A 144,179-nucleotide genomic window follows, 5' to 3' on the forward strand; every position below is an offset into this window, starting at 1 on the left:
TTTCTTTTCCACTTTTACATGAGTAATAGGAAGAATGTATGTTCTTGAACTTATTTTTTCCCACTTAATGTCTTGATTGTGTTTCCTTGTCTTTCTGTATATATATTATGCATGTATATCTCCTTTGAATCATTGCAAAATATTCCACAGTAGAGGGATACATATCCAAGACTATATATATATTTCTTGGTGATATATATTTAGATTTTTCCATTTTTCTTTTACAAATTGCTGCAGTGCAATTTGTAAAAGAACAAATTATTTCTCTAGGGTAGACACTGAGAAATGGAATCACCAGTTTGTAGTATTTTATTTTTATATTAATAGATTGTCCTCCTGTAAAGCTGTACCAGTAGTCCCTCCAGCAGAGATTAAATTACCTGTTTCTTTTCAACTTTCTGAGCATTGATTATCACTTTATTTATTTATTTATTTATTTATTTATTTATTTATTTATTTATTTATTTGCTAATTTGATAGGATGCTGGTATCTGGTTGGGTTAATTTGCAGTGTCTCTGGTGACTGCAACTGAGCATATTTTTATGCTTGCACCATTTCCATTTCTTTACAGTCTTGTGCTCATCTTCTTGCTCTCTTCTGTCTTGTAATTCCTTTATTTTAGAAATCGTACTTGTTTTAAATTAATATTTTCATTTTTATGGGCTATTCCTAATCATTTATCTCAAAATATATTGCATAATCTGCCATTCCTCACTATTTCAATTGCCAATTGTGTTGCATGCAAAACTCCATTTTATATAGATCCTTTCCTAGACACTGTTCTGTTTTGTTAATTTCTACCTCTGTTCTGTGCCATTATCACACTGTAGTATGTAAGCTCTATGTAAGTGTTTGTAAAATAAAAGTAATGTGTGAAGTTTGTGTGAGTACCGTCTCTCCAATTTTGGCATCTGTGTAGTATTAGCTTTATAAAAATCATTTAAGTAAACTTGCAGAAAAGGAAAATATGTTTAGAAAAATAATGTATTTCTTGAAAATTGGGAGAACCAACTAAAGACATATGGACATTAGAGATAGAGCTCAATTTATTTTTTTCTAAGAACTCCTGATTTGAAAATGTTAACCAGCTCTTACATAGATGGTACCAGTAGGTCTCACTGCTTTCTCTTCTCACCGTTGCTTTATATAGTATCTTGTCTCAGATTTTTTAAAAGAAAACATTAAAAAATGAAAAATATACAATTACATTAAATTTCTGGAATTTAGTCTATGAGATTTGTCCTTTTTCTCATGTTAGACAGATACTATATAAGAAAGTTTTCTCCCCCAACCAAAAAAAAAAAAAATATATATATATATATATATGCCTCTAGAGGGCAGCATTCCTCATACATCAGATATGACAAATAAAAAAAGAATTCCACTGTCCAAGAAGTTTAAGAAACAAAACATAAACAAGCTTTTACAAGTTTCTTTCTTGTAAAATGTCTCAGAATCTTTAACATACTATTGTGCATTATGACTCATCAATAGGCCATTATTATGGTACTCAGTGTTTCTTCAAACTTAATCACAGAAAACTTTCTTCAAGGACCATATCTAGTGACTACTCCTACAGAATGCATTTGGAAACAATCTGTTAGAGAAATTCTCTAGTTGACAAGTTTCAATTCCTTTTTTTATTCATAGACTTGCTCCTATGATTTTTAAAACAGGTCTTTAGACATCCCTCTCTATTCACAGATCATGACTGAGAATGGAATAACTATTTACATTTATTTTGGGGAAATCAGAAACATGGAGAACTTACTGCTTGACTTGCTCAAAGGACAACAACGAAAGAAAGAAAAGAAGATAAAAGAAAAAACAGGAAAGAAAGAGAGAGAGAGAGAAAGGCTGGTGCTATAAATAGTTGAGAGACCCCTAGCTTTAAAAACCACAAAGCAGTTGAGGTATGCATAATAAAACATGTTCATACATACCCAAACTCAGAATATTAAATACTTGAATTCCATTAACCTCTTTCCACAGTCCATGTCAACTGAAATTAAATTTCCTAATTTAAAGATATGTTGTAAGCCTGATGAGACCTCTATAGACTTCTATAGATGAAATGTTCTTAAATTTTAACTTGTGTGAGAGCTCTTAAACAAAATTACTCCCCTCTTTTGTTGTCATTTGGTCTTTCACTGAAATGATGAAAGCAGGTTTAAAATATAGACATGCCCCCACTCCCCAAGTACTCCTGCAGAATACTTGGAGAATAATGGGGGATGAGCCATGACTTCAAATATAATACATGTGTCCAAATGTTTGATTACGAAATAGTATTTATCCACAAACAATGTTTGAAATGTTTTTTCTCTTTTTAATTTTGCATGACTATGAGGTACGCCACAAAGAAAATGCAAGTACAGGCATACCTTGGAAACACTGCAGGCTCAATTCCAGACTATTGCTATGAAGCCAATGTCACAAAAAAGCAAGTCACAGGAGTTTTGGGGTTTCCTAGTACATATAAATTTATAGTTGCAATATACTATAGCCTGATAAGTACACAATAGCATTATGTCTAAAAAATATACATACCTTAATCAAAAAATACTTTATTGTTAAAAAAATGCTAATCATCCACTGAGCTGACAGTGAGCTGTAATCTTTCTGCTGGTGGAGGGTCTTGCCTCCATGTTGGTGGCTGCTGACTGACCAGGGCGGTGGTTGCTGGAAGCTGGGGTGGCTGTGGTAATTTCTAAAAATTAACCAGTGATGTTTGCTGCATCAATTGGCTCTTGCTTTTACAAGTGATTTCCCTCTAATGTGTAATGCTGTTTGATAGCACTCTATCCACAGTAAAACTTCTTTCAATTCTGGACTCAATTCTCTCAAACCCTACTGTCACTTTATCAAGTTTGTGTAACATTCTAAATCCTTTTTGGTCATTTCAACAATCTTCATAACATCTTCACCAGGAGTACATTTCATCTCAAGAATCACCTTCTTTGTTCATCCATAAGGAGCAAATCTTCACCCATTCACATTTTATCCTGAGATTGCAGCTAATTCAGTCACATCTCCTTGCTCCACTTCTGATTCTCATTCTCTTGCTATTTCCACCACATCTGTAATTCATTCCTCCACTGAAGGTTTAAACTCTTCAAAAAGTCATCCAGGAGGATTGGAATTAATGTCTTTCAAACTCTTGTTAATGTTGATACTTTGACCTCTTCCCACAAGTCAAAAATTTTCTTAATGGCATCTAGAATGGGGAACCCTATTCAGAAGGTTTTCACTGTACTTGACACAGATTCATCAGAGGAATCTCTACCTATGGCAGCTGTAGCCTTGCAAAATATATCTTAAATAATAAGACTTGAGAGTTGTAGTCACTCTGTCCATGGGCTGCAGAACATGTTTTGTTAGCAGGCACATAACATTAATCTCCATCAGAGCTCTTGGGTGATCAGTTACCTTGCCAATGAGCAAAAATATTTTGAAAGGAATCTTTTTTTTTTTCTGAGGTCTCAAATGTGAGCTTAAAATATTCAATAAACCATGTTGTCAATAGATGTGCTCTCATCTAGGCTTTGTTGTTCCATTCATAGAGCACAAGAGAGCAGACTGAACATAATTCTTCAGGGCCTGATGGTTTTCAGAATGCTGGATAAGTACTCGCTTCAACTTAAAGTCACCAGCAATGTTAGACCCGAGTGAAAGTCCTAGATGGCATCTTCCAATATAAGGCTGTTCCATCAACACTGAAAACATGTTGTTTAGTGTAGACACCAAAATGAATTCTCTTATTGAGATATTGAGGCTGACTTGCTGTACTTTCTCCATCAGCTTTTATTGTTTCCCCTTGTACTTTTGTGTTATGGAGATTTTGTCTTTCCTTAAACCTCATCAGCCAACCTCTGCTAGTTTCAGCCTTCTCTTCTGCAGCTTCCTCACCTCTCTCAGCCTTCAGAGAATTAAAGAGAATTAGGGCCTTTCTCTAGATTAGGTTTTGGATTAAGGGAATGCTGTGGCTGATTAGATTTTTATCTAGAACAATAAAGCTTTCTCCGTATCAGCAATTAGCCTGTTTCACTTTCTTATTATTTGTGTATTCACTGGAGAAGCACTGTTAATTTCCTTCAAGAGCTTTCCTTTTCTCACAAACTGGCTCATTTGCACAAGAGGCCTAGTTTTCAGCCTATCTCAGCTTTAGTATGTCTTCCTCACTGCACTTGTTTCTAGTTTTTCATTTAAAGTGAGAGACATGCAACTCTTACTTTCACTTGAACACTGGGACCACTGTAGGGATATTAATCACCCTGATTACAATATTTTTGTGTATTAACTAATAGGCAGGCCTGAAGAGAGGGAGAGAGATGAGGGAATGACCAGTTGGTGGAGCAGCCAGAACACACAGCGTTTACCGATTGTGTTCGCCATCTTAAATGGGTGTGGTTTTTGGCACCCCGAAACAATTGCCATAGTAACATCAAGGATTACTGATCACAGATTACCACACCAAGTATAATAATAATGAAAAATTATGAAATATTGCAAGAATTACTAAAATGTAACACAAAGACATGAAGTGAGCAGATGCTGTGATAGCACTGCCACCGGTACAGTGAAGTGAGACTGGAAGAAAACAATGCACGAATTTTAACATGAATAGTAATCACAAGTATCTCTGGTAAAGCAAAATTTAAAAGCTATTACTTATATAAAAATATTTTAAACAAAAAAAGTAGACAATATTAAGAGACATTTTCAGGAAACACATAGTAAATTTTCATAAGAAGTTTCCTAAGTCAAAAGAGAAGCAAAAAACTTATTCACCTGAGATCAGAAGTAAATGTCCAAAAAACATTTTTAAAAGATTTTTAAAGAATATGGGCTTATTACTCTAGTAAGCTATAAAATGACATGGATTCTTGCGAAAAGAAAGGGAGGGAGGGAGAGAGAGAGATGTAAGAAAGAAAGGAAGGATGGAAGGAAGGAAGGATGGAAGGAAGGAAAGAGGGAAGAAACCACATTTAAGTAGAGAGATGGTAAATAAATTATTTCAATTATAGATATGTTATTAGAAAATTATGAGGAATACTAAAACAGATATTATAGAAAAAGTAGAAGGCCTTCAATTAAGCCACCAAACAACTGTCCATCATATGGAAGACCTGTATCAAAAATCAGTAGATTCAAAATATGAGAAATTAGTTTTCTTTTAGCTTTAGATAAGCCATGTGATACAAGAGACACTACCAAAGTACAACTTTAGACACATTTTGTTTGAAAGAACTTCCAAACTTAAGAAGAAATGTCAATATGTACCTTAAAAAAATCAAAATTTTAGCATGGATTATTTTTCATCTTTTACACAGCCAAAGAATTTCAGCTATATATTAAAATATTAGTCTCTGTCTCAATAGACAGCTCCAGCCATGTTAGGTTAAAAAGCTACACTTATTGGATTTTTAAAAGAAGAAACTGATACTCCTTTTATTGCTCTGCTCCATTATATGACATACATAGAGTAGATTTGTGAGGGGCGAGTATAGCTCAGCGATAGAGTGTGTGCCTAGCATGCACAAGGTCCTGGGTTCAATCCCCAGTGCCATCATCAAAAATAAACATACAACTAAACCTAATTACCTCCCTCTCAAAAAATAGAATGAGAAAATGTTTGTGCTCAGCATTCTAAAGCTATGAAACGTAGCATGTATTAAATTGTTAAAACTGATAAGTATGTGCTTGAAAATAATAAGAATCCTAGACAGCTTGCAAAACTTTTGAAAAAATAGAAAACAATACATTTAAGAATCTTGTGTTCCTTGCTCAATGGTTGAGTAGAGGAAGAATTTCACAAAGATTTACTGTATTATTGACGCTGATTAAGAAAGTATTTTTTTCAATATTCAATAATCAAAGACAAAAATGGCAGTGCTCATGTTTTCTCAATGGTATCTCAGTACAGGTAAACAACCATGGCCTGAAGTACCAAAGAAAGAGAAATTGTACCTATGACCTAGTTACACAGGTACAGACATTTATGTTGAAATTGAAAGTTCTTATAATTGTGGGAGCCCATGATTGGGTTAACAAATTGTAACAGATCCCAGCCGCTTATCTCCTTAAAGAAGACTTGCTTAGTAACTGCCTTGAAGTTTTAGCAATGACCCAGGTCCATGGCTATAAAAGCTGGGCGTGCCTGCTGTTAGTCTTCTATCCCCAAAACAGCCTTGGGCTGGAATGGTAAAAATCTGCAGAATCTGAGGTGAGAAGGCTGGGTAGCCAATGACAAGTAAGATCCCCTGAGGGGGGCAACCTAAGACAGGCACAGCCGACTGAGTCCAAGTTGTTAAGCAGCTGATTCTCATACGTTCCGCCCTGATGAGCTGAAAGTCTCAACACCCACAAACATGATTCACCAAAATGGGTCTTCTGACCTTGAGCCAAACACCAACAATAAACAAAGCCTTTGTACTCATTGTGATCCCACCCTATCCTTCCCTAAATCCCTGCATTCCTCCTTTGACTGTACTCAATAAATGTGGGAGATTGGAGAGGCTCGAGGCTCCCAACTCCCTCTCGCTCTCTTGAATATTCCAGAGTCTTGAATAGTTATTCCATCTCGGTGGGACTTCTGCTGGCCAGAACCCACAACTGGTGATGAATCTACAATAATATGATTTGATAATAAAGATTTTACACTTTTCCCTAACATGAATCAATGTACAGAATATTTTATTTACAATACAGAATGTTGTAAAAATTGGCTGCAAAAATAATCAGAAATAGTTGAACACTTTGTTGTTTTGATCGAGTTTAAACTTGTTGTTCAACTTATGCAATATCCTTAGGAAATGATGTTAATAACACTAAGTTGACACAAGAATTAGTGAATTTGCTTAATTAGCACAGATTTGAAACTGTTAAACTTTTGCTTCAAATTCAAAAAAAGCATGAACAAGTTTTATCATTATAAATAAAATTAGTAAAAGAAAAATTTTTGGCACTTAATTCAGATATTGAAAAGTATAAGTTTCTTTGGAACAACTTAGTCATGTGAATCTACATTTTCAACCATAAATTGTTTGAAGTCTCAACTAAGATCAAATATTTTTGATGAAAATTTGGTGATCCAATCAATATGTAAAAGACCTACTAGGTTTCAAGGGATTGGTTTAAAAAAGTAAAATAGATAAAGAAGTTTATACTGTATAGCACAGGGAAATACACTCAATTACTTATAGTAGCTCATGGTAAAAAAGAATAAGAAAATGAATATATATATATATATATATTCATGTATGACTGAAGAATTGTGCCGTACACCAGAGATCGACATAACATTGTAAACTGACTATACCTCAATTTAAAAAGAAATTACAAAATTTATTTAATAAATATAAAGTGAACACATAGTTCCAAAAACTTGAAAAAGTTTTTAAAAAAAGTAAAATATCTCAATCTTGTCATATTATTTAAATGTTAGAATGATAATATCCTGGATATGTCAGATTAATTAAAATACATTAAAATTATATCTAGCCCTTTTTAACTCTTTTAAATGAGGGTACTAGAAATATTTAAATAACATATGTGGCTCAAATTATATTTCTATCACACAGTGCTATTCTAGGCAAGAGTAACTAAAGATAAACATAATTAAGTTCTTGCAAGAGGAACGCATGCTTGAGAACATTGCTATCAACTACTAGAAATTTACCCTGGAAGTTCACATTACAATAGCCCATCTCACTATCTGCACAAAACACAGTGAACAAGTCTCAGAACCAGAATATAAATTTGCCCAAGACAGATTCCGTGTTTGCAGATGGATGGGTAAAAACATACAGAAGGAGGCAAACTTCAGTAGTATATTGGCTTAAAGTGTCTTTCATAAAAAACTAAAACATGAAAGACCCATACTCTAGGAAACTAGTTGCAGAATATAACAGAAATGAATTATAAAAACATAACAAGAGTAATAAAATTAGGTGCTTAACGTAAAGATACAAACTATACAACAGCAAAAAAAAAACTATATCTAAATTTTGCATCTTTGCTGCAACAGGGATAAGCATCTCTTATACTATACTAACGACATCATAAGGGTGGACTCACATGAAAACATAGAATGGCAAAGCAAAAGTATAGTACTTTTAAAGTAAATGAATGGAGTTGCAAGTTGTTAGAGAACAGAAACAAGTCTTGTGCATTTTCATGCTTCCCTCAGAAGCCCAGGAGTGTACATATCAAATAATACTAAAGTTACTTCTTTATAATTTACTAAGTGCAATATTTTAAATGTTTAAAGTTATTCATAATTTTACTCTTATCAAGAACAGAAAGTTAAAATAACACTTAAAGTGCCTAAAGAAGTTTTTTAAAAGTATATAAAACAGCATGAGAAATGTATCTTCAAAACAACATAGTACATAAGAATAGACATATACACCAATGAAACAGTACTGAAAGTCCAGACTTTAAGCCATAAATCTATTTTCAAGTGATTTTGATTAGGGTGCCAAGTTCATTCAATGGAGAAAGAAAGGTCTCCTCAACCAATTGTGCTGGAGCAACTGGATTTCCACACATAAAAGAATGAAGATGACCCCTGTGTCACACCATATACAAAAGTTAACTCAACATGGATCAACAATCTACATATAAAAGCTAAAATCACAAAACTGTTATGCAAAAACACAGGGGTAAATCTTCATGATCGTGGATTGCCATTATCACGGCAGTAGCTCTTAGATATGACACCAAAGTACAAGCAACAAAAGAAAAAATAGATAAATTGGACTTCATCAAATGTAAAACTTTAAAATAAATAAATAAATAAAACTTTTGTACATCAAGATATTATCAATAAATAAAAAGATAACCTACCTAATGGGTGAAAATATTTGTAAGCCATATATCTGATAAGGGTTTAATATCTAAAATATATAAAGAATTTCTATAACACAACAACAAAAAGACAAACAAATTAATTTTAAAATGGGCAAAGGTCTGGAATAGACATTTCTTCAAAGGAGATATATAAATGACCAGAAAGCACATGAAAAAATGCTTAACATCATCAGCCATTAGAGAAATGCAAATGAAAATCACACTGAAACACCATTTTGCACCTACTGGGATAGCCATAATTATTTTAAAAATTTAATACTTTTTTTAAAACAAAATATAAGCACTGGCAAGGATATGAAGAAACTGTAGATTGTTGGTGGTAATAAAAACAATACATACACTGTGGAAAATAGTTTGGTATTTTCTAAAAAAGTTAAAAACAGAATTACCATATGACCCTCAAATTCCATTCCTAGATATATACACAAGATTTGAAAAAAATCTCTAAAAAATATTTATACACCAACATTCATTGCAAGCCTTATTCACAATAGCCAAAAAGTGAAAATAACCTGTGTTCATTAACAAATGAATCGATAAACAAAATATGATATATACATGCAATGGACTGTTATTCAACTATGAAAAGGAATGAAATTCTGACACACATTCTACAACATGGATGGACCTGGAAAACTTTATGTTAAGTGAAATAAACAAGGCAAAAGGGACAAATATTGTATGAGTCTCCACTTGTATGAAATACCTAAAATGAACAAATTCATAGAGACAGAAAGTAAATTTGAGGCTACCAGATTCAAGGGGAGGAGAGAACAGAGAGTTAATCTTCAAAATAACTCACTACCCCTACAAGCTAGGTAAAACAGATAATATAAAACAGCAAACGGATAAACTGGCACTCTGTACCTCCACCAGTAATTGGAAACAATTTACAGGAAATGGACACAGCAATGTTTCTCCTGCATCAGGATCACCTGAGGGCTTGATAACCCACACTACCTCCTCTGGGTGTTACCCGAGAAGGCTACACTTCTAACTAGTTCCCACAGGAGGCTGGCACTACTAGTGGTAGGGGACCACACTTTGAGAACCACTAGTAAAGTTAATTTACAGATGTATACAAGATAAATTAATGAAGAGTATGAATGAAATCTGTGGTGCCAAAACAACTCATTCTAAGAACATGGGGTACTAATGCCTCCCTTAGTTTTAAGTTCAAGTGTCTAGGAACGAATGGCTTGTAAATAATAAATCTTCAATCATGTTTCCATGAAATAACATATTTGACACAGTGGAACCTGTGCAGAAATCCTCCCACTTTAATAAGTGCAAGATGAATCTGCTGGGAACTATACAGAATCTATTACAAAGGGAATTACTGGATACAAACTAACTTCTCTACAGCAGAGTTACATACCCATAACCTCCAAAGTAGTTTTATATTGGAAAGATTTTTAAAAGATGCTGAGATACAATTATCAGGGAAAGAGTATGGAAGAATTCCAATCTTCAATAAAGACAGCTAATCTTCCTTGGTGAAATTGTTAATTCCAGGGCTAGAGCAGAGAATGCACAAGATGAGCCTGGGACATCCTGTGGTACTAGAAAGACAGTCAATCCTCAAAAAATGATGAGCCAGAAGCCTTCTTGAAGGGGTTCCCTAGAGCCAAAACTAGAGTAATTACAGCACAAAAAGTAATGATGCTAATAGATTGAATCCATAGACTAAGAATCTGTTAGTATATTTGATATAAGTAAAATAAAAATCCTCAAGGCTATTCTGATATAGATTTAATAATTGAACACATAACTAAGAAAGGAAAGCTTTTCTTTTTTTCCCTTTTTTTTCTTTTTTTGATTGAAAGTAGATTTATCCAGAGAGATACATTGAAAGGCAAGAGAAAGGCCACGAGGTGTGGGGGTTGGGTGCTCAGATTAAAAGTAGGTACATACTCCATGGACAGAATTCGGGCTGTCTCCAAAAGGGGGGGGTGGCCTCAAAGGCCCCGTGTTGCTGGTTTTTATGGGCTTGGTGGTGAAAGCTTTTCTTTGTAGGAGATCCAACCAATAAATGCAGAAGGAATGATGGAAACAGAAAATCACCATTTGGCAAACACCACAGTAATAATATCATTTCAGGTAAGAATCACCAATGAAAATAAAAATTAGAGAGTATGATGAAAAATAAGATAATTACCTGGTCACAAAGTGTTTGCCTACAGAACACTTATTAATTACAAAGGAAAAGCACAACTACAGCAGACAACCCCAATTGTATCACCTAAACCAAGTGAACAAATTAGCATCACTGGTAATTGTACAAGTCAGTAGCACGTGCCTCCTAGTAAGCTTAATAACGTCACTTGTAGAGTTCTCTTAACCAAAAATGTTTAACATTCATTGAATCATGGGGAAACCACACAAATCCAAATTGTTGGGCATTCTACAAAATTACTGACCAGTACTCTTCAAAGTATAAGAGTCTTGAAAGACAAAGAAAGATTTTGGAATTGTTTCAGATTACAGAAAACTAAGAGGGGACATGACAATTAAAATGCAATTGCATCAGATCCTGGACAGAGGGAGGACATTACTGAGACAACCGGTGAAAACTGAATACAGGCTGGAGACTAGGTAACAGTACTATATCAGTGTAAGTTTCCTGATTTTGATAACTACACTGTCACTGTGTAAGTTGTTAACATTTGGGGAACCTCAATGAAGACTACATGGGAAATCTTTGCAATATTTTGGTAGTTTTTCCTGAGTTTGACAAAAAAAAAAGTAAAACCACCAAAGAAAAAACAAAGCTAATAAATCAGAATAAAGTCTTGCTTTTATATCATATCAAGTTATTTCTGTACCTGTGAAGAAACTGTTACTGTTGACCCAGACGTTCATGGGGATAATAAAAAAATGACATGTGCTAGGGCAGATATTCAAGTTAAGTAACTTAAACTACCATTGCTTCTTGCTAAAGGAATGAGAAGATAAAGAGAAGCCAAGAAAATCAGAAAAAAATCTTATATAATTTCTGCCAACATTTTAATAATAGTTTTCAACTGGCTGCAGTATTACCCCCTTAATGACAGTTGAAGAGGCTTTGTGAGTCAGTAACTAAACACGACTGTAGCACAATGGCATCACAGTGGGGTAGGGGACCAGAAAAGCACGGGGCTCTCTCATCAATGGGTTGTCTTGTCCAAAACAATTACTAATGGCACCCTGACTGACACACACCCCTAGAGGAAGGTGGAGAAGTTGATCGCGGGCAACAGTGAAGAGTGATTTGTTACCACTGTCCCAGGTCAGTCTGAGAGGCCCAGATCTGCAGAAACTCCTGCTCAGGAAGGGCCAAGGGCTTGTCATCAGTCACACACCCCTGCAGGCAATCAGCTGTGACTTTAAACTGAGCTCTCCTGTGCTCCTTGAAGTACGAGGAGGGAAAATGTAAAGCAGAAGACTTTCCTAGCTACAGCAGGTAAGACACTTTTTCAGCACTCATGGGTGTGTAGCATGTACACCAAGATACTCACTGCAGCATTTTTTATACTAAAAAGCACTGGGAACAAGTTAAACATCCAGTAAGTAGGCTATAACATACCTCACCACTGTGCCAGGAGAGCTGGGGTAGGTTTAGCAGCTCTCTTGTTAGTAAACACTAAGTCACAGGCTGCAGATGTGCTGAATTTCTATCAGAACAAAGAATTTTCATCTCTAAAGGACTCACCTTTCAGATAAGGTTGTATGAGCATATCTGTAGCGCTCAGCTCCTGGAGGTACAGCTCCTGAGTCACAGGGCATCGGCACCTTATTTCAACAGATAATCCAAAAAAGGCTGCATAAATGTACAACTCCCAGCAATGGGGAGAGGGGAGTGAAGGAGCACAGAGAAAGACAGGTCCCTCCTGTCACTGGTCACGCCCAATAAGGGACGAGAGCACAACTACAGCTTTTGTAACTAAAACACATCAGGAAAGCTGTGAGCCTGCCCCAAGTTGGTGTTAAGGAGCAATTACAGAAAATACAAAACTGTGGGAGCACAAACTTGGGTTAACAAACTTTGATATTGTAATGATTGTTTAACGAAATCATATTCTCACCTTTATGTAAACACATAAGAAATGTATAATCAAAACCCATGCTTTCTGTGTTTGTCATTATACTGCTCCTTCAAAGCAAAATGTCCAAAAGCACAAAAGACTGAACTCTCAGTGCCAGTCACCGCCTTAACTGAGGGATTTCGCTCAGCTGCCTTGAAGCTGCTGTGCTAGCAGGGACCCGCTAACTGTCTCCTCGCCGTGAAAAGCAGAGACATGCTTTGCTCACTTTGCTTAGTTCAAGGTCACAGACTCAGGGCTGCTTCTGCTTATGGAAAACCATAGCTCATCCCTCGCCCTAACCGGCAGGACGTGCTTGGCTTACCAGGCGCAGGTGGATAGTGTAGGTCACTCCTGCTCACAGAAAACTGACCTAGCCCTCAGCTGGGGGCAGCTGGGCTGCTTCGCGTGCTTAGATGATTTCTGTTCATAGTATGGAGACTCTGTGGTGGCCTGGGGTTTCATTATCAATTATTCAGAAAACTGCAGCCTTGCTCATGATTGTTTGAGGCTTAAAATAACCATTTGTATTATCAATATTGTAACCTTCTAAGTATAAATTAAGATTATAATGTTTTTGTTTTTCATGAACTGAAACTGCTGACCGGCATCCCTGCACATACACCATACCCCTTACACATTCCTATGATGTATTTCACTGTGATTTATTTTTTGACTATTCTCAATAAATATGAGTTTTGGAACAGCTTGGGAGTTGGTCTCTGGCTCCCTCTCACTCTCTTTACCTGATAAAGTCTTGAGAAAATTCACTCTTCTACAGTGGGACTTTTGCTGGAGAAAACCCATGACAAACAGAACTCACACAAAAATATAGTGATCAAGAAAAAAATGAAATTTTCATGGCTGTACTCACTCAGTTCAGTCTAGTAAGAAATCTAACCTCACAAAGTCCTTTTATATTATCTTTTGTTTAATTTGTAAATTATTTTTATGTAAAGACTGAAGCAATGAACAGGTGTTGTTGTTGTTGTTTTGACAAATTAGAAATTTGTTGCAACGTAAGTCACCAAATCACTGGGGAGGGTACAGCTCAAGTAGTAGAGTGCAACCCCCAGTGCCGCCTCTAAAAATGAGGAAACCTAGTTACCTCTTCCCACCAAAATAAAAAATACTTCTGTAAACCAATAATAAATAAATAAATTTTTAAAAAATCATCATATCATCCATCTTCTCCCTCACCAATCTGAAATGCTGCCTGCGATAAATACCTATGTATATTGGGGTCTCTTTTTCAGCACTTTACTCAATTCATCCTAAAGTTGTTGTTGTTGTTGTTGTTGTTGTTGTTGTTGTTGTTGTTTTGACAGGAAAGTAGGATTTATTGGTCGTTGTGTGGAAGGAGGGGACAGCACCAAGTCTCTCATGAGTGCAGGGCCTGCCATTTGTCCAGGGGGCCACGATTTGGGATGTAGTTGACCCCGCAGCCATCCGGGATGAGCCACTTTTCTGCCACCATGTTTTCAAATTCATTTGTGTTAAACTTGGTAAATCCCTACTTCTTTGAGATGTGGATCTTCTGGTGACCAGGGAACTTGAACTTGGCCCTGTGCACGGCCTCAATCACATGCTCCTTGTTCTGCAGCTTGGTGCCAATGGACATGATGACTTGGCCAATGTGGACCCTGGCCACCATGCCCTGGGGCTTTCCAAAGTCACCCCGCATACCTGTCTGGAGCATTCAGAGGAAAGCTGTTCATATTCATCTGACACCATTTGGCCACAGAGTGGAGCTCATCCACTTTTGCCTTCTTCCGCCCCAGGTCAAAGATGCGGATCTTAGCATCAGGGACACCTCGGCAGAAGCATGGCTTTGGGTGTGGCTTGTTCTTACAGCACTGGTAACACCAGGCGGGGTGGCGGCCCATGGTGACACCAGGATCTTCAGTGGCGCACAGAAGGGAAAGAGCTAAAGTGTTTTATTTACTATCATTTCATGATACTTTTTTATATCAGAAATAGTCCTTTTGAAGATTGAAAAGCACACCTAGAGGCTTCAGAATGCAAAGCTTCTTAAAGGGCTAATCCAGAAAATAAAGTCTGGAATTCTATTATTTCTGTTGAAAAAGAAGTTGGCATGATTTCTCTCTCCTTTTTTACATCAAATGCAACATGGATACAGCAGGGAGGCCAGGAGCTTGGAAACACCTAGATTAGCATCAGGACCCTGCTCTGGTTGCATGATCCTGGGCAATTACTTAAATTTTCTTATCTTCCATTGTTTTCACCTATAAACAAAGTCCAAACATCTGCACATTGTTTCCTTTTTCCCATTTATATCCCCTTCTCTCTTTTTCTAAGTATAGGTAATCACATTTCAAGTGGATACACATCTTAGAGAAATTATCCTGCAGGAAAAAAAAATGAGAATGTTCTCAATGTACTATTATGAAAAGATTTCTAAGATATACTGTAATTTTTTAAGTCTATATACTGTGTTCTATTTTTTCATATAATGGGAGAAAAATGCCACTGTACATTTATATCTGTGTGTGTGTATGCAAAAAATAGTCGGGAAATAATTTTTAAGTTTATATAAAAATATTTCCTTTTTAACAATTTCAGACATGTCAAAAGGGGAAAAAGATTGACTCTATCTGGATTTAAAAAAAAAACAAACAGAAAAACTGTGGCCCCAGAAAAAAATAACCGTGCTAACCAGAAAATGAATGGTTTGAATGAGTTCCACATATCAAAGGCTGACTCAAATGAGGTGCTTTTTCACATTATATGAAAATGAATGTCTCTGTTTGACATTATGGTCAAATCCAGAAAAGTTTTTTCTTTGTTTTTCTATAATGTTTCACTTTATTCTTTTCTAATTCTACAGACTAAATATCTACCTTCAATCTACTCTTTGGTTTGTAAATAAAGTCTTTATTCTTAAAAATTTAGATCATTTAAAAATGAATTAAATTGATGAAATTATATATATCATTTACATAATCTATATTCATATGTAGCACATATTTTAGAAATAACAAACTACAACACAATGGAAAAGAAGGGTGGAAAGGAAAGTAGCAAAGACTTTTAATGCGAACTAGGCATCTTCTATTTTGTTGTACAAGCAATAGGGAGCCCCTGAAAGTTTTGACAAGAATGGGACATAATATGAAGAAAGAAATGTTTTTGAAGAATGAATGTAATCACAAAAACTAGATTATTCATAATAGCCAAAAATTGGAGAAAATAAAAATGACCATCAACTGAAGAATGAATAAACAAAATGTGGTATCAGCATACAATGGAATATTACTCAGACCTAAAAGAATGAAGTACTGATACACAATACAACATAGAAGAATCTTGAACATTATGCTAAGTGAAAAAGGCCAAATATAAAAGGCCATATATTGTATGATTCCACTTATATGAAACGTCCAAAATAGGCAAATTCATAGAAATAGGAAGTAGATTTGTGGTTGCCATGGAACTGGGAAGAGGGGCGATGGGAAGGGACTGTTAATGGGCTTGGGGTTTCTTCCTGAGGTGATGAGAATGATAAAGCATTCAATAGTAGTGATGGGTGCAAAACTTCATGGATAAACTAAACCCCACTAAAATGTATACTCTGAAAGGGTAAATTTTCTGGCATGTGAATTATATCTCAACAACACAAAAAAGGTGTGTGCGTGTGTGTGTGTGTGTAAAATACTACAGGTAAGAAAAATAGAAAGCAACCATATTGGTTTAGCAATGAATACGTAAAGGCCATCAGGGCTTCTATTGTTAAGCCCATCTAGGGAGCACCATTCAGATAACCAGACTCCACAGAGGACCTCTCACAGGGTCCCCATGGTGGAATATAGCCTGGGACTCTGAATAAGTGTAAGCAAAGGGGCAAGAGGACTGTCAATAACAATAAATATATGAATATGAGGAGCAAGGAAATAAGACAAAATAAATCTCTTTTCTCTTTAATTGAAAATGAAACATTCACAAAGAGGAAATTCAACAGAATTCAATACTTGCCATCTTTGGATTAAGAAATAAAGGCAATCTGTAATCTCTTACCCAGACTTTTTCAAATTTTCAACACTAAGCTTACCTGTATAAGGAGGAAAATGTATAAAAATGAATTTGTCTTTATTAACAAAGTATTTTATATCTCAACCATAGAAACCATTCTGAAATACGCAAGACCTAACCTATTAGAGAGTCAAGCATTGTTAAAGCCAATTTCTTGTGGAATCCATACACTACTGTCTTAATGGGAAAGGTAAAGTTCATAACCTACATCTTCACTGTCCAATATACCAGCCAAAAGCTAGTAAGCACTTGACATGTGGCTAAGTCTACACTGAGACGTGGTGTAAGTATAAAATATACTCCAGATCTCGCAGTTAGTACTAGAAAAAGAATCTAAAATATCTCCTTAATAAGTTTTCATAGTTTCATATTGATTACATGTTGAAATAATAATATTGTGATATATTAAATAAAATATATTAAAAATTAATGTCACCTGTTTCTCTTTAGTTTTTTTCATATGGCTACTAGATATCCGGCTTGTATTATACTTCTATTGGACAATGTTGTGTTAAGTGGCAGCTAAAAGAGCTTTCTGAGAGCTTCATGAGTCCTCCCTTGGTTCCCTTTTTCTTGTGCTCCAGGAAGTAAGACTTTTCCCAGAGTGTTTCCTGCACTGGAAACCGCTGCACACAGCAAGCAACATGAAACAAGCAATAACCCTAAGATGTGACTAGGAGGGAAATCTCTTACAGTTCCTAAGATTCACACTGTACTATGAATCTGAACAAGAAAAATGGAGATTCTCTTGGGGGGTAAGACTGTCTTAAGTAACAGTAGAACAGCCTCAGACAGCAATGATGTGAAATGTTTTAGGAGCTTGAAACTCCCAGCTGAAAGCCGCCACCGTTGCTGGGCCTCACACAGACAGCAAACAGAGCAGTGGGCCAGGGAGCCACGCACGCACATGTGTGGGGCAGGACAGCCAACTCCGAGAGGTGGTGAACAATGCCCAGGCAAAGTAGAAGCCAGCGGTAACCCACGGTAGTGGCCAGAAAGCTTCACGGAGAATCATTTTACCCCCACGCTGAAGGAATAAGCCTAAGACCTAAAAAGGAAATTATTTCTCTAAGAATGAGGAGGTCTGGAGAAAACCCCAAAATTAAGAATACTGTCCCCATAACCATTTATTCTCACTTAAATACCAGAAAATGCTAACTAATCTACAATGACAACAACAACAACAACAACAACATCTATAATTGCCCGGGGTGAAGGAACTGACTCTTTTGAGGCTGATGGAAATGTCTTCATTGTGGTAGCGTTTCCATGAATACAGTTGTCAAAACTTATCAAATGAAACCCTACATGGGTGCAGTTTACTGTATATATTATATCTCAATAAAGCTGATTGCAAATAAGTAGGAAACAAACAAAAGCAATCACCATTTGCCCTGTGGTGGTCACAATGTAGCTGTCATTCCCTGGGCATGTGCAAATTTGGTCACTGACAGTTTATATCATTGTAAGCTTTGCTGAATTATGTGTACTTTGTGTACACACATGTCACATTTATGACCCAATTTTTAATATCCTCTAAAAGATTACACTATGATTCAGCATTAAAAAAAAATTGATGCTTGCAAAAAAGCACAGAAAGGCAGCGGTGGGGACTAAGTTTGATATTCATGAAGCAAATATTTGTGATTAGATGAATGACCACAATTCTATTTTTGTTTTTTTTTTTATTTTTGGGGGGTTTTTTTGGACAAAGCAATATCCAGTACTTATAATGCACTCTATCATACTTTAAGCCAGCATTTTTCTTCCTTACTGACAAATAAAATAACAATTTGTCTTATAATTGATCATGTGGTGGGCAGAATTCTAAGATGGCTCCCAAGATTTTAACACCCTGTTTTACACACCTTCTCAAAGTTATTCAACCAAATAGTAATCTAAATTCTGCTGTGAAAGGATTCTATCAATGTAATTAAAATCTCTAATAAGCTGACTTTAAATTACTGAGATTACTGTAGGTTGGCCTGACCTGAAAAAATCAGTTCTTATGAGAACACTGTCCTTAAATAGCAAACAGCCATGCTGTGAACTGTGCATACAGAAGGCCATGTGGGAACCTAAGCGTGGCCTCCAGGAGCCTCTAGGGGAGTGTCTGTTACTCCCAGCCAGCAAGCAAACAGGAATGCCATTCCTACAAAGGCAAAGAATTGAATTCTGTGAACTACCAAGTGAGCCTGGGAGAGGACTGTGAGCCTCAGATTAGCTCGCAGCACTGGCTGACACTTTGATTTCTGTCTGCTAAGACTCAGAGGACAGGACCCTGCTAACCACGCCCAGACTCCTGATGGACAGTGACTGTGAGGTGAGCTGCTAAAGCAGCAATGCAAAACTAACACAGAAGGCTTCTTAGATTTGAGGAAATATGGTTTATATTATTTCTCTTAAAGGCTGCTGATATGCTCCATCATCAGTACAATTTCTCACACTTCACATTATTATGAGTGATGTGATTCAATTTCACAAGGCAGCAGGATGAGGTAATACTACTCTCAAAATTTTACAGGTAAAAAACTTTAGAACACATAATAATTTGTTTCCTCCAGCAACTGGGCATTCGATTTAGCATATTTGCCTCTGTCTTTCTAAACCAGTATCATTCCAAAAATAAATAAATAAGTAAAAATCTTAGTCCTTATCCATTTCAAAAGGAATGAAAATAAAGTTGAATGTGTGGTAAGAAAAGCTAATTTTGAGATCTAGCAAGGCCATATAATTTGAGGCAATCATCTAGTTTCTAAGAACTTCAGGGAACTCAGCTATTAAAAGAAGGACTAGTGGAAATTTAAATCAAGACTGGAGCCTAATTCATAGCAGAAAAATATACAGACATATATACAGACACAAATGGATAATGACATGCTCTGCCAACCTTATAGAGTGTATAATTAAATGCCATTGCAAATGGCCTGCACTTCAATAGCCCTTGTGTGCCAGACACTCATCTATAAATGATATATGAAGTGTACAGACAAGGACTACCATATAGAATAGTGGTGAGGGTTTCCAGCCACAGCCCCAGAATTCCTGGCTGCAGCCCCGGGCCCACCGCTGACTGAAGGCGAGGTCTTTGGCATGTCTAGCACCCCCTGTGCCAAACCTTCAGCTGTAAGACAGGGACATGGACAATATTTATCTCCGAGGGCTATGGTGAGGATTGAATGAGTTAATACATACAAAGCACACAGAAGAGCACATATTAAGCACTCAAATGCTGACATCAATATTGTTTACATAATAGTGCCATATTAATATTCACTTCTAAGAAAGGCAAACTGTGCATCTATGGAGGATACTAACGGACTGTCCCCCTGGGATGGCTTTTAATTTTATTGTATGAATTTGCCAGGGCACTGTTAAAATTTGTTACTGTGTTTTTTACCTTAGTGAAATGTTTATAGGTTCAAGTAATGTATCTATTTCTGTGTTAAAAATCTAATTGAAACATATGTGGAAACATTAGACACTGACATTCTAGGGCTTTGCTATGCAAAATAGAATTTTGAGGACCACCAATTCAGCATCCCCCAGCTGCTTGTTAAAAATGAACAATCCCAGAATACACAGTACATTTGGCCAATATACTTTATGTTTCTTTTCCATGGGAGGGATAGTTTCTCAGGCTTTTCTCTTCTTCTTTTAATACTCAGTACTTCCTTTTCTGTGCCTGTAAGGCTCCTGGATGCTATTCAGTCTATTTATAGAAGGTGCAACACTAGTTTTCAAAATTTTTCAAAAATCAAATAACATTATCTAGGCCATAGAAGCCTTTTACAAATGTACTTTTATGCAAATCAGATACTAGGAGACAATACTCAAATCCAAATAAATGTTGCTTTAAAGCTCATGTTGTTGCTTTATAGCACAAAACAGTGCAAGCCAAGAGGGAGGAGTAGGTAACCAATGCAACATGAAAAACTGATATCTAAGATTGGGTATTGCTAATTAAGGTTACAAGTTCAAAGCCTTAATCTTTATACACAAGTACTTGAATTTCTGAAATAAGTGGTTTGCGTCACCTCATTACTACAGTACATTGGTTCTCAAATTCTCGTCCCCTAATCATCAGTATCACTTGTGAACATGTAAGACTTATACTCCTGGGTTTCTCTCCAGACCTGCTGAATCAAATACCAGGTTTGGGGACCAGCATCTATGGTCCTACAAGCCCCCAGATGATCCTGATGATTGCTAAATTGTGGGAACTACTGGAATAGTGGTTTAGGCACAGTACATTTATGCCGAGTTTTTCATCACTAGTTTGAATTTAATTCTGCCTGGTCAAGTGTGAAAATGTATGAATGTTGGAATAGGACACAAAAATAAGGAAACCCAACATGTATGCCTGCAAATAAGTGCATCTATGACAAATTATAAAGAATTATGTGAATTAAAGCTGATGTAATTCAAAGTCACTGCACATTTACTTGATTGTCTACTATGTATGTTTGCAGAATTATTTATAAATTTTCTATAACCTTAAACTTTTTACAAAAATATAAGTATGCAAGCTTACAAGGTAGAAATAAAACCTGATTCATTGACGGGGGTGGGGGGGAGAAAATAAAGATAGATAATGTGAAAAAACAGTAAGTTCCCAAAGACAGGATCCTTAGGTCTTGACAGGATTATCTGTCTCCCTCTACACCAACCATAAATTCCTATTTACCACAATTTATTTCATTCAGGCATTTTCTTCTTTTTTTTTTTTTAATTGAGTTATAGTTAGTTTACAATGTTGTGTCAATTTCCAATGTAGAGCACAATTTTTCAGTTATACATGAACATACATATATTCATTGTTGCATTCTTTTTCATTGTGAGTTATTCAAGTACTTTTAATCTTTAATAGACCATCATTCAGCACACTGCTTTTAGTGTCTGCATGTAACTTTTGATAAAATTTTACAAAGGCTTTGAATTATAATTCTGGAAGGAGCAAAGTTCAAGTGTATATAACTACAGTTAGAAATACAGTATTTAAAACACAACCAAGAAGAAAGAGAAAATCTTCTATAAGACATTTTTAAAGACCAATATCCAGGTTTAGCTCTTTTTAAGGTAACAAAATAAAATTCAAAACTATTTAAATCTCCTAATGAACAAATAAAAATAACAGGGCACAGACGTCAAAACTATGTTCTCACTATATTTATTAAATGTGAAACAACTATAAATAAACTAATTAAGGAATAGTCCCATACAAAGTATGGGGAAGAAGGAAAAATGAATTTTATTCTAATGACAAACACTATCTCAGCAAACAAAAATAGTTTAAAAAACCACATAATAAAAACACTCTGCTTGTACCCACTGACTTACTGTATATCTTAGAGACTAACAAGTGCTCCTTCCCAAATTTTCTGCTACCCCTTCCCAGCATGACAAACCGTACATTTCCAAATCTAAATAATATATTTCTGAGGCTTGTCCCGTAAATAAGAATCTCTTTCAAAAGATTTACCTCTAATGACAAAACACATTTTACACATAGAAAATAATTATTTATAAACATCACTTTGCTCCCTAAGCCTTTAGATTTGACCTAGACAGGCTTCTTCTACTGCTAAAGATGTATCTGGGATGCCTGTCCTGTTGATGATACCAAGGGCAAGACTGAATTTAATTTAACAAATGCAAATTACTGCAAGTTGGTTAAATTACAGGTTTAATTTCATAATTATTTCGTATAAGAAAATAAACGTGGAAAATGCTTTTCAAGAGTCTGTTTATCTTCTAATATCTGTATAGGATTAAATCTGATTATTTTCCCCTCCTATTTCCGTACTGCAATTTTCAATATAAAACTTTTCACTGAACGGGGAGGGCATAGCTCAGTGATAGAGTGTGTGCCTAGCATGCACATGTTCCTGGGTTCAATCCCCAGTACCTCCTTAAATAAATGAATAAATGAATAAATAAATAAATTTAATTATCTCCCCCAAAATAAATAAATACAAACACAAATTAAAAAAAAAACCCTCCTCCACTGAAACAAGAGGCAGCAGCACGGTGACTAAAAGCATAAACCACAGTCAGATGATCTGGATTTGAATCCTAGTTCTGTGAATTCAAATTCCTAGCTATACATTCTTAGAAAATTCTCTGAATCAGCTCTTCTCCCATAAAAAAGGCTTGTTAGTATCTATTTCATAGGGACTGCTGTGAGAAATAAATAACGTATGTATATATCCTTAGCAGAGGGTCTGATATATTGCAAACATTCAATAAGTGGTAACAATGATAATCAAAACAAATAAGGATCAAATTATTAATTTATCAAATGATCAAATCTACACTTTTATCCTGTAGATTCTCAGCCCTCTCCTAGTTAATTCTTTATAAATAACTAGGGGCAGCTCTGAGGTATAAAATCAATCATCAAAAGAAAGAGACGTAGCAGGCACCTTCCTCACCCTTGTTCTCTCCCATGTTTCAACAGCCTTAGTCATTATCCAAACTTGAGAATAAAGACCTGCTCACACTGGGCAGAGGAGATCAGAGGCCATATTTAACACCTGTACTTAATGATAGCTCACCCACGGTGTAAGGCTGATACCATATACTCATTTTTCCAACACATTCAACATGAGAATGGGGACTTAGGTGGAAAAGAAATCAACCAAAAGCATCTTTCAGGAAGTACCTGTTGGATCAAAAGTCTCATTGCTGAGTCAAGAAGAAGGTCACCTTAATGCATCACATGTACCAAAAGAATAGGCTGTTTTATACTTTCTAGAAATGAAGGGAAACGTTCACATGAAATCTCTATCAACTTTTGTGACTGTCTTCTAATTCATTTAATAAATATTTTTTGAACACCTTTGGACTGACACTACACTAAGCACTTGGATACAAAAGTGACAAGGTAATAATATTCTCCTCTTGCAGAGCCTATTAGAAAATCGTTCCCTTTTTTTTTCTCTCTCATTCATTGATTGACTTACTATATGCCACTATGTGGCAGCAAATGTTAGGCATTTAGGGGAGGAGAGATTCACTAAAAAGATAAATAAGATAGAACCACTGTCGTCAAAGAACTGACAGGCTAGTAGAAGAGAAAAATACAAATACCTATGTTAAGTGCTATGAAGCCACATAGATACTGTGCATAATCAGGAGGAAAAACAACTAACTCTACTCACATTAACCAGGAAAGTCTTTCTAAAGAAGATGGTATTTAAATAGAGTCTTAAGGGATAAATGTTTCACAGAAGAAAGGAAAACAGTACTCCAGACAGAGGAAATAGCCAGGTGCAGATACATACATGAAACTATATACATGCACACACACATACACACACACAAACTGCATTAAATATATACATGTTACATACAAATGGAGATACAGTCAGTTTTTAGATGGAAGCAGTCATTTGAATTACAACACAGAAAATGATGCAATTGCCTACTTTTCCAATTCTCCCAAAGATGGTACACAGCTAATAATATATATATAAGGGAAAAGTTAGTTCCTTCCAATTCCAGCCTTAGAGCATTAGCACTTAATTCTCTCCCTGAAATAAAGGGAGGTTTGAATGCTAGGTTAAATCTGGACTAGAAAAGGCTCTCCCTTAAGCAAAGCATCAATTCAGGTTGGAAAATAAAGGAAAATAGCAAGGGTATCAAATTAGAAGCTCCTTAAATGGACAGGGTTCAATTTTAAACAGTAGGAAAAAAATTAATTCCTCAGAGAGTAATAAAATTTGAAGGAAGAAAGGGAAATCAGACATGATGCAAGGTTTCTCCCAATGATCATTCTATTAACATTGATACTTGCTTTTTCCATTAGTGTGTACTTGACTTTACACATATTTACATATCATGGTACTCACATTCTGTAAGCCCCCTAACTCTTGCTATACATTCACGTGAATAGTTTGCCATTTAAAAAAATTAAATTCAGGCAGATGGGGTGAATAAATTTTTTTTAATTGTATAAAAATTAGTAAAATCTTCCTGGAAACCCTTCCTAGCTTCTGAATATTAAGTATAAATACTTTTACTTTTTGAGTAATTGCCTTATCATCTTAAAAAAAAATCATGAAATCTGTTAATTTTCCTTTATGTCTATGTTTTAAAATGTGGGTTAGAGGCTTATCCATGTCTATGCTTTATCTTTATCAATAATCAGTATTTACACACAATATAACTGGTAAAGTACCTTATACTACAAAGGAAGTAATCAAATGAGAAACGGAGAATTTAATGATGGAGCAAGGTTTCCCAAACTTGGTATATTTGACCTTTTGGACCAGATCATCCTTCATCATGGGGTGCTGTCCTGTACAAGTTTTACACCTGGCCCCTACCAACTAGACACCAGCAGCACCCTCACACACAACTCTCCCCTACTTGCGACCATCAGAAACATCTGCAGATGTTGCCAAATTCCCCCCTGCGGCCACTGCTGCATGCGGGCAGCGTGCTGCGCTTCTCAGTGGTTATCTCACTTCACCTAACATAGTGTCCATGAAATAGTTGTTATTTCCCCAGCTTAACAAATAAAGAAACTAAAGCCAAGAAAATTAAACAACTTGCCAAGAGTCACGTAACCAACAAGTGTGGCAGCCCGTACCGAACCCACACAACGGGGCTTCAGTCCCTGCTCTAGTCACCGTTCTGTTGTCTCTTAATACCTCAGCATTTTTCATGTGACACTTGAAAAATAATATTTTGAATCTTATCTGAAAATAAAAAAGTAAAATTATCCACACAAGAGGAATTTAAATTAAAAGACTCCCAACCTAAATTCAGGATAAACTAACAAGTATTTTTTAAGCACTGACTGTATGTATGCCCAGTACCAACTTTAGGAACTAGAGTGATTCAAAGAAAAAAAAACTACATTTATTAAGGATTTGGCTCAAGACCTTTTCCACACATTACCTCTCTGAAGTCTCACAACATCTCTGTGAGGTTGGTATTAATATCGTCGGTGGATGTAGACAGTGTACCAGGTTCTTGTCCCATCCCAGAAAGAATTCTGAGATAAGATGTAGTGTTTAAAAAAGGTAAAGTGAGAACTTATTAAGGGATGGATTGTACACTCTCAAGGGGAGAGCTAGCAGGCTCAGATGAGCAGCTGCCTTGTGTTTCTCTGGCAAGTTAGTTACATAGGTTGTAAAAGTGAATGGGTGGGTTATTCATTAGGGAAGGAAGGGTTTGGGGTCAGATTCCCTGATTGTCATCCCAAATCCACATTCCAAAAGAGAAAAGAGATTTTTGTCCTTATTTAGTCTGGATCAGAAGTGTCATGGCATCAGTGCATGATGGATACTTCTAATCTGCAAGGCTAATATTAATGAAATGAAGGCATAATGAGAAAAAGTTTCATTCAGACACTGGAAGTTCCTGCCTTTTCTCGCCTTTCTTTATTGGTCTCCAGGCCACTGATCACCCCTAAATGTGTGACCACTTATGAGCTTAAAGATTCCTGCTTTTCTTTCTCTGCCCATGGACCCCTGGTTCTTACATGATATGTGGTTTCCTGCATTTGGCCTGTGCCCCTCATTTCTGCCCAATTGCTGCCATTTGGTCTGTGTTCCCCTTTCTCTGCTTATATCTAGCTATCTGCCTGCTCTAACATTACTTTTTTCAAATGAGGAAGCTAAGGCTCAGAATAGAAAGGTAGTCCCTGACCTAAGAAGGCTTACAATTCAATTGAAGAGACACAAACACACAAAAAAATGTTTTTTTAAAGACAGAGAATAAGTTAAGTATCTCAGTTAACAACACAGAGGGTGAGAAATAAAAATGAGCTGAAGGAAAGTATGAAGGAGGATTAATAAAATGGCTCACTTAGGCTAACAGATTACTTATTCTTATGCTCACCCTTAAAATGGTCAACTGACCTGACTGACCGGTTGCTACTCATGGTTACAGGCCCATTGTTGAAACTGAAGCTGTTGATCTTACTGTTTCTAACTTATTCCAGTCATTGAAAGTCATCATCATGCTGGGTCTCTGAGTCCTTCTCCAAGAAGAAGGTCCAGTCACAGGACTGTCACCTTATAAAATACCCTGAATTACCAAGAAGACCACACCTTGAGATAAAGCAATCTAACCACTACCCTCCATAGAACTGATCACCTGAAGGCATCATAACACCATTCTGAGTTTTCTGATGAGAAAATGATTGTGTTGATGGTTGTCAATGCTTTATTGTTTGAGCTATGGCTCTAGAACCACCCTACCCACTCCATCCCCAAGGTGGGTACACAGTTTGGAAGGCACTAGCCTGCTGTGAATCCCCTTTGCCTGACAAAGCTATAAAGCTGCCTCTTTTATTCTAAGCTCCAAGACCCAGTCTCTGAATTCTTTGGCTTGTCAGGGAGCGGGGGCCAATATTTTGGCAACAAGCATACAGTTAGATTAGTCAGGGAATACTTCTTAAAAAGGGTTTCTAGTATCCTCTCTTAAGAAAGGAAATGCATGAGCAAAGTGTAAGAAACTGAGGAGGAGAAACACATCTGAAAACAACAAGAAACAGAAGCGTGGGGACTGAAATGTAAGCTTTGTGATAGCCAATGCAAGCAGCAACTCAGGGAAATGATGAGGAGTGATACGTGCCTTAAAATTCAGATGGAGCAGTAGCTGGAGATGAGACTAGCTCTGTGCTTTTAGGGCGCTCCTGCCACAAACACTCTAAGGCATAACTACAGGAATGAACAAAAAAGGGCTGAAGGTGAAGACTAATGGTTGGTAGTGGAAGCTTAGACATATGGAGTCAAACACCAAAATTCATAAGATGGGTGATGGGTCATCTACTTTGCTTTATGCATTTTGTCTCCCCAAGCAGAATGTAAGTTTCCAGAGGGCAGGGGGCTTTATGTCCTGTTCACTTAGATCAATGTCTGTCATAGTAGGCGCTCAGTAAATGTCTGCTGCTGAATAAAGGCAGTTTTCAAAACAGTTCACCTATTCAGAAACTAAGGCCACAAATGTATTCAGCGTTCAAAAAACAAAAAACAAACAAACAACAACAACAAAAAACCCAGCAAGCACACACACAGAAATAAGAAGACTATTGTCCTATTCAACTTTATTGCAACAACTAACATTTACTGGGCACTAACTCTGAGAAGACACTGTGATCCATTATCTCAATCCTCTTAGCTGCCCTGTGACAGAAGTAGGTAGTATTATTATGATCCCAGGTTTACAGGTTCACACAGAGAATAAATAACCTGGCCAAGGTCACAAAGCAGTGCAGCTGGAGGAAGCTGGGTCTGTCAACTCCAAGGCTTGCCTCTCAACTACTACATCACATACACAGAACTACAAGTATTCTTCTTAGGCAAAGCTATGGAAAAGTGGCCAATGAGGAATGAAAACAGCAAAACAAAACAAAACAAAATAGAAACTCCAATGTAGTCAAAAACCGTTGGTCCGCCCCTCTCCTATAGCGGCTACTGTGGAATCTCCCCACCTGGGTACCCTGACTACGCCATGCCCAGCACAACTTCAGTGGTTTAAACAATCCAGATACTGAAAAGCAGGAACTAGAGTCAAGCATCTAATCAACATTTCAAAGAGCGGTAGATAACAAGTGGTAATGCCCCAGGGCCACAGACCAAAGAAATGACGGCTGTGACCTCAGACTAAGGCTGACCTCAGACCTTCCCAAGCCCTTCTCCCCATGTCTGCCTCTTCCCTCCCTCCTATGCCCTGCGTGTCTCTCCCCACCTCTGCACCTCCTCTCTCCCACTATATGGCCTTCACAAACACTCTGAAAATTTTTGTTTCCTGCTCTAAATTTCTCATCTAGTAAGTTAAATTTGTAATATTTCTCTAATGAAAAGAAGTCTACCTGTAGACAGGTAGAAAAATGTTCTCTGCATGTTGCAGCATCAGTCCAAAGGGCACATTATCAAATTCACACAGTAGTCACTAAAGAGACCACCAATCAAACAAATTAAAACTGACATCCCACATATTTATTTATGTAGCCTTCTGGTGTTACCCAAATAGTAACTACACAGGAGGACATTAAACCCACTAGACAGACTCTGCTCTTCTCCCATCAGTCCAGTAACACATCCATGACTGCAAAGTTCTGAAAATCTCTAAAATGGAAAGAAGTGTAACTCCAGAAGCATGATTGCAATCGTTACCAACAAACAAAAATATTTAAAATATTGAATTTCCTTAAAAAACTAGAATATTCATTAAATTAACTACTTAGAGATGCACTAAAACATAAGCTAATTTAACTTCTGCACTTACACCAAAATCTAAAGCAAATGTGCCTTAAAAGCAGACAGACAGTAAGCCAGAAAGAGAAAGAAAAATACCATATGTGCTCTCTCATATGTGGAATCTTAAAAAACAAACAAAGTATAAATACAGAACAGAAATAGACTCATAGACATAGAATACAAACTTGTGGTTGTCAAAGGCGTGGGGGGTGGGAAGGGATAGATGGGATTTCAAAATTGTAGAATAGATAAACAAGACTATACTGTGTAACACAGGGAAATATATACAAGATCTTATGGTAGCTCACAGAGAAAAAATGTGACAATGAACGTATGTATGTTCAGGTCTAACTGAAAAAGTGTGCCCTACACTGGAATTTGACACAACATTGTAAAATTATTATAAATCAATAAAAAATGAAAAATGTTAAAAAAAAAAAGCAGTCAGAGAATGAGGACAAGAGTTGGCAAGATAAACAATACTAAGAAACATATCTCAGTCTTTTCTTTCTGCCTTTGGATATTTTTCATACACTTATCTTAAATATAGAACCCTATTAAATAAACAGACTATGAAAGCAAAGTCATATTGCTCTCAAAATAGAAATACTTCCCAAATACAAAAAAAAAAAAAAAAATCAAGAAGCATTTATTTCTTGAATTGGTCAGCTGAAAACTGATTATGCCAAACCTAAGGAAGGAAAGGAAAGTTATTTCTGAAAACGGATCCTGTATTTAATAAATATTAAGCATGAAAAGGGAATGTCCATGTCACCTTCACATCATTTTAGGAAAAGGAGAAAAATCAAAATTCAGTTACAACAAAATCACCTGAATAAAATTTCATCAATCATAGTTTGAGATGTAATGATACAAAATAAACTTATTAAACTTCATTTTTTGAAAGCTTTTCATTTCCAAGCATTAAACCAAAGGATGTTAAAAAACTTGATAACCCAATTACAGCCTGATATTTCCAAACGGACAATTTAAATCAAAGTCACTTTCAGAGCTAATCAATGAATTCATCAAAAAGCCTCCTTTCTGATCTAAGCATACTGAGGTCTTTGGAGATGAATTCAAACTCTAGTTATGTTCAAATCAGTCTTTCTTTTCTGTAAATAATAAGCACAGTAGTTCTGTCATTTCTCCACTTTTTAAGATTTTTAAATAATATGTTAATGAATCACACACTAGCACAGATGCTTTTGAAAACACTGCAGAATTACTTCAGTTTAATTTATCAAGCTCCAGGGCTGAGTTTAAGTGTTGGGCAACATAAAGCCTGACTTTAGCCTTCTGTCTGCGTCGCACTGTAAAAGACTTTTAACTCACATTAATAGTGCGGGGCCACGCTGTCCTATGCGCGGCGCTGGGAGAGCTCTGCATGTGCTTTATATTATCTCATTTAGTCCTAACAACCCTGGGAAGGACATGGTTTTTACATCCACATGTGATGAGGCCCATAGTGAAAAAGGGTAAGTAACTCATTTCAGGCCACATGGCTAAAAATGACACTGCCTTACTAATGAATCTTCTGCCTCCACAGTGTGAATATATTTTATGAGGGAAATGAGAAGTGAACTAGCAACACGGTGCTGGCTCCAGGTACGCATAGTGCTTCCAACCACGAGATTGTTGCAAATTACCCACTACTACTAGTGAGGCAAGTCCTTCTCAGGCATACAGGATGTCATGCAAAGGTCTATTATTAGACCCTTAACTGACCTAAAAAGCATGACATTTTAAAAGTCTCATAAGATAGATATATTCTTCCAAAAATAAACCAGCAATGTGTCTTGATACTTCACATTTGGCCCAAAATATTGATGCATTCAATGTATTATCATAGGGTGATCTGCTCAGAGGAAAGGCTAAGTGACAGGAAAATATTCTGCATCATTAATATTCCCTAATTTCATAGCCGTCATGCAGAAAGGAGCATTCAGCATGACTCAGGCTCCAACAGACACAAGCTCAGAACGTGCTGCCTCCTGCCAGAAGCCACCCAGGTCTCCAGTAGCCAAACTTCAGCTGGAAAAAAAGGCGGCAGAGGCCACACAGCAAAGCAACAGACACTTCATGCTATCTGACTGATCTGGCAGCTGTCCCTTAGGTGATAGGGGAAAAGCAAAATATAAGATACTCAAGCAGTAAGGACTCTTGTGCATTTGTATTATTTTTCAAAAGCCTGCATTGCAGGATAGCACAACACAAACATAGGATCTTGTATTTACTTGTATCAACTTACAATTTTAGAGAAATCAATTGTTACTCAAAACTTTTTAAGGGAATATTTTAGAAAAACTGTCATACATTGGTTTGTCTCTCAGGATCCAGATCAAGGACAGATGTTCCCTCATGATAATTCATAAATTCTGAAGGTAATGTAGGAGGAAATTTTAAATATATTTGTGGGTAAAAGTATAATTATTAGAAAATATATATCCCATAGTGTTCAGGAAATGTCATGTTGATTTAGGAAATACACTCTGAACACATGTGAAAGGGAGCATGAGAAAGTGCCCAGGAGGGGTCAGGACAAAGCAGGGAAAACCTACAACTACATGAAGGCATAAGACGGGCTGGGTTTCTACTTAGTGGGAAAAAGTCTCAATGGTGAAAGGTTTAGCAGCAAGAGTTCATTATTTGAAAACAACTTTACTCATCTGTTTGTAATGAAAATTCAACTACACTAAAAAGAAAAAATAAACCAATGTTCCACTCTTCCCTGGTCCACTGAAAGTGTCAACAATATGGAACATTTCTATTTGGGATATTTGCAGATATGAGAGAAACACCTTGTGTCTTTTAAATTGCCACCCATCCTTAAGCCTGAGAATGACAAATTACCTAAAAAGGCAAAAAAAAAAAAAAAGAAAGAAAGCTTTTCAAAAAGAGCAAGGAAAGAATCATCTCCTAATGAATAGGAAAGTAACTTTACAGTGACCTTCTTTCTAAAAGGTATACTAAAAGTGTCAGTTTATATAAAACTGTCAGGCACCTTTCTTAAAGGAAGAAGAATTGAAGTATCTATTACATGTGTAGAAATACTATGTAAAGTAAAAGCAGGCTTGACAATAACTAACAAGTGTCACTATTGGAAGAGTAATCCTTTCCCCTGACGGAAACTTGGGAACCCAAAGATAAATAAGATTTATGAAACCAGGCAAAAATATACCATCATCCAACGTAGCTATTCGTTGACATATGAAAAAAGTGTTGTGGTGCTAGCTATGATGTAAAATTGACCAAAGTGAATTATCCTTTCTAAACAACACTTGTGAGATACAGTCACTTAGGAAATAAAGGCCCCGCGCTGCCGTCACCACAGGCTGTGGCAGGGCTCTAACGCGCACGCGCACACGCCGTGCGGGGTCGCCTAGGAAACAGCAGCCGCCGGTAGCAGGACGGCGGAGCGGGACTCCGCACGCCGCGCCGGGCGCTGCAGGAGGTCAAGGCTCTAAGACGCATAAGTATCAAACCTCAGTGTTCTTACAGTTTGATGAATAATCCCATCTGGTTCAAACAGACCATAAGCACTTCTAATTTCACATCTAAAGTAAGTGCTTTTTTACAACTTATTTTCAGAATCTTTCAAAATTATACCCAGAAGTTTCTTCAGATACTCCAAAGACACTTCTGGCCATGATGCACAGCCATTATATCACTATGTGGTACCTTTTATATTATGGTATCTTTGAACAAGCAATGCAAGTGTCCCTACTTTTTGGCTGCATCCCTTCATAGATGGCATTGCCCATGTTCCTCAGTCCATGGTTTTCATTACAACGGAGGCAAAAGTAACTTGAACAGTAGACTCTGTGCAGAATCATTTTAAGACAGCCCCCAAGGAACATATCTCACTTAGAAAACAGGCCACCTGAAATAGCCAATCTCAGCTTTGCAGTAGAGGGATGCTCAGACTGCATGCAGGTGGACTTGGCACTTGTCTACATCAGGGGTCCATAAACTATGAGCCAAACCCATACTACCTCCAGTTTTTATGCATAAGGTTTTATTAGAACACAGTCACCTTCATTCACCTACAGATTGTCTGTGGCTGCATTTGCACTACAAGAGCAGAAATGAATCATTGTGACAGGACCATGTGGTCCACAAAATCTAAAATATTTACTAACTGGTCCTTCACCAAAACAAAAAACAAAACAAAAAAAAAAACAGTTTGCCAACCCCTCCTCTACACAACGAGATGTCAGCGGCAGCACAAAACTTCTCCAAGTACCATCTCCAATCTACAAGCATTGGACTGATGCTAGCCTAGGCATGGGCTGCTAGCTCATCTGGTGTCAAACACACAAACAAAAATGCACACTTTTAAGTCTTTTTAATCATCTCATATCAATCCCAAAGTTGCCTGGGCAAAGCACATGACGTTACCATTTCGAACTACCAGAGTCCCACCATTCCCACTGCCTTTACTAGTAAACTATGTTAACCCAAAAAGACTGCCCTTTAAAGTTCATCAAACCATGATTTCACTTGCATAAAAATGTTGTGGAAGATAGCGGATGAGGAAGGAAGTTGCCCATATGGCATCTGTTCCAGAAACCACCTTAGATCTAACTCCCCATCTAAATTGATCTACCCTGGATGTTTTCCCATTGGAACAGTCACTCCTAAGAAGAGGCCAAAGAAGCTACAAAGGAATTGGTGAATTCAAACTAAGGAACACAAGACAGTGTGGCTATATAGAGTCCCTAAATCACAATCCTCAATCCTTGTTGGCATCAACAGTAAATTCCACACTTCACAACGAAAATTTTTAAATTGTTTTAAATTTTTAAAAAATCAGTCTTCCAGCATCTTATGCTTCAAAAATGTCAGGGTTTTTTGTGTCAAGTTGGTTATATTTGTTAGTTTTTTAATAAAAAGATTTTGTAAAGGCATTTTCAGCAATGCTGTGCCAGCAAAGTGCTGTCCCGTCCACTGTGTGGGACACAAAAACACACATCACCTACCAGCAGGAGAAGCAGCCTTCTTTGCCAAATATTTTAGCCCCACTTCATCATGTTGGGGACTAAACTCAGTATGATAATGAAAGGCACATTTTAAAAACATGAATTTGGTAAAACAGATCTGTCCTTTATGTATAAGTTCCTTAACAGTGAAATCCTACATATTCTTCTGAACTTAACCTCAAGAGACATACCCTACAAAAAGCTTGCCAGTAGTTTCAAAAATAATCATGTGTCCTGAGACTGGCTGTTCCTCCCTTTTCCACTTCAAGTTGTACTCACTTTAAGAACATCTATTTTAGGGAGAGTCTCATCCATCTCTGTTCTTACTATACCTTTGCTAACTTCAACAGATTCTCCTCTCCCAAGTAAAAATACCCATTTGTCAGCTCTTTGCTCTCCATCAGCACTCTTGAGAAACTTTAATACTTTGATAATGACTCCCAATTCTACATTTTCAGCATATTGCTCATAATTTTACTGTCTTGAGATTTCATCAGTATCCAACTTCAATTCGAAAATGTAATGTCCAAAACAAAGTCCACTGCCCCATTTCTGAATTACTTTGTATCAGAAACCACTAGCACCATGCTAATATATTGGGAGCACTTTTTCACTCCTCCATCTCTATCGCTTTTCAGTGACCATGGTATAAAAATGTTGGTTCCCTAGAAAAACAAAATCCGAATCCAGGTATAATGCCTTGGTTTAAAATACAATTTCTCCTCTATGGTTTAAAACTACCATCTCAGGAATATTGTTCTCAACTGATTCTTTGAGCTGTAAACACATACCCACACAAGCACAAACAGACCCTAAGCTACTCAACAACTTCCCTGTGATTTCCCATCAACCAACTTCCTAATTACTTTTGTTTCCCACATCCTCCAGTTCCAAAAGTCTTAACACTTCATCTCCACCTGCTCTTTTCTTCCACTGGCTCAGACACTCCAGTATGTTCTGTGTAGTCCAATATCAACATTTCCCCAATGAAAAATGTACACACTTACATCTATAATGTACCAATCACTTTCTGTCATATAGAGGTCACAGATTAAAAACTGGTCCATTTCCCTTTCCCTACAGTTTTGTGCAGTCTGTGTATCATTGTCTCTGCCATTCATAAGTAAAAGCATCTCAAAGGCAGGGACCCCCAATTACTTTGTTGTTTCTTTGCTCCTAAATAAATACGCAATAAAACACTGACATGAATTTTAGCCAATCTATAGTAAAAGCAATAAAAGTCTTAAATTTAGTAAGCAACTCTGATGGAGTAGAATTTACACTCAAACTATTTTGTTGGTTTGTCCTCCCTTCCTCCCTCCCAAAAGCAGCCTATGCAGGACTAGATTTCTCTTCCTATCTTTGTGAAACATGGGATACATGACTTCCTCATGGTCACAAAATAACAGATAAAGCAACAGGTGTCTTCGATCTCACATCTAATATTACAACCATTACACAATAATTTAATGTCAGTGTCTATTTAAAATAGACAGAATTTAAGGTTCATAACAAAGGCATAACAAGAACAAGGCATATAAATAAGGATAAAACAGCTGCAGAAGTTCCAGAGGAGGGCAAAGTGATTGTAAAACAGACAAAAAGAGTCAGGAAATATGATGGTAAAGAGGAACAGTGAAAATCTATAAAACCAGGAAAAGATGAACTCCAGCTCGTTCTAGCATTTCTCAAAACACACGCTCAGGATCTGTCCTGGAACTTTAAATAGACAGGTTTGGGATAAATAAATGAATTCCTAATAAAAATGAGGGCTAATAAACTTGTAGAATTTGTCACTTCAGAAGAAAAAAGTACAGGCTAAAAAGTGTTTGAGAAAGTTTTAAATAAGTTTGATCAAGGTCCTGAATGGAAAATTTAACACAGATGACCCAGGCTTACATTCACTCCACAGAGCCTCTCTCAGCAGTGGCTTCAGGACTAAGCCCACACAGCTGTCCAGGGGCCTGTGATCCTCAGTATGGTACTGTCTGCATTGTTATGTAAAATTCCACCTATGCCTAACCCTTAAAGTCTGCGTAAATATACAAAATATTCATTATCTTCCTGCACCTTAATTTGCCACTCTGAGAGGATACTTAAAATACAAATCAAAGATTCTATAGACTTCTCCTTTAAAGTAACAAAGGGGGATAAAAAATCATCCTCATTTGATAGAGAAGACAACTGAAATAAGTCACAAGTCATTCCACCAATTAAAAAATGCTGTCAATTAGGACATATGTTACCCAGGGGAAAAAAAAATTGGCTAAGGAAAAATGAAATACCTTTTTAATAAACTGGTTAAAGTACTAAATGCTCTCCCCCAAATCAGTCATGATTCCTAAGAACCCCAAGTTTCCTGAGTAACTGATCTCTGTTACCACGTCCTGCTGATACGCAGGAACTGCACCCAGGAAATGAGAAGGTAAAAAGTTCCTGTGCCGAAATGAAAACTCTCAAGGAAGAATGCAGAAAAGAAAATAAATTTTAATTTCAGGGCCTCACAGAGTCAGAGGCTTCCATTTGGGAACCCAAATAAGAGTTGCCCAGAAACAAAACCTAGAGCGCTGTTTCCCACCCGATGTACCAGGAAAAGCTACATACACAGAGATGTCCTCTGTGCGCACATATGCTCTGGCTTCCTCAGTTTCCTTTTACAAATTAATGGCCAGAAACATGCAAGTGTCCACTCTGCAGAAAGACAGAACTCCACAAAAAGAAACCTGCAGGCTTGCGTATCACACACACAGAGAACTAAAATGTTACAAAACACGGGACTGCCTGATACCTTCTGCCCACAGTGAGGACTCAGGTACCCCGCTCATCTATATGCTCCCAACACTCCAGGAAAACATCTGCAAAACACCGCAGGATGCACAGGCACCCTCGCCCTCCCCATCCCTCAACTCCCCTTCCTAGAGCCACTCACACTTTACAGAAGAGCCAGAGCTCTGTAGGTGGGCTGGTTCCCTTCCTCCTCGGGATGGAGGCGGCAGCTGCGGCAGGGCCCGCGCCTTACTGAGGAAGAAGCGGGGCAGCCACCCAGGTCTTTTCAACACCAACAGAGCAGAGGAGGCAGCGGCCCCACTTCCCTCCTCTTCTCTTTCTGGGCCTCTTCAGGCTGGGTCTTCTGCCGGGCCTGGTCCACTTGTACCTGGACAGTCAGGTTTGGGATGCTCTGTATTTTGATTTTAATAAAGTTCCCTCTGGGCGAAGGCTGCAGTCGGCCCTCCAGGTCCCCCCAAACCCGCCGCCCTCGGGGCTGGGGGGGGGTGGGGCCCTAAGACGTCCTCCCGGAGTCCTGCCGAGGAGCCAGGGTCCAGTGACTGGTTGAGGGAGAAGACCCCCAAGGGGGCAGAAGGGAGGGCGAGAGAAGGAAAGGATGGCGGCGCCGGTCCTGCTGATCCCGCTGCCCGGGCCACTACTTCATATTGAGGTCCCCGCCCACACCCCTGGCTGGGGGGTGGTGGCCGAACTTGGGGTCCCGGCTCATATACTCAGGGTGGAGATGCTATAGACGCAGAAGGGTGGCGGAGATGGCACTGAGGTGGGGGATCCAGCCAGCTCCGCTCGGCGCCACCCTGGCTTCCGGCTCCCACAGGTGTCGCTGAGGCTGGGACCCCCTCCCTCCACCATGGGGGTCCCTTGCCCCAGGCCCCAGGATGAGACAGAAGCTCCAGCCGCATCTCAGCGCCCTCTCACCGCGGAGCCGCTGACGAGCCCCGCCCGAGGTAGCCGCCTCCCGGCCCCCCCCGGCCGCCGGCTCGGGCTCCGGCGTGTGCAGCTGCCGCTGCCGGCGGGGAGGGGAGTGGGGAGACGGGAGGCCGTGGCTCCCGCTGGCCCCAGGTTGGGCGCAGGTCTCGGCTGGGCCAGCGCACAGGGGCTGGGTCCCTCGGGTGCTCCCTCGCTCTCATGCTGGCGGTGGTGGCAGCAGCTCCAGAATCTCAGCTCGCAGTATTGCTCGCTCAGTGCCTGGGTCTGGCCTCACTCCAGAGAGAGGGGAGGAGGGAAAGCGGTGCAGACTGATGACAATTATAAGGACACTAATCCCATTCGGGAGGGCTCCACCTTCACGACCTCGTCTAATCCTAATCACCTTCCGAAGGCCTCACCTCTTAGTACATCTGAGCATCTCATAGGGATGAAAAGGAAGGGGGGTGGAGGGGCAGAATAGAATTTCAACGTGTGAACATTCAGTCCATAACGCCCTTAAAGATGTTTTTCTTAAGAAGCCGGTCTACCCCAGAGATGAATTGCCAGTGTTATAAACCATAGACATTTCTACCATAGTTTTTGTTTTAAATAGCAATTTAAAACAAATTTGGTATGCAAATATTGGTAACATGTAGAGTTTTCTTTTTGGCTTCTTAAAGTTTAAAACTTCTAGCTATGTAATTCCAGGATCATTTTTAATAAATTAATTTGTGATCTCTAGATGACTGGATTTTAATTTCTTACATTATCATTGCAAAACACATCATATTAGTGACATTTTAAGCTCTTTTTTTAGACCCATGTGTAAGAATGATGATTAATTTCCCTTTTACAACCACAAATTATTTTTATTTAGTTTAAAACAATCTGAAACTTACAGAAAACTGCAACTAGAATATAAAGAACTATTTTTTAATCTTGAACGCCCATTTGGGATTGAGTTACCAACCTGACTATAGTTCCCTGAGGCAGCTCCAACACTAGCTCCCTTTCTCAGAGGTGGGAGGTGTGGAGACGTGGACTATACCTCGCCTGATCTGCACAATAACTCCTCACCCACCCCACAACCCCCATCATTTGCATTTCTGTTGTTCTGGGTGGGGGCAGTTAAGGTCTTGGCCCCAAATTCTGGGCCAAAGGCAGAACTCATGCAAACTGTCCCCTGCCCCAGAAAGTGCAGTTTCTCAATTCGGAGGGAGGAAAAAGGCACACCCACAGCAGAGCAGGGGCAGCAGACGGGAGTGACCCCAAATTTAAAGCCCTGAGGAGCGGGTCTGAGAACAGTCTTGGCCCTGCTGTCCCGAGCAAGAAGCGAGCATCCAGGCCTCACCTACATTTGCCTCTGAATTTCGTGCTTTCCCAGAAGGTCTAAGGGGTGGACTTCAGCCCCCAGGCTGTCACATGACCCACTATGGTCACATGATTCACGGACACCGGGGACAGTGGTTAGTGTCTTTTCACCTCTCTGAGCACAGGTTGGAGTGGCCGTGGTTTCCCAGGGCAACCTGGCGGGTAGGAGCAGTCGCCGCTGCCCTGGTGGAGGCTCTGTGGCCTTCTCCTCTGTGCTCCTGGGAGTAGTGCAGTGACAACAAGGTCACCAGAGCCAAAGCAGGAGTGACAGGTGTGGTGGGCCCACCCATGGCTTCCTGGGAAGTGCAGGTTAGCTCCCCTAAACCTTGTATTTCCTCACTTCTCATCTCTCCCTAACCTTCTCCTCTAATGTCCTTTCAGCTTTCTGCCTTACAAGGGGAAGCCTGGGGAAAAAAAGTAACTTATTGGATGATTTCCAATTTGCACTTTCCACGTGTAAAGCCCAGTGTGGGCTTTGTGAGAGAAACGCAAACCTGTGAGAAAGAACTCTGTTGTTAGGATAAGGGACTGTGATCCACCATCTAGTGGACAAGAAATTGAAAATACACAAGCAGGTTTTCCTTTTCCCTTGTCTAGAAAAACAAGTGTCCCAGAAGCGCACAGCCTAGGCCTAGGCTCCAGCCTTCGGCAGTGAGTAACCAAAAGCTATGACTGGAGCCCAGACTAGGTCTTTACCTCCTGGATGTGCTTCCTGGTCCTTCTGCTGCAGCTCGCTAAGGGTTCATAATACTCCCAGTCGTGGGTTTCCGTGAAGAATTCTTGGGAGAGGATCTTCCATCCGCAGGTGTCCAGGTCGTGGCCCAAGTAGACCTGAAGTCGACGATGTTAGGTAGTTAGATAGAAATGAGCACTGGGCAGGGGGAGAGGAAGGGGGAAGGAACAATCCAGTAAATAACAGTATGTATGCATTCAGGATAAGGGACTCCGAAATTTTCGCTTTCTCTAAATGAGGGCCAGCAAAAGAAGCCACTTAAAATCAAAATGCTGCAGCTGCATATAAGAGAAGGACCCGGTGTAACTTGAATCAATGCTCATTGTAACGTAATTAACATTACAGTCTGAGCCCCCTCCCATTGGTTTGTCTATGTGCTTCATGGGTAAAAACCTGCCCAAAAGGGGATGGGCATGCCAGAGCACAAGGAACCTGAGCTGTCAATCAACCAGAGCAAAAGGAACTTGAGTCGTCAATCAGCTTGTTAACTCAAAGAACCTGAGCCATTAATCAATCACACACACACACACACACACACACACACACACACACACACACACACACACACACACACACACACACACACACACACACACACACACACACACACACACACACACACACACACACACACACACACACACACACACACACACACACACACACACACACACACACACACACACACACACACACACACGCCCCTAAGACAGGATATAAGACAGAAAAACAAAGGAGCAGCGCCATTTTTCCTCTCTTGGATTGGCCAGCTCCCAATTCTTGGGAAAGTACTATTTTTTACTACCTTTTCATTTTACTAATAAAAATCTGACATATCACACTTTCTTTCTCTCGTTAAAAATTCTTTCTTTGAGGGATGACTAAGAAACGAGGTAATTCTTATTTCCCTTTTCCCAGTAACAGTAACAGTGGCGATCTCCTGCTCAGTCACCTCCGGGACGCCCCCAAACAGCACTGTCCACATGCCCAAGATCTCCTCGGGGAATATCAGCAAGCACGGCTCCAGCTGCGAGTTCACAGGGCTTGGCTGCTGGTGCACTGAGCGCAGATCCTGGAAGAAGCGCCCGGACCAGCTTCACGCCCTGGCGGAGACTCCAGCTCCACAGCGGGCGTCCGCTGCTCCGTGACTGTGAGTCCCGGGTATGCCGGATCCGCCTCATCCTCCCTCAACATTTCTAGCACCTCAATCTAGGTGACCACTCTGCAGGCGCTCACTATCCACACTGAGGACACCTGGGCCTCCATAGGCGCCAAGGGGGCTGCCACAGAGGCACATCTCTACCTGCAGATGTGCTCAGGATCGGGCTGGACTTGGCCCACACTGGGATCCAGAGAGGGCTTCCCACCTCTTTTCCAGACAAACTTCAGGGCAGCAGGTCCCCTCGAAGGCTGCACATGCTCCATGGAAAGCCACCCTCGGTCCAGGACGGGAGCTTCTGGGGCCCAGGGCTTCTGCCCTGGGTCACTGAGGCAGTGGCCCCAGGCCAACCCCTGCCTGCTGGGCTGCACAGCCTGCAGGTCCTGTTGGACATGGGTGTGCCAGGCTTGGCGCCCCATCCCGCACCCACCTGACCGCTGGTGCCGCTCCTCTGCCTCTGGGCCATCCGGTTTTAGCAGGTTATGGCAAACTTGCCCTCAATCTCATTCCAGGAGATGATGAAGATGAACTTGTGCTTCTTCCGCTTGTAGAACACATGCAGCCTCCAGGCCACCCAGTCCAACTGGAGTCTCTCCTTGAGCGCCAAAAACATGGTGGCTCCAGGGCCAGGCCCCGGGGAAAGGGTCACCAGCCCTGCCCGCCAACGGACTCAGCCGCTGGCTGTGCCGTGCCCAACAGCACCCCCGCCCTCCACCGCTTACCCTCGCCAGGCGCCTTCGGCCATCCTAAAACGCTGAGGGGCTCTCCCTGCTTGCTCGCCCGCCTCTCTGCCTTCCGACCGCCCCGCTTCTTTGTGGCGCAGCTCGCGGGAAAGAGAACACGCCCCCAGGAGCATGTAGTTCACACGGTCACGTGCAAGGGGTATCTGTTTACAAGCCCCGAGCTGCCGCAGCGCCTGGCGCGAGCCCTAGCCACCCCCTGGGGCGAGGCCGCGGTGCTGCACCTGCGGGGCTCCGGAGGTGAGGCGCGGTTCCGTGGGGCCAGGCATGTGGTCGGGAACCGTGTGTGTGTCTCCACCGCTAGTACCAAGGCCGATCTCCCCGCCCCCCCCTCCTCCTCTTCCCGGCAGCCAGGAGCTGGCTTGACGGAGGGTCGCGTCTCCTAAACTTTGTGCCTCAGTATTGTCACAATGTCGCCAGTCGGCTGCTGACATAGGCTCCACTAGGACGTAAACACTGACACGTGCCGCACTCCGGTGCCGCGGTAGCGGCGGCAGCGCGCACAGCCGCCCGCGCCCGTTGGCCCCGCCCCCAGCACCCCCGCCCCGCCCCGCCCACTGGCAGCTGAGAGCCCCTCCCTTCTTCCTTCCGCGGAGCCGCCTGCGGGCTGGAGCCGCCGGTTGGCCGGCGGTGAGAGTGGCAGGTGCGCCCTGCGGTAGAGGTGGCCTCCGAACCCAGGAAAAGAGGAACAAAGACGGAGGGACTGAGAAGTTTTGAACTCCATTTATTCAAAGGGACCCTCAAGTGTAAGTTTTCCTCCATTCACCCGGGGGGATAATTTCTAAATTCAGAAAGTACTCCGTATCATATGAACTATGTGCTTTATTTTATTGAGACCCCCTAGGCTGTTGAATTCTCTCCTAACATCCTTATGATACAATTTTTAAGATATGAAAGGAAGGTGTCTGAAGACAACTCAGTAGAACTCCGAAACAAAATAAAATTAAGTGAAAGTTAAAAAAAAAAAGAAACAAACAAACAAATAGTGGAAGGAAGGGAGGAAGGAAGAAAGGAAGAAAGAAAATACAGACACCCCAAGCCCTACTACCTCACAGCACCTCTATGGTTTCCCACTACCTCTCCTTTTCCTCCATTCTACAGTGGCATCTTACAATTATTTTCTTGGATTTTTATTTTATTTTTGCCATTGCTTCCTCTAAAAAAATAAGAACTTAATACACACTGGAGTTTCAGAGGACAGCATTTAGGATACTGAAAGGAAAATTGACAGCAGTTGAAATCAGTGTTGGCAGACGTAGTTAAGGACCTTATCATGTCTGTCCTGAACTTTTCATTCAGCAAGTGTTTACTGAGATACAAATATGTACATGCCAGGAACTGTGCCGTATGATAAAGATGTGAAAAATAATGGAGCTTTTTTAAACCTACTATTTACTGAACACTTAAATTGCGAGGAGCTGTACACACATTACTTCACTTAACCCTTACAATCTACAAGAGAGTTCAATGAAATTTATAAACTTTTTCCAATATGTGCTAAATGGGCTAGGACAGTCATAATCCCTGCCCCAGTAAAGTGTTTGGTCTTAGTGGAGCAGATAGATAAGTGATCTGACAATTGCAATTCTGTATGACAACAGCTACTGTAGGAGAGGTACATGTGGCTGAAAGACATTGGAGGCCACCTCAACCCCTGGGAGGACGGAGAAAGCTTCCTAGAGGAAACAAAGGCTAAATTTGACCTAAAGCACCTAAAGGATGAGGCAGCAAAGGTTGATGAAGAGAAACCGGCCACTTTCAGTGAGAAAAACCCAAAGTTGCACAATGTCTCTGTTATCCCCCCATATTACAGACAGATAAAGTGAAGCACAGAAATTAAGTAACTTGCTCAAAGACATGGTGGCTGAACCAGAATTCAAAGTTTGTTTTCACTTCCTTGCTTATCCAACTTCCATTCTCTCATCCTCCCAGTGGTCTTTTGTCAATACTCTGAACTCTTGAACAACAGGGGTTGAACTGTGAAGGTCTATATATACACAGATTTTTCCCCAGTAAATACATGGTGAGCAGATTCCTAACATCAACTGTCACAATGCAAAACCCAGGGTCTGCACCCAATTTCTGGATGTATTTAATTTGAACAGACCCAGATAACATTGGCTAAAATGGAGGGTGAGTGCCCGTGAGAAAGGACTCTTTAATGACATAAGAATAATTATAAACATTCTACCTACCCTTCTACAAAGGGCCTTATGAGAAAAGTGTACCAAACACTTATTGGACTTAAATGATGCCCAGATAAATAAAAAGGTCTTCAGGAGGCCAAGGCTGTTGTGCAAGTTTCCTGGAATCTCAGGCCATGTGAACCAGCAGATCTGATGGTAGCTAGAAATAGCTGTGCTGATTAAAGAGAAAAAAAAAAATATTGGCCTGGTTCACATGTGGGTTAAGTGGCAAACTGATGGCAGCCATAAGTGAACAGTTGTCACACTACAGCTGCACTCAGAGCTCGCCCTAAAGGAACGCATCCCTAAAGGGACATCCTCCCAGTGGGAAGAGCTCCAAACAGAACAATTCATACATTACATTATATGGAGGCAGAAGTGGCCTGAGCTATGGATATGCATAGACTACTGGGAAGTAGCAAATGACTTTTTGTCAGGGGCTTTGGTAAAGCAAGAAAAAAAAAAAAAAGAAAACAGAGACAAGGAAATCTGGGGAAAGAGGCAAGTGGATGGATCTCTGGGGGCAGATATATAGCATGCAGACCATTGTCTCGTGTTAGTGCCCACCAAAGAGCACTCTCTGAATAGAAGACTCTCAGCAATCAACTGGACAGCTTAGTTTGCTCTGTGAGTGTGAACTATACTCCATCCTTAACCTTTAGCGGTCCCCTGTTTGGACGATTGGTGCATGAACAGATATGACACCATGGCTGGGAAGAGCCGTGGGTACAGCAGACTGGGATCCCTCTCCCTAATGCAGATCTAGACCCTGCTCCTTTCTGAGTGCCCAGCTTGTCAACAGTAGAGCCTGGTCCTGAGTCTGTGATATATTATCCTTCAAGGAGACCAGCCAGCCATTTGCTGTCAGATTAACTTTATTGGATCCCTTCCACTCTAGAGATGGCAACAGTTCATCCCTGCTAGAATTTAAACCTACAATGGTAATGCATTTTAATTCTCTGCCAGCAAAGCCTCCACCAGCACCATGAATTTGGGGCTTACAAAATGCCTTATTTATTGGCACAACATCCTCTACAACACTGTGTTTGAGGGATTAATTTATGACAAAAGTTGTGAAACCAGGGGTGCATGAGCACAGATTCCACTGGGATTACCATCTGTCTCATCACCTAGAAGGAGTTGATCTGATATAGTGGTTGGATGAGCTGTTGATGGCTCAGCTCAAGTTTCAGGTTGGGGAAAGTGTGTGCTATGTGTGCTGTATCGATGGCTGACATATGGTGCTGTCCTGTCAGGAACCAAGAGGTGAGAGTACAAATGGCCCCATTTACCATTACTCCTAGTGACTCAATTTCAAAGTTTATGCTTCCTGTGTCTGAAGCTTTAGGCTCTACTGGATTGGAGATCTTGGTTTCCAAGAAGGAAAACACTTCCACCAGAGGACAACATAAGCATTCCACAGGAACTGACTATCATCTAGCCACTTTGGGCTCCTGATTCCAGTGATTGGCCTTCTCATTCCTGGATCATCAGACAAAAGAGAATTAATATGTTAATATATTTTCAAGATTAACTTGCCCTTAGTAACGTGAAGAACCTGGGTCACTGCTGTATAGTGGAGGCAGGAAGGAATAGTCACAAACTTCACTGATGCATCACCTGGTGTTTTGTGACAAGTGATAATGGTATCTTGGCATTTACAGCAACAATGTCCTCATGGAGGTAAAGCAAATCAAACCTAGATGAAGAAGGTCTGGCTCACTCTACCAGGCAGGCAACCTTAGATCAGCTGAGACACTGGTCAAAGATGAGAGAAATTTAGAATTAGTGGTGGGGAGGAGAGATGCTGACTCTCAGCAAGGCTTTGGGAGCAGCTGTAGCCACCAGGATATTCCACAAACCCTCTTATAGAGATTGCAGCTGGCCAGCACCTGGAAGGAGACTCAGGGGCAGATTAGAGTTAAGGGAGAGAAAAGGTGGGTCTGAGGAGTCCTAAGGCTCTAGTGCACCAGCACCCACTCTGAGCATCACTTAGCACCCTCCTGGCCCCGTGTCCTACTGCAGGCACCTGTCCTACTACCAGTTCTTGGAGACTTTGACCAGCTTCCTGCAGGTGCAACTGGGGAGTCCCTTACTCTGGCTAAGGCGTGAGCCTCTCCTTTCCTTTCCTGGAAGCTTTCTGACAAGAAATGCAGGATGCGGAATGTGCAGCCTACAAGTGCTTATGTGATAGTCAAAGTCCAAGGGCCACTAAATCCATGGCAGGTGGAAGCCTGTGGGAAAAGCCTTCTCTTCATTTCCTGGCTTTCATGAGGCCTCCCAGAAAGCCTGTGGACTCCAGCACAGGTCGACCATGGTCATTGTGATAACATATCCATACTTCAGCATTTCCTTCTTCCCTGTTTTCACCGCCTTGTTCATTATTCCTACTCTATGGGTCACATTCCCAGATAAATTCCCTTTGAGGAGGCCTTTTTGGGAGGAATTCATGTCAAGACAGTAGTCTTATTAACTAAGTTGAAGTAATGAATTCAAATAATTCAGATCTTAATATACAATTTTGCTGCCTTATTCATATGTACAGGATTTAGGAAAAATGATGGTTTTGTAAATTAAAATAATTGTTTCAACTTAGCCAAACTTTATTCAATTTCCATTTGAAAGTTAGTAGTTGCAGGAGTAAGTTGTTATATCAATAAAATGTTCATTTTACTGTATGTAATGTGCACACATACACTTTGAGATTTATACACTGTGAATAAGAGGGAATTCTTATGCTTCGAAGTAGTATGAAATTGTCCAACACTCTTTCTATATTGTTGAATAATTAATACCGTTACATTCTCAAGGTAAATAAATATGAAAAGAAGGGAAATGATCTTCAGTAACAAGGTAAATGGAATTTGTGGCATTATTTCTGTTGATATTTGTAATGTCAATTTACATTTCCACCATCAGAGGTCATGAAAGAAAAATGGTGAAAAGAAAATTTGAGCTTTGTTGAAAAAGCTGAAGTTTGAAATCTGAACTGTAACATTCTTAGTTTTTTTTTGGTTTTTTTGTTTGTTTGTTTGTTTGTTTTTTACAAAGGAAGAGCCACAGTCTACTTAATTTTATATGTAAAGGAAGAAAAATAATTTTTAATAATAAACTTAACTGATAGATTACAAAAACATGAGGTTCTTATTTGACTTTGGTTCTTTCAAATTTTAGTTTAAGAATAAAATTGTAAATGCAAAATGGTGACTGATTGTCTTGGGAATATATAATATTTATTTCAGCTGGGTTTGTGGGTCTGTAATTGATGGAAATTATCCCACTTATTAAAAAAGAAAGGAAATAAATACAATTAATACTTAGAAATATTTAGGAATACACTTCTTTGTGAAAATAATATCCACTTCATAAAGCATAATAAAGTGTGTCTCAAAGTTTTCATTTGAGAAACTGACAATGCAAAGTGTATCAAATATCTTATTGATAATAAATTTTAATATAAGTGTCTAGTATTGATATATATTTTGTTATTGGTACCATGTGTTGATTTAAAACCTTTCTTGCTCTAAGTAAATGATTAGAAATTAAAAAATAACAGTGAGTTAAAATCATTATTTGAGTTTAAAAAAAGCACAGAAGTCATCACTTGTCATGACACTTTTTGGGAGATAGTAATAATTTTAAAAACCTTCTTATAAAATGAAAATAATATGTTTGCATTATCATAGTTTCATATGTTTTCAAAAACTCTGTGACACATTAAATAAGGAAGTCACAAGAAGACAACTGCTGTGTGAATTTACTTGTATGAGGTATCTGGAGTAGACAGAGTCATAGAGACAGAAAGGAAAATGGTGGGTCTGTGCATTATTTACTGGGTATTGGATTTCAGTTTTGCAAGGTTTGAAAAGAGTTCTGAAGATTCTACAACAATGTACTTGTTCTTAACATTGCTAATCTGTACACCTAAAATGGTTAAGATAGTGAATTTTATGTTATGAGTATTTTACCACTATTTTTTTAAATGGGAGATAAAAAATACTGTGCATATAAATTGACATCAGACAATCAAAATCCTGGTAGGGGGAAATTGTATTTGACTTACACAAGAAATTTAGATTAAAATGTGACACCATCTACCCAAGATTCCTCATTGATCCAACAAGTGTAACAAAAGAATCCACACCATATTGTCATGAGGAATAAATGAATTAAAACATTTAAAACTGCTCATCGGTGACTGTACATCACAATGCTCAATGCCCGTTAGCTCTCGTGTTGTTGTTGTGAAACACTTCCTCGTATGCTGCGCCTAGTACCCAGATTTAATACCTATTATTATCATCATTATTAGTTGTTCTATTTTCCAATCTAGTGTATAAAAAGACACTTTTCGTATGTATCTTGGAAGCCCAGGGACGTCACAACCATCAAAAAGCCTTAAAAGTAATAAAAACAGAAGACTTTATCTCAAAGAAGAATTCATTTTTGTGGGCTATTTGTTTAAACAGCCAAAACTTAGTCTTCACTAATGTCCGTACAGGTGTCCCTCCCCTTGCTTGTCCTCTTTTATTGAATCAGTTCTATCTTATTGGGTTTAAATAAAGTTCTGGCAGCACCCATACTGCTTACATGTGCAGCCTGCTTCTGTCTGAAGTTGTTCTCCGTGTTACAGGCAATGACCGTGGGGGTGCAGTGGATGAGGAGGCCGATTAGCATCTGGGACTTCAGAAATTTTCACCACAGATTTCACTTTAATTCATGCTCCTTTCTTGATAAGAGTCACTATTCTAAAGTCATTCTTTGTTGTTGTTGTTGTTGTTGTTTTAATTTTACTTTTAGATTTTTTTGTTTCTCTCACTTGTTTATTTCTTTAGTAAATTTAAGGTCCATCAATTTTAACATAAAAACAGATTCTGCTACTTCTGTGAATACTGATGTGTTCTGTTAGTTGAGAAATATTTTATCTTGGTTTGTTTTAGGTTATAAAATCAATTTCAAGAGGAAAAATATAAATTAATATTTGATATGAATTGGGAGAAAACTTTATTTTCTTGAAGTCCTTCTTTGAAGACTCCATTATCCAGAAAGTCAAAGCACACATGGCATTTTCTACTCTCCACATAAATCTCACTGATGGGAAACAAGATTTCTTTGAAAGAAGAAGACAGTATAAAGAGACTGTTTCTACAATTCCACCAAAACTTTCACCAATGCTTCCCAAAAACTTCCAAAAGTAATTTCAGCTCCCTCCCCTCCCTTGTTTGCCCTCTGCAGGATGTTTTAATGAGCAGTGAGCTGGTTCTCATGGTGAAAGACAAAGGAAGAAAAATCCTGAATAGCCTGCCATCTGCATTGTTCCACATTCGATAATTAGGGACATTAAGAGTAGCGTTAGTACTGTAACACCACTGCCTTATGGAAGGAATCCATTTACATTTGGGAAAACTACAGAAGGGACAAAAGAACATCCAATTCAACTTTATTTCATGCTCATATCCCCAAGCCTTCAGTGCCTTCTTATGCTGTAAGTTGGAAATGCCAGCTCTTCTTTGTTTCTTTTTCTAGTAGAGAATTCATTTTTTCAGTATTTATGTATTTACTTACATGCTTACTTACTTGTTGAATACCTGCTCTTTCTCTTTCTCCTACTAGATCATAAATTCTTTCAGGGTGGGTGTTGTGTTATCAGTTTTCTGTGTAAGACCCATGTTTTGCACTAGTCAGTGTTACATAGCTAGTTGTTGAAACCATTGGCTTTAATGTTTCAGTTACACTTTATTATCTCATGGTTTAAGTTATAAGTTAAAACATTTCTTAAATGATTGTTCTATGCATGGGGTAATGGTGTCCCACTCCCCCACTAACCTACCACTATGTATTGGGGAGAGAGTCCTTTGGCCTGAGCCTGGGAAGCCACATTATTTCTAGGTGGGAAGAATCACAATCACAATCTAAATGCGGTGATGATCCATTATGACTTTCTCTAACTTCAGAGAGAGCCATGAAAACCAAATGTCTAGGGGGAGCACAGTGAGACATGTGGGAACTGTAGCATCATTTCCATCAGCTCAGCAGCTACTCAGAGTCAACCCACATTTCTCCGCCATCCCAGGGTCTAGTAAATGGATGGATGAGTATCTTCTCATTATGGATAAATATCGCACCAAAGGGAAATTGTTCTCATTTTATGTCTTAATTCTCAAAGGTTCAGAATAAATTAATAATATTGACTAATTGCTTACTATTTCACAATAGGGTTCCTTCTCTAGAATCAGAAAGACCATTGGTGATGACCTATGTGATAAGGTACCTGTCCCAATATCTTTGAGAAGTCTGAAGAAGATTTGCAATTTTCACCACATTTTTTTTTATAAATTAAATTAACAAGGTAAAGAAACTGTCTTCAGGAGTTTAATTTCCTACTTCTTATAAAAAATAAACACATTTAGGCTGTTCACCCACTCTGAAAAGCTATTTTTTAAACATAAGTAAACATTCAGGATTAATGCTCCCCTCCCCGTGTCCCCACTGGGAAGAAAGGAGATAATGATTTATTTTGCTTAAAAAAAGAGAATAAAACCCATGAGATTATGACCGCCATATTTCAAGGTTGTTTCCGATCTCTTGATACTATTATAAAAGAGATATATTTGAGTTAATTTTAATTGAAATTGAGTCTTTTATCTAAAAATATGTAACATGGAGACTGCAAGAAATAAAGAAGTAAAGTCATATATTAACAAAAATGTACATTTAGTGTAAATCTAAGAAGAAACCTTAGGCTTATAAGGGGGACTTTCATGGCAGACCCAGCTATGACTTTAAGCGTGGCGGTAGACCCTATATAGAGCTTGGAAACGCCACCATCACAAATATACTTTGAACCCAAACATCAAGGAATATGGCAATTGAATGGCCAGAGATGTCTGTCATCCTGGAGGAGAAATTTGGATGGTCTGAGAACTCCCAGTCCTGTGCAGCAGAGCCACAGGTAAGTGAATCACAAGACTGGGGAGGCAGAGCTGGCAGGGTCAGCAGGCAATTGAATGGAAAGCAACTTGGGGGAAGGCTACTGAAAAGGTAGCATCTGACATTAAAAGAGAATTATATATTTTTGGCTCAGATCAGCAGTCTTTTTTTTTTTTTTTTTTTTTGGTAGAATCTTTTTTTATTCAGGAAAAATACACAAAAAAAACAAAAAAGTTATCCAACCACACAAAGGAAGGGTATGAGAAGAGGGAGGTGTCCATCCAGCCCTGGCCTCTGACCATGTGGTTTGGGCAGCAAAAAGGGGTGTGGGGTAATGGTCCCAAAAATAAAAATGGTGTATGTGGGGGGGAAGGAGAGGGGTGCAAAATCAGTGGGGAGCAGTAGGGGAAGGGACAGATGAAGTCAGTACTGGGAACACCACAGGAGGGAGCCATTTTATAACATTTCTCGTTGATCATACCACCGTGGGCACCTTCTTTGCCCATCAGCAGGACTAGCGTCTTGGCAGTCACGGTGACCATGATGTTGAAGGTGAGTGCGCCACCTGTGATCTTGGTACAAAGATCCATGGGAAATTCCCCATCCTGCAGCAGTGAGTCCCGGATCACAGAACATTTCTGGCCCCCAAGCCTTAGCCCACTCATGAAAAATCTTGACCAGTCTTTGCCAATCAGGACACCAACCTCAGCTGGTGTGATGCTAGCAAAGGTTTTCCTGGGGTGGCGGCCCAGTTGTGGGGCGAGTCCTTAGAGCCCACCATGGCCGCATCCTGACAGGTCCCGTCCACGAGCAGGTTGTGGATGTAGGTGTTCCCCGGCGCTGCTGCTGGGGCCGCAGGCGGGGCTCGGGAGGCCTCGGGCTGGCGGGCGGGGGGAGGCGGATAGCTCGGGGCACGGGCTGCCCACTGGACGGCGGCTCTGCGAACTGTCCCAACGGTCTTCTAAGGTCTGGATCATATAACCAGAATATACTGCAAAACTGGAGTTTACATTTTGAGTTCTGGCAACTCTTCAAGAACAAAAGGCTATTTTATTTTTGGTTTCTTTTCTATTTTGAAAAGCTCTCTAGTCTTTAAAGATTGAAACCTCTGGGTTATATATATATATACATATAATCCCCAAAAAACAGTCTGCAGTCTCAGGTGCACACTTTGGTCAGCGGTGGACACAGGAGGGGGTTGGGGGTTTCTCAAGGCCTGGAGGGCATCTGCATGGACTTTACTGGGGTCAGGTGGACCAGAAACACTAGGGAGTAGCTGGATAAGAGCTGGGCAGGTTCCAGGAGGTCATTTCTGGGAGAAAGAATGGGCGCCCTTCGTGGTCTTTTGATGGCCCAGCCCTGCCACCGGTCCTCTCTGGTCCATGGAAGGACAAGAAAGGAGGGGGAGAGGCTGATGTTTGGTAAGTGAGAAAGTTCCTGAAGACCGAGGCAGGTTTTGTCAGCTCAGGCCTCGGCTGCCCCATCCGGTGGTGACTGTGTCACTGGAGGGGCAGCCCAGAGCCACAAAACTGTCTTCCCCGCAGAGCCCTGAGGAGGGCTGATGTTCCCCTGCCTTCGGTGAGGGCCTAGTGGCTGGGCTTGATTACAAAGTTGCTGCAGATTGGATAATCTCTGGTTCCTTTGTGTGAATGTGCCCGACCCTCCTAATCGGGAAAAGCACGGTGCACTTCAAAAGATACTGACGGTGTTCACACCAGTATAAGAAATCTGTTGCTATTAAATGGAACCAAAAGGAACAGGCAAACTGTAGCAGAAGAAGCCTTTCCAAATACAGTTATTAGAAAGGAAGAAGGAAAGGAGGAGGGGAAGGAGGGCGGGACGAGGGCTTCTTCCTGACCTGAGCAGAAGCCCCGCTGCTGGCTCACCCACATCTCCCGGGTCCGGGTCTCCGCCTCAGGCTCTACTTCTGTGAGGCCGTGCAGTCATTGTCCTGCTGAGTTTCTTCTTAAAAGTTTTCCCACTTGACACCTTAAAATAAATGACAAATTTAATGATGAGATGGAATTTACTGTGAGTCAGTGAAGCCTTGTGGCTGCCACTGGTCAGCCCGCTGGGCTCCCCGCATGGCCCCAGGGAAGAGGGAGACACGGGCTTGTGCCCTATGTGTGTGTGATGTGTGTCTGCATGTTCATGTTTGTGTGTGGGGTGTATGTGGTGTGTGTGTGTATGTGGTGTGTGTGTTTATGTAGGGTGTGTATGTGGTGTGTGCCATGTGTGTGTTTGTGTAGCACCCAGGGGCCTGAGTCTGCAGGGTGACCCTTGCAGAAGTGAAGGGCCAAGTCCCTGCTTCCTCTGGAGGAGCACAGGCCAAACACATGCCCCCACATGTGGAGACCCCAGGGACAGCGCCTTGGACCCCCATGGGTCAGGTGGCCTTTGGCCTGTGTTACTTGAGGATTGGGCACAGACAGACCCGGGGTGGCACCTGATGTTTGGATCCCAGCTTTGGTACCCAGGACACCTCCCTATGAGGGAGCTCCCATCATTTCCAGGCTCCTGGGAAGAAGGGGCCACCCCCAAGTGAAGGCCTGTGGGACAGTCATGAGGATCCTCAGAGAGGCTGAGCCAAAGATTCCAGCCCAGTTCATGTGGATTGGGGTAAAGGGGGTCTGCCTGGGTTGTCCTGGAGGGAAAGGAGGCCATAGGGCCGCCCCCTGCAGCTTCATCTGCTCTGCCCCATCAGTCCTGCCCCTCAGTGCATCACCCCCCTTTCCTGGGCATCCTGGCCAGCCTCTAGTCCCAACCCCGTGGGCTCCAGCTCACGGAGCGCCCGCCCAGCACCAGGCCGTGCCCCAGGAGGGAGGCGGCTCCTCACTCCCGCCCTGCAGTAGGGAGACCACTGGGAGAGGTGACCCTATTTACCCAGAGTCACAGAGCTGGCAGCTGGTGGAGGCTGCATTCCCAACATCAGGGTTTTAACTCTTCTATTTCCTCTGTGATCACAGAGTCTAGTATTTACATGTACATGTGTTTGTGAGTTTCAGTTTCCACATTTTTACATCTAAAATAATTATTAAATACTGTGTAAACCCAACATGATTATAATTTTAAAAGGGGATATACAAATTATTGTATATAAAATAGATAAGCAACCAGGATTTACTGTGCATCATGGGGAATTAAACCCGATATCTTGTAATAAAGTATAATGGAGTATAATCTGCAAAAACACCAATTCATTATGCTGTACACCTGAAACTAACACAATATTGTAAATAGCTATACTTCAATAAAAATAGAATACAAAGAATACATATTACCTTGTTAATTAAGATATTAGGAAAGTTTCAAATGGGACAGCAGAAGCTAAAGTGCTTTAAAACAAAGGTGCTGTGGCAGTGGAGAGGTGGGGGCTGTATTCATTGCTCCTCTTAGTATTTTATTGTATTTACATGATTCTTTCATTGGAGGAAATGGGATTAATGAAAAGCCACAGGTCTTTGGTCTGGTGACACAGAGGGTGGCTGGTGACTGGAGACTGAGGTAACCTCCAGCCCTAGGAAAGTGAGCACCTTGGGTGGAGATGTCTGAGGGGGGCCCTCCTGGAAGGGGAGGCTGGGTGGCAAATGGGATGGTTTCCATTTTTCTGTGTCCATCATTTCAGAACGTGGGGGCAATGAAGACAGTGCCCTGATCCATGGACAGCCACAGTGCCCCTAGGGAAAGTTATTTGACAGGTGCTAAAAATGGAACACTGTATTCAGGAGGAACTCTCCAAGGGGTGACATGGCTGGGGGAACCAGGCCCAAGTCCAACTTCGGCCTAGGCCAGTGGGGGTTACAGCCCAGGAACAGGGTAGGGTCATGGATGAAGACTCACTGAGAGGAAACATCCATGGTCTGGGCTCTGGCTGGCCCTTAAGGGGTTCCTGCTGCAGGCAGGCCAGATGGTCAGATTTCTTTGGGTGGTCATATCCCAGCCCTGGCTAAGCTGACTCAGCAGGGGACTTTCCTGGGTGACATGGGCCCAGCAGGATGATTCTGAAGGTCAGATGATGGAGGTCGAGTCTGGAGGAGCCACGGTTTGGTCAGGGAAGGGTCGTGTGCCTCGTGGAGGATTTGTTTGTCCAGGGGGAAGTGCTCTCAGACTCAGACCCTGGAAGCAGGTGCTTCACACACTGCATGTATCCAGAGATGTCCAGAGGCTGTGAGTTAGAGTCTGCACTGGTGGGGGCTTTGTAAGTGGATAAGAAATCAAACTAAGTTTAGAGGCCTGGAAATTCAAGGCTCAGAGAGGGCAAGTAACTCTTCCAAGGCTTCACAGTGAATGTGTATTGCTTCTTTATACTGAAGACAAGTCTCCCATCCTCATCTCCCCTGTGAGGCGTTCCCACTACTGCTGCCCCGAAAGTCCTAGCCCAACACACTCAAAGGACTCCCCACGGTCAGCAGGTCAAAGAGCAGAACTCTTTATGTTTGCCAAGGACCTTGTTAATTTGAACAATACAGAAAACTACAAAAACGGAAAACAAGTTTCCCATAAATAGGCATGTCACTATTAGTAATATTTGTGTTGTTCCTTATGTTTAACTGCCGGAACGTGAGCTTGTATATATTCGCCATCATTATGCGTACATTATGATATGCTCACTGAGGTCATTGTAGGGTTTTAACATGAAAAATAAGATAAATAATTTAGAAGAAATCAATCATTTAATTTAAATGTAAATTACATCACATTGTGAAATTGTTGCAAATTCCCTCTCTGTTGCAATGTGTAAATTGTTTATATTTTATAGAGTAGCAAATTTCTTAAAAGTTCAAAACAGCAAATACTTTTTGAACACCTGCATACACACTAGGTATATGCTATGTATGATTTATACATAATAGAATGTCTATGTGTCAATATTCATGTATATAACTGCATAGACTTAAGTGTAGATTTCTCACACTGTTCCTTGGGCTTACTTCCTACATGTAACCAGTGTTGAAGTTTGGTGCAAATCCTATTCGGTTTGTTTTGTTGTTGTTGTTGTTTTTAAGTAGAGCTGAAATTATAATCCTGGTCAATGTGCTCCAAATTCCGTGTTCTTTCTATGAAATGAGATAATGCACATAAAATAGAAGGAATGCCTGGTATGTAGCAAGACTCAGCATTAGCTGTCATCCTGTTTCATTTCTATCAATATTGTTAAATGGAATTAGCTGCTTAGTCAGTGAATACTTGGTGCACACGTTGTTCTCAGCACCACAGTAAGTACAGAAGGTATCTGAGAGGGTTTCAGTGACAAAGGCTATGCAATGTCATTTTCATTTTAATATATGCCTACAGTTAAGCATAGCATAGAGGCCATTGTAATATATCAGGTTATAAATTAGATCCCAAAGGCCACATTGATCTTAAAGTTTACAGATTGCCTTCATTCTCCAAATATTACCATTGCCCCTCCCTTGATATTGATAAAGACAGGTTGTAGGAGTGTGGCAATTTCTGTGTGGGTCTTTGCTGCAGTGTGTGTAACCAGCAGCACACAGATACACCTGGCTTTGTGGCCCACCTTTCCAGAAATATATGATTTCAAATCTGGCTGCTCTCCTGTTCAGATCAACCTCTATACCAGCCCACTTGGGATGAGGAACTGTCTCCTGAGGTGGCTCAGATAGCTCTGATTGCTAGAAAGTTCCATGTGGTGGCCTTTAAATTTAATTTGGCCCGAGTAAAATCTCACTAATTTGAGCCTTCAGACAGAGATGGCACACTTGATCTTTGTTTACACAGACCTGACGCCAGCAAATTTTCAGGATTCTCATCCAATAAAGGTCATTCAGGTTAATGTTACTAGCTTCCTCCACAGAGGGCTCAGTACACGGAAGTTTCTTTAATCATGTGCTTCTAGATGCAGAGATGGGCTCTTAGGTGTAAGGGTTGTAATTCTGTGACACTGTGTTGTGAAAGGTGCACTTCTTATGAACTTTAATAAAAGCATGAGTTAATTTAATTAATAAAACTCATAAATGAGTGAATGACTAAGGTCACATTCCTAGAACTCCTGAAAACTGCTCAGAATTTCCGAATGCCTGAAGCTCTGGGACAGTCACCTGCCCCCACCCCTTGCATCAGGAACTGTGCTTTGTGTGGGTGGCCTTCCCTGCTGTGTTCTGGAAATAATGCGAAATGTTGTTTAAGTATTCTGGAATTTAGCTTTTTGATTTAGACAGCCTGGCCTTGTTCCAGATAAGATGGCCTGGATATGCAAGGGGTTACAGTTTAATTTACAAAGGAGATGTTCAAAGCACAGGAATGCGGACATGCAGACCTAAAAGATGCCAGTGATCTGGGCACAGGTCCCTGTGCTGTGTTTGGGAGAATCAAGGGATCCACATTATTTGTTGAAGTGTTCTGAGTTGGTTTCCCATGTTTTGTTTGTAGTGACATTGAGGGGGCTGTGTTTGGATCCTGGCTTTGTTTTGTAACCTCAACTTTATGGTTTTTGACTCATCAATGTTTGTTCTTGCAGTGGATTTATTTTGACAGTAGCCCTGTGCCCGGGGTACAGGCTCATCCTGTGTTGGCAGTACCTGCCCCAGCCATTGCCATGTGTACACTCAGGGTTTCCATTCCTGAACTCTCCCCAGCCCAAGCATATTTGACCTGCTTTGAAAAGGTGTGCATATATACATTTTTAACATTCTTCAGTATCCCGATTAAGAAGGAGGACTTTAATTTCTACTAGGTAGAATGTTCTTTTTTCTTCATATTTTTTTCTTTTGCAGTGGTCCTGCGTGCCTGCACAACGTGAGTGTGTCCTGCCACGCTGCTTCACGCAACCCCACGCCCCACTGTACCACCGGTAGAGTGCTCCTTAGTTCGTGCTCTGTGATTTTACATCTGTTTTTAATATTGATGTCAGGTGGATCCAGAGGTCCTGGTGATTGTCTGTGTTTATCTCATGACCTTATTGTTGCAGAAAGAATGGCCCCTGTCCCTGACAAGCCAAATAACACAGAGACAAGGTCTTAGAGTTTAGAAGAAAAGAGGAAGCTTTATTAATTTGCCAGGCAAAGCAGACCCACAGCAGGCTAGTGCCTTCAAAACTAAGAAGCCATCTTGGGGATGGAGCAGGGTGAATAGCCATAGCTTAAACAATGAAGCATTTATAACAACCAATAGGATCATTTTTTCATCAGAAGACTTAGAATGGCATCATAATGCCTTCAGGTGACCAATTCTATAGAAGCTAGTGGTTACATCTCTTTATCTTGTAAACACTTAAGATGTGTTCTTGGTTATTTGGGCTACTTTGTAAGGTTACAGTCCCGTGACTTTCTCCCTGGAGAAGGACTCGGAGACCAAGCATGATTATGACTTTAGATTACTGGAATAAAATAGAAACAGTAAGATCAATGGCTGTAGTTTTAACACTGGGCCTGGAACTGTGGGTAGCAACTGGTCGGTCATGTTCATTAACCATTCTAAGGGCAAGCATCAGAATAAGCAGTCTTTTTACCTAAGTGCGACCATTTGATTATTCCTCTTTCATCATGACTCATTGAGAATGGAAAGTGGGGACTTCTGGGCTTCTTGCCACACTCTTGCTTTCCACCCGACATTTAAAATTTAGCTTATCCCACCCATCTCCTTGGCTCCTCCCAGGCCCTAACCCTAACCCTGCAGCCACTGAGTCTGTCCTTGGGGCCCTTGCAGGCCTCTCCCAAAGACAAACTCAGAGTCTCTACATTTTCAAGTTTTGCTGCTAATCACTTCTGAAAAAAAAAAAAAGAAGTACATTTAATTTTTTTCCAGGGTAGTAAAGTTATAAAGCTCAAGAAAATATTTATAGAAGCCTAAATTTCAGAATTCTTTTTATAAAATGTATTTTTAAATTCCTCAGGTAATACATATTTTGTGTGAAAACATAAGCAATACTGAAATATATGGAGTAAAAGTTTCTCTGTAGACCTTAGTTTGCTGGTTGGAGGGTTTGCACATTAAAAATTTGATAGATAATAACAAATGGATGCTTTCCAAAGGTGTCATACCATTTAAAGCCCACCACCACCGGCAGCCTTTGAAGGCTTCCCAGCAGGTTTCCCAACACTGGGAAAGTCTTTGCAAGTGTTTACCAGTTTGATAGGTTGGAAAACAGCATTTCACGTTTGATTATATTTCTCTGATTATAATAGAGTTGAGTATCTTTTACTATGTAATTGTTTGGCTCTTTTCTGAGACAGGAAATAAAAGTACTGGGAAGGTGTGAGGTGCTGTTACTGAGTCTAAACATGTTCTGCTCACCATATGACAGACCAATAAATGGGGAGACGAGGTGTTGGAGCAAGGAATAGCGACTTTATTTGGAAAGCCGGCCAATTGACAAGATAGCAGACTAATATCCTGGAAAACCATATTCCCCAGTCAGAATTCAGGCTCCTTTTATACTAGAAAGTGTGGGTTCTATCCAGCAGTAGTCCCAATGAGATGGAATGTATTACTCAGGACTCTGTGGAAAGTCAAGAGAGTGAGAAGGAATCAGGGACGAACTCAATTGAGCCTCTCAAATGCTCTCACTTTTATTGTGTAGCATGAAAGAAAAAATCGCCGACAACTGTGTGAAGGATGCAGGAACTTTGCTCTTGAGCCTTGGGCTCCTAAGAAGGACATGTTCAAAGCTCCCGTCCCCCTTCCCTCTGCCCCCAGATGAATGAACACAGTCCCTGAACCCACCTGGGCTGAGCCCAGGCCATGCACACAGCCAACCGCCTGCTGTCCATCCCCAGGCTTGGCCGCATCCTCCCCTTGACAGGTCCATGTACCCATCACCTCTGCCCTTGGGGTCTGGTTCACCATCCACACCATCAGCCTGGGACCACCCTGGCGCACAGCCAGGGACACCCTGAGCCTCTGGCTCAGAGGAGGTACAGGGCACAGGGGGAAGGGCCCCTGGGCAGGAATTTGACCTGCCTCCAACCTTGCCTGCCGAGCCCCAGAGCCTGGACACAGGGCTGTTTGTCCACACACTGCACCAGATCTCTGACTGGTGGCTGTCACCATGGTGACTGGAGAGTGGACCGCCCCAGCACACATGGGGTGAAGGGTGAGGGGGTCAGCTTGGGGTAGGGGAGAGACAGGATGGAAAGGGGCAGGCGCAGCCATTCAAGGAATGCTACAGCAATTAACATTAAGATGGTGAGTCAACCCCCAGTAGGCCTTGAGGCTCAGGATAATGAGGGATTAAACTTCAAGTAGATCTTGACCTTCATTATACTCTCGGTGTAATAAACTAACATGGTAAATAACACGCCCACAGGCACCATGGAAGTCCAAAGGCCAGCCACAAAAGGTCAAAGAGTGGGAAATGGCCAAATTCCCAGGAATCCCAGCCCCGTCCCCTGGCTACTTAGACCGGTCCTTCCACTTATCAGTATATGAAACCACCAAGCCCATAAAAAACAGCAACAGGACATCTCACGACCGCCTCTCTCTCTCTCTTTGGAGACAGCCCACATTCTGTCTATGGAATGTGTCCCTACTTTTAATCTGAGCACCCAACCCCCACACCTCGTGACCTTTCTCTGGCCTTTCTCTTGCCTTTAAATGTATCTTTCTGAATAAACTACCTTCACTCAACTGTGGCTTTCTCTTGAATGCTTTCCTGCATGTAGCCAAGGACCCACACTTGGCGGGGCACATTCCAGGGACTCAACTGAGACCAGGGACATTGCCCTCCTCACGCCCCACATCTGTTTTCCTGCATCAGGGGTGCACTCAGAGTGAGGGGATATCCTGCAGTGGGGGAAACATGCTGAGGGTTGGGCCCCTCAGAGTGGAAGTGACCCGGCTGAGGGTTAAGTCTGCAATCCCGGGGTGAGGGGACAATCTTGGAATGGGGGGCCTGGGGTGAGGTATGACGTGTCAGCTTGGGGTGCAGGGGTCTTAGATTAGGACATAGTGGGGCAGAATGTGGCGGCGGGGACCTCAGTATAATAAGGTGTTTCACCTTGGGGGTCCTGACAGGGACCAGGCCTGGCCTGGGGTGGGGGTTCAGTGACAGGGGTTTTGACAAGCAGGAGTGTGGTTGGGGGTGTGGCCTGGCTCAGGGCTGGTTTTGGTGGTTCTGCTTGGGCTCCAGGACCTGGTCTGTGGCAGGGTGGGGCTTTGGGAACGGGCCTCGCCCAGCCCAGCTCGCCTCGTGCTGTGCTGCAGGAGACGCTGCCCGCCCAGAGCTCACGGAAGTTGTGCAGGAGCTGGGCTCTCCTGGACCAGCCCGCCCCCCGAGGAGGAACACGGCCTTGGATCTGGGCAGCCGCCTGCCGTCCCCTTCGCTGGCGCCTCTGGGTAGGTGAAGGGATGCTGGTGGGGGCACGCAGGTTGGGGAGCCGGCGGGGGAGGCGCACAGGTGGGAATGCAGAGGTGAGGCTGGGGCCGCGTGGCTCGTTAGGACCCCGAGGCCGGTCTGGGGCCACCGCCATGGTTCATTGTGCCCCCCCAAATTAGTAGCCACTGAACCCCGCACCTTCACCGCCACTCATAAGCGGGTTTGGGAAAGCGGTCGCAGCCCCAGGAGGTGGGAGGGCGCCGGCCGTGCCCGGAGCACCTCCGACTGACACTCAGGCCAGGGTCCCCTGGCGCAGGTGGGCCTGTCTGATGAGTGGTGGCTGCCCCCGACCCTTCAAGGTGCAGGCGACCTGGGGCGGAATAATGGGCGAGGCCCAGGTCTTTGGGAGCTTGTCAGCCTGCCTGAGATCAAAAGCCTTTGACAAGTCTACTTTTAGTCTTTTGAGGAATCTCCATACTGTTTTCCACAATGGCTGCACCAAACCACTTTCCCACCGGCAGTGTAGGAGGGTTCCTTTTCTCCACAGCCACTCCAGCATTTGTCATTTGTGGACTTTTGCATGATGGCCATTCTGACTGGTGTGAGGTGAGACCTCATTGTAGTTTTGATTTGCATTTCTTTGATAATTAATGATATTGAGCATTTTTTCATATGCCTATTGTGCATTTGCATGAATTCATTAGAGAATTGCTTGTTTAGTTCTACCCACTTTTGGATTGGATTGATTTTTTGTTATTCAGTTGTATGAGCTGTTTATATATTCTGGAAATTAAGCCCTTTTCAGTTTCATCTTTTGCAAATATTTTTTCTCATTTCATACATTGTCTTTTTGTTTTGCTTATGGTTTCCTTTGCTGTGCAAAAGCTTATAAGTTCATTTGGGTCCCATTTGTTTATTTTTGCTTTTATTTCTATTGCTTGGGTAGACTGCCCTAGGAGAATATTTATGAGGTATATGTCAAATAACATTTTGTCTATGCTTTCTTCTAAGAGGTTTATAGTGTTTTGTCTTATATTTAAGTCTTTAAGTCATTTTGAATTTATTTTTGTGTATGATGTGAGGAAGAAGTCTAACTTCATTGATTTACATGCAGCTGTCCAGTTTTTGCTACATCATTTGCTGAAGAGACTGTCTTTTCTCCATTGTATGTTCTTGCCTCCTTTGTCAAAGATTAACTGACCAAAAATTTGTGAGTTTATTTCTGAGCTCCCGATTCTGTTCCATTGATCCATATGCCTGTTTTTGTACCAATACCTTGGATGACTCTAGCTCTGTAGTATTGTGTGAAATCTGGGAGGGTTATTCCTCCAGCTTCGTTCTTTTTCTCCAGTAATCCTTTGGTAATTCTGGGTCTTTTTTGATTCCATATAAATTTTAGGATTATTTGTTGTAGTTTTGTGAAAAAAAAAATCCTGGGTGATTTGAGAGGTTTTGCATTAAATCTGTTGATTGCTTTGGGTAGTATGGCCATTTTAACAATATTAATTCTTCCAGTCCAAGAACTTGGGATATCTTTCCATTTCTTTAAGTCCTCTCTAATTTCCTTAGTCAGTGTTTTGTAGTTCTCTACATATAAGTCTTTTGCTTTCTTGGTCAGATATATTCTTAATTATTTTATTTATTGGATGCAATTTTAAAAGGTATTATTAGTTTCATGTAAAGAAATGCCACTGTTTTCTGTATGTTGATGTACCCTGCTACCTTGCTGAATTCTTTTATTAGCTCTAGTAGTTTTTGTGTGGCGTCTTTAGGGTTCTCTATATGTAGTATCATCTCATCTACATATAATGACAATTTTACCTCTTCTCTTCTAATTTGGATCCTATTTATTTCTTTTTGTTGTCTGATTGCTATGGCTAGGAATGCTAATACTATATTGAATAGAAGTGATGAGAGTGGGCATCCTTGTCGTGTTCCAGATTTTAGCAAAAAGGCTTTCAGCTCCTCGTGGCAGAGTATTATAATAATATGTGGGGGCACACTCAGGGGTTAATAGGTTGTAAGGCTGCGATGCAAAAAACTGCTGCTCTGTGTCTTGCTGAAAACAGTGAGACAAACCTTGCTTATATTCGGTGTAGCTTGTTATCAATAAGGCTGCTTCTGCTTCTTGGGAAACCATCGCATCATTCCCTTGCTGAAAACAGCAGGGCATTCTTCTCTTCTCTAGTTAGATCTTGAACTTTATGGGGTCTTTGTGCCTGCCTGGTTTCCGTTATCAGTTGTACACTCCCTGAACCTTGTAAACTTCTCCCTGAAAATGTAGATTAAGACGAGTGTTTCTATTTTTCACAAAACTGCTGACCTGCATTCTTGCACACGCCCTGCCCCTTGCACATCCCTGTGCCGTGCTTTGTCTTAATACTTTGTTTGACTATTCTCAATAAATACGAGAGTTGCAGAGGGGCCCTGGGAGTTGGAGTTGATCTCTGGCTCCCTCTTACTCTCTTGACTTGCTGAAGTGTTGAGTAATTCATTCTTCTGCGGTGGGTCTTTCCCGGACAAAGCCCACAAGCGGTGACCCCGACGTGACAGTCTTGAGCAGCAGAACCAACACGCTGAGGGAGGAGAAAGCATTTTGGGCTGAAAACTGCCTCCCGGTAAGGGACAGCAGCCCCCGCCTGGAGCAGCTGCCACAGTGGCCAGCATTCAGTGCGAGCTGTCTTTCTCTTTTCTCACTTCCTCTTTTAAGATGGACCAGCAAGTGACTAAAGAACAACTTCTTTACCTCAGGATATTACAGCAACTCTTAAAAGCGGCCCAGTGTTCCGTTCCTGAGGAACAACTAGTTAAACTACTGCAAGTCGTATGGGATTTCTGTCCTTGTTTCCTGCCCAGGGAACAATCGATTTAAAATTATGGGAGCAAGTAGGGAAAAACTTAAAAAGAAAATATGAACAAGGAGAAAGTGTGCCCGCATTTGTTCTTGTCACCTGGAGCTCAGTCCGAGCGGCATTGTGCCTTGAGGGAACAAGATGATGCCCCCCTGCCGCGTCTGCCCCCTCGGCCTGCCTTTTACAGACGGTGAGCCTGCCTTTCCGCCGCCGCCTGAGAACTCTCAGAAGTGTGTGGGCCCAGAAAAGCCCTGTCATACAGCAGTGTCTTAGAGAGGGCTTAGCCCTTGGAGAACCACATGCTGTCCCTGTCACCCCTGTGCAAGGGCCACCCCCCAGACACGATGCTCTTCTTTTTCAAGTTTTCAAAGAACTGCAGCACAGTATCGAAGGGAACGGGCTACAGTGCCCTGTACTAAGGGCATCACTGGGTTAATAGGGTGTGAACGAAATTACTGCAATGTGAGTGAAAATACTGCAACCATATCAGTAAACAAAGAATGCTGAAACCAGGTTATCAGTGGCTGCCGCCAACCCCCAATGGGGACGGGCCTGCAGCCCAGCCTCTGCAGCCACTCACAATGGTACCTTCTGAGTGGACTCAGAATAACAAAGGATTGGACACTGGCCCTGGATAGCTAGGTGCTTGTCAAAGGAATGAATTCAGTGAGCCCAAATGTTTGCTTCCTCCCATACATAGAAAAGCACTAAGTTCTTTAACTTGAGATGCCTGGCTTTCTTTAGATAACAAGTAATCTTTTATTGTTCCTACTACCTGGTCTTTCTTGTAAAGCTCCTATATATCCTAGCTCCTTCCCAACCTCTTCGGAGCAGTCCCTCAGAGCGATCTGACAGGCTGTCATCCCGGCTCGAGTCCTCCCGCCAAATAAAACATAACTCTTAACTTTTAGGCTGTGCATTTATTTCAGTCGACAGTTTTGGTGACCACAAAGGGACCCAGAGCAGACTTCTCCTTCCCCTGAGCTCTACAAGGAGCTGGAGCCTTGGTAAAAGCAGTGGCCCTTTGTGCCCACCCGTCTCCTCGGGGAGTCTAGATGAATTTGGGTGAGTCTCTCCTGGTTCTCAGATCTCCCATATTGGTTCATGATCCTGAGTTTTATTTGGTGGTGTATCCAGGTTCCTGGCCCTCCAGTTGAAAGATACTGGGGGGAAATACCTACCCAGTGGAGATGTCCCGGGTGGGGTCCGGTTGAATGATACTGGGGTCTGGACTGAGTGGTTAGGTAAGAGGCTGGTCTAATGCTTTCCTCAATTTGGCTACCTCCGTTGAATTTGTCAGGATAAAAGTAAAATCTTATGAGGAAACTTTCAACTCCAAAAATGGGACCCTCCTCCTTGCTGGCAACAGCTTTCTCAGGTGACTGAGAAACTTGCAGGAGTGGTAGAGGCAAAGACCTCATGCCGTGCAGTTGTCCCTGCGGGAAAACCTACTAGCGATTTTATTCTGACAATCAGACCTTAGAAAGGGAAATAAAACTTTCAAAACAAAAGAAAAAGAAATGACAGATTGTCAGCCTCCAACTAATACCCCAGCCAGGTTTATGTACGTACAAAACTTACAACTTTAATTGAGAATTAAAAAAAAAATCTCACTCTGAAAATAACTAGCCAGGCCTGATAAAAACATTTTTTTTTTTTTAAATTCTGACCTTATAAAAATAAAAGCCCCTTTAGAGGGAACTTGGATTTCTCTTACTGTGTCCTTGAAATGTAAATGTTTCATCTTTCTCTGGGTGTTTTATGTGTATGTATGTATATATATGTGTTTCCTTTTTTTTTTTTTTAAGGAAAACTTGGACTCTGTCATGCAAAGTTACAAGTATTATGTAAACATGGCGGCCAAGCAAATAAATTGGGATTCTTAACAATCCTTTGATTGTACCAATTCTCAGGCATTTTGCCAACTTAACCTTTGTTGCATCAGCCTGGACCACAAAGGCCTTTACTTTTTGGGGAGTAAAATTTTGAATTTTATTTAGGCAACACCCCCTCTTATGTCGAAAAGCCTCTTCATCTTATTGGTTTAAAATCACTATATATATATATATAATATATATATTAATATATATATATAATATATATTAATATATATATTAATTGATGGCCATATGACGGATCCTTTAATTTAGAAAAACTTCTAACTTGGTGAAAGTTAAGAGAGTTCTCATTATAAACATCTGTTTTATTGGTACCTATTAAAATCAATCAAGTTTAAAGATGGGAAAATATATCTAATGGTTAACCTAAGAATTTAGTTAAAAAAAAAAAACAGTTTATAAAGCTACATTTGTGTTTTCCCTTTCCCTTCAATGGGTTTTAGGGATGCTAATAAAAACATTAGAATAATTCATGTTAATTAGGTTGAGTAACTGAAAAAAGGAATGCAAAAATGTCAAAAATTTTTTTCTTAACAAGAAAAAAAAAATAAGGGACTTATCCCAAATGAATAAATGTTTTTAAATGGTTATTTTGAATGGGATAAATAAAATGGACATTTTTGGATTTAGATACAAGGTTTTGATATTACGCTATGTAAAGTTAATTAAAGGCCAAGGGGATGACCTACTGGTCCCCAACATTAAAGTGCAAACAAGTCCGCTTTATTTACCCCAGTGTAAAATATATATACTTATAGGGGTGGAAAAAATTATATATAGACTGAGATATTAGATTAATGATTGGGGCAACACACCAATTAATCAAATTAAAAATTCATAAGGGCCTAAGTCCTTTGGCTCAAACTTGGGGTTCCCAGAGACTTTTATATAAAATTAGATAAAGTGGACAAGAAATTAAAGAAAAAGGCTTCTGGCACTCCTTCTAAAATTAAAATTATTGATTAAGCCTAATGAATATTAAAATTCAAGTTATAAGAGTTAATAAAATTAAGATAAAATTTGTAAAATTGGTATATTTAAATGGGCTTTATATAAACTTCTTTTGCTTAATTATGTTGTGGAATAGATATGTTTCAATGGAAAAATGCTTCGCCTCTTGGTATTATAAGGCTTGGCACATATCTGTCCCTCAGAAAATATTAATTAAACAAACTAAAGGAAACCAATAGTTAACCTGAGCCATCCAATATAAAGTAAAACTAAAAACTGATATTCAGGGGATAATATAAATAAATAAATGAATGAATGAATGAATGAATGAATGAATAAATGAATAAATGAATGAATGAATGATTAACCCCGGGGTTTAACTTATAACTCAAGGAAAAGAGATATTACTAAGTGCCTTAAGCATTTGCTTTAACATGGAACAATTTGTTTGGAGCAAATTAAGGAGATACAATTGGACCTAGGTGACAGACCAGTTCTTTGGGGAACTGGAAGCAACTGTCTTTGTCTTGCAGATCAGAAATGTAAATATAGCAGACAATGACCTGAGACTGAGCCTAATTAGCTCAATGAGGTAAAATTTAAGGTGAAAGAAATTTTTGGCATTTTAGAACCCAGAACTCTGATGGGTCCTTCAGACTGTCAAGGACAAATAGGAATCTTTAAAGTCTTTTTCATAAATAGTAAGCCTTACTGATTTGAACAAATTCAGCTTATTCCAACTGTTATTTATAAGCAATAAATTTATAAATACCCAACTCATAACTAAGTTTTAAAGTGAAGCTATGAGATATCTAGATTTGTCTGTTCATAAGTCTGTGTACACACTATAGATATGAGATATCTCTACTGCTAAAAAATTTCCAAAATTAAATTTATAAAAGAGCTCTGTTTAATTCCAGCAGTGTAACATAATGTGCTTAAAAATTAAATGTTTCTAAAATAAAAACTGAACAAACTGACTTTCAGGTTTACATGAACTGGAAAATATTCAATATTAAGTTAAAACCTGGTATTAAGTTCAGTTTAAGTTTGTTCTACTTAGTATAGATGTCTTTAGAGTCATCAATATTAAGTATAATATCTTTACTGTACCTAGGTTTAATGAAACTCAAATACGATCTTGTTATATCTGTTGCAGATTTGTCAAAAAAATAAAAAATAAATAAATGTAATTTGGTGTGATAAAATTCTAAGTAAATTAAATGCAAATGAGATAAGCGCTTTCAGGTAAATACTTTTAAATATATTTTTAGACATATATGCTTAAGATAATCTCTATAAATATTTGGTATCTTAAAATTCTAGAGTTGTGCTAAATTAAGTTAAATAATGGGAGTTTATTAAATGTTATGCCATTTTGATATAAAATAAGATTGAAACATTAATTACTTAACACTCACTTCCTCTTACAGAGAAATTAAATGTGTTTAGATATATTAATAAATTGTTGGTGCAGAATTCTTTTGACCTCCAGCTAAATCTGGGATGCTTCATAGGGCCCCAAAACATCCCAAAGAGAGATTTTCATACTGACATAATTTTATCTGACCAAGTGTTTTGAAATTTAACAAGCTTCCCAAATATCAAATTTTAATCAGAATTCTTTTGATTTCCAACTAAATCTGGAATGATTCAGAGGGCCCCTGAAACATCCCAAAGAGAGATTTTAAACTAGTAAGTTTCATATGGTATGTTAAATAACATGGGAAATATTGCCCAATTAATAATAAATCTTCCTAGGTTATACTGTATGAGCAAACATGATTAATATAGATAATCTAGAAGTTATATGGAATCCCTAAAAATCTGGTATGTCTGAAATGTTATTAGTCATAGTTCTGGTCATTGTGACCCGATCTCTTTATTGATTGCAGAGTAACTAGGTGTTTAACCATGCTATTAAGTATTTTGTTATTTATAGATAGTTATGGTTTTATTCTGATGTTTTTGCAAAATGCTTTCTCTTCAAGGAGATTTACTGGTTTCTAATAAATTAATTTCAAACTATAGCACTGATCTAAACTGGGTAAGAAATTTTAAAGATCTGATGAAAACTCTGATTTCATAAAAATGTTAACAACAAAAAAAAGGATTATTTACATGGGACTAAGTAAACTGTTGAGTACGGTTATAATTTTTGGTTTTGTCTAAAATATTACTGGCTTTTAATCTGTGTTCCCCAGATATAAACAAACCCTTGTCCTTAAGCTAATTATGACTCAGCAATTCGGTAAATTATACCTATGTAAGCAGACTTGGAACAGTTATCTTTCCTCTATCTGATCCCTCCAGAGACTAGAAACTCTTAGGTCCCCAGTGGCTCTATCACATAAATCAGGAAAATCACCTCCTAATAGGTATAGGAATCTCAAGGCATTTTGAGGACCTTAAAGAGAAGAGAATTCACCTAAATCTGTAAGGCAAAAATATATGACAAGACCTTGATGTGGCTTTCCTGGCCTTAGAAAACCTTATTAAAATTCTAGCCTGAAAGTCCTTATTAAAATTTCCAACACAGCCAAATTAAAAGAGCTTACATGATCAAATAATCAGACAACTTATAAACAAATTAATCTTGATTTGGCTATATTTTATAAAATGAGGGAACTTTAGAGGGAAAAAGATTATATTTTAGTGGGTATTAAACTCTAGTTTGTTGATTGAGGTCTATATTTTACTAAGGCTCAATTCCCAGGTCATTCCTTGCTGTTATGTTACATTGCCGCAATGTTTAATTGAATTATTAAAAGGGCACTCTAGGTTTGTTTCCTAAGCTCAGTAATCTATTCTTCGCTGAATATCCGATGTCCCATGACCTGCAACCAGGGGATTACACATACAGGAATAGACATAACTTATAGAACTGTCTCAAACCTGAATGGAAGGACACTTTATCAGGTACTCTTAACTAGACCATGCACAGTGAAAGCTAAAGGAAATTGACTTTTGGATAAATTTTCAATCAGAAAGAGCCATTGCATTGAACTGACCTATAGAGTAGTGCTCACCTCAAATCAATGCTCAAATGGAGAAGAAGCTACCAGGCCAGGATGAGAAGAAGATGACATCTGAGGTAGACAGCTGACCTGAGACCCCATACCAGGCCTGTTTATCAATTACTCTGATAATTGCTCTTACCTTTGATTATGAACTAATCCAATTGTAGGTTTATGGTCAATTACCTATATCTTGTACTTTTGTGTTATCTTGACAGGTTTCCCTACTCCAAGGTTCTAACTAGATAGCCCTCAGAAATGTATTTTAAAAGAGAAATTATAATTCTACTTAGGCCACTATTGACATTACAATTTGGGAGACCTCACCTGGCCAATTAATACCTGCTCTGAGCCTGACCATAAGTATGAATTTTCTTATAAGATCACTGAAGCTCAATCAAGACAACAAGCAAGATTTCCACCAAAGAATATAACCTCCTTTAAATATGAAAAGGACTTATATAGTTAACACCAGGATATGGACATTTAAGTTTAAAGGCTCTCTTATGTTGGAAAAATTAAACTGTACTAAAGATAACCAACCTAATAACACTATGGAATTTGGCTGGGAGACTTATGAACAATGCCTGTATAACATCTTCCTTAAAGATAAGGATTGGTACAGAACAGACTAAGTCAGATGACCTGAGGATATACTGAGCTGCATCTAATGGAAGTTTTTCAATTAAATTCTTATGACTTTAGTAACACTGCTAACTATTTGTATTTTGTCTGTTTTACAAAATTGTTTATGCATTACCAAATGTGTAACTAGGCCTCCAACAAGACTGATGATGGCTAAACATCTTGAATAAATAGATAAAATTTATAACTCTGCATAGAATAATTGTAATAGTGTGATTCTAGGTATGTTTATCAATTACTTTGATAATTGCTCTTACAATGAGGGGTAACAATTTCCTGGATCATAATAGACTAGTAAGACAGATGATCCAGAGAATTTTTGAGTATCAACAGGGCCAGATCCAAAAATTAACACTTGAGTGACATGTCAACACTATCTTCGGCCTGATCTAGGAATGAGTCTTCCTAGCACCATGGGACAAAATTGGTCATGAAATGTCTCCCAAAATATTGGTTAAATTTAGGACCCATGGTGAGCACTGTGAATGAAAAACACTGCAAACCCTATCAGTAAACAAAGAATGCTGAAGCCATGAAGTCATCAGTGGCTGCCACCACCCTCCAGTGAAGAAAAGCCTGCAGCCCAGCCTCTGCAGCCACTCACAATGGTGCACTCTGAGGGGACTAAGAATAATAAAGGACAGGATACTGGCCCTAGATAGCTAGATGCTTGTCAAAGGAATGAATTCAATGAACCCAAATATTTGCTTCCTCCTGTACATAGAAAAGCACTAAATTCTTTAACTTGAGATGCCCGATTCTCTTTAGATAACAAGTAATCTTTTATTGTTCCAAATACCTGATCTTTGTTGTAAACCTCCTATGTATCCTAGCTCCTCCCCTACCTCTTCAGAACAACCCCACAGAGTGTTCTGAGAGGCTGTCATCTGGGCTCCAGTCCTCCCACCAAATAAAACATAACTCAATGTTTAGGCTGCACATTTATTTCAGTCAGCATAGGAAAATTTAATTCCATGAGGAAGGGATTGTATTCCCACAAATTCTCAATTTTGATCATAATGGATAAATTTATGTCTTGCTAAAGGCCTCAGGACTATACATGATTCCATCTGGAACCCAAATAGCACTAACTCAGAAAGTTATTCTAAGGCTGATGCTGACAAAACTTCTTTAAGATGGCACAAGGCTGCCCTTTACTGGACACAAATTTTAAATTCACAAAAACCCTTATTGACTGTTTCCATAAAACAAAAAATTATTCCATGGCCTTGTAGACACAGGAGCAGAAGTTTCTGTAATAGCCCTAAATGAGTGGCCTGAAAAATGGGTAAAAGTGACTAGTCATATGTCTGTGACAGGAGGAGGAGGCACTCACAAGCCGATGCAAAGTAAAAAAAACAAAAACAAACTCTAAAATGTATTGGCCCAGAAGGACAAGCTGGGCATATTCAGCCATTTATTCTCCCTATTCCAGTCTCTCTGTGGGGCGGAGACCTGTTACAACAGTGGAAAGTCACAATTCAATCTTTGGGACCAGGCCACTGTTAACATACCTCCCCTTCCATTAGTCTGGAAATCTTCCACTTCTATTTGGGTCAAACAGTGGGGAAACTTATTAAGCTAAGCATTTAGTCCAGCAAGAGGCTGGACACAGTGAGCCACCTGCTCGTCCCTGGAACACTTCTGTCCTTACTACCCCACAAAGGCCAGGCGAGCGCGTTGCATGACCTCAGGGCTGTAAGTGCTATAATCCCACCCCTGGGAGCCCGGCAGCCAGGCCCCCCAGCCCTGCTGTTACTCCTGCAGATTGGCATGTCGTGGCTGTCGATCTTTAAGATTGCTCTTTCACTAGTCCGCTGGCAAAATCAGAGCGAGAGCGTTTTGCTTTCTCTTTCCCTTCACCTGACAATCGGGCCCCTTTGTCTCACTGTCAGTGGCGAGTTCTGCCTCAGGGAATGACTAACAGCCCTGCTACTTGCGAGCTATGTGTTCATCAGGCCCTGCTGCCTGTGCACTCTGCTTTTCCCTCCTGCCTGGTTTATCATTATGTGGATGATGTTTTACTTGCAGCCCCTACACAATCCCAGCTTCTAACTAACTATCGATTTATGACGGATCCCCTTTCCAAACAAGCACTCCAGATAGCACATGAAAAACTTCAGCTTCAAAGACCGTGGAATTATCAAGGTTACATCTTTTTTAATTGAACTATTCGATCTCAATCAGGAATCTTAGATACTACTCGCCTTCCTACTTTAAATGATTTTCAGAAATTTGGGGGAGATATAAATTATGTTCGACTCATTTTAGGCATTACTATGGGACAACTTTCTAATTTATTCAACATCCTTAGGGGAGATTCACCCTTAGAGCCCCCCTGAAAATGAACTCCAGAAGCTAAACAGGAAATAGCACTCATTAAAAGGGCATCCAAGACAGACAATTAGGTAGGAGACAATTGGACCACCCAATTGATTTGTTCTTACCCCCCAACTTTTGGACCCGGACAGGATTATTGGGACAGCTTATTAGCGAAATTCAATGTATAAAATAGATATTAATTTCTCATTTCTTTAAAACAAACAAAAAATCTTCTCTCCTATGCTCAGCAGCTTATCAATTTGTTATATAAGGGCCGATATCACAGTCAGCAATTGACTGGCTATGATCCAGACATGATTTATCCAAAAATATCCTTACGGTTTCCAACAATTAGTCTCTTGATTTCTAATCTGCCATAGCTGACTTTACGGGGAAATTTGTTTATTCTCTACCCTCTGATAAGTTGTTACAACAGCTAGCCCTTATCAATGTCATTTTGCCTCACAAGATTGTGACCACTCCTATTCACAAAGCTGTCACTATCTTTATTGATGGCTCCGGAAAAACAACTAAGTCTGCATTTCCTGGACAAGGAAGGTCATAGATTGTTTCCTGCAGGGCAACCTCATCACAAAGAGCAGAACTTAAAGCTCCCATTATGGCATTGCAACAGCCTGTTAACTTGCTGATTCACAATACATGGTTTATGTCATACAAAATATAAAACAATCATCAATTAAGAAATGAACAGACTCCTCTCTCCTTTCTCTGTTTCTTACTTTGCAATCTCTAATAGATAAATGTAAACATCCCCTTTTTGTCATACACGTAGGGTCCCATACCAATCTACCTGGTCCCTTGACAGCCAGCAATGTTATGGCAGATCACTTTGTTGGTTTCAGCTTGGCTTTCAAAACAGCACAACAATCGCATAAATTCTTTCATCAAAACTATAAGTCTCTGGTTAAACAGTTTCACCCAACAATCCCTCAAGCAAAACAGATTATTTCAGCTTGTCCTGATTGCCAATTATTGGCTGGAGGACAGAAATCTTGGGGTGCCAATCCTCGGGGCTTAGAACCCAATCAAATATGGTAAACAGATATGACTCACTATCCTTTTGGTCGCTAAAAGTATGTCCACGTTTCCATCGATGCCTTTTCTAACTATATCTCTGCTTTCACATACATTGGTGAAAAAACAAAACACGTTGTCACCTTCTTCATGCCTTTGCACACCTGGGCAAGCCACAACAAATAAAAACTGACAATGGACCCAGCTATACCTCTGCTAAATTTAAACTCTTGTCAAAACTGGGAATTACAACAAGTTACAGAAATTCCTCTTAATCCCACTGGACAAGCCATTATAAAAGGTACTCATTCCACATTAAAGTCTATGATTAAAAACCAAAATGGGAGTGGGGATACTCCCAGTAGGATCTTCACAGATAGGTTACACAAAGCAGTATAAACTAAATTTTTTAAACTGTGATGTTCAAGGCCTCACAGCAGCAGTTCACCATTTTGCTAAAACAGCTCTGTAAGAGCAGACGTTCTGGTAAAAAATATTACAGAGGAAAATGATTCATGGGAAGGGACTTTTAAATTAGTCACCCTGGGGTGAGGATCTGCTTGTATTCTTTTACCCACAGGGCTAGTTTGGCTACATGCCCGTCATGTCAAACTTCACCGCAGACTGGAAGAACATACCCTATGACCCCAACTTCCAGGAGGACAATCCTGTCCCTCAGATGGCCAGCCTTTCCCTACTAGACCCCCGACCAGAGACCTGCCCAAACACCCTTAAGGCGCCAGGTGTGACCTTGGGGCAATTTAAGAAACTCGATCAACAGACCAATGAAGTTATGCAATGTGTTGGAGTTCCCCCAATCCAGAAAACTGGTTTTTAGCATGTCTGGTTGTGGTTTCTCAAAACTCAGTGAAGGTAATACCTCTCCTGCTTTTGCTTCTCTTCCTCCCTGTCACACAAGCGCCCCTATACTGGGCTCATATTGTAGATCCCTCTCTTTTCAGACCTATCTCCTGGTGGGGCGCCAATCCTCCTTTCAGCAGTAGTGACACCCCGTGGACTGGAAGAACCTGGCTCCCACCTCAAGGACCTCTACTAGATCAGCGAGACTGGCTCAACTTAAATGAATCCATCTCCTTTGTCTCCCCTTTCCACCAGCCTGTTTTGTTAACATAGCCACACTCGATTGTCTTACTGTCAAGCCTCATGCTTACTTACATTACACTCCTAAAGACGGATTTCATAAGATTAATTTGACTTTCATATTTACTGCAGCCATTGATGCTGGAAGTCTCCCTGATCAGAATTGCCCTCCACCGTTGGAATGCTGTCATATGACAGAAGCCTGGACCCCAGAAAGTCAAAACTGTTTCTGGAAACCATGTCCCTCTCATTAAGCTACCATGAAAACTCTTTGCTAATTTCTCCCTTTTTGTTTGGGGTCCACAAAGTTATTTATCATCTGAACATTTGTCCACTGTCTTTTAATGAAACCAGTAATTCTAGCATCTCCTGGACTTATGAGGCTTTTCTGGCCTTATTCTAAGCATTCCCAGTGCTCACAGACACAGCCCCAGCACAGTAATCTACGCCATGTGGCTCTACACTTTGTGCCTCAACATATCTCATGGGAAGTACACACTCAAAAATGGCATATATAAAGTTAACCTTACTTCTCATGTTTCTGATCACATTCTTTCTTGTACTCCACATCCTTATATTTTTACTATGTCTTAACAAAAAATCAATATTACTCTTCAAAAGAGATTTTACTTACTTCAAGTTCATACCCCTGTCTGGTATACCTCCTTCATTAGAACAATGAATATTACACATTAAGGTCTCTCACATGTGATTGTCCTGAAGGGACAGCCACAGGTCTGTTTCCAGTCAGTCTCACACGTCCCTGGGAAGGGGCTAGCGGCTTTACTAAACTAGCACAAACTATCTCTAAATGGAGACCTAAATGCTTTATTGGATGGCCCATAGCGTTCATCACCTCTGCCGCCGTCACTACCGCTGCAGCTTCTGTAGTGACTGTAAGCTGCTATGGGCGCGCGCCGTCTGTTCCACCCAATAGCCCATTGGGCAAGGTTTTGAATGGATGGTCTAATCATAGATAGCCACCTATGACTAAGAAAAAGATGGTATTTTACTGTAATACTGCTTGAGTAATGTACGCCTTAGGCTCGAGGGAACACTGGCCTGAAAATGGGTTATTAAATTACTACATCATTCTCCAGTTAGAGCTGTTTTGCCAGAGAAAAGGTAAATGGGAAGAAGTACCATATATACAAGCCTTTATGAAAGTCCATAATGAGGAAGGAAGGGAGCCAGGTACTAGATTGCTGGTTCAAAGACAAGTAGAGAAAGAATTTAAAATTGAACAGAGAAAGGTTACCAGACAAGTGAGAGAAGAAAGAAAACATCAACAACAAGCACCTTCCAATGTCATGGTCACCCAAGGTATCATAGACGAGGAAGATAATGACTGACGGGGCCCGGGGCTCTCAGCCATGTTAAAGACCCCCTGTAACAATTGCCACCCAAGAGCCTTGGGTACAGCTGACAGTGGGGTCTCAACTAGTGGGCTTTCTAGCAGATACTGGCAGAAACTTCTGTCCCAGTACCAACGACTCAACTGCTGTTACGACCTGTGGAATGCAAATTTTGAGAAAGGGAGTAAGTAACTTGGAAACAAATAGAAATCTTAAATGTCTTCTATAGAAGTCAGTAAAAATGTTTAGCTATCCAGTCAGGCAGCTTTGATTTGTTCCACCTGCCAAAAACTCAATTTGTATCCAACCTCTTCTAACTGATGAGTCTTACATCGTTGTACCTAATTCATGGCTAAAGGTTTAAAATGGGAATTATGAGGTCTCTGTGTTTGTGTGTTTGTACGTACCTATATGTGTGCTGTATATATGTGGCATGGCCAAAATTAATTCATTAAAGAGCTCTATCCAATTGGCTTAAAGGAAATTAAATGCTTATATAAATACTCAGGAATATAAAAGAAACTGGCCAGAATGAAAATTGGGTTTATGTGATCTAAAAAATATTCCATACTGAATTAATACCTGGTTATTGAAGCTACCTTAAGCTTATTGGTTTGATAAATATAGACATGTCTCAAGATTCATTAATGTTAAGCATAAAACTTTATTGAACTTAGGTTTAATAGAAACACATAAGAACTTGTCATATCTGTTAAAATTTGTCAGCAAGAAAAACAACTCGGTATAATATATTTGTAAGTAACTTAAATACAAATGAGAAAGAGCTTTTCGGTAAACTGTTTAGGAATGAATATTTCAGGAATGTCTATTCAAATTGTTAGAGCAGGCAGATAGCTAAATACGAGCAGAGAAAGGGGGACACAGACCAAATGGCAGGAATTAGGCAGAAAGGAGGGGCACAGGCCAAATGCAGGAAACCACACGTCATGTGAGCAGCAGGGATCCTTGGGAAGAGAAAGAAAAGCTGGAAACTTTGGGCTGATAATGGACCACAGATTTTGGCTTGGAGACCAACAAAGAAAGGTCAGAAAAGGCAGGAATTTCCAGTGCCCCAATGTAACATTTTACTCATTATACCCTCATTTCAATAAAATTAGCCTTGCAGATCAGAAGTACCCATCATACACCGACGCCATGACGCTTCCGATCCAGACTAAATAAGGACAAAAATCCTTCCTCCCTTTGGGAAGCTGGAGTTGGGATGATAATCAGGGAATACGACCCCAAACCCTTCCCTCCCCAATGAATATTCCGTCCATTCATTTTTTCACCCTATGTAACTAACTTGCCAAAGAAACTCAGGGCAGCTGCTCACCTGGGCCTGCCCGCTCTCCCCTGAGGGTGTACTATCCATCCTTTAATAAATCCTCACTGTACCTTTTTAACCTCTAAGTCTTGTCTCTGAATTCTTTCTGGGACGGGACAAGAACCTGGAACACCAGTTGCACCTATCGGCGACAAAATGATCTCCCCATATATTTGGTAACTTTAAATTATATAATGGTGCTAAATTAAGTTAAATGATGGAAGTTTATTAAATAGCCACTTCATTTTCAGATAAAATAAGACATTGAAAGATTTATTGCTGAATATTGACTTCCTCTTACAGAGAAACCATAGATATTTAGCAATAAATATTAATAAATATGTGGTGCCACCCTGAAATATTCTCTACTACTAAGGGAAATATCTCAGTATACTAGGAAAGTAAGATGAATGTTTTCATTAAAAGAAGATATAAGAAATGGAATTATGTTTTGTTAATAAAAAAAGTGACTTTGTCCTAAAGCTACTTGATTCTGAATGGAAAAGAAAATACGGAACAAAGTAATATGGATAGAGAAATTTGTGGAAGGTTTGTGAAAGAGGAAACATGAGAAAATGGTTTTATACATGGTCTGGATTGGCTAAGTTTAAAATGAATTTAGTCCAGAAAATTAATACTAAAAGTAAGTGGGTACAAGGCTAGATTTAGTTCGCTTTCTCTCTGTTGAGAGAACAATGTTATCTTAAAATGTTAATCTGCTTTTAGTAACAGATTTTAAAGTTTCTTTTATCCCTTAAGTGATCTGTTCTGTATTTATCTTTGAAATATTTTATTGTTAATGAATAAGTAATGTTTCAAAGTGACCTATATTTTTATTTGACCAAGCGTTTTGAAACTATAACAAGCTTCCCAAATATCAAATTTTAATCAGACTTCTTTTGACCTCCAGCTAAATCTGGGATGCTTCAGAGGGCCCCTGAAACATCCGAAAGAGAGATTTTAAACTAGTAAGTTTCATGTGGTATGTTAAATAACATGGGAAGTATTGACCAATGAATAATAAGTCTTCCTAGTTTATATTGTATGAGAAAATATTAATATAGGTATTATAAAAATTATATGGAATCCCTAAAAATCTGGTATGTCTGAAATGTTACTAATCATAATTCTGATTATTGTGACCAGGTCTGTTTACCAATTACAGTGTAAATAATTGTTTAACCATGCTATTAAGTGTTCTGTCACTTATAGACAGTTATGGTTTTATTCTGATGCTTTTGCAAAATTGCTTTCTCTTCAAGGAGATTTACTGGTTTCTAATAAATTTCAAACTATAATACTGAACTAAACTGGGTAAGAAATTTTAAAATTCTGATGGAAACTCTGATTTCATAAAGCTGTTAACAACAACAAAAAGATTAGTTACATGGGGCTGAGTAAACTGATGAATATGTTTATAATTTTTGGTTTTGTCTAAAATATTACTGGCTCTTTAATCTGTGTTTTCCAGATATAAATAAACCCTTCTCCTTAATTAATTATGACACAGCAATTTGATAACTTATACCTATGTAAGCAGACTTGGAACAGTTATCTTTTCTCTCTATCTGGTCCCTCCAGAGACATGAAACTTTTAAATTCCCAGTGGTTCTATCAGATAAATTAGGAAGATTACCTCCTAACAGGTATAGGAATCTCAAGGCATTTTGAGGACCTTAAAGAGAAAATACTTCACTTAAATCTATAAGGCAAAATCTGTGACAAGCCCTTGACATGACTTTCCTGGCCTTAGGAGACCTTATTAAAATTCCAGCCACAGAATCCTTATTAAAAGTTCTGGCACAGCCAATTTAAAAGAGCCTATATGATTAAATAATCAGAGTTAATTTGTGGGCAAATTTTTCTTGATTTGGCTATATATGATAAAGTTGAGGGTAACTTTAGAGAGAAAATGATTAGATTTTAGTGAATATTAAATTCTAGTTTTGTTAATTGAGGTCTATATTTACTAATACTCACTTCCCAGACCATTCCTTGCTGTTATGTTACATTGCTGCAGAGTTTAATTGAATTATTAAAAGAACACTCTAGGTTTGTTTGTGAGGCTCAGTAATTTATCCTTGGATGAAGATCCAATGCGTCATGACCTGCAAACAGGGGATTATACACACTGGAACAGACATGATTTAAAGAACTATCTTCAGCCTGAATGGAAGGACCCTTTATCAGGTACTCTTAACTAACACAGCAAAAGCTAAAGGAAATTGACTTTTGGATTAATTTCCAGTCCAAAAGAGCCCTTGCACTGGAGTGGCCTATAGAGTAGTGCTAACCTTAAGTCAATGCTCAATTGGAGAAGCTAGCAGACCAGAAAGAGAAGAAGATGTCATCTGAGGTAGACAGCTGACCGAAGACACCGGACCAGGCCTATATACCAATTATTTTGATAATTGCTCTTACCTTTGATTATGAACTAATCCAATTGTTAGGTTTATGGTCAATTACCTATATCTTGTACTTTTGTGTTATCTTGACAGGTTTCCCTACTCCAAGGCTCTAACTAGATAGTCCTTAGAAAATTTAATCTAGGAAAAATAAAAGAAGAAATTATAGTTCTATGTAGGCCACTATTGACATTACAAAGTTGGAGCCCTCTCCTGGCTACTTAATAATACCTGATCTGAGCCTGGCCATACATATGAATTGTCTTATAATATCACTCAAGCTCAATCAAGGCAACAAACAAAATTCAGCCAAAGAATATAACTTTCCTCAATTATGGAAAAGACTTGTATGGTTAATATCAGGATATGTACATGTAAGCTTAAAGGTTCTCTTATGTTTGGAAAAAATTTTAAAAATTGAACTATAGTATGGATAAGCAACCTAATAACACTAGGAAATTTGTCTAGGAGTCTTATGAACAATGCCTGTATAACATCTTCCCTAAAGATATGTATTGGTACAGAACAGATTAAGTCAGTTGACCTGGAGATACACTGAGCTGCACCTAATGAAAGTTCTTGTTTTAAATTCTTACTTATGACCTTACTAATGTTGCTATCTATATTATTTGTATTTTGCCTGTTTTACAAAATTGTTGTTTCTTGCATTACCAAATGTGTCAAAAGTGTGACTGAGCCTCTGATAAAACAATAAGGCAGCTTGAAACAGTAGACCAGATATATGTTTCTGCATGACACCAATGATTGTAATGGTGTGACCCTAGATATGGGAAAAAGCAACAAGAGGGAATATTCTCCTGGACCATAACAGACTAGTAAGACAGGTGGTCCGGATAATTTTTGCTACTGTTAATAAGGCCTAGTCCTGTAATAGCACTATGAGTGGCCTATCAACATAATCCGTGCATGGCATAGGAATAAGCAGTCCAAGCTCCGTGGGATGAAATGGTTGTGCCAAGCCATGGTCAAATGTATGATCATGCGGGCACTTGCCATCAGCCTCTACAAGGATTGGGTCACGTTGGCACTTGCCTTCTAACTCTGCTTGGATTAAATCATGAGCCACTGCAGCTGCTGACCTCCAACACACCCTTAAAGGAGTTCAGGGTTAAGGTCAGGAATGAGGCACTCTGTGCTCTGGGAAAACTGGCTGAACAGACCTTCAAATAGCTAGATTTTTTTCAGGAAAAGATCTTATGGGCCCAAATTCTTGCATCTCCTCATATCCAGAAAAGCACTAAAATCATTAATGGTGACATCTGCTTTGTCCACTAAGAAGAGAAATGCATTTGAAAATCAAAATGAAATAACTATAGTTCAGACATTCAACATAAAACTAGGTAAACATTGTAGATGTGATTTCAGACAAGTTTCTGTATTGCTGAGAACTTGAGTTTTCTGAGCGATGTCAAAATTGGGATGCCACCGCCATTCTCAAAGCAGTGTCTGCTGGCAACTTGTAGCTACAACCTAATGGGCTTAACTTCTCCTCTTGTAATTATTGAGTTCCTAGATCCATACTGAATGTCATGCTTTCACACCAGATGAGTCCAGGAGCATCACAACTGCCCTAGAGGACGTGAAGCAACAAATACATAATGTAGGGGATTCAGATGCATATGTGGGAGAAGTTACATCTCAAGTTAACACCTGATTTTCTGGCCTCTTTTCATGGACTTCAAGGTCTCAAATGCATTCTTTCGGGAATTTTACAGTTTCTGTTTTCACTTCTGTTAACAAAAGTTTATATATATATATATATACTAACAGTTTTCTGATGTCTAATGTGCAGGAAACAAACAGCTAAGGCTCTTTCTGAATCCCCAGCCATATGGCAAGATCAGGCTGGCTTGTTCCATTTCAAGGACCCCCCCCAAAAACACCCCCATTCAGCAGGAAGCAGCCAGATGAACGCGACGTCCATCTCCCTATTTCCATAGAAATGGAATGAGAAACTTACAGTGGGGATTTTGAAGTAGAATTAATAAAATGGCCACACTTAGGCTAACAGATTGCTTCTTCTCATACACACCCTTAAAACGGTCAACTGACCTGATGAACTGGTTGCTACTCACGGTTCCAGGCCTATTGTTAAAACTGAAGCTATTGATTTTACACTTTCTACTTTATTTCGGTAATCAAAATCTATAATAACGCTTGGTCTCCAGGGAGAAGGTCACAGGACTTAACCTTATAAAATAGCCTGAGTTACCAAGAAGACCACAACTTGGGTGCTTCTAATGAAGAAATGGAAAGAGTGACAAATACTGGTGGAAAATGAGCTTTTGTATATTTTCCATCATTATGTTTACATTTTGATATAGTCACTGAGGTCATTGTAGTGTTTTAACATGAAAAATGAGGTAAATAAATTAGAAGAAATCAATCATTTGATTTAAATTTAAATTAAATCACATTGTGAAATTGTTGCAAATTCCTTCTCTATTGCAATGTGTAAATTGTTTATATTTTATAGAGTAGCAAATTTCTTAAAATTTCAAAACAACAAATACTTTTTGAACAACTACATACACACTAGATATAAGATATATATGACTTATACATAATATGACATCTACGTGTGTCAACATTCATATATATAACTGCATAAAACAACGTGGAGTTTTCTCACCCTGTTCCTCAGGTTTATACCCTGCAGGTAACCAGAATTGGTGTATGGTGCAAATCCTTTTGGGTTTTTTTTTTTTTCAAACAGAACTAAAATTGTAATACAGGTCAATGTGCTCCAAATTCTGTTATATCAAGTTATAAAGTAGATTTCCAAGGTCACATTGATCTTAAAGTTTACAGATTGTCCCTGTTCTCCACATGTTACCAAAGTACTTCCTTCGATTTCAATAAAGACAGATTGCAGGAATGTGGCAGTTCTGTGTGAGTCTTTGCTGAAGCGGGTGTAACCAGCAGCACACAGATACTCCTGGTGTCATGGCCCACGTCTCCAGAATAACCTGATATCAAGCCAAGATGCCCTCCCTGTTCAGATCAGCCTCTGTGCCATTCCCCCATGATGAGGAACTGTCTCCTGAGGCAGCTCAGACAGCTCTGATTGCTAGAAAGTTCCATGCGTTGCCCTTTAAATTTAACTTGTCCGGAGTAAAACTCACTAATTTGAGCTTTCAGAAAGGGACAGCTCACTTGATCTTTGTTAACAAAGAACTTACACCAGCAAATTGTCAGGACTCTCAGCCAATAAAGGCCATTCAGGCTAATGTTACTAGCTTCCTTCAAAGAGGGCTCAGTACACGGAAGTTTCTTTAACCATGTGCTTCTAGATGCAGAGATGGGCTCCTAGGTGTAAGGGTTGTAATTCTGTGACACTGTGTTGTGAAAGGTGCACCTCTTATGGACTTTAACAACAGAATGAGTTAATTTTATAAAACTCATAAATGAGTGAATGACTAAGGTCACATTCCTAGAACTCCTGAAAATTGCTGGGAAGTCCAGAATGCCTGAAGCTCTGGGACAGTCATCTGCCCCCACCCATTGCCTCAGGCACTGTGCTTTGGGTGGGTGGCCTTCCCTGCTGTGTTCTAGAAATAATGCAAAATGTTGTTTAAATATTCTGGAATTTAGCTTTTATCCAGATAAGATTGCCTGGATATGCAAGGGGTTACAGTTTAACTTATAGGAGATGTTCAAAGAACAGGAATGTGGACATGCAGACCTAAAAGATGCCAGGGATCAGGGCACAGGACCCCTGTGCTGTGTTTGGGAGAATCAAGGGATCCATATTATTTGTTGAAGTGTTCTGAGTTGGTTTCCCACGTTTTGTTTGTAGTGACATTGAGGGGGCTGTGTTTGGATCCTGGCTTTGTTTTGTAACCTCAACTTTATGGTTTTTGACTCATCAATGTTTGTTCTTGCAGTGGATTTATTTTGACAGTACCTCTGGTCCCTGGGGTACAGGCTCATCCTGTGTTGGCAGTACCTGCCCCAGCCATTGCCATATGGACACGCAGGGTTTCCATTCCTGAAGCCTCCCCAGCCCCGAAGGCCGAGCTTATTTGACCTGCTTTGAAAAGGTGTGCATATATACATTTTTAACATTCTTCAGTATCCCCATGAAGAAGGAGGACTTTAATTTCTACTGGATAGAGTTTTTATTTTCTTTCACGGCGGCCCTGTGCGCCTGTGAAACGTGCACTGTTTCATGCCACGCCCCTTCATGCAACCCCCACGCCCCACCGTACCTCTGGTAGAGTGTTCTTTAGTAGGTGTTCTGTGGTTTTACATCAGTTTTTAATATTGGTGCATGGTGGATCCAGAGGTCCTGGTGATTGCCTGTATGTTTATCTCATGAGCCTCATTGTTGCTGAAAGATCAGCTCCCATCCCTAATGAGCCAAATGACACAGAGACAGGGTCTTGGAGCTTACAAGAAAGGAGGCAGCTTTATTACTCATCCAGGCAAAGGAAACTCACAGCAGGCTAATCCCTTCAAAACTGTGTTCCCACCTTGGCGATGGGGCAGGGTAATTATATAGCCATAGCTTAAACAACAAAGCATTCATAACAACCGACAGAATCATGTTCTCATCAGAAGACTCAGAATGGCGTCATGATGCCTCCAGGCGACCAATTCTATAGAGGATAGTGTTTAGATCACTTTATCTCTTTAGCAGTCATGGTGTGGCCTTCTTGGTAATTCAGGCTATTTTGTAAGTTTACAGTCCTTTGACTTTCTCCCTGGAGAAGGACTCAGAGACCAAGCATGATTATGACTTTCGATTACTGGAATAACATAGAAACAGTAAGATCAATGGCTGTAGTTTTAACACTGGGCCTGGAACTGTGGGTAGCAACTGGTCGGTCATGTTCATTAACCATTCTAAGGGCAAGCATCAGAATAAGCAGTCTGTTAACCTAAGTGCGACCATTTTATTATTCCTCCTTCATCATGATTCATTGAGAATGGAAGGTAGGGACTTCCGGGCTTCTTGACACAGTCTTGTTTTCAAGGTGACATCTAAAATTAGGCTTATCCCACCCATCTCCTTGGCCCCTCCCAGGCCCTAACCTTAACCCTGCAACCACTGAGTCTGTCCTTGGGGCTCTTGCAGAGCTCTCCCAAAGACAAATTCAGAGTCTCTACATTTTCAAGTTTTGCTGCTGATTACTTCTGGGAAAAAACAGAATGTACATTTGATTTTTTTGTTGTTGTTGTTTTCCAGAGTAGTAAATTTACAAAGCATAAGAAAATGTTTACAGAAGCCTAAAGTTCAGGATTCTTTTTATAAAATGTATTTTAAAATTCCTCAGGTAATACATGTTTTCCGTGAAAACATAAGCAATACTGAAATATATGGAGTAAAAAGTTTCTCTGAAGACCTTAATCTGCTGGCTGGAGTGTTTGCACATTAAATTTTGATAGATACTAACAATGGATGCTTTCCAAGGTGTACCCTTTACACACCACCGGCAGCTTTTGAAGTCTTCCCGGCAGTGTTCCCAACACTGGGAACATCTTTGCAAATGTTTACCAGTTTGATAGGTGCGAAAATAGCATTTCACGTTCATTTGCATTTCTCTGAGTATAATAGAGTTGAGTATATTTTACTGTTTTTTTGTTTGGCTCTTTTCTCAGACAGGACACAAAAGTCATCTTGTACTGGGAAGGTGTGAGGTGCTGTTACAGAATCCAACCTCGTTCTGCTCACCACACGACAGACCAATAAATCAGTAGATGAGGTGTTGGAGCAAGGAATAGCTACTTTATTTGGAAAGCCGGCAGACTGAGAAGATGACAGACAAATGTCCTGGAGAAACTTCTTCCCCAATCAGAATTCAGGCTCCTTTTATACTTGAAAGGGGAAGGGGTGTGATTGGTTGTTACAAACTTCTTGGTGTAGGAATTATTAGTTCTTGGAATCCTTTGTTCTTGCAGCTCTCCACATGATTCATGTCATTGTGCCCCTGTAAATCCTGCAACAAAACAAACATGATTTTCTATTCTGCAACTTCTCATCTTTATATGAGTTCAAAAGTGTTAATATCCTTAAAGGTCAGAGTCTTGGGAATAGGCTGTCTTGTATATTTCAGGCTAAAGGCAACATTCTTTAACAAAAGGTTCTGAGCTAGCAAGACTAAGCCTAGAAAACAGGGCACAGGGTTAAAGCCAAAGGAACAGATCTAGCATGGAGTCAGTTTTGTTCTTTTTCTTTTCTATTACAGTGCCTTTGGTGAGAGATAAGAGGATGTTTCTGGGCAGGTCCTCCTCTGCCCCTGGCAGGGATTCAGCAAGAACCCTGCCAGATTCACCATGACTGTGGATAGAACTGCTCTCCAGCAGAGAAAGTAACAATTATTCATGATTAAAATTACTTGTCAAAATATCTTCAATTGCCTGTTAACTATACCGTGTAGGGTGCGGGGAACTTCTCACTTGCCCATCAATGATCAGGCTCCCCAGATACAAGCGACCAGCGTTGCAGAGCGTTCCAAGATGGCCTAGCCAAAACCGCTTCGCACTTTGCTCTTGAGCCCTGGGCTCCTAACAAGTACACTTTGAAAGCTCTGGTTCCTCTTCCCTTTTCTGCCGCACGAATGAACACAGCCCTGAACCCACCTGGGCTGAGCCCAGCTCGTGCAGACAACCACCTGCTGTCCATTCCCAGGCTTGGCTGCATCCTCCCCCTAGCATGTTCATGTGCCCAGCGCCTCTGCCCTAGGGATCTGGATCACCATCTGCGCCATCACCCACCCAAGGAGTGCTGGTGGGTGGTGCACAGCCCAGGACCACCCTGGCATGCAGCCTAGGACCTCCCTGAGCCTCTGGCTTAGAGAAGGCACAGGGCATGGGGGCAGGGTGCCTGGGTGGGAATTGGAACCACCTACATTCTCACCCACTGAACCCCAAAGCCTCAGACACAGGGCTATTTGCCCACAAACTATGCCAGAGCTCTGACTGGTGTCTGTCTCCATGATGACTGGAGCCTGGAATGCCCCACCGCATTGGGTGAAGAATGAGGGGGCCATCTCGGGTTAGGGGTGCGCTCAGAGTGAGGGGAATCATACAGTGTGGGGACAGGCTGAGTGGTGAGGGGCCGCTCAGAGTGGAAGTGACCCAGCTGAGGGTTGAGGCTTCAATTTTGGGGTGAAGGAGCCATCTTGGAATGGGGGACCCGGGGTGAGGTATGAAGGGTCAGTTTGGGGTTAAGGATCCATAGATTAGGATCTGGTGGGGCAGAAAGTGGGGGCGGGGATCTCAGTGTGAGGAGAAGCTTCACCTTGGGGGTCTGGTTGGTGACCTATCTTGGCTGGGAGTAGGTGTCAATGATGAGGGGCGGTGAGCAGGAGAAGTGGGGCTGGGGGTGTGGCCTGGCCCTGTGCCGGTGGTTGTTCTGGATGGATGCGGGGACCCTGTCAGTGGTGGGAGAGGCAGCATTGGGAATGGGGCCCTGCCTTGCCTCACACACCACATCCTGTACTGCAGGAGCTGCAGCCCGAGCATCCACGCTGCGGGCGGGTGGAGAAGGGGCGCGCATGGACGCGCGGACTCAGGAGCCCGCCCAGAGCGCGTGGGGGCTGGGCTGCAGCCGGGTGCTCCAGGGCCAGGACCCAGAGGACGGGGATGGCCTGGGGTCGGGGCCGCCGCCTGCCGTCGCCTCCGCTGCTGCTGCTGCAGGGCAGGTAAGGGGGCGCTGGTGGGCGCGCAGGTCGGGGTGCGGTGGTGAGGCCGGGGCCGCCACCCTGGTGCGTGGTGCGTAGTAACCCCCCACATTAGTAGTCACTGAACCCCGCATCTTCACCGCCGCTCGTACGCGGGTTTGGGAAAGCAGGTGCAGCCCCGGGAGGTGGGAGGGAGCTGGCCGGGCCCGGAGCACCTCCGACTGGGCCTCAGGCCAGAGCCGCCCTGCGCAGGTGGCCCTGCCTGGCGAGTGGTGGCGTCCCGGACTCTCCAGAGCGCAGGCGACCTGGGGAGGAATAATGGGAGAGGCCCAGGTCTTTGGGAGCTTGTCAGCCTGCCCTGAGACCTAAAGCCTTTCACAAGTCTAGTTTTAGTCTTTTGAGGAATCTCCATTCTGTTTTCCACAATGGCTGCAGCAAACTGCGTTCCCACCAGCGGTGTAGGAGAGTTCCTTTTCTCCACAGCCTCTCCAGCATTCATCATTTCTGGACTTTTGAATGATGGCCATTCTGACTGGTGTGAGATGATACCTCATTGTAGTTTTGATTAGCATTTCTCTGATAATTAGCGATATTGAGCATTTTTTTAATGTGCTTATTGTCCATTTGTATGTCTTCATTAAAGAATTGCTTGTTTAGTTCTTCTGCCATTTTTGGATTGGCTAGTTTTTGTTTCTTTGTTTTTGTTTTGTTTTGTTTTAAATTCAGTTGTGTGAGATGTTTATATATTCTGCAAATTAAGCCCTTTTCAGTCTCATCTTTTGCAAACATTTTCTCCCATTCAACAAATTGTCTTTGTTTTGCTTATAGTTTCCTTTGCTGTGCAAAATATTATAAATTTAATTAGGTCCCATTTGTTTATTTTTGCTTTTATTTCTATTCCTTGAGTAGACTGCCCTTGGAGAACATTGCTGAGGTATATGTCAGATAATGTTTTGACTACATTTTCTTCTAAGTGGTCTATAGTGTCTTATCATGTGTTTAACTGTTTAAGCCATTTGAATTTATTTTTATGTAAAGTGTGAGGAAGCATTCTAACTTCATTGATTTACATACAGCTGTCCAATTTTCCCTACACCATTTGCTGAAGAGACCATCTTTATTCCATAGTATGTTCTTACCTACTTTTTAAAGATTAATTGACCAAAAGCTTGTGGGTTTATTTCTGGGCTCGATATACTGTTCCATTGATCCATATGTCTGTTTTTGTACCAGTATCCTGCTGTTTTGATTACTGTAGCTCTGTAGTACTGTCTGAAGTCTGGGAAGGTTATTCCTCCAGGTTTGTTCTTTTTCTTCAGCAATTCTTTGGTAATTCTGGGTCTTTTGCAATTCCCTATAGATTTTAGGATTATTTGCTCTAATTTTGTGAAAAATGTCCTGGGCAATTTCACAGGGATCACATTAACTCTGTAGATTGCTTTGGGTAGTATGATCATTTTAACAATATTAATTCTTCCAATCCAAGAGTATGGGCTATCTTTCCATTTTAAGTCATCTTTAATCAACGTTTTGTTGTTCTCCTTGTATAAGTGTTTCACCTGCTTGGTGAGATTTATTCTTAAGTATTTTGTTGTTTTGGATATTATTTTAAAAGGGACTGTTTCTTTACTTTCTTTTCCTACTGTTTTATTGCTAATGTAAAGAAATGCAGCCAATTTGTGTATCTTAATATGTATCCTGCTACCTTGCCAAATATTTTTAATTTTGGTTCATTTCTGTCTTTTTCTTCTTCTTTCAGAATATTCCCTTATGGTTAGCTGATTTCCGTTATTGTTATATTTGTGTTTCTCTCACCTGTTTTTGCATATCTAATGTAGCTTTTGAATTTATGGTTTTCATAAGTTTCATATACGTTGCTCTTTTACAATATCTGATTGTTTTCAAGTGATTGTCATTTAAGGTCACTTAATGTTTTAGTCCCTTTCCCCCTTTTTCGTTTTGTTTTTGATTTTTTTTTTTTTACATCTTCCTATAACTCTTATAAGTGTTTATTGTAATTATAGTTGTTTTTATAATTTTTGTTTTTTAATCTTTGTAGTAGCTTATTTAAGTTGTTGATTCACAGCCATTGCTCCATTTTTGCCTTTAAACTGGGATTTCCTACTTCCCAGAAGTTCTTTTTTTCCTTTTTAATTTTCTTGGGAGGTGGGTAGATTTATTTACTTATTTTAATGGGATTAAACCCATTACCTCATGCATTCTAAGCACACTGTCTACAGCTGAGCTCTACGTTCCCCCAACAAGTTCTTATTTTTGTTACAGATTTTTCCTTTTCACATAAAGAGACCTTTTAACACTCCATGTAAGGTTAATTTAGGATTGATGAATTCTCAGTTTTTGCTCATTTGAGAAGCTCTTTAACTCTCTTTCAATTGTGATTAATAACTTTTCTGACTAGAGTAGCCTAGGTTGTAGATTTTTCTCTTTGAGTACTTACTAATGTTGCTAAATGTTTACATTAGCATGTAATCATAGCTTTCCCTTCTGGCCTGCAATGACTGCTGAAAAACAGCTGATAGTTTATGAGGAATTTCCTTTCATGTGATGCTTTCCTTTTCTCTTCCTACCTTTAGAATTCTGTTATTCATTCATTCATTCTAACAAACCAAAACTTTTTTCATTCTTTGCAAAATCTATAACACTTTATCTGTTAGGAAAAAGAACAAAGAAGTGATTCTTTTTTGCTGATTTTTAGAATTCTGTCATTATCTTTAAATTTTGCTTTTTGAATAATGATTTGTCTTGATGTGGGTCTGTTTGAGCTGATCCCATTTGTGACTCTGTGTTTCCTGTGCCTGGATCTGTTTCCTTTTTCAGATTAGGGAAGCTTTCAGCTATAATTTTATCAAATGTTTTCTCACCCTTTTTATTCTCCTTCAGGGACCCCTATAATATGAATGTTAATATGTTTTATGCTGTCTTAGAAGACCTTTAAACTCATTTAATGTATTTTTTCTTCTTGCTCTTCTGATTGGGTGCTTTTCATTATTCTGTCATCCAGATTGCTAATGTATCATCTGTATTGCCTAATTTTCCATGTTACCTACACTTCTGCTCTGACTGGTTCTTTTTGTATATTTTCTAGTTCTTTTTAAAAATTCTCCCTGTGTTCATCTGTTCTTTTTCCCAGTGCAGTTATCATTCTTATTACTATTGCTTTGACCTCTTTGTCAAATAAATTATTTATCTCTCTTCATTATGGTTATTTTTTTATTATTTCACTTAAAACATATCCCTGCCTTCTCACTTTAACTTTCTATATCTCTGTGAAATTACGTGAAACAGTTACCTGTCCCAGAATTAAAGGAGTGTCCTTGTGTGAGAGCACTCCTATGCAGTCTTCTGTGCCCAGCGGATCTGTGGGAAGAATTGCATCTTAACTGATCGTGGGCTGCCATCTTCCCCCAGGATGTGCTGGCAGCCAGAGTAATGGGGGCGGTAGAGCTGGAGTTAAAGGGATTGGAGCCAGTTCCAGGTTCGAGCAGGGGCTTCTCCTCTGCTCCATGACTGTTAACAGCCCTATCAGCGGTGGCACAGGGTCCCGTTGGGCTGGAGCAGGATCTCTGTGGGAGTTGGGTTCTCCTGGGTGTGAGGGCAGTCTCTGTTTGGTTTAGAATGCGGCTGAGGCCTGAGGGCTTGCAGTGGCCCTTCTGTACTGGTTTTACCTTTTCCCCAGTGTGCACACCTTGGCTAGAGGGTGGGTCAGGGCCAGAGAGATTGGGGCCGCACCACTGAGCTGGCCTCAACCCCTCTCAGTTGTGCATGAGAAAGTGAGTTCTCATGATGGCAGCCTCTGCCCTGGTGCTTGTATTGCTCCTGCCAGAGTGTGTGAAGGGACACTAGCTAGCAGTGACAGTCTTTTCAGAGGTAGGGCCACATCCAGGCCAGCACCATTTTCTCACACTGTGTGCACTCTTGTTGGCAATGGAAGCTACCACCTGAGAGGGGAGCAGCACCAGAACATGGAAGGCTGGAGCAGGAGCCTTTATAGTCTGGGGGCCCCAATTTAGGCATCCGTGGAAGCTGCCAGAGCCCCAGGCAGTGTTCAGCCTGCTGTTTCCCTGCTGTGATGGGGAATCAGCAAGCCTCTGCACAGGCTCTTCAAGAGCAGAGACTCAGTTTCTTACAGTGCTACAGTAAAACCACTGGTTTTCAATCCTGCCAAGTGGGCACATCATCCCAGTGCTGAACCCCATGCCTAGGGCGCCTGGTCCATGGTTCAGACCATAGCATAGGCGTGGGGGACTGTTAGGGCTCGAGCACCGCTACAGGCTCATGCTGTCTGGGTGAGAGTGCCTGCAGTTCCGAGCTCTGCGTGGCTGGTGGAGGACCATGTGGTGAACGATTTTAAGTCTGTTTGGCACAGACAGATTGAGCCCGTTATAATTACTCCTTATAGAGATAGTATAAGGACAGGATATGCCATTGAATTTTCTAAGGAATTTAATATTATAATATTATAATACCCCAGCTGCCTGGTGTGAGTAATATAACCGCAGGTACTTGGGATCCCAGAACAAAAACTTGAATTATGCTTTTGGTAATCAAAGGTGTAGGTCCTAAAAGGGTGCATTTACCATAAATGCTCTTATACATGTCAGTCATAGGGAAATTCTACATTAAGAAATGGATGCTAATGATCATCAGGCACATTTATAAACGCTCAATATCACTAATTATCAGAGAAATGCAAATCTAAATTAAAATAAGGTATCACCTCACACCAGTCAGAATGGCCATCATTGAAAAGTCCACAAATGACAAATGCTGGAAGGCTGTGGAGAAAAGGGAACCCTCCTACACTGCTGGTGGCAATGCAGTTTGGTGCACTCACTGTGGAAAACAGTATGGAGATTCCTCAGAAGACTAGGAATAGACTTACCATATGACCCAGGAATCCCTCTCCTGGGCATATATCCAGAAGGAGCCCTACTTCAAAATGACACCTGCAACCCAATGTTCATAGCAGCACTATTTACAATAGACAAGACATGGAAACAACCTAAATGTCCATCAATAGATGACTGGATAAAGAAGAGGTGGTATATTTATACAATGGAATACTATTCAGTCGTAAAAACTGACAACTTAACACCATTTACAGCAACATGGATGTTCCTGGAGAATGTCATTCTAAGTGAAGTAAGCCAGAAAGAGAAAGAAAAATACCATATGAGATTGTTCATATATGCAATCTAAAAAATAAATAAATAAATACAAAACCAACAAACAACAAAAAAACTCATAGACATAGAATGCAAACTTGTGGTTGCCGGGGGCAGGGGGTGGGAAGGGACAGACTGGGATATCAACACGTAGAATAAATAAACAAGATTGTATTGTGTAACACAGGGAAATATATACAGGATCTTGTGGTGGCTCACAGCAAAAGAGAATGGGACAGTGAATGTATGTATGTTCATGTATAACTGAAAAATTGTGTTCTACACTGGAATTTGAGACAACATTGTAAAATGACTATAACTCAATAAAAAAAAGTTAAAAATAATTGACGCTGTTTGAGTTTAGTATTAAATTATTAGAGAATGTAATGAACCTGTAAGATTCTGGATCAAAATTAGTGAAATGACAAGAGCCAGTGATCCAAGTAGTATATACAATAAGAAATAAAGTCCTGAATAGAATCATTTTGTCTGACTTTCTCAGTGGGTAATAAATGATTAGGGTTTTGACTACTGTTGTTTTGAGTAAACTATAGAATGTAATCAATTGTGAAGTGGTGAAAATTTAAGGATATTTGTAATAAGATTAGCACTGTGATAATATAGTTGGGGGGTTGATCCTTTGGATAGATGAAATTGGCTGGCCCTGTGTATTGGTAGATGAAGACAAGTTGTTGATGCAAGTGGAGGGACTAATAGATAGGAAGGTTAGTGAAAAGTGAAGGCTATTATCATTCAGTTGATTGAGGAAGAATGAGCTGATAAGTCTGGTTAATAGGCCATAAGATGTAGTATTAATTCAGAGGATACAATTTTTGATAATCACGTTAATAGTATTAATATAATGTTTGGAATATGAGTTTTAACATTGAAAAAGGTTAAGATTTTGTACATAATCAGTACCATAAGCATTGGATATCATGGCTATTAATGATAATCCTAGTGCAGCCTCACAGGCGATGAGTACTAAGAATAGGTATTAAGGTAGCTAATGAAAAATAGGTGTTTAGAATGATGGCAGTTGCCATAATGAGTAATGCTGCTATTATGCCATCTAAGCACAGTAATGAGGGTATTACATGTGATTTATATATTATTATCCATATAGGATACTGTAAATGCTAAAATGGTCATAATATTGACTAATACCATTTGATAATTATGAAGTTAATTATAATTTTATGAGTCAAAATAATGTTTTTGTTTAAACTAGTTATCACATACATTCATTCTAATCCTTTTTAATCCATTCATAGGAAAACCTTATGGCTACTAGTAATAAGATTAGAATTTGTGCCATGAAACATTTAGTTTTTGTTATTCTTTTGAGATGCTCAGGGTAGGAGTAAGAGGAGGGCAATTTCTAGGTCAAATAATAGAAAAGTAGTGACTACTAAGAATAAATAAATGGAGAAGGGTGGTTTGCTGGCCCTATAGAATCAAATCCACATTGTTATTAACTTGATTTTTCTGTATACATATTCAGCAGAGGAAGTCAGACTGTGATAAGTACTACTTGTAAGTCTAGTCGTGTATTGGTAAATGATGTCACTATGAGCTTTATTATTCCTTCTCCAGTTACATGAAAAGCAATAGACTGGAAGTCAGTTGTAAAATTTAATACTAAAAGAAAAAAATGATCATCAATAGATAGTCACCTACAGGAAAAATCATTTTATCTACAAAAATGCAATATCAGGAAGCTGATTGAAATCCAAACTGATTAGAAGTGAAATTTTAATTGGTGTAGAAATCACAGAGTGAGAAAAGTAGAACCAATAAATTTATGTAGTCAGTGAAAGCTTTTAGATATGAAAGCTACTGAGCCAAAAACTCCATCTGAAACTGTAAATTTTATATTCTTCTGAGGCTTGCAATAATATAAAATAAATTCCTAGAGGAACTGTAATGAATCAGACTTGCAGTATTGTTAATGATTTCTTCCTATTAGATGATGGTGAGTACAAAGGATGGAAACTTCAGAGGCTCAGAACTGAAATATTAAGAAGTTATTATGGGAACTGTGTGTGTGGTCAGTTTGTTGTTAGGTGGTGTGTGCGCATATTTTTATCATTTTTCTGATCAGAAGGTAGGATCTATGTGTATTTGCCTCTATGTGTGTGTGTTGAGAGTTTGGTGGTGGGGAGAAGCATTGTAAACTTACCGACCCTGTACTGAGAGCTGTAGGACCTCCTTCCCTGATAAAAATGACCCTGCTCTTGTCACCACATTCCCACCCGTGACAATAATTCATTGTAATGAGTGTATGTAATGTCCTGTTTGTCATGGACCAAAGCAATGCATCCATTTATAATTCATAAAGTAATTTATATTTTGAATAAAAAATACTTACATATATGATGGATTTTATGTTTTTACTCTTATTTACCTTGGTGCCTAACAATGATATAAGAAGATCCATTTCCTGAGACCAAGCTGACTTTTAGGAGTCAGGACCACTCATGGACACATCCTCACCCTGTTTGTCCTGACTGGTGTATGACTTAATGTTATTGCAAGAGGAGTTTCCCAAGACAAAGGCAATGGTCTTCCTCAGAACCTCAGGGAGCATGTGACAGAATGGGCTCCAGGTGGAATCTCTTTCCAAGTTAGACTTTGGTTCAAGGTAAAATTAAAGCACTCACCACCCCTGAGACCCTATGGTGATTCACATCCCTTGTCTTCTCATCCACAAAATGGGTTATTGAGAGTGTTGTGTAATCGCAACACTGCACTTTGAATTTGGTCACTTGGCACATTATATTGCCCAGTGTGATACTTCAATACCTTTGACCTGATGTTAATTGTTAATTTATAGGGGGTCCGGACTCCTGAGGGTTGGAAGGAATTTTTGTTGACAGTGGGAGGAGATCCAGTATCCCTGAAGCCTGCTCACTCTGGATGGGACTCAGTTCCCCCAGGCTGGGGATCCTGGGGCCAGCACAGCTCCTGAAGCCCAGCTGTGGATCCAGGAAGGCCCAGCAGTGTGGTTGGAATTGCAGCACCACGGGGTCTGTGAGGAGTCAGGGTCAAATCCCCACAGGGCAGTCTCTGGAGTTTCCTCCCAAAGGGCAGCCAATCCTGAAAGTCAACCCCAACAGGGACAGACATAGAGGCTGGAACCAGCAATCCCAAGGGAAATGGGAGGTACTAATCTTTCCAAGTATGATGACCCCTGGGAGCTCAGCTCCAGGGAGGTCAGAGCCTTAGAGCAGGAGACACTGTGAGGCCTGGATTCCTGCCTTTTCTGCCCCCTCCACTCTGGGCCCCTTCCCAGAGTCGCACCACCCTGGCCCATTGTCCCCAACCACGGACCCTGGGCTGGCTCTCTCTTTCCTTCTAGCCTCCTCTTGTCTCTGGTTCTCCCTATTCAGTTCCCCTGTCACCTCCTGTCACTTTCTAGGACTTGACCCCCACCTCTCTCAATCACTCACACACTACCTCTGTCCCGGCCGGTCTGTCTGTCTCTCCCCTCAGGCCCTGTCCAGGGCCACAGGGCCCCACCTCTCCCAGCCCTCCCACCCTCACTGCCAAGTTTTGGCTAAGGCCATGCTCACAGTGGGTGGAGTCCGGTTACAGAGGCTGCTCACGGTGGTGTTTACTGCTGCACAGCTGTTCGCACCTCTTCCTGGGCAGCACAGTCACACCTCGACCTGTTGGTGGCCCAGCCTGGACCCCAGAGCTGCTGCAGGGCTGGCCACCTCCCCCACCTGGAAGGAGGCACAGCCCTGCGGGCTCGAGGGGCTACTGGGGATTGGATTGAGGGACCTCTAAGTAGCCAGATATTTCCAGCCAACTCCTCTTTGGCAGCAGGGAGTCCCAAACCACTGACCCCTGCCCTGCCCATTTCTCCCTAAGAACACTATGGGCAGATTGTGGGAGCGCCTGAGACTTAGGAGGGAACTGCTGCCCTCAGTCCCCCTCAGAGTTTGCCTGGAATTGGGGCTCCTGGGGCAGCTGATAGGGCAGGGTGAGGACACAAAGCCTGGATTAGTGCAGGGCCCTCTCACTGGACTCCCGCGGCCACTCCTGGCACCTCATCCATTCCTAACCATCAGCAGTTGGTCACTTCACAGGGACAGATATGAGGGTCTCTCTGACCCTTGTGATGGGCAGGCCCCATGTGCTCAGTATTTATTGATTGAATGAACGCAACCACCCCCATATCTATATACCAAATCTTCCCACCGCCCCAGAAGGACTTCCCAGGCCCCCGCGCAGTCAACACTACACAAAGCATAACTTTGCTTCTGCCCCACCCGGGTAGTTTCTGCCTCTTTAGTCCTGGGTGTACACATGCACCACCAAGTGAACTGTACAGAGGTGTGACAATTTGGGCCAAAATAATAGGGTTGATTTTTATGCGTGTAGCATATGTACCTAAAATTAATGTCATCTGCAGATGTATTGCAGAGAGGGATAGCCATATGGGTGTGGCGATGTGATTAAGACGGTTTGTCGTTAAGATATTTTCCATCTCGTGGCTGTTCTGTCTGCCTTTTGTATGAAGTGCTGAGTAAGGGGGAGTGAAGACCTCCCACTCCACTTGTGTAGTTGATTTCCCTTGCACTTCTGTCATTCTTTGCCTTACATGTTTTCCAGCCACTGCCCATGAGAAACTCTGAGAATTTGGAAAAGAAGGTGGGAACGCCCAGAATTAGGGGGCAGGGGACCTGGGTGGAGAAGGACCAGAAAGCATAAGGTTGGAAAAGTTTCCAGAGAGGACCCAGGGTTGGATGATGTGTGCTGGAGCATCAGGTAGTGGGGTGTGTTCTAAAAGTGAGGTCACTTCGAATGTCCACTGTGAGGAACCAGGGGCGAAGGTAGGTGATTGGTCGAGAGAGGGTATAAAGCTTCTGCGTTGCTATGGCATCGTCCAAACCATAGAAGGCTCAGAGAAAGGCAGAGCCTCATCCCCTCCCGCTGTTCCTGAGAGTCTGATTGACCTGTTGTTTGTTCTCCTGACCTGCTTACCTGCTGGCCTACTGACCTGTCTGAACCCTCCTTCCTCCCTTCAAGGGCTTGGTTGAGCCTGATCCTTTCTATGACCCACTTCTTCTCCTCCCAAGTACCTAAACCCCCTTCCTGTCATGCTCCCTCCCCAATCCCATCCCCAGTTCCAAATCCAACCCTTCCCCATCCCTCCTGAGCTCTCACCCCTCCTCCTCCCTGGTGACCACAGGGCCCCTGAGGGGACCAGGACATGGAGGTGAGGAGGCTGCTCTTCTGGCTCTGCTTGCTGGGGTCTCCGGATACCAAAACACCAGCGTAAGTAAACATTGGGCATCAGGGGTTTCCTCCTTTATCCTGGGCTCTTTCACACTGTGGTTAAAGAACTGCTTTTTCATGGGATCCTTGATGGGAACTCATCACTTGTGAAGATGGGGGCCCTCAAGACAGGTTTCTTGACCAGCCTGATGCGGTTCTGGCCACCGGCGTCCTCATCAGGGTCTGAGTCCTGTGGAGACTGCTTAGACCAAACACAGCAGGGTTGGCAGGAAGAAACCTGAAATAATAACTTTATTGCATCAAAGAAGGAAGTGTGAATATACAGAAATTCATTGAGTTATTTGCCTGATGTGGGGGAATATGTGAATTGTATCTCACTAAAGCCATTTTAAAAAAGTGAGAAACTCTTATTTACTAAAAGCCATAGAGTTAGACTGGCTTCTGGAAAGCTTGTCAAGATCCTGCTTCAAGCTCTACAAGTTTGGGGTCCGTTCCCTGTGCACTGTGCTTTCCTGTAAGTACACTCTTCATATTAGTGAGGTTTGGCAGCCCTGGGAACAGTGGTATCAAAGCATTGGGCTGGTGCTAGTCTGTTAAACAGTGAAATGTCATTTGTGCTCCATGCTTTCTGGTTTGTTGAAGCACAGGCTTTCCTTCTGGGGCTGCAGGCCTGGGAGGCTGATGTCTGAGCAGAGGCACTGGTGCCCAGGGGTGTGTCAGCATGGAGGCCAGACACTGCCAGGAAATATCAGGCAGGATGAGGGCCTCTGGGGTATTCTGTGGGGAGATTGTTAGAAATGCAGCATCTCAGTCCCCACCCCAGATCTCCTGCAGCAGAATCTGAATTTTATTCAGATCTCCAGTTGATTCATGAGATTTGTTCATCTAAAGACTCATCTCTTGGCTCTAAGCTCTCATTCAGGGATGGTGGGACTTAGGTCTTCAGTCAGACTTTCTGGAGTGCAGTGTGGCCATGTGTGTGAAGGAGCCTTAAACCTACTCATACTCTTTGATGGAGCCAATATTTCTATTTCTGAGACTGTGAGCAAAAGCACCAGAAGCAGGGACAGAGAATGTTATGAATGGAGATGTTCATTGCAGTATTTATAATCAGAAACTACTGCATACCCACAAATAGGAAAGGGTGCGATAAAATGTGGCATCTTATACATTGTTATGTTACTGTTTGCAAAACTGTTTTAAAAGACATTTGCAGGCAATAGGCAGGAAATATAGTGAGAAACAAGGCAGACAGTGTCTGCCCTCTTGCAGCTGACATTCTGTTGATGAAGACAGACAATAAGCAAGTGAAACCAATGAGATGTCAGATTGTGACAAGTATACAGAAGGAAGAATGGGTTAATGTGGTAGAGAATCACAGGTGAGTTTGGGTACCATTACTTAGATGGAGAAACAGGGAGAGCCTGTCCCAGGAACTAGCATTTAAAAAGAAATCCAAAAGATGCAGGGATCCAGCTAAATGAACAGCCAGGAAAAGATCTTCGAGGCAAAGGGAACAGGAATTACCAAGACGATGGGGTTGAAGAGCTTGGTTGTGTCAGGGAGGTAATGAAAAATGTGTAGCTGGAGCAGGATAAGCCAGAAAGAAGTTGGAAGCTGAAGGCACTGGAGAAGTGAGTATGGCTAGAACCCTCAGGCCTTGTAGGTAACTTATGAGTGAAATTTAAATATTATTCTAAGGCCAGAGTGTTACAGTGTGAGAGGGTGAGTGATATCAGTAAGATGGCAGAATAGGAGGCCCCAGCCCTCATTCACCCATAGAAACAATAATCTGGCAAACGTCTACAGACAAAAATACCTTTGTGAGAGCTCTGGAGTCCATTTGAGAGGTTCCAGCCCCCAGTGGATCATAAAATGTAAGGTCAGCCACACTAAAAGGATAGAAAGAGCAGTGCCATTTTACTTGTGTCACATCTCCCCTAGGCTGACAGAATTCAGAGCCAAGAATGATCCTCCAGGCCACGACTTCTGCAGGATAAAGAGAAAGTAAGGATCTGGCTCCCCAGTCTTTTGGGACAATGTCTAAAAGCTATGCTTATCTTGATGCACCCAGAACATTGAAGAAGTCAGTATGGTTGGGTTGTCTGTGAACAGAAAAAAAAAAGAAAAGTGTGGAGGCTCATAGAAAAAGACACACCACCCAAGAGCTGCAGTTTCCCACAGATAGTGCCCCAGAGATGACACACACACCTCGGCAGCCAGTGCCATTCTCAGAAGCCAGCTTGACTCTGCAGGATCAGAAGCAGGTGAACAACCCTGAGACTGCGCCTTCAGAAGGGAGGGGCATAAGTGGGGTTGAACCTATTGTCTTGGCCTCTCAGTGTACTGCCATACGGAAAGAGGCAGGTGACTCCTGGGACTCGACATAGCTCTGTAGAATAGGGAAATGGCACACAATTCTAAGACATACCTTCAGAAGGAAGAGAAGAGAGTGCTGCTTGCATCTAATGCCCTGGCCTAGCAGGGCACTGCCCTAGGGAGAAGGAGCAAACAGCTCTCAGAACCTTACACAGTTCTGTAGGATCAGGAGGAGGCACAGAGTTCTAAGATGAGATCCCCAAGGAGGGAGTTGGAGGAGTAGAGTGGGCATATCTATAGAAGAAGTTGATAGATCACCAGAATTTCTAGCTGAGTTTTCTGGTGAAGGCCTTTCCCTTCAAAGCCAGCACATAAAGCCTGGAATCGATGATTACTTCTTCAAGTGTGCAGGCATCAACACAGGTTATAAGGGTCACACAGAATTAGGGAAACATGGTATCACCAAAGAAACAAAACAAAATACCAGTAACTGACTTCCCAAAATGTAGATCTATGAATTGTCTGACAAAGAATTCCAAGTAATCATCTTAAAGAAGCTCATTGAGCTATAAGAGAATGCAGACAGACAGTTAGACAAAATCAGAAAAGTAATAGATGTTCATAATGAGAAGTTCAACAAATCATAAAATAATAATAATTAATAATAATGATAATAATAATGATGATGATGATGATGATAATGATAATAATAATAACCAGAACATAATTTCTGGAGCAAAGAATACAGTGACTGCACTAAAAGGTTTAATAGAGAGCTTCAACAGCAGACTTGACCAAGCAGAAGAATCATTAGACTTGAAGACAGGTTGTTTGAAATGCTCTATTCACAGGAGCAAAAGTGAAAAGGAGTGAAAAAGAGTGAAAAAAGCCTACAGGACTTATAGGACACAGTCAAGAAAAATGATAAGTAATGAGAGTTCCAGAAGAAAAAGAGAAAGGAGAAGAAAGCTTATTTAAAGAAATAATGGCTAAATTTCCCCAAAATTTGGGAAAGGAAAAGGACATCTATATTTATAAAGCCCAAAAGATCCCAAATAGGTTGTAACTAAAAGAATTCTACACTGAGACACCTTAAAATTGTCAAAACTTTAAAATGAGAAATTTGAGAAGAGAAAAAAAAGAAGACTCATCACATACAGTGGAACTCCACTAAGACTACCAGCACAATTTTTAGCAGAATCCTTGAAGGCCAGGAGAGAGTGGGATAATATATTCAAAATGCTGGGGGAAAAAATCTGCCAACCAAGAATACTATGCATAGCAAGTCTTTTCTGTGAGATGAAGGAGAGATAGAATTTCCTGTACAAACAGAAATTGAGAGAGTTTGTTAACACTAGACCTGCTGTACAAGAAATGCTACAGAGGGGTTGTCAAGTTGAAAGGAAAGGACAATAAGCAACAACATTAAAAGGAAGTGTATAATTTACTGGTAAAGGTAAATATATAGACAAATACAGAGCAGTGAAATACTCTAATGATAGTGCACAAATCACTTCTAACCCTCATTGATAACTGAAAAGAAAAAGATACTAAAAATAACTATAACTACAATAATCAGTAAATAATTACTTTAAATTTAAATGGGTTAAACTCACTAATCAAAAGAAAATGAGTGACTGAATGGATACAACAAGAAGCTACAACTGCATGCTATGTACAATTTAGCTTTAAGAACACCCAAAAGTTGAATGTAAAGGGATAGAAAAAGATATTCCATGCAAACGGTAACCAAAAGAGAGCAAGTGTGCCTATACTTACAGGAGACAAAGTAGGCTTTAAACGTTTAAAAATGCTACATGAGATAAAGAAGATAATTATATAAAGATTGAAGGGTTTATTCAAAAGGAAGATATAGCAATTATAAATATATGTTCACCCATTTCATTCTTGGATACATATCTGGAAAAAAAAAACGGCTAATTTGAAAAGCTACATACATCCCAATATTCACAGTAGTATGATTTATAACTGCCAAGATATGGAAGAAACTTAAATGTCCATCAACAGATGAATGGATAAAGAAGATATGGTAAAGGAATACTACTCATCCATAAAGAATATACTGAAATGTTGCCGTTTGCAGCAACATAGATGGACTTGGAGGGCATTAGGCTAAGTGAAATCAGTCAGACAAAGACAAATGCTGTATGATATCATATATATGGAATCTAAAAAACTAGTGAATATAATGAAAATGTAGACTCACAGAAATAAAGAATAAATGAATGATTACCAGTCGGGGGAGGGGAAACTTTGGGATTGGAAAGTGGGGGGTACAAACTCCTGGTTGTTAGACTCAAGGGGGTACTGTACAACATGGGGCATATAATCAGTAATTGTTAGTAACTGTAAATGGAAAATAACCTTTAAAATTGTTTTAAATGTTCTTAAATATAAAAATATATATATATGCACCCAACACCAGAGATCCTAATTACATAAAGCAGATGTCTGTAGATCTAAAGGGAGAAATAGCCACACAATAATAGTAGGAGATTTCAATACTCCACTTTCAGTAATGGGTGGAACATCCAGACAAAAAATCAATAAGGGAAAAAGAGATGAACACCACTATTACCAATGGACCAAGTTTTAACAAATCTAAGAAAATTGAAGTCATCCCAAATGTCTTTTCTGATCACAATGGAATGATACTACAAATCAATAAAAGGAGGAAAATGGGAAAATTAAAAAATACATGGAAATTAAAGGACATAATCTTTATTAAAAAATTCCTTTAAAAAAAAAACTTGGGTGGGGGTGTAATTGTTTATACATTTATTTAAGTTTCAAATGGAGATACTGGAGATTGAACCCAGGGCCTTGAGTAGCTAAGCACATGCCCTACCACTGAGCTATACCCTCCCCATAAACAGCACACCCTTGGATTAGGTATCACCTCACACCAGTCATAATGGTCATCACTCAAAAGACCACAAATGATAAATGCAGGAGAGGCTGTGGAGAAAAGGGACCCCTCCTGCACTGTTGGTGGGAATGCAGTTTGGTGCAGCCATTGTGGAAAACAGTATAGAGGTTCCTCCAAAGATTAGGAATAGACTTACCATATGACCCAGTAAGCCCACTCCTGGACATATATCCAGAAGAAACTCTAATTCAAAAAGACACCAGCTCCCCAATGTTCAAAGCAGCAATATTTACAATAGCCAAGACATGGAAACAACCTAAATGTCCAACAACAGATGACTGGATAAAGATGTTGTGGTATATTTATACAATGGAAGACTATTCAGCTGTAAAAATGACAACATAACACCATTTGCAGCAACATGAATGTCTCTGAGAATGTCATTCTAAGTGAAGGAAGCAAGAAAGAGAAAGAAAAATACCATATTATATCACTCATATGTGGAATCTAAAAAAGAAGGAGGAGGAAGAGAAGGACAAGGACAAGGAGAAGGAGGAGAATGGACATAAATATAAAACAGACTCATAGACATAGAATATAAACTTGTGGTTTCCAGGGGAGAAGGGGGTACGAAGGGACAGACTGGGAGTTTGAAATTTGTAGATACTGACAGGTATATATAGAATAGCTAAACAAGTTTATACTGTATAGTACAGGGAAATATATGCAAGGTCTTGTAATAGCTCATGGTGAAAAAATATAAAAATGAATATATGTATATTCATGTATGACTGAAAAATTTATACACCAGAATTTGGCACAACATTGAAAACTGTAACTCAATAAAATTTAAATAAATAAATACATAAGTAAACAACACATCCTTGGGTGACATTGGATCAAAGTAGAAACTCAAGGAGTAATTAGAAAATAATTCGAGACAAATGGAAATGAAAATACAACATACCAAAACTTATAAGATGTAACAAAAGCAGTACCAAGAAATACCAATAAACACCTACATCAGAAAAGAAAAAGACTAAATTAACCTAAATTTTTACCTCAAAGAAGTAGAAAAAGAACAAACTAAGCCCAAAGTTAAAAGAAGGGAAGAAATAATAAAATTCATAGTACAAAAAAATGAAATTAGAAAATAGGAAAACAGTAGAAAAATAGACAAAACTGATTTTGTTTTTGAAAAGAGAAAGCAAAATTGACAAGCCCGTAGCAAGATTAAGAGAAACAGAGAAGACTCAAATAAATAAATAATAAATGAAAGAGAAGATGTTACAGCAGATGCCACAGAAGTTTCTTTTTTTTTTTTAAGTATTGAAACTATTTTGAACACTAAAATACCAATAAAGTGGACAACTTAGAAGTGGATAAGTTCCTAGAAGCATACAAGCTACCAAGATGGAATCAAGAATAAACTGAAAGTTTGAACAGAACAAGAATAAATAAAAAGATTGTATCAGTAACCAAGCATCTTCCAACAAAGAAAAATCTCAGAATCTGTTGTCTTTACAGGCAAATCTACCATTTAAAAAGAAATTATCAATCCTTCTTAAACTCTTCCAAAAAAATGGAAGAAAGAACACTTCTAAACTCATTTGATGAAGCCAGCATTACCCTGACACCAAAATTAGACCAAAAAATTAGAAACAGAGCTACCAATTGATCCAGCAATCCCACTTCTGTGTATGCACACAGGGAATTGAAGTCAGGCCCCCAGAGAGATGCCTGCACTCCCTGCTCACTGCAGCAGTGCTCACAGCAGCCAGAACATGGAAGCTGCCTGAATGTGCATTGACTGATCAATGGGTAAAGAAAAGCTGGTATATACACAAAATGGAATAGTATTCAGCCTTAAAAATAGAAGGGAATCCTCCCATTTGCAACACCATGAATGAACCTGGAAGACATTATGCTCAGTGAAGTAAGCCAGACACAGAAGGACAAATTCTCCATAATACCGCTTATATGAGGAATCTAAAATTGTCGAACCCATAGACAAGAGTAGAAGGGTGGTTGCCAGGGCCTGGGGAGAGGAGAAACGAGAAGGTGATGGTCAAATGTACAAAGTTTCAGTTAGGCAGGATGAATCAGTTCTAGAGTTTTGCAGGGCATGGCACCTGTAGTTAATAATGCCATATTGTGTACTTAAATCTTGGCTAAGAGGGTAGGCCTTCTGTTAAGGGTTCTCATCCCAATACCAAGTGAAGAAGGTGGAGGAGACTTGGACTTGATGGATGTGCTCATGGCACAGACTGTGGTGTTGGCTTCACACACGTACAGTTATCTCCAGAGTCACTGTGTCATATACATTAAACATGTCCAGCTTTTTCTATGTGAATTATAGCTCGATACATTGGTTGAAAGAAGTGAATGAAACCTGTTATAGTCTAGGGACCTGAAGACCTCATGGACAAAGCCATTGGGACACATTTACAATCCACAGTAAGTGACATTAAGTGAGCAGAGCTGGCAGAGGATAATACAAACTCTCCTTTTGACTATATAAAAAATAGGAAACTTGCAAAAATATTACAGTGATTACCTCCAGGTAATGAGGTTACAGATGATTTTAACTTGTTTTTATTAAGGTTTCTGTATGTCTTCCACACAGGAAAAACAATGGAGGTCATTTCAGAGTCTGAATTTGTATCAGTCACAGTGATTTGTTATAGATGGCTGAACCCACTTTTTGTGGTCTGAGCAGAGGTGGACTTATTCCTGGGTGTTAAGACTGAGATTCCAGTACTACCAGGGAACAAGAGTGGATTCTCCATAGCCAGGGACAACCAGCCTGCACAATCAGCTAACCCTACCTGTGACTGTTGCCATGGAAACCCCACTGTCTGTGATGCTCAGGCCCAGACACTGCGGCTGCTGCTGTAGGAGAACCAGACCCCTCGTTCCCTGCCAGCCAGGAGCCCCTTCCCTACACCGCCCTGTGTTGTTCGCTCCCACCTTCATATCTTGAGCAGCCATCAGTCATCTGTCCAGAGGAGCCGAGGCCTCCTGCAGAGCCCTAGCTGCCCAGGGACTGGGAAATGTAGCTTTCAGGTTTCCCAGAGACTAACATACACAAGCCATAGAAGGTGGGGGTGGCACACATGTTGAATGAATCAGTCTGCAGCGTCCATCACAGAAGTGAGACAATGGTGACAAACCACCACAAGTAGCCTTGACCTTCTGAAGTCCACATGGTGGCTCAGGTATCCATGGTCTTATGATAAGGATGGCAGGAGGTTCTCTCATTCCAGGGAGTGCTGGCTCTTGGAGACCCTGTCTCTGGCATCCTCTCACATGAACTGGCAGGTGAAGTGTGGAGGCTTACCCTTCCCTGGAAGCTGACTCAGCCAGGACACCAGCCACCTCTCTGCAGCGGCTCCCAGGCTTCCTGATGGACCATTTCCCACTGCCTGCACTGGGGGAGTAGGGGGAACCCCACAGCAGCAGTTCCTGCAGCGGGGGATCCTGCAGTGGGAGGATCCTGCAGGGGGGCTGTACAGTGGAGGCAGGTGTGTTAACAGCCATACTGAGGCACCTTCCCTTCCTCTTCCCACTTCCCTACACCCTTGCCTTCATCTCCCACATAAACTCCTTGTGCCAGAAGCCTCATCTCCAGGTGGGTCTGGGGCAGCTCCGACTAAGGCACCTCTGGCCTCAGCGTGAGCACATGTGAAGCCTCATCCTGGCTCCTGCTGGGGTCAGTCCCCTGGACGTGAGCTAACAGGTGTGAGACTGCTTCCATGACCTCACACATATTCACGTCAGTTTGGAAAGTCATCCTGTTCCTAGTTCTTGTCCTCCCAAGCAGGAAACCAGAGGGCTCTGAACTGCTCCCGCCGCCTGCTGCCCAGTCCATGGTGATGCCACGGACACGTGCACACACAGGCACCTTCTGCCTGAGTCCTGCCCACCCCATCTCTGTGTCCTGTGTTGCTCCTTCTGTCCTAGGACCAGCAAGGATGCACCATGGGGTTCCAGGGTGTCCTCCTAACTTGCCGTCTTTGGCTTATATGTGACCCTGATGTCAGCATGTGAGGTGGGCTCACACAACACACGACTCCTGGAGCCTGCTCGGGGCCAGGCCCTGCGCTGACACCCTGCACTCGGGGCTGCCTCACACACTTGGGAAGGCGCCCTTCCCTCCGTGCACCCAGGTCTGCCTGTGAGCGCCGCCCAGGGAGGGGGCTCACAGCCTCACTTTGCACCTTCAGTCAGGTGCTGGGAGAAGCGGCTTTATTGATCAGCCCCTCCAGCCCAGGGGTCCACCTTGTCTCATTCCACATTCTTGGGGCTCAATCTTCCTGTCACCCCCAGTCCACTGAGGAGGAAATCGAGGCTCCTAGAGGTGGAGTGACATTCTGAGGTGGCTTGGCAAGCAGTCAGAGGTGGGGTTGGGCAGGGACCAGGAAGGTCTGCTCAGGGTCCATTCTTGTTCCCTGGTGTGTCCTGGCCTTTCACACACGGGGCTTTCCACAGTGATGGGGCCTCTGGCATTGCTGCCTTACTGCGCTTCAGTCTCTGAGCCTGGAGGCCCTGTCAGCCTTAGCTCCAGGGACCTGCAGTGCCCCTGACAGACCCCGTGTCCTCACAGAGGAAGACAGAGGCGGTAAACAAATGAAGATAAGTTCACCTCCACAGCCCCGAGGGGTGGAGAGGCAGGGAGGAGGTGTCATGTGTTTCTGGTCCCTCGCTGCATCACAGCTCCTGGCAGCAAATATTTATTGTCTTGTTCCCTGGGGGACAGAAGCAGACAGAGCTGGGTGGTTCTGACTCAGGGTTCCTCATGAGGTTGCAGTCAAGACATCAGCTGGGGCCGCACCATCCAAGGGGCTGGGGAGTCACAGACTGTGTAGGAGGTGTGCGTTTCTCACACATGGGCCCCTCACAGGGCAGCTCACGCGGCAGGACAGAGCAGCTCACAGGACAGGGCAGGTCAGGGCAGCTCATAGGACAGGGCAGCTCACGCGGCAGGACAGGGCAGCTCACAGGACAGGGCAGGGCAGCTCACAGGGCAGGGCAGCTCACGGGGCAGGGCAGCTCACAGGGCAGGGCAGGTCAGGGCAGCTCATAGGACAGGGCAGCTCACGCGGCAGGACAGGGCAGCTCACAGGACAAGGCAGGGCAGGGCAGCTCACAGGACAGGGCAGGGCAGCTCACAGGACAGGGCAGGGCAGCTCACAGGGCAGGACAGCTCACAGGACAGGGCAGCTCACAAGACAGAACAGGACAGCTCACAGGACAGGACAGGGCAGGGCGGGGCAGCTCACAGGACAGGGCCACTGGCTTCCTCCAGGGTGCGAGATCAAGATGGAGTTAAGAAATACACAAACACGCACTGCCAACTTTCTTTTCTGTCACATCTGGGATAAAATGGAGAAGGAAAACAAAGAGCAAGAGCCCTCTCTGACTGCTCCAGGCCACCACACTTCCTCACTGGCCTGTGCTGCCTTTTGTTTTGGAGAGTCTGGCTGACTGGTTTGGGCTGACCTGCTCACTGCCCTGGGGCAGGAGGAGCACAGGGTTCTATTGGCCACTCAGGTCCCTGACACCTGCCAGTGTCCAGGTGGTGTGGCTGTGTCGGCGAGCACTGGTGCCCACCTAGAAGTGCTGGGAGGGAGTCCGGGTCCTTCTGGACAAGGGGTTTGCACTCAGACTACTGGGAACCACTGGCTGTTCACTCATTTGCTGCTGGTGAGCCCGAGGGGGTGGCTGGGTGCTGCCAGACATCCAGGCTCATCCAAATGTGGCAATAGACCTGGGTTTTTAAGAAGCAAACTGGGGGCTCTGTCCCCCCTTTTAAAAGTAATAACTTGCCATTTTGTTGAAAAATTGTGGGGGTTTTCATTAAAAATTATTGATGAACTCACAGGAGACATACAAAACTCACCTACATAGGGGAGTGTGTGTGTGTGTGTGTGTGTGTGTGTGTGTGTGTGTGTTGTTAATAGTTTGAAGATCCACTGTCCTCACTGCTCAAGTCAGTAAAAGAAAATAACCCTCTCCCAGGCAGCCAGAGCCCTGACTTCAGTGACAGTCCTGTGTCTGTTCTGCCTCCTCTTCTGACTCCCCGACAGGCACCTCTCAGCCGCAGCACCGGGCTTTTCTGTTCTACTTCCTTCAGACAGATTGTCACACGTGCCCTCCTTGGGGACTGGCCATCTGGGCAACTCACTCTGATGCCGTGGCTGGTGAGTGTCCCCTGTGTGGATGGGCCACGCTCGTCTGTGCTCCTGATAAGGCATGCTGGACCTGTTCTCGCTCAGGGCCCGGGACTCACCTCCAGGCCGGCTCCCACGTTTCACTGGCATTTACACCGGAAGCAAAACTTCTGGGTCAGAGGGGGCCCTCACCTTCCTGGCTAAGAAAAGCATCTTTCCTAAAAATTGAGCAGGTGTGTGTGCCAGGCCCCATACCTACCTGGGAAGACGGGAGCAGCATTGTACGGGGACATCTAAGACACCACTGCTCCCAGAGCCGTGCTGTGGGGAAGAGCAGGTGCTTTGAGAGGGGGGAATAAGGACGGGGGCCTGGCCGATGTCCCTCCTATCCCTCCCCAAGTTAGGAGCACAGTCGCTGAGTGGGAGCTGCACAAAGCATCAGGCAGGAGGGAGTGTGTGCAGAGCTGCCAAGGCTGGAAAAGCCGCCACGACCCAGGGTCACCACCCAGGAGGCCTGGACAGCAGAATTTCATCTTCCTACAGTTCTGGTGGGGGGTGGCCCAGCAAAGTCCAGCGAGGTCGCTTTCTGGTGATGAAAGTCCTCCTGGCCGCCAGCTGACTGCCTCCTCGCTGTGTCCACATGTGGCGGGGAGCCAGCTCTGGGGGCTCTCTCTCATGTAAGGACACCAGACCAACCTGGTGAGGCCACCCTCAGGACCTCACTCAACCTCTGTACCTCCAAACCCTGTCACATGGGGTGATCTCAACCTGTGGCTCTGCAGGGCACAAACCCCAGTCTGTAAAGGTGAGGGGAGACTGAGGACCCGGAGCAGGCGGGGGCGAGGGCGGGGCGGCGTTCAGGAACCTGCTGTCCTGAAACCAACCGCCCCTAAATGCAGCGGGTTAAAGCAATCCTCATTTACCCCACAGGGCTGCACGGGGTGGGCAGGCCCGGGGGGCGGCTCCTCTCCGCCGCCGGGACCTCAGCGGAGGCCTTGCGCACAGGGGCCGCCATCCCGGGCGCAGCGGGGACGGTGGCCGGGCCTCCGCCTCCGTGTGGCTGCCGGGTTTCCTCCCAACCTGCGGGCTGGTTTCCAAGAACAACGAAGCAAAAGCTGCCACCCTTTGCAGGTGGGGTCTGACCCTGGCAGGAGTGTCATTTCTGTCTTGTGGAAGTCAGAGACGTTCCAGATGCTGGATCCTCACATCCCAGACCTCGTCTTTTTTTTTTTTTTTATAAGAATTCCATGAATTTAAGGAGTACAAGATGAAGTTTCGGTATGAATATACATAGTGAAAAGATTACTACAGGCAAGCTAATTAACACACCCACCTCCTCACCCATTTCTCACTTTGTGTGGTGCGGGCATCTCAAGGCTACTCTCCTGGTGAGTGTCCCCAACACGATGCAGTGTCATTAACCATGGTCGTCCTGCTGCACCTGTGTTCGCAGATGCACCTAACCTACAGAACTGTCACTTTTGACCCAGGTCCACCTCTCCCCGTTTCTCTGTTACAGCAGCTGGGCCTGCCTCTAAGCAGGAGAGCAGTCTAGGAGGGGACACTGCTAGCGGTTCCCCCAGGGCAAGCTGCTCCCAGTACCACAGCTGCCTGAGGTTTCCAGTCCTCCCTTCCGTGGCTGACAGCCAAGACCGGCTCCAGTCCACTCTCCCCTCTGGACACTTCTCTGGAAATCCAACATGTGAAGATGGATGCTCCCAACTAAATGAGTCAGGAGCTGACATCTTCCAGAGCGCAGCCCCACTGTCTCCCAAAGATGCAGTGTGTGTGTAAATACGCTGTACTGACACCTTCCCTGCTGACATCTGTGGATTCTGATTTACTCAGGGAACAGGGAGGCTCACAAATGGTGTAACTTGGTTATTACTGGAAAGATTAGTTTGAAATTGACAACTTCTTTTACACTTCGTAGCTAAGTGTAAAAGCTTAATTTGAAAGCCAGTGAAACTCCACTCACAGTGTGAAGGCAGGACTTGGTCAAGCCTTGGCCTGAGCCCTCAGTTTGGGAAGATAGATATTTAGGACCTCACAGGTCCTGTTCACATAATGTTTATGTCTCCTCCACCCTCAAGGGGCCTATGATTTTATGGGGGAAAGGAATTCTAATTTATATTAAAATATTAAACTTGTTGACAATGTAAAAAGTTATACTGGTCTTTTGTTCTTCATTTGTTTACTCTAAGTGTCTGCAAAGAGTATCACAGGCTGGTTTGAAATAGATTATTTTAGCAGAAAATCTGAGGTTCAGGAAGGCCAAGAGATCAGGAGACAACTTCCATTGGAAAGGCAGTTTCTACTCACCGGACTGGTGGCGGGCCGGCACCCCACGCGGGGCCACACCACGGGGGGAAGCCCGGGGCCAGAAGCGAGGGGCAGGGCGCTGTGGACAGGGGCTGTCACGGGGTTTCTGCAGGAGGGAAAGGCGAGGCAGGTGAGCTGGCTGAGGACTGGCCAGTTGAGTAACTTCATGGGTTCTAGGGTGGAATGGCGACCCCAAGTGACTGGACTTGACTCTGGGTGAGCTGGGCAGGTGGACAGTGGCTCAGTGTGAGTCCAAGTCCAGTGTAAAAGTTGGGGGTTAGACCTTGAAGGACTCCTCCCGGGGTGAGACGGCCCACAAGGGAGACAGGAGGCCAAGTCCAGGTGACTGAGAACAGGGCGTGTCCCGCCTAGGCCTGCAGGGCAGATGAAGGCATCCAGTCTGCAGAAGGTAGAAACACGGTCCATATAAGGACTCCCCTCAGATGTCACCTCCTCAGAGGAGCCTCCCCCGCCTGCACAGTCTACAGGGACAGCCTCCTCCACGCACATCTCCCCAGCAGACACCCACTTCATTTCCTGCATAGCATTCAGGACCCAGGCCCCTGCTCCGCACCCAGCCATGGTTCCGCTGCCCAGAGGGAAAGCCCTCACAGAAGCCATCAAGCCCTGCACGACCTGGGCCCCACCTCTCTGTCTCCCCTGCCACCACTGGCCCCCCAACCCAGCCCTCTCCTCCTCCACCCTGCTCTCCTGACTTATCTGAACCCTGTGTGCTCTCCAGAGCATGAGTCCCTCCTCACACACTGTGTGTGCTCACTGTGTGTCTCACCCACTGTGTGCCTTCCACCCAGGTCAGTGCCCAGCACACAGTAGGGCTCAGTCAGTAGTGAATGAACAACTCTTACCATCACTGCTGGGAAGATTCTTGTCTGTGGCCTACAGCGTTCATACACCCAACACACATTCGCTGAGGTCCTACTGTGTGCTGGGCGGGTTCCAGACCCCAGGCACAGCAGGGAGTGAAGCAGGCAGGTCTCCATTCTCATGCAGCAGACAGCCTGGTGGGGCACACAGAGAAAATTAAGTAAAATATACACAATGTCCGGCGGTGATAAGTTCCTTGGAGAAAAATAAGGTCAGGGAGGACATTTGAGCAGATTCCTGGAGGTGTTTAAGAAGCAGAGGAAGAGAGATCCTGGCTGAAAGATCAGCCAGCGCAAAGGCCCTGAGGCCACAGTGGGATGCACGTGGAGGGTCTTAGATGTCCTTGTGGGTTCTTTGTCCCACCTTGAGTATGTATGTTGTTTTTTATTTGTAAACATTAACCTCACCTTTGTAGCTAATTAACCTGCATCATTAATCTGTAAAATTTAGCCAATTCTGCCTCAGGTGTTGTGGGCACAATGGCGAGCTAGTTACTTGGGTTGGTAAAGAATTACCAGGGTCTGAGAAGGGTTTAGGAAAGTTTAACAGGGACACTGCTATAGGCCACATCGGGCCCCACAGACAAGAGGTGCCTTCATGAGCACCAAGGGTTGGTGTGTGGGGTCTGTTATTGGGGGTTCTGTGCACACAAGGAGGAGAGGGCTGCATGATCAATTCATGCACAGGTACCTGGTTGGTTGTGAGATCTGTCAGGGGCTTCCCTGAACAACAGGATTTACCACTTTGATAAGGGCAGGATGTGAGGCCTGTGTTCCTGAGGCAATGAGTTTTCATAGAGTAAATACACATTAAGAGAAGATGTTTTATATCTTGTAGAAACGCAGGTGTGCAAAGGGTCGTGCAGTGGGGAGTGGGAGGTAAGGTGCCACTGGGCTCCAGGCATACAAAGAGCCCAGGGATGGGGCTGTATGCCTCTAGAGAGTGCCAGCTGGCTCCACACCAGGGACTTAATGTGGAAACAGGAGAACCTGGGTTGTCAGCACGTGTCTACTGAGTGACCTCCCTAAGCCCAGCTCTGTTAGGCACCAGGCAGTTGTGAAGTGAACACGAAGATCTCCGTCCTGAGGTCCCAATGAATGAACATCTTGACATCCTCAAGCCCCTTCTCCTGCACCACCGCCCCACTCATCTGGGTCTCAGGCTCTGACCATTACCTCAGTGGCACCTTTGTCCCCTAACTCCAGATCCTCTGGACATCTCTGTGCTGAGTTGTTCCAGGTCAGCAAACCCCAAACTGAGCTCTGCCATTGCCCCATGACTTCCTCTTCCCTGTGAAGTCCCCTCATGAAAGAGGCCACCACCAGTGGGATCCTTTAGTCCTGAGGCTCAGCCTTCCTCATCCCTCTGATGCCTCCCAGCCCATGATCCCGCTCTGGGGAACCCCCATCATCCTCTCCTCCCCGCTTCAGCCTCGGGCTGCACACAGACGCCCTATTCACAATCCCCCATGAGGCAGGTCCATGTTCACTTGAGGAAAGAGTTTCACAAGTGGGCATTGCTGGGAATGAACAGCAGGACCCTGGAGCAGAGGACAGACGAGGACTCCAAATTAGCCAGAATACAGGTTATAGTGGCGGCAAGTTGTCCATAAATGATGAAGCTGGCATCACACTGCAGCCTGGCCCTCTATTTCCCCAGGGTGCCCTGCGTTTCCTGTCTTGGCCTGGGGGGCTGCCTCCCCCTCACTCTCTGTTAGAAGGATGTTCATTCATTCACTCACACTCTCATTTATCATGTACGTGGGTTCTGGCTAGATGACAGCTCATCCTTGGAGACACAGCTCAGACCTCACCTCCATGAAGCCCTTCCAGATTCCAAGTCCCTCCTGCAGCCGCTCTGGCCTCCCCTGGCACCCCCAGGGCTGGGAGCTCACTCTGATTACCTCTCCAGTCTGTGAGCTCTGTTAGAGCCCTGGGCCAAATATGGAAAGGGACTCAGAAAAATGTGCCAAAGGGCTAAGAAAAATGGTACTAGTTCTGTGTTACAGACAAGGACACTGAGGCACAGGGAGGGCAGTGGCCACCCAAGGCCACAGAGCTGGATCTCAGTGAGCCCTTCCATGGCCTGTTACTAGTTCTCCATTACAGATGAGGACACTGAGGCACAAAGAGGGAGCAGGGACCTGCTATAACCTTGGCCCCATGGCCTGTGTCCTTTATGACCAGCTCCATGCTGCCAGCAGGGGTGTAGGCCCAGAATGGATGTTGAAAGCAGCCTGACCCCCAGGGCCCCATCAGATGCAGGGTCACTCTCAGGAAACACTCCTCAACACCTACTCCACACCCCTGGGGTGAGGACCTCATTGCTGTTCCTGGAAGCTGGCTGTGCCTCCCTGTGGATTGTCCTGGGACAGCCCAGGAGAGGCTTGGGGCAGCCACAGGGCCCCTGAGGCTCCCTGTCCCCAGCTGAGCAGCTCTGGTCCCCTTGACTGTCCCTGGCAGAGGCCTGATGACAAGAAGTATCAGCCATGCAGCGAGGTGTGCTTTGAAGATGAGGAAATAAGGCACAATGCAGGTACATGCAGAGGTCCAGGTATTCACTCAATAATCACTGATTCAGGCCTTGCAGTGTGGCTGGCCTGGGCCCAGACCTGGGTGTCCAGCAGTGAATACAGTCAACCCCTTGAGCCTCCTGGGAAAGCAGTGCTCAGAGAGATGGGCTCCCAGTGCCCCCACCCTGCTCCCCATGAACAATTACACTAAGATGAGGCTGTGGACATGGGTCCCAGTGGAAGGTGAAGGGAGGGGAGGCACCCTCTGGTTCCATGAGCCTGGACACTGGAACCAGATGGCCTGGGCTCTGTAACCTGGGGTGGTCACCTCACTTGTCCTCTCTGTGCATCAGTTACCTCTTCTGCAGAAAGGGGTGATAACGCCAGTCCCTGCCCCACAGATTTCCACAAGGAGTCAGTGAGCTTCTCTTTCTTAGGCGTGTAGGACAGTGCCTGGCTACGGGTCAGGATACCGCTCACCTCACAGTAGTCTGTCCCACTTTAAAGATGAGGAAGCCAAGGCTGAGGGGGTTATCAGACCAGCCCGGGCTCGCCCCCTCCTCATACTCTGCTGACATCCCGTCCACCCAGCTCTCCTGTGTTCATGTCATCCTTTTGTCCCTCATGTTGCTAAGAATCTCTGAGCAAATCTGCATGAATGGAGACACACCCTCTCACCACTTTGGTCTCTCTGGGCCACGGGCAAGATGGGGATATCAGGCTCCCCGAGACAGTCCAGGAGGCCCAGCATGTCCATCAGTGCACTTCCACTCAGCACAGAGTCGGTGTGAGGCCCAGGGCCAGAGGGCGCTGGAATAGCCCAGAATTGGGGAATGCCAGGTGCGTGGTGAAGCACACAGAGGCCCCTGGAAGACAGTGTTCAGGCAGCCAAGGTGCAGGGCCTGAGGGTGCCCAGAAGGGGCATAGGACAGAGTCCAGCCTGGACACCCCTGCTGGGCCCTGAGAGGGGATAAGAATTGGGACAAACCAGGACCCTGCTGGGACTCCTCCTCATCCAGCAAAGAAAAGACAAGGAGACAAGTGCAGCTGACCCCATGGCTCTCCCTGTGTGTGGGTGCTGCTTCCAGGATCCTGGAGGTTCCTCAAAAACTTGTAAAGTGGCTGCTTGTTCCAGCCCTGTGTGGGCAGAACTGAGGCAGGGAGGACAGTGACTCAGGACAGAGCTAGGATTCAGCCCAGTGTGTGCTGGGCCCCTCACTGAGAGCAGCCTCTGGGCAACATGGACTCAGTAATTACCCCGACACCCCTCTTAAGGCTCCTGGCATGTTAGCAGGGAAGGTCCCAAGGCCCATACCCTCTCACGGGATTCCAACATGTGGGATCACCACGATCCTGGGAAAGGAGAGAGTGTGGGCTGGGCGTCAGGTCTGCATTAGACCCCAGTGCTGCCCCTAACACCGTGTGGCCTGGAGGCTTTCCCCTACCTCTTTGTGCCTGGATTTCCAGCCCTGACTCAGAGGACTGCTGTGCTTGGCCCACAGTAGGCCCCCAATCAGAGGAAAAAGCCAGCCCTCCCCCAAGAATCTCTCCTCTTACATGCCCAAAGCTAAGCTATGTGCTACATGTCACCAGAGCTGACCCTTGACAAGCAACGCAAGTACAATCCAGAAGCTCCTCCCTCCTGCCTGAGGCCCTTCCCTCCTCAGTGACAGTGGCTCAGAGCAGACCTCTGCATCCCAGAAGTCTGAACTGAGCCTTGTGACCTGAGGAAGTCCCTGTTCCACACAACTTGGTTTCCAGGTCCTTCCAACAAGGCACACGAGCACCTGCTCAGTGTTTTAGCGGCAAGGTCCTCCCTTTGCAAATTGCCCCATCACAACCGGGCTAGAAGATGTGAGCTCCAGACCACGTGACTATCAGACGCATGACTTCAGGGAAACATCCCTGCCCACACTGCACTCCTCAGAGCCCAATTCCTAGAAGAGGGGATGGTGACCCACAGCTCTGCAGTTTTATCAGAACACAGCCCCCACCCACCCACTATTGGAAACACGTGTGAGAAGTGAAGATTCCCGAGTGCCTGGACCCCCGTCATCCAGAAAGCAGAGGTCGGGGTAACAGACAGATGAGGAGAAAGTACTTTCAGACCATATATCTGATAAGGGGTTAACACCAAAAACATATAAGTAACTCTTACAGTTCAACAGCAAAAACAAGCAATCTGATTTAAAAAGTGGGCAGAGGAACTGAATAGACATTTTTCTAAAGAAAACACACAGATGTCCAACAGGTACATGAAAAGGTGTTCAACATCACTCATCCAAGGAAATGCAAATCAAAACCACCGTGAGATATCCCCTCCCACCTGTCAAGATGGCTGTCATCAAAATACAAGAGATGACAAGTGCTGGCGGGGGTGTGGAGAAAAGGGAAACTCGTGCGCTGTTGGTGGGAATGTAAACTGGTGCCATCACTGTGGAAAACAGTATGGAGTTTCCTCAAAAATAGAACTCCCATATGATCCAGCAATTCCACTCCTGGGAATATAGCCAAAGGAAATGTAATCACTATTTTAAAGAGAGAATAGTGTCTTCATGTTCACTGCAGCATTATTTACAATAACCAAGATATGGAAACACCCTGTGTCCATCGACAGATGAATGGATAAAGAAAATGTGATACATACAGAGGGAGAGGCTTCAATGTTCCAATTTTACACATGAGAAAACTGAAGCTTATTTGCTTTGAATAATTGAGCAAGTGATGTTGGAATCTTTGAGCCCCAGTTTTCTGATTTTGAAGATACACCTCAACCCTGATTTTTAGAAGGTAGGGTTACAGGCTCTGGGGACCCTCCACCTTCCACACTTGTAGTCATGCTCCGGGGCCACCATCCCAGAGGTGGCTGCGTAAACACATTTAATCCGCTTATTCTGCACCTGCTCAGCACTTGGCTGCCACTCTGTTGTCACTGCCTGATACCAGCTGAGGTTTTATAGGTGAATCATCACCAGCTACCCGCCCACCCCCCTGACATGTGGGGCAGGCCCCTCCTAGCCTGGTCATTCTAAATCTTTATCTCACACATCAGCACAACTGCTTCAAAAGAGCCTCACTTCCTGTGTGGAGGTGTTGACAAGGGGAAGGGAAGGGAGTTTGGGGTGGTCTCTTACTCTGAAGGTGACACATGAAAGGGATATGTTTATGTCCATAATGGGACTCAATTTGAAGCTAAGAATGTGGTCCCAGAGAGGAGTAAAAGCTGAGAGGCTACAAAGCTGCTGAGAAAGGGGCTTGACTATTGGATTGCAAATGTGTAATTTAATTTAAATTATCATCCCCCTGGATGACAACAATTTTCCCCCAAGGTGAGAATTGGCCCCCTGACCCCTGGGCACCCCTCACTTCCAGAAAGTAATCATCTGAGCATGGGGGGCTTTAACTTGGGGTGCTGTTCCCTCAGTCATAGGTGCACCTGCTCAAATGTGCGCCCATGGACTGCAGTGCCCACATGTCAAGGCGCCTCTCACACCTGGCCAAGGAGGCCCAGGTCATAAGACAGGAATTAAAGTCTGTGGTGTCACACATGAGTCCCTGCAGGGGTGAGTGTTGTATAGAGAAGAGCCCACACCTCCCCTCCCCTCCCCACCCTCACCTCCAGGTGGAGTGCTGAACGGAGCAGGCTTAGCAAGCATCCTGGCTAAGGGTGGGGAGGCCGCCCACTCTGAAGTCATAGGTCAGATTGTAGGTTGGAGTCCCACCCCCACAGCTCACCAGCGAGCCCCTCTAGTCTGTTTTCTCCTCTGTAAACTGGAACCCAGTCACCCTCACCCTCAGACATGGGTGCAGCCTGTGTAAATTACAACACAAAGCCCTGGGCTGTTCCAAGTGCCCTGGGGTGTCCAGCCCCGAGGCTGGGCAGGTGGGAGAAGAGAGGTGTGGGTTAGCAGGATTGACAGCAGAGCTGAGACCCGGCTGAGTGTGTGCGCACTGATATCCAGGAACTGGGAGCTGCCACTAGGCAAATCCATTCACTGAGGCCATGTTTACTCTCCCTTGTCAGTTACAATCCTCTATTTGAACAGAGGCCTCTGGAGTCTATTAGCCACATTATTGCCTGTCACCACACTGTTGCAGTTCCAGGGTCTCCATTTAGCCAACTTGAAAGAATAGTTTTTTTTTTTTAAACCAGTGACAGAAAACCAAGGTGGCTTAAAGAAGCAAATAGGGCAGGAGAGAATGACTTATTTAACTGAGACGTCCACAGGGAGACAGCTTCAGGCAGGGCTGTACCTGGTGCTCAGTGACATCAGCAGAAGTCATCCTTCACCAACTCTGGGCTCTGGCATTGGTGCCATCTTCACATGGCTCTTCCTTTATGAGAGCAAGACAGCCACCAACTGCCACAGACTGACATCACCACTCCTCAACTCCCAACTGAAATAGAACTTCTCTTCCCCCAGGATTCCAGCACTGAGCCCTGACCTCTGTGGAGCCTGATTGGGCTGGTGACCAGCCCTGAGCCAATCACAGTGGCTAGGGAGGATGGAAAATGCTGATTGGCCAGATCGAGGCCATGTGACCATCCTCTCCAGGAAACCTGTGAGCTGTTCACCTGTTTCCACAGTGGAAGAGTGTGATGTCTCCCAGAGGATCCTGCTATTAGCCCAATCTGCAGTTGGCATGATGGGCTGGGATGAATCCCTCTGCTTGGTGACAAGTGACAGGTCACTTAGTGTTTCCTTGCTCCAGAGAGGGAGGCATGTCCACTCAGGATTGGTGCTTCAGGTCCAGAATATAGCAGAAAAGCCTCCAGTCTCCCAAAAGTTGGGAAAGTGAGCAGTGACACAGGAAAGGCACTCCTCTCTGTGGCCCTTGGCTTTCTCCTTGTTACAGTGGAGAGTGCATTGCTGCCCCTCACAGCCCACCTCCCTGCTGGGAGGCCTTTGCAACAGGTGGAGAGTGCTTGGAAAAGCCCACTTATTCTGAGGAACTGTTGTTGCTCCTGGTGATACTATTATTTTCATGCCAGTTGTGAGGTGGGCCCTGAGGGGTCCCTGAACTGGGGGGACAGACACCCACAGAAACTGGACCCAGTATTGCTGTTCATTCAACGATGATTTACTGAATACCTACTGTGTGCCAGGTTCCCAGGGTAGAGCAGTGATGCTGACAGCACAAGGTCTTGCCCTCCTGGGGTGGTAGACACCACAGGGGTACAGATGTGAGCAGCATGTGGAATTCTGGGGATCCCCAGGTAGGGGAGGCAGGCCTTGCTGAGAGTCACAATCTCATCTTTTCCGTCTTTGAAACCGTAGTGCTGGGACCTCTGATACCCTGCCAAACACACATTTCTCCCAGCTTGTTCTTAGGACTATTTCATCCAAAGCAAGGCGTGGATATGTTCAGGGAAGAGCTATGAAATGCATCTCCTTGGGGAAATTCTTTGCGGTTACAAGATCAAGTGTATGTACACCCTGCTGTACTATGGGGTCCTGAAAAAGGAACCCTTCCCACTTCTGCAACATTCTTCTATGTCCCCCTTTCCCACTCATATCTCAGCAGCAACAATGACAAGTAAGTCAGGGAATGACTCATTGCCGGTCTCAGAGTTCTGTGAAATTTTACTGCCAGTCTCCACCCCCTAGGACTGACTTCTTATTACTGTTTAAAAATTAAACTTGTGGAGCTGGCAAGGGATGTGAGGCAGATACTGAAGGGGATGCACACTAAGCAGGGTCTCCCAGCTCTGGAATACCCTTCACCAAAACCCACCAGGATTTGGGGAAATTTTACTTTCAACCCGGACCTCCACCCAGCTACCAAAATTGAGATGGGAGCAATGGTTGCTTCTTCTTGAGAAATCCCCCCTCAACTACCACCCTGATACCCCCCTGCTACTGCCCAGGGGGATAACATTTTGCTGGGACTCCTTGGATCCTAAACCCGGAGGAAATAGGGGGCACTGAGAACAATGAGAGTCTTGCTCTAAAACCGGGAAGGTCCTCACCTAGCACAGAGATCAGATGAGCCAGGGTGCTCTGCTGGTTTTCCAGTGTTGCAAATCTACAGTCTTTTGCCTTTTTAACATCCCGCTTCTCCTTTAGGTGCCCCCATCACCCCACTTTGGCTTCAGGGTTGCAAAAGCAAGGAGCAATTTTTAAAAAGCACACTCAGACGCACACCAGAGGCAACTAGGGAGCGTCAGAAAGACGCAGGAGGGAAGCAGGAGGCAGGAGGAGGCAACGGGCAGGGAGCCACGGGAGTGGGAAGCAGGCAGGTCCCCTCGCAAATCCCCCTCCTGCCTCACGTCTCATCGCTGGTCTGGCCGGGGACCGAGGAGCCAGGGGGCAGATGGAGGATGGGGCTGGCCCTGGACAGCGGGCTCGGCCGGAGAGTGGAGGAGGTCGGGGGTTGGAAGAGAAACGCAGAGCGAGGGAGGCGGCTGGAGGAGGACGATCCCTCCGCGGGATCGGGAGGCGGTGTAGACGCCCTGGTCGGGCTCTGTGGAGTGCTGCTAGTTTTCAACCCGCTCTCACAGACTCCAGCCCCTCGGGAGCTCCCCAGGTGACTGTGAGCTTGGGCTGGGGACAAAAAGACCTGACAGTTTCAGCACGGCCACCCAGCCAAAGGGAACAAGAAAAGAAAAACATTTCTCCCATTCTGTTTTTCTTTTATTTTTGTGCAGCCCTGCTCGGTGGGAGGGAAGGGGTTAGGCTGAGCATCCCCGGAGGAGAAGGCGGAGGGTCCGGGCGGGAGCCCGAGGACCGGGGGGAGGGTGGTGCGGACGGGGCTCTGAAGGCGCTCGCCGGGCGGGAGGCGCCGCGCGGAGGCTGCGGCGGTGCCGGGGCGGCGCGCGGGGCCGGGGCCGGGGACGCGCCGTCCGCTGTCGCTGCGCTTCGCCGTCTCGGGCTCGGTCTGCACACCCGCCTCCCCGGGCGCGGCGGCGGCGGCGCGGCGGCTTGGCTCTTGAGCCCGCATACCCCTCGGTGGTGGCCCGCGGCCCCTCTCACACGCTCGGTCAGCGGCCCCCGCGCCGCGGCTTTCGGAGAAAGAGCTGCTGCGAGTGGCTCTGGCGCTGAGCTCAGTGCGCCCGGGGAGGCCGGGGGAGCTGCGCCGTCCGGAGGGGACCGGCTCCCGGAGAGGCCCTTCGGCTGGAGCCCGTGCCCCCTCGCGGCTCCCGGGTTTAAGGAGCACATCAGAGAGAGAGAGATTTATATACATACATACATACATACATACATACATACATACATACATACATACATACATACATACATATTCATTCATTCATTCATTCATTCATTTTTAACTTGAACCGAGGGCATTTTGTTGGGGTAATTTTTTTTTTAATTTCACACGTGTGCTGTTCAGCCTCAAGGCAACCCGAGGCAGGTGCCCAGGCTGGTGGCTGAGCTCCCGTATATGGGTGGGTGTGGAGGGGGCAGGGGGAGCTGGCGGAAGAGGGACCCAGTGAGGGCTGGTGTGGAAGCCCCCTCAAAAAATTAAACTACATTTCAATTTTCTTTTATCAGAATTATCTCTCATTCTTGTTATTTTTGTATATACACTCATAAATATTAAATATATATGTATATACATATACAAATACTTACATATATATACTTAATATTTAAGACATTATTTTTGACAACACAATTTCCAGAATCAAAGTTATCTTCTGATTGATGTATATCTTTGTAATAGTGTTTATTATTTCATTAACTATAGGAATTGACTGAAGGATTACTAGTAATATATTATTGAAGGAAAAAATGTTCCATTTTTATTCAGCATAATGTTCCCTGGTTTTGTCAAGACAAATTCAGCAACAACTCTTACTGTAGGCATATAAGCAAGTATGAATCGATTGCAGTTGATTTATCTTGTTGATTATTACTTGTTTCCAAAATTTCCTTCAGCATTTCCAGGAACACTTTGGAATCCTATATTTACCTTATAATTAAAATAATAGATCATTAGCAAAAGACCAACGCTCAGCGGTGTGCTAAACGATTCTTTGTAGCCTGTCTTCTCAGTATGTTTTCTGACACGGATTCCAGCTGATGGCCTTGTCACACTGACTGAAACATTGCCATCTCTGCAGTGTGAGATGACAAAAGTTGACTGAGGAATGAGTGATCACTGAAGACCCTCTTCCACTTATGACACTGACAATGTTTCCTGCAGTGAGAATCCTCCCATGTCCTGCAAGTGTCACTGTGTGAGGAATAGAAACCCAACGTGTAATTGACTGAATTGATTCTCCATTAAGAATTATTTTGTGCAATCTAAGAGCTTTCGTCTCCAAATAAAATAAAGCTTTTCCTTCTTCTGTGTTTTAGAGATTATTCCTGTTTATCATTTTCTTGTGTGCACCCAGGGCTGGAGCTTGGATGAAGGCTCAGCCAGAGTCATTATAGACCTGTCTGCTCGACAATGAGAATATGTTCTTATGATCAATGAGAGCATTTTTACATTTGTTGTGAACATTAAGTTTCTCTAGCATGTGAGTTCTTTGGTATGAATAAAGATTAGCTCTCTGGCTACTGCTTTTCTTACATTTGTTACATTTATATGGTTTCTCCAGGGAGGGCTTGACTTTCGTATTTCAGGGCGGTTATGTTCTGCTCAGTCCCCAGTTGTTTATGGTCTGTTTATTGTCTCTTGAGGGCAGCCCTCATTAAGAAGAATGAAATGCTGTGGGCCTATTTCAAAACAGTTGCTTTCTTTTTCCCCTGTTGGAAGTGAAGCACATTGTCTCCAATTGTCAATGTGAGAACCTGGTAGGAATCCTGAACAAAAGTGGGGGGCCTCCTGGAACTGAGCCCCCTGCAGTTTTTAACTCTCAGACTGGAGCACTGAGCCTCCAGCAGTTTGTCAGCTACGGTTCGGGTTTCCTCCCTGGGGTCCATGGAGGTTTCTGCTTGTGCATTTCTACTCTAGTCAGTGAAAGTCTTTGTGTCCGTCTGTCTGTCTCTCCAGTTTGGGGGGTGGCAATGTGCCCTGTAACCTCAGTTCTCTGAGGCTTCTAACAGGATTCATTGATTTTGTTTGTTTAGTTAGTTTTTCACTTGTTGTTAGAGTTAAAACTTCTACATTTTTACATCCTGAATGAGAGTGAATTCTGAATTGTCCTTTTTTATTTTATTTCCCTGAAAGTTTTGCTTTTTAAAATTGTTATTAATAAAATAATCATTCTTCATTTCATTCTCAATTCCTAATTATGTTTAAATTTTTATTAATATTTACTTTATTTTAAATGATTCAAACCTAATTCACTTGTGTTTATCTTTCTTTTCTTTTAACTTACAAAGTTGAACGTTTAATTATTGCATTTTTGAACACTTTTACACTCTATTAATTTGTTCAAACCCAAGTTTCATCTGCATAATTGTGTTTCTGTTTTAGGGAACAATGCCCTTGGAATTTTGACAGGCATTACATTGAATATACATATCGCTCTGAGTAATAGAAATATTTCTTAACAATAATAGTTCTTCCAATCAATGAACATGAGATGTCTTTCAATTTACTTGCATATTCTCCAATTTCTTTCATCAGTGTCATACTTTTCTGTCTCTGGTGGTTGGGACTCTGGGACCAGAGTGGAGAATGGAGGAGGGACAACCCAGGCAGCTGCTGAAGCCACTATTGATTTGGGGGCACACCCTTTTCCTCTCACCTGCACTAGCTTAGACTTCCTGCTGCACTGAAGCTATGTGGAGAAGAAGAAAAGCACCATCAGAGAAGTCACGACCCCTCAGCCAGAATTAGCATAAGTCCCTAGGGGTGCACAGCGGGGCTCCTGGCCCATGTCTGGGTAAGACTCTGGAAAAGGGATTCTCAATCTGGTGGAACCCCTTAACTGGAATTCCTGATCTGGAAGGTTCCACCTGGGTAGTGATCACGGGCTTAGTGGGGCTTGGAAGTCATTCTGGATTTCTGTAGTTTAGTTTCAGCTTCTGGTCTTTCTGGTTTCTGAGGCTTCCATCTGCTGACTGAGGTCGGCTTTGTGTCTTGTGCTTAGAGATCAAAATGGGTGACATCATTTCTGTTTCATCACAGTCCCTTGGGAAGAATTTTGATTGCTTGGTTCAACACTAGGTACAGCCCCATGACTAGGGGAGAGGTGGTATTTTACTGTAATACCGCATGCCGTATGTATGCCCTTCAGTGAGTAAGAAAAAGTTGGAAGCATGTTTTCAGTAAATAAATGTGTGAGGAATGGAAATGCTTTTTGTTAAAAGGAAAAAAAAAAAAAGATGATTTTGGCCTCCAGCTCTTTGTTTCTGAACGGAAAAAAATAAGGAACAAAACAACATGGATACAGAAAGTTGAAGGAGGTTTGTGGAAAAGACACACTGAGAAAAGAATTTTGTACATGGTCAGGATTTTCTAAGAAAATCTAAGGCTTGATTAAATGTAACTAGGTAAACGGATTTTGTTAAGAGTAGACAGATGCAAGATCGCATTTGTTTTTACTCTCTGTTAGTGAAACAAAGATTTCTTTAACTGTTGAGTGGCTTCTGATAACAGATTATGTGAATTTCTTTGTCTTTAGGCAATCCGTTCCCTATCTGCTCTTGAAATATTTTATTGTAATTCTGGTTAAATGAATAAAAATTGTTTTGCAATGATTTATGATCTTATCTGACCAAGTATTTTAAAACTCTGACAAACTTCCCAATTATCAAATATTAATTAAGTTTCTTTGACCTCCATCTAACTTTGGAATGCTTCAAAGAGCCCCTGGAGCATCCCCAAAAGAAATCCCAAACTGATTGCATTCATTTGATATGTTAAATTACATAGGAAGCATTATTGAATGAGTGATGACAAAATATCTTACATTATATTGTACATGTGAATGTTATTAACATAAAGATTCTAGAAGTTATATGGAATTCCTAAAATTTGGTAAGTCCTGATAAAATATTATCAATCATAATTCCAATTATTGTCTTAAAATATATGTCACAGCATTAACCACGTTTCTTTGTCAGCTGCATTGTAATCAGGTCTGTAACCATGCCTTCCTGAGCCTTCTGTCACTCATAGACAGTTATGCTTTTACTCTGATGCCCTTGAAAAATGTCTCCTTTTCAAAAGGTTTATGGAAAGCACTTTTTGATAAGTACAGGTTTCTGATTTTCAGATCATACCACTGAGCTGGGTAAGAAATTAAAGAAATCTAATGGAATTTTTTATTTCATAAAACTGTTAACAAAATATTAGTTACATGAAATGGAGTAAACTGATGAATATAGTTCCAATTTTTGGTTTTGTCTGAAATATTCCTGGCTTTTAATCTTTATTTTCCAGATATGAGGTAATCTTCCCCTGAAGCTAATTATGGCTTACAGGAATTTGGTAAATTACACCTTTGGGAACAGAATTGAAGCATTTATCTTTTCCTTCTACCTGAGACCTCCAGGAAACCCTTAGGTTCCTAGCAGCCTTTCCAAGTGAATGAGGAAGGCCACTTCATGGCAGCTGCAGGAACCTCAAGACATTTTGGAACTCAGGAAGAGAAAACTCCACCTGGGCCTGCAGGCACTGCAGGTGAGGGCTGGAGGCACGGCTTTCCTGGCCTTGGGAGGCCTTTTACAAGTTTAACTTGAGGCCCCTTATAAAAAGTTCCAGCAAGATCAAATTTAAAATAGCCTCTTAAAATATTCTTTTTTACAGAGTGGTGTATCTTCACATAGATATTCTTTGCACTGAACGGTTTGCCAGGAAGACTGGAAAGTAAAATTTAAGTTTTACTGTGACTGTGTGGTGTGCATGGGGTCCAAGGGAAGTGAGGGTCTTGTAGCAAAGGCTTCTGTGGGGCAAGAAACAGTCTGAAAATGTGCTGATTGGTTCACACACTTCCCAATGTGCAACATAGTGGTGTGGTGTTTTGTGACTGTGCCATGTAGTGGGGCATAAGTTGGTTTTCTCAGACACAGGTGGTGTTGTGTAAACAGAGATACAGCACATTGTGTCTGGAAAAAACAGTGGGAGCTTTGCAGCAACCTATGTGAATTTTTAGTGTCACTGAGAATTGTTCACCAGATCGTAACACCCCTGGCACAATTTGGGGCAACCCTAGGCTGAAGGTAACACCATGGTCAGGACAAGAAGAGGGAGATGACACCTGTGGCCAACCAGTGTGCACAGTGGTGAGACTGGTGGCAGGGACACAAGCTGTCCTCACCATCATTGGAACAATGAGAGATGAGACATTTCACATGCACACACAGGTCCCAGTCAGTCACATTCTGGGCCAAGTGCAGGGACTGCTCATCGCAGATCCAACCTGATGGCAGGCCTTGGGTGGGTGCATTCCTCACATTTACACTTGCCAAAGTCCTCACACCCGTAGGTGTGCAGCCCCGATTCTTCCTTGCTCAGTGGCTTAAGCTCACCTGGCCTGAGCTCTGATCTGGGCTGTTCCTGGTTATTCCAAGGAGAAGGATGACCCAGCAGCCTCTTCGCAGAAGGGCTGCTGCTGGGGCTTGCCCTCACGCTGCTCTGGTTTGATTGTCTACTCAACTTCTTTGTCCCAAATATAGGATTGAAGAAGGTGACCCTGCACGTAGAGGCCTTGGCTAACTTCACACAAAAGCCCTGAATGATAGCCAGCAGAGTTTTACACTGTTGAACACGGAGTTTCCCCTATTGTGGAAGACAGCTTCTCAGAGCCAGATGGCATTAGACATACTGACGGCTTCTCAGGGAGAAACCAGTGTGGTTACTCCTGCCAAGCGCTGTGTTCACATCCCTGATGACTCTGGAAATGCCCCTTCCCTTCTTGATGATGTAAAAAGCTGGATTCAGAATGTTGACGGTGCTGACACAAATGCCCTGAAATTCTCTCTGACGCCCCTCATTGGTTTCCAAGTTTGTTTTCAATTCCTAAAAGCTGTGCTCTATGTTTTCAGGAATATTTCAGCTATTGCTTGTGCTCATCAATGTTATTCCAGGGTTTTATATGTTTTTTAGCTTATGATGTGCTGTGTATCCTACCTTTGTCAAACTATGGTAAAATCTCTAATATGACCCCTTACTAAATGGCATGAACACGTAAATTTTTCCATCAGAAAAAACTCAGATGAAACCCCAGTTCATTAGGAAGCAGCTAGGGGAGAATGGCGTCCACTTCCCTCTTTCCATAGATATGGAAGGAATTCACAGTGGGGAATATTGTCATCGGCGACCATCTGGTATTTGTAACTGCTTAAGTGTTCAAGGGTTCAGATGGCGCTTTTCCTGCTCTGGCCCACCAGGGTGGGACCAGAGAGGAGGGGTGGTTGGGTGGTCTGCCCAGCCCCCTGGTGGGGCTGTGTGCTTTTGCCCCCAACACCTCAGAAATGTCAATTGGGTTTCTGTTTTCTGTCTCTTATTGTTCATGACTCACTGCAACTGCACACACAGGCACTTGTTTGTAGCCTCTTGTGGTTTCTTTGTGTTTTGCTGCTTTAGATGTAGGTCCTGGCCTGTGCCGGTGCTGCAACAGGAGGCCCCAGGTCTCAGCCTGCCTAGATATTAGAGACATATATCAGCCTGACTTTAAAATGCACACTTTTTTTTCTAGCACTTTTCCACAGCCTCCCTTCCTGCACACCCTTTGTTCTAAGCACAAGAATATTAGAAGATTCCCAAAGCCAGAGGTCAACAATGTGCCCATAATGACATGCCCAGTGGAAGGAATAGCTGCTTCGGCAAAAGCAAGGACAATTTTGCAACAATTTGTCACCCAGAATGTGATCTCTAAGGAAACCAGTGACTCTCCTTGAATTCAAACCCCCTTCCTTCCCTCCCTGGCAGGCCCACAGTCTTGGAGGCATTAGCCCACTGTGAGCTCTTTTGCCTGGCAAAGAAATAAAGCAGTCTTTTCTGCTTCATCCAAAATTCTGTCCTCAAGCCTCAGCTCAGTCATTGGGGTGAGGAGGCCAAGTTCAGGCATCACTTCTAAATGACTTTGGCACTGGAAGCCCTTGCCTATATTGACAGGCAGTGACAGTATTTAAGCATCACGTTGAGGAAGAAGAGACTTTTCCTTATTCCTGCTTCTGGAGAAACTCCTCCCAGGCTAGATGTTGTCCCGAGGCCTTCAGTCACTGTAGCTCCTGAAAGTGTCCGTGGGCGATGGCACAACTAAAGAGCCGTGGTCCTCAGGCGCTGAGCGTGCCTTCCACTTTCTCTCCGTGGGGGTCGTATCAACTAGGAAGAACCATTGGTTCTGAGCGGTCCAGGCTATGTTCTCATTTTTCAGGGAAGAGGGAAAGTCATCTTTATCAAAGGAAAGTCAAGGTTCAGAAAACTTAATCTGAACAGTGAAATAATTAGTGTTTCATTGCATAAATCAAGACATATCAATGACAAAAAATAATAATTTGTGCCTGACATTAGTCTAAGTTTTTAAATAGCGTCTGAAAAACCCACTTGGGGAAGCTGAGACTGCAAATTCAGTAAGGCCTCTCAAAACTTTATTTTTCTATTCTTTTTTCTTTTCCTTTTTTTTTTTTTTTTAACTAAGGCTGTTCTACAGGTTAGCTGTTATATTTCATTGTATCCACTTTTAAATTTGGTCTTTCCATTAGTGCTAATAAAATAGCTGTCTGTGATGAGAGCTTTCTAAAAAATTAGCAATTTAGAAGTTTTTCCAACTCAAAGGATCCATCATTGGCCATTGAAGAGTAATATCTTAATAGCCTATTTGTAGAAAGTCCCAGCGGGAACTTTCCAGGCTACCATGGGCGCAAGAGGTATCCTTGTTGAGGGCAAACATGATGTAGCCCCCATGATTCAAAAGTTCATTCCCTAGAAAGTCTGAGAAAGTAAAGAACTTTGTTATATCATTAATAAAGCAGCAAAGGTTGAGACAACAGAGACCCCTCATGGACTGGAACACCTTATGGCAAGCTCCCTTGAGAACTGGTGCAGACTGACCAGGAGAAGGCTTGGAGTTCCAGTCTGTTCAGCTGGTCTCCAAATTCACACTGTGCATGCTCCTCCTGAGTGGGACAGAACGGGGAGTTTCCTCACTGGCCAACAGGCCAAGCTCTCAAGACACTGAACAGACAAAAAGAAAGCCTAATGTGACCAGTGGTTGTTCTCCTTATGACAAATGACACAAAAGACAGAGATAAAGAAAAATAGTGACAATGCCTGGTTGGAAAAATTTCCACAAACCAAGAGTAATTTACTGAATTTCAAACCAAGAGTCATTGAGTCCAAGGAGCTAACCCTACAAATATTTTCTCCTGCTAATAGAATTCTAGAAGAGGAAAATGCTTACCTTTCTCATTTCCAAAAGATTCTACAGGCAGAGACCCAGGAGTTTGACCTGGTAAGAATCTCTCCTTCTGCTGGCTTTTGTCAATTGCCCCAGGATCTCCACCTGCAGCATCTGTGAGTGACGTGTACTTAGCCAGGGAAATTGCAGCTCATCCTCACTGTGGACTTTTGGGGAGGAAGAAGTGTTTCTCTATTCTTCTAGGTTCTTCTGGCTAGTATAAGAATTAAATTGACGTGAAAGAGATTAACAGGAGAAAATCAAACAAAAGTTTAATAACATGTACACCTCGGAGAGACGCACGCCCCTGGAAGGCAGACAGCCGAAGCCCAGCAGGAAGAGCTCTGCCATCATTGCCAGCCCCCATGCCCATTGCTTCTCATGCTGCCCTGTGACCAGGCCCCAGGAGGGGTCCAGTCATGCACAGAAATCAGGACTTAGATCCAAACAAAGTCTTGGCACCAAAGAAGGGAAAATATTGGGGCAGAGTCTTAGGGAGCTTGTAGCAAAACCCTCTCTGCTGACACACAGGGAAGCTGAACCCTGGGGCAGGAGGGGACTGTTCCACCACTTATGTGATGGACTTTGCGGGGCCCCACTTCACTCTCACCCTAAGGAAGCCCCTGAGGGAGAGGCTGAGTCCAGCTCCAACGAAAAACCCTGCAGCTCTGTGGTTTGCCAGTTCTGTGGCTCCACCAGCCCAGGGAACTTGGACAACTGTTGTATGTGGAGCCTCCTTTTCCTCACCCCTAAAATGGGCCTGACACCCCAGCTCACAGGACTGGCCATGAGGGTCTCACAAAAGGTCTGCAGAATGCTGACAGCCCAGGCCTTGGTGTGTGGCCTCTCTCTTCCCAGGCCTTGACCCTGGTCCCCCTGTTCAGCCCCCAGACTCACATCCAGATCACCCTCCACACTGGGTCCAGCATCACCAGGGCGGTGATGTTTTTGCTGAGGGAGGGGATGAACCTGGATTCTGATCTCAGGGCCCTACGGACCCTTCCCTGAAAACCCCTCACCTTCAGCTCTGGGCCCACCCCACTGTTTGCAGATGGAGCAGTCTGGGATCCTTACTAGACTCCTCGATCTCCACACCCCTCGCCCTACAAGAACCCTGGCTCCTAGTCAACCCCCAAGACTTGTGACAGCAAATCACATGGTGTTTGAACCTTGGCTACTCCCATCACCAAGTCTACTTGCATCAGCTTTTCCCGGCCCTACTGGCAGTCACTTGGAAGGAGGATCTTAGCTAATGTGGCAGTGGGAGGCGGGGCTGGAGGAGGAAGGCCTCTCCTCCCTTGATTTGGGGGCCTCCAGCTGGGGGTAGCCCCCTCCTCTGACCCTGCAGCCCCTCCCATGCAGGGCACTCACCCCCTCCCGCAGCCTCTCCCGGGTTCTGGAGGCCCCGCCCCAAGGCGCTGGGCTTGGAGGCTGCTCTTGCCGGAGTGGAGGACAGAGCCATTGAGCCTGCCCCCCTCACCCGGTTCCCCAAGCCCCCCGAACTCAGACCCTGACACATGACCCGGGCAATGGTAGCAGTGCTACGTGCCCTCCAGCATGTTCTGATTCCAGAACAATCCCAACGCTGGCACGCACTGGGTGTGTGACTCGGGGCTGTGGCCTAGCCTCCCGGAGCCTGTTTCCTCACCTGGCAAATATTGGACGCCCACTTACCCGCCAGGTTCTCCTGAGGTCTCAGGACCATGTCACTTTTATCCTCACCTACTGCTGAAGCAGAACAGAAAGCCCCACACCCTCCTTCCTTTCTCCTCATCGCCGCTCTGTGAGGCTGGCCCCACGGGGTCATCCTCCCTCCATTTCCCGGCTGAGGAGGCAGAGGCCTGCAGAAGGGCAGTGGGGTGCTCAGGGGCCCACAGAGGAGAGGCCATATCCCCTTCTCAGCCAGAGGCCCTGGGGCAGCGTCCCTTCCCCAGTCCAGCTCCGCCATTGGTGGGAGTTGTGTCCTCCGGGCTCCCAAGCGGTGGCAGTCCCCCATCTGGGTGGAGCTGTGGATGGAGGGGACATGGGCCTTGGAGGCCAGATAGAGGTCCCTGCCTGCCCCAGGACCCCTGGAGTCTCTGCCACCCATGCTGGAAACAAGGCCATGCTGAAGCCTTGCCCTCCCCGGGAACAGCTCAGAACACCCCCTGCACAGCAGGCTTTCTTCATCCACTCAGGAACGTGACCCCGAGGCCCCGCCTCTGACTCACAAGGTGGGAGGGGACAGGACACTTTGCTTCCTCTTTCATATGAAGCTTCTGAAGTCATTCAGGAAGGATCGACTAAGCTCCCACCATTTCCCAGACGTTTCTCATGAGGCACCCGGGGCCTGTGTCATTGCTGACTGGGGACCAGGGTGACAATCCTGACCGTCACTGACCAGCACTGACGGTGAGTTGGGCACAGTGTGGAGTCACATAATGAACACATGTCTGTCTCTGGCCCAGCCACTCGGACCCAGGACTGGGCGGCCATATGCACACCTAGACCATAGGATCCCTGCAGTGCTCATCATTGGGATGAGAAGGGCGCCCTCCCCTCGGAGGTGCAGTGAAGACAGAATGAGTAGCAAGGACTCCTGAGGACAGATGGGGCTGGTGAGGGAAGAAAGTTACCCCCACCCACCCCGTCCACCCAGGAGACTGGAAGAAGCCACTTGCCAGCAGGAGGGACTAGAATAGGAGCCAGAGACCCGCTAGCGCTGCCATCTGAGTGCCCCCTAATGGAGCAGCACGGAAACACCACATTCCCAGGGCCTTCTGCCCCTCCACCTGCCTGTGAACAGAACACATCCCTCGTCCTGCTGATCCAGAGAAGATGGGGATTTTTCAGACGCTTTAGTGAGAAACTGAAAACCACATCCCACCCCATCTCCTTCCCTCCTTGACCCTCCTCTCTCCAGACCTCAGGCCTCCACGCTACCTCGATGAGCAGACCCCTGCTCCAGGAATCGTCTTTGCTACACAGATCTTTATATTTCCAGAAGCTCTTCCTAAGGGGAAGGGTAAGAAGGAAGGAGAAGTTCAGGGAAAATGTGTTCATGAGGAGTTAAAGGGCAAATCCATTTTACTTGAGAACATGGAGTGTTCAGACTGTCTGGATGAGGGCCTCACTGGGATTCTCTGGGCAGGAAGGTGCTGTGGGGCTGGGGATGGAGCCCTGGGGTTGGTCACCTGGGGCCTCCATTTCCATTTCTACTGAGAAGATCCGTTTCCACCAGTTTGAGTTTCAGCTGGACAGGGCTCTGTTGGTATAAAGAGAACACTAGAAATTCTCCAATTTGACTCCAGCCCCTGGGATGTTTAATAAAATCAATTCCTAAAGCAGTAGGAATGGTGGCCTATTTCCCAAGGGGGCTTAGAGACTTGGCCCCCAACCCAGATCATGCCTGTCAAATTTGTTTCCCCCAGAAGGTGCCAGCTGCCTCGGGGGGGATGGCAGACAAATAAGTGACCCCACACTGAATATGAACTTCCTGTGGAGAGAAACCCACCCACATAGAAACTGACCCATGTCTCCTTCAGAGAGTGATTTGAGGCAGAGCAGAGAGGTCTGCATTCAGGGAGCAAAATTTCCTGAGGACTGGAACCCTTGGTAAGGGGAACATAGGAGGCTTGGAGGTGGGAAGCTGCTGCCCTGCTCGCTCTAGCTTTAGTCCCCTCACTGTCTCAATTTGCCCTGGATGAGACACACCCCCAGGGAGCCCAGGGAGGACCTAGAGGGCATTCAATACATGAGACAGCAGGATGTTGAAAATCCACAGGAATGAAGTTAGCTCAGCCAGCGGAAGAATATAGGTAGGAAGCATCCACCCACTGAGAGCTGGGAGTCAAGGTCAGCATGGCCCCGGCAGGACAGACCTGGGACTGTGCAGGGACCTGGACCGCAGACTTCCATCCAGAAGGCAGGCAAAGGAGAAGAGGCCATTCCCGAGATTCCAGAGACGGGCTTCACTGGATAGTCCATCCCATACCCTGGCCACCTTGACCCAGTGCTCCACCACCCAGGCTTGCTCCTGGGCCACCACGCTCAGTCCTTGTGGTAGGGGTGATGATGCAGGTGGCCACACTGTTGAGCTGAATGATAGTAGCATGGATGGTGGTGCCATGTGCTCATTGCTAGGGCTGTTTTTCTGGGACCAGGTGAATCCCAGACATTGAGAGGGAACCACCTTCTTCAACACCTCCTGGAGCAGAGGGAACATCACATGATCAGCCATAACTCATCTCTGCATCCCAGATGGGGATCACCAATCAGAGTGGGAGTCCAGGAAGTAAAGGACATGGTTGGAGCCTTGGTTTTTCTCTGTGCTGAGGGCACTAGCACCACACTGATTTTGGGACTCAGTGGGTAAAGGAGAGGGGAATTTCTACAAGCCCATCCTCACTAAATCCAGGCTCCAGAGGGCAGCTCCACTCTGCTTAACCCCAGGGGCATCTTCCACCATCCTGATCACATTCTGTTCTGACTCCCTAGATGCATGTTCCCCAGTAGCAGCTACACTCAGGCTGTTTGTTTCTCTCCCTGTGTTTAAGTTCACATCAGATATGTGATAAGTGCTGGGGCAGCTGAACCTCTGGGCATATTTCTGGGTGACCCTTGGACCTGGTTGCACAGGGTGACCTCCCCTCCCGCAACCAATGGGCCAGGCCCCACCCACTCTTCTTTCTGTTCTATCTATTTAATCTACACAGACACTCTGTGCAGGACATCCTGTTATCCTCCATCTCTGCAGGTGGACAGAGAAGGCTTGGGTTTGAGAAAGTTGCCCAGGTCACATGGTTGATAAGCGGTGGAGCTGTGGTCTTGGATTCTGGTCCCAGAAGTCTGGATCCTGGAAAGGATGGGGTGGGACAGCTTATTCAAAGGGAAGCCCTGCCCCAGCACCCTCATGAGAGCCCACCCACAAGCACATCCAGCAGAGTCAGCAGTTCTGCCGCCAGCCTTGTGGGGAGGCTGTGAGTTCAGACTGCTCCTTACTTGTCCCCTTCCTCCTGGTCACGTATCAGGGGCACAGGGGCCCTGGGGCTGGAGCTGGCTCTGTCTCCAGTTTTGAGGCTGGAGATGGAACACTGAGTGGACTGGCCCCTTTGCTCCGCCTCAGAGTGCGCCCCCACTGGGGCAGATGCTGCTTGTGCCACTACTGGAGAAGCTGGTGGCGGTGACGCTGGCTGCGGCGCCAGTGGTGCTGGTAAAAACAGATAGGGGTTGTCTCCAGGCCCTGAGTTGACCCTTCCTCTGGCTCTTCAGCAAATTTTCAGCTGTGGGGTTGGCACAAGTGGAGGGGAAAGAGAAACGTTCACCCACAGAAATGACTTTCCCTGTCTCTTCCCCCAAAAGAAAGCTCTGCTGCCTTCAAAAGGGACACACAGCCTCTGAACCCCAACTCAGACAGCTCCCCCTGCCTGCAGACCTCCTACCTTCTGGCCCTGCCTCAGTGGGTGCTAGAAGGTTCATAGTGACCCGGAAGAGGTGGGGCAGGTGCATCATGTTGGAGGGAATTGTAGCTTGTAGCATGTGGCTTGTGGCGTGTAGGCCAACTGTCCAGGGCTGCCAGGTGAGCTGCAGATACTGATGCCGCCAGGGGCCCAAGGTCCTGGAAAGGGCATGGGAGGTTTCTGCATGAACTAGAGTCAGAGGCCTGGACTTTCATCCATGCTGAGCTCTCACAGTCCCTTCTTTGGCTCTTGGACCCAGGTGGTGGCTTCAGCCCACTGCCTCCCCTGTGATAGTCATCCTTGTAGTGGGAGGACTGGTCATGGAGTAGGCCTGACAGGGATCTGCTGTGAGTGTGGTCTTACTGACACCCTTTTCTCCAAGGCCATGGGAACAGCCTACTCCATCCTCCATGCAAAGGAGCTTCAGGACTGGGCTGGAGACACTTTTGTGAGTGGGTTGCTCCCCTCTCCTCCTGCTCTGGTCCCCAGTTGTGGAGGTCATGGAGGTGCATGTGGAGAGAGCAGGTGAGGGAGATGGGGCTGTTGGGGGATGGGTCTCTCAGCGATCAGCTCAGTCCAACAGTCCTCTGAGTCCCAGGGAGGCTGGGACCCCACCCACAGCTCTTTGTGACTCATTTTCTTCTTCAGGGGAATTGATAGATGTGTGAGCTCCAGGTTCTTTCCGTCTTTCCCCAGTACAGCCCCCGACCCTACTTTGTTCTGAGGAGATAGCAGCCCCTCCTGTGGACCCAAAGACCACCTACAGCTTTAGTTTGTCCTGTGATTCATCTGTGTGGGTGAATATGGGAGGTGCACCACGTCTAGAAGAGGCTGTGAGGTCATCATAGTTAAAGTGCTGTGGCATGTTCTTTTGCAAATGCAGAAAGGCCACAGGCCAGGGAAGGATGAGGCTGAGAGCATTTTCACTGGGGAGAGAGAAGGATAAATGTGAAGACACACAGCACGCCCAGCAGCCCTTTCTGCAGAGCCAGCCGCCAGGTGAGCATGTACCATGACTTCCTCCCATAACCCTGTGAGGTCCATGCCTATACAACCCTGTCTGTGAGAAGAGCAAAGTGAAGCTCAGAGAGGTGTGGGAACATTCCAAAGATAAACAGATTAAGGTGGGATTGTCACCACCATGCTGTGCTGGGATAGGCACTCAACTGTCACACTGCTCATGCAGGACCTGCTGGGAGCAGTGAAGGCCTGATAGGAGCACAGGAACACTGTGATGGAGGTGACGTTTCTACCTGGGAGAGCTGATACTGGGGACTCTATGTGATTCTTTTTTGTGCTTGCTTTGAGTGTCAGCATGATACTGTCCCATCTGGGAACAGAGCTGTCCCCTTTCCACACCGGCGCACGAGGAGAAACATGTTCACACTGGCATCACCATAAGCCACCAGCAGGATCAGGATCTGGAGCTCAGACCAGATAATCTCAGCACCTCAGCAACTGGTTCAAGAAGAGGACCTGATTGCCCGCCTGAAAAATTTCTAGCTTTAAAAGTATATTTAATTATGGGGAGTGATAAATAATTGATCCCTTCAAAATATTCTGTTATCTGAAGAACAATAGCACCTCTGCATTATAAGAACAATATTTCAGCTAGCCATAAATAAACATCAATACAGGTATGAGAAAACAGAGTGTTAGAAATTACAAAAGGGTCTCAAGATTATGCAGGTCAGAACTGAGAACTGTCCAAAGCATGGGCTGCATGACATTCCTTCTAAGCTACCTGAGGCTTGGTCTGCTTCTGACATGGAACAGACGGTTCTGAGAAAACCACACTCCTCAGAGGACCCCAGGGTGTTGAGAGATTTGGGTTTGGATTCCAGACCAACCCTGATCATCTCTAAATATGGGATTTGAGACTCTTCTGCATCTGATCCAGGCGTGGTTCCAAGGAGCGAGGCATGATCCAGGCAAGAGAGCAGACATGGCTGGATCAGAGCATCACCAGTGACATTAACAAAGAGACCAGGGCACTAAGATTTCCAGTGATTTAACATCATGGCTGGGACGGGTCATGTGTTCTCCAGTGAGTTCTGAACATCCAGCATTGCCCTCAAGGACCAGCAGGGGGCGCGCGAAGCCAACATTTCTTAGATGGTGGGGCGCATGCGCATTCCGCGACAGACGTGGTCGGCGTCTTCCCTGGGGGCGACGCTCCTTTTCCTCAGGGCGGAGCGGGCGGCGCCATGGCGGCTTCGGGACCGCGTGGCCCTCGTTCCTGCAGGAGGAGGACGCTCCTCGCTCGCTGTCTGAGGTAATGCCGGTTTCCCCGCACGCTAAGCCAGCTTCACATCGGGGTGTGTGTGGACCTGGCCGAGTTGGGTTTCCAGTCCAGGAGGGAGGGGACTGGTGCGCTGGCGGACCCCTTCGACTGTTGTCCTCACCTGCTGGGAGGGGGTGAGGGTCCGCGTCCACCGGGGCCACGGGGGTGTTCGCGCCCCTCATTCTCACTGCCTGGGTCCCCCCTTCCCCGTGTGGTCGGAGGTGTTTACACCACAGGTCACGGGCGGGGACTCGGGTGTAACGTGAAAGGGGCTGAGAAATTACTGAAACAGGGAAAGAGGTGTATGAAAACACATTATATTAACTTTTATATTTTGTGTGTCAAAGTCAGAGTTTATTATGCTTTTAATTTCCTGTCTTTAAAGGAATACAATTATTTATTTTGTACTTAAAATATTTTATATTTAAAATGTGCTTCTTAGCTTATCTCATTTTCAAGTCAAAATATTGCCACGATTGAGATTTTCTCATAATGAGAAGGAAAAGCAGGGCTGGACTAACAAGCTAACTCTTAAATCTAAGTGTAATAAGTGTCAGTTTACTGATCTAAGTACTGCTGGGCTAACTCAGAAATCTGAAGTTTAATAAGTGTTGGTTTACTGGGCTAACAAGTTAACTCATAAATCCTAGCTCAACAAGTGCCAGTAACTGGGTTCTGGCCAGCAGAAGTCCCACTGAGACTGAATGAATTACTCAAGACTCTGTGGAAAAAGTCAAGAGAGGGAGAGGGAGTCGGGAGCCAACTCCACGAGCCTCTCAAATGCTCCCACATTTATTGTGTACAATCAAAGGCAAAATCACTAACAGTTGTGTGATGGAATGCAGGAATTTAAGGAAAGACAGGGTGGGATTGAGATTGTAGAAATCACTACAAAGTGAGTGCAAAGGCTTTGTTTATCTTTAGGGAAGTCATGGGAAGAGGGGAACAAGATATATCCTTATAGATATGTTAGAAAAGGCCACCAGCCCAGCCAGCTCCTTGTTTTGGGCATAGAAGACTATCTAACAGCAGACACACCCAGTGTTTATAGCTGAGGGCCTGGGTTGTTGCTTTGCAATGAGCAGAGTTCTATCTAAAACCTCAACTATGCAAGCAAGGCATTGTCTCTGCTTTTTACGGCCAGGAGACTGGCATGCGGATGCACAGGTGCCTGTTTGCAAGGCAGTTAACTAAGCACATTTGTTCTTCTTTAAGGAGATGAGTGGCTGGGGTCTGTTACAATTTGTTAACCCAATCATGGGCTCCCAAAAGTAACATGCTCTGTTCCTAATAGATAAATTCCAGTGTACTGATTCCCTGCTTTTGCTGTTAACACCTTATTGGCTAATAGCCCCATGCTTGCAATTAACTCTATAAAGCCTAATGCACAAGTTTTGGAGGTGCTCAGAGCTTCAGAGCAGAAGCCCCTCTGAGCCTGCCAGTGTAATAAATCTGAGTATTCCAACCCTCCGAGTGGTGCTTGTTTCTTGGCTGGCCTGTTGTTTCCGTAATATTAATACAGTGACAGTATTAAATATATGTAAGTATAAGCTTATTGAAAAACCTTTTGCAGCATTCCAGGGTGACCAGTTTTGTTAAAAATAATACCTAGGCCACTACCAAATTCTTACAAGAATATAATTTTAAAAATTGTGAATTACTTTTATAAGTTTCAAATACAGTGGCGATTTTTAAAATACCAACCATTGTACATACTGCTTAAGACCATTTGAGATGAAATATATTCAAAGCTAAATCGTCAGAATATTTAAAAGGCAGGACAATGACTGCTTTTCATTGCAAATACATTTTCTCCTAATAAATGCAAAATATGAAGTTATTTAGCTTAGATTTCTATACCTTTGTTCAAAAGGTGAAATAAGAATATAATCTTTTTTCAATTTTAACCCTTTCCCATAAAAATTGGTATTTGTATTTGTAGAATCTTAATTTCCCTTTCATTTTTTTCTTTTGATTTATTTTCTTTAACAGAGAGTGCTTTCCTATGTCTCGTTAAAGATTTTTTATTCTCCTATTCTAGATCCAAGTCACTTTCTGACACTGAGAGTAAACAAGGGGAAAGGCCTTATAGTAAGTGTGCAACTTTTGATGTGGTCAGGAATTTTTCTTGGAGAAATCTCTTTACAATTTCTGCTCAGATCACAGTATTATCCCATTATGAAAACTGAATACAAAATTGTAATCTGTTTACACCAGGACGCTTCCAATTTTGGCACAGCACATTTCCTGATATTTTACATTAGATATTAATACAATATTTGATTTTATTTAAATATTGTACACTAATACATATTTTATATATGAATATCTGCTGAATGCCATTAATTTGCATGGGGTGGTAGCTGATTGCATTTGATCTTTCTGACCATTAGTTATTCTTAGGTGTGTCTAAAGTACTTCTTAGAACACAAATTTGACTACCACACCTCTCATAGAATATTTTAAAGGTTATTATATTTTAAATTATAGAAGCAGAAATGTTATCCATTACGTTTATGAAATGATTAAGTCACAATTTGGTAAATGATTAAGTCACAATTTGGTGTAATCATATTCAGTGGAGGAATGATGGCTTCTACGTCTTTTTACATCTGCCACAGTTGCTTCTCTATACTATTTGTGACCATGAGCAATTTTATGGCAACGTGATCTTTTTCCAATTCTATTTTTTTCTTTTATTTCAGTACAATCAGTAAAGCTTTCCTTTGCAGTGATGGCATTGTTTTTAACATGAAGATACCTTGTCATCTGACACATTTGTACCTGATGGGCTACTACTCTTGTACAGAGCAAGGAAAAGCATTTTCATATCTCCATCTGTATTCTAGATCTTATCTAATTTCTTAGAAGCATTTTATAATCATTTTTAGTTATTTTAATTGTACTAAACACAGAAGAACAGATCACTTTTTATCTTTACCTACCTCATCACCTAAATGGACACAGATATGATAATAACATGTGAGTTTGATGAAATTGAGAAACGTTCCAGGGTTTGAGCTTCAAGTATTTTTATGTGATTTTCTAAGAGGTAATTAATTTCTGGCACAAAATATGGAATTATCTAAAACCACTTGCAGGGTTGTCTGTCATTTTGTCTTATTTGACTTTTGTCAATAGCTATCAGCTAGGACCTGGTGAGTTTGAATATTTTAAAAAACATTTCTGATTAGAAAACATCAGGAAGAAACATTGAATATTTATGTTCACGACTCTGGTATCATTATTGTAATGTGCTATTTGTTTTGGTGTATATTTGATTTTGTTCCAGTAGTGTGAAATGTAGGCATGGGTACAAAATTAAAAACAACAAAAAATTCTTGAAGTCAGTCACAATGAATTATTAGTCATTTTATTTTTATTTTATAAACAGGCCATTTGAATATGTTCAGCCATGAAGTGAAACAGACTCACTTAATTCTGAGTCCTGAGAGACAGTGACCCAGACACAGCCCTACCAGTAAGTAATGTGGTGAATTGATACAGATATATATTGTGAAATGATTATCACAATAAGGATATTTCCATAAACTCATAAAATTCCCTTTTGTGGTGAGAATTTTTGAGATCTGCTCTCAGTAACTTTCAGATAAATAATACAGCATTGTGAGCTGTAGTCACCATGCTGTTCATGAGATTTCCCAGAACTTAGTCATCTTAAACATGGACGTTTGTACTCTTTGAGCATCTTCTCATTTCCCCACTCCCAGGCCCTGACAACCACCACTCTGTTCTTTGTGTGAATTCGGCTGTTTTTAGATTACACGAGTAAGTGAAATCATGCAGCTCTACTTTTTCTTTTTTCACAGTCTGCAGTGTGTTGATTTGATCCACTTACATACAGCAATGTGATCACAAACAGATTTAACACCTCTCACATGACTCACAAGTATAATTTTCTTTATTTTTTGTGGCAAGAATATTCACAAGATAGTACCTTAGGAACTTTGGAGACTGGTACAGCACTGCAGTCTGTAATCACTGTGCTGTGCATTTGATCTGCATGACTTATTTATCTTCTGGTTGCACATTTGTACCCTTTAACATCTCCCCGTTTCCTCCACCCCGACACCTAGTTACCACCATTTTACAATTTGTTTCTAAGTGTTTGCTTGCTTGTTTTTTGTTTGTTCATTTGTTTTTGTATATCTGATATCTTACGTTTGTCTTTTCTCTGTTTATTTCATCTCACCAAGCATAATACCCTCAAGGTCAATCTGTAATATCACAAATGGCAGAAATTCCTTCTTTCATAATGCAGAATAATATTCCATTGTATGTCAATGCCATTTCTTCTTTATCCATTCTTTCATTGTTAGACACTCAGGTCATTTCCATATCTTGGCTATTGTGAATAATGTTGTAATAAACATGCGAATGCACCTATCTTTTCAATACCCTGTTTTCACTTCCTTCAGATGCACACCAGGAAGGAGGACTGCTGGAGCATATGGTAGCTCTGTTTTTAATTTTTGGGTAACCTCTATAGCTTTTCCATAGTGGTTGAACCAGGTTACATCCCCACCGACAGTGTACAGGGGTTTTCTTTTATCCTCATCCTGGCCAGCACTGTCTCTTGTCTTCTTGGTGATGGCCTTTCTGACAGGAGGGAGGGGATATCTCATTCTACTTTCAATTTTCATTTCCCTAATTGTTAGTCATGTTGAATATCTTTTCATGTACATTTTGTGTATTTGGGTGTCTTCTTTGGAAAAATATAAATTTAGATTCACTGCCCATTTTTTATATTGGATTTTCTACTCTTTTTTTTCTTTCTTTTTTTTTTTTTTTTTTTTTGCTATTGTGTTATATGAGGTCCACGTATATTTTGATATTAACCCTCCATCCAATATATGATTTGCAAAAATTCTCTCCTACTCTATATTAGGCTTTATATTTTGCTGATTATGTCTTTTGCTGTGCAGGATCTTTTTAGTTTGATGTAGTCCCACCTGTTGATATTTGCTTTTCTGGCTTGTGTTTTGGGGTCATATCCCAAAATTATTACCCAAACCAGAGTTAAGTATCTTCTTCTCTATGTTTTCCTCTAAGAGTTTTAAAGTATGAGGTCTTACATTTCAGTCATTAATCCATTTTAAATTATATTTGTGAGTAGCGGAAAGTAGGTGTCCAATTTCATTTTTCTGCTTGTGGTTTTCCAATCTTCCCAGCAACATTTGTTGAAGATGCTAGAGTTTCCTCATTCAAAATAGCATTAAAACCAATAAAATACCTAAGAATACACTTAACTATGGAAGTGAAAAATTTGTACTTTGAAAACTATAAGACTTCTATGGAAAAAATTGAAGAAGACAAAACAAGTGGAAAGATACACTGGGCCAGAAGTATGGCTAATGGAACAGAAGAATAAAGGTTAAAATGTCCATAATACCCAAAGCCATTTACAGTTTCAGTGCAATTTCTATCAATATTCCAACAGCATTTTTTACACATGGAGAGAAATAAATCTTAAAATTTTTTTATGTGACTACCAGAGACCCAGACACCAGAGCAATCCTGGGAAAGAACAAGTTGGGAGTCATCACACTTCCTGATTTAGAACTAAATCACAATGCTACAGTATGAGAAACAATGATATTGGTATTAAAATACACACATGGTTTAAATTAACAGTATAGAGGACCCAGTAGTAAACCCCTGTATCCTAGGTCAACTACCATTTGAGATGGAAGTAAAACACGTTCAGTGGGCAAAGGATAGTCTCTTTGACAAATGGTGCTTGGACACCTGGCTACTACTTTTAATTTTTGACAGAAATTCCATTCTGCTTTTCCTAGTGGCTGTGGTTATTTACATTTTTACC

The 144,179-nt window shown here is 42.7% G+C and overlaps 1 protein-coding gene, 2 long non-coding RNA genes and 1 pseudogene across 29 annotated transcripts in view; 3 read left to right on the plus strand and 1 right to left on the minus strand.

Annotated features, from left to right (window-relative positions):
• Positions 1–12,652: 12,652 nt before the first annotated feature.
• Positions 12,653–41,858, minus strand: LOC141576748 (large ribosomal subunit protein uL16-like; annotated as a pseudogene).
• A 192-nt stretch (positions 41,859–42,050) lies between these two features.
• On the plus strand, positions 42,051–50,752 carry LOC141576750 (uncharacterized). The gene is made up of 3 exons (XR_012505174.1): positions 42,051–42,628; positions 49,009–49,553; positions 50,285–50,752. It is a non-coding gene; the product is annotated as an uncharacterized LOC141576750 (long non-coding RNA).
• A 10,453-nt stretch (positions 50,753–61,205) lies between these two features.
• On the plus strand, positions 61,206–88,607 carry LOC141576744 (uncharacterized). The gene is made up of 5 exons (XR_012505145.1): positions 61,206–61,294; positions 65,056–65,191; positions 78,688–78,745; positions 84,091–84,246; positions 85,808–88,607. It is a non-coding gene; the product is annotated as an uncharacterized LOC141576744 (long non-coding RNA).
• Positions 88,608–138,178: 49,571 nt separating this feature from the next.
• Positions 138,179–144,179, plus strand: part of LOC141576747 (uncharacterized) — a 48,451-nt gene continuing 42,450 nt past the window's right edge. For 11 of the 27 annotated variants that reach the window (XR_012505169.1, XR_012505170.1, XR_012505153.1 and 8 more), the window contains exons 1-3: positions 138,179–138,325; positions 140,376–140,425; positions 141,729–141,815. The gene's annotated coding sequence lies outside the window, so the exon portion shown is untranslated. Of the gene's footprint in view, positions 138,326–140,375; positions 140,426–141,728; positions 141,816–142,065; positions 142,124–144,179 lie in introns of all 27 variants that reach the window. The other 16 variants (XR_012505152.1, XR_012505163.1, XR_012505167.1 and 13 more) reach the window with 3 other exon arrangements.

Source organism: Camelus bactrianus, unplaced genomic scaffold (genome assembly GCF_048773025.1).
Source record: "Camelus bactrianus isolate YW-2024 breed Bactrian camel unplaced genomic scaffold, ASM4877302v1 HiC_scaffold_28, whole genome shotgun sequence".
In the NCBI taxonomy this organism is placed as follows: Eukaryota; Metazoa; Chordata; class Mammalia; order Artiodactyla; family Camelidae; genus Camelus; species Camelus bactrianus.